Source organism: Stegostoma tigrinum, chromosome 10 (genome assembly GCF_030684315.1).
Source record: "Stegostoma tigrinum isolate sSteTig4 chromosome 10, sSteTig4.hap1, whole genome shotgun sequence".
Lineage (NCBI taxonomy): Eukaryota > Metazoa > Chordata > Chondrichthyes > Orectolobiformes > Stegostomatidae > Stegostoma > Stegostoma tigrinum.
In genome coordinates this window covers 30,495,710-30,639,888 of record NC_081363.1, presented here as the reverse complement: position 1 = coordinate 30,639,888, position 144,179 = coordinate 30,495,710, and the positions used below count along the sequence as shown (strand labels likewise).

Here is a 144,179-nt window from a genome sequence, read left to right as displayed (position 1 = left end):
AAGAAGACGGACATCCGGGATGTGCGGGAGTAGAACGCCTCATCTTGGGAGCAGATGCGGCGGAGGAGAGGGAATTGGGAATAGGGGATGGAATTTTTGCAGGAGAGTGAGTGGGAGGGGGTGTATTCTAGGTAGCTGTGGGAGTTGGTGGGCTTGAAATGGACATCAGTTTCTAGCTGGTTGCCTGAGATGGAGACTGAGAAGTCCAGGAAGGTGAGGGATGTGTTGGAGATGGCCCAGGTGAGCTTGAGGTTGGGGTAGAAGGTGTCGGTGAAGTGGATGAACTGTTCGAGCTCCTCTGGGGAGCAAGAGGCGGCGCCGATACAGTCATCAATGTAACGGAGGAAGAGGTGGGATTTGGGGCCAATGTAGGTGCAGAAGAGGGACTGTTCCACATAACCTACAAAGAGGCAGGCATAGCTGGGGCCCATGTGAGGACCCATGGTCACCCCCTTTGTCTGTAGGAAGTGGGAGGAATGGAAAGAAAGGTGGTTGAGTGTGACGACGAGTTCGGCTAGGCGGATGAGGGTGTCGGTGGAGGGGGACTGGTCGGGACTGTGGGACAGGAAGAAGCGAAGGGCCTTGAGGCCATCTGCATAAGGAATACAGGTGTATAGGGACTGGACGTCCATGGTGAAAATGAGGTGTTGGGGACTGGGGAATTGGAAGTTCTGGAGGAGGTGGAGGGCGTGGGTGGTGTCACGGACATAGGTGGGGATTTCCTGGACTAAGGGAGAGAAAATGGAGTCCAGATAGGTGGAGATGAGTTTGGTGGGGCAGCAGCAGGCGGACACAATAGGTTGACCAGGGCAGGCGGGTTTGTGGATTTTGGGAAGGAGCTCCAACAGTTCACCAACAACTTCCACTCCAATCTCAAGCTCACCTGTGCCATCTCCAACACATCCCTCACCTTCCTGGACCTCTCTGAGGGGGTTCTTACTCAAACATATAAAATTATGAAGGGAATGTATAGGATAGAAGCAAGGTAGTTGTTTCCACTATGGGTGAAACTAGAACTAGGAGTCATAGCCTCAAAATAAGAGGGACCAGATTTAGGACTGAGTTGAGGAGGAACCTCTTCAGCCAAAGGGTTGTGAATGTGTGGAATTTCCTGCCTAGTGAAGCAGTTGAAGCTACCTCATTGAATGTTTTTAAGACAAAGCTGGATAGATGTTGAACAGTAAAGGAAGTAAAGGTTATGGTGAGTAGGCAGGTAAGTGGAGCTGAGTCTACAAAAAAATCAGCTATGATCTTATTGAATGGCAGAGCATGGTCAATGGGCCAGATGGCCTGCTCCTGCTTCTATTTCTTATGTTCTTATAGTATGTTCAAAAGAGAAAAAAAAAGATAGAGTTGGTATTGAGGACATAAGTAGCCCTGAGCTGAGGGGATAATAATGTGTCATCTGAATTAAGTGTCCTACTATTGGAACTCTGATGAAATCGTTTAATTTTCACACCCAAGTGCTAGGTACACTGCTCTTCCCACTGACTTTCTCTATCCTCCCAAGGTATTGCCACCTGACCATTTTTCTGGAAACTTGTAGCCACTCTCCTATTGACACTGCACTTCCCATAAGCAACCACCTCGCCAACTCCTCTTCACAACACTCACGATTGGGATCATTTCATTTGGTCCTTGGAACTAGACTGCAGAAATTTCTGATCAAATATATCGACCTAAGCTCTTTCCTCCTTTCGAGGGTTAATTTTAGAACTTTAGGACTTCAACATTATAGAAAAGTTCAGTTTCATCAGTAACTACTTCCAATAGTGTATGACTACGTGACTTTCATCACTTCCTTGCCAAATTCATCCACCTCCCTGGTCTTCATCTGGTTGGAACAGAGTGACTGCAATCTCAACATTGGGTTATGATCAATTTAGGACCTTTATATCTTGTACAAAACAATGATTTCCTCTACAGCCCAACTATTAAAATCTGCCATTATTTCAGACTCAATTACTAAGTTCTCTCCTGCCCCTCACCCACCTTCTATGAACTCCAGGTTATGCAAAATTCTGCTGCTTATATTTAAATACAGCACATCATCAAGCTGAATTGTGTTTTGAGATTTCAGCCTTGAAATCATTTTTATGTACAAATTCAGGATGTAATATTCTATAGATTGCCATTCTCATTCAATATGCTATTCAGGTTTCAGAGCAGAATGCGTTTTCCTCAATTTAAACTAATTGTAAATTTGGCTTACAAAGCTTGTCCCAAGGTGCAGTTTGCTTTTTCTTGCCAATTGACTATATCTAAGCAACAAAAGCAATTCATTTTCATTTATTTCTGAGCAGCCCCTCTGTGAAAGGTTGGCTTAATAGCACAATGTGATCTCCATTGAACAAATAGCAAAATCCAATCACATATGTAAACCCATTAGTGCACTTCCCCAGCCAAATGATTCACTCATTCACAGTATAATGAAAATTTAATCTTGATTTTATAGATGGGTGAAGAGGATTAACCAGTCTTCAATACTATTAAAATCATTCTACAGATTGCTTTAGGCAGAAGTAAATCCAACAGAATTTGTTGTTTTACATATATTTTTAAAATTCGACTGCTGATGAATTCTTCTCAAAACTTTCTTTGTCATTTTATACATTTCATAGTTCATACTGAGAACTTGTGGTTTTAAATATCCAGAGTCTTAAATTACAAGATCTGTTGAAAATCCTTACCCTCTCCCAAAAGTACCTTTCAGTTTCATTAATTCATTAACTCAATTATAGTTATTATAATATATATACTATATATATATATATATATGTAATCATTTGTTGGTAGAACTTGAGTATTGTTGAAAAAAAGGCATATTTTCCTGAAACTTTTAATTTTACAATCTTCAGGACATTTCGTGAGAACTCAAATTCAAAAGTTTAAAAATAATATTATATGAGAGGAAAGTGCTGATTCTTTGGTAAGTTGAAGCTGATGGGTAGGATCTAATGGGTACCCATTAATGCAGATTGACAGTTAACAGCCAGTCATAGTTATAGAGGTCTACGGCACAAATAAAGGCCCTTTGGTCCATAACTTTGCACTGGCCAGAAACAAGCAGCTAATTATTCTCAACCCATTGTTCAGCATATATTGCATAGCCTTGAGACAAAAAACAAATTTACTGGAAAAGCTCAGCAGGTCTGGCAGCATCTGTGAAGAAAAAAATCATAGTTAACGTTTCGGGTCTAGTGACCCTTCCACAGAGCTGATGGTGACTGGTAAAATATCAGTTTATATGCAGAAAAGAGGGAGAGGGTTGGGTAGGAGTAAATGATAAGATAGAGCCTGAAAGAGAGAAGAACAGTTGGACAGATAAAGGAGTTGATAACGATCAGACTGGGTGGATGAATATCTGTTAATGGGGACTATTAGTGACTAACAGCGGGTGGTGTATAAAGGCAGGCTATGTGATAGCAAGGCTTGGTGTGTGGGGTAGGGGGCTGGGACAAGGGAGAGTTTAGGCCTTAAAATTATTGAACTCGATATTGAGTCTGGAGGGCAGCAGGGTCCTCAAGCAGAAAATGAGGTGTTGTTCTTCCAGCTAGCGTTGAATTCCGCTGGAACATTGCAGCAAGCCAGAGACAGATATGTTGACCAGGGAACCGGATGGTGCGTTAAAGTGGCAGGCAGCAGGTCGTTCAGGGTCTTTTTTTGTGAGCAGAACATAAGTATTCTGTGAAACGATCGCCCAGTCTACGTTTCTTTTCCCTAGTGTAGAGGAGATCACATTGTGAGCAGTGAATGCAGTAAACTAGATTCTGGGTAGTGCAGGTGAAGTGTTGCTTCACCTAGAAGGTATGTTTGGGCCCTTGGATACTGGGGAGGGAGGATGTAAATGGATAGCTGTTACACCTTCGCCAGTTACAGTGGAAGGTGCCATAGGGATGCTGGGGGGTTGTAGAGGGTGAAGGAATTGTGGACCAGGGTGTTCCAGAGGGAACGGTCCCTGCAGAAGGCAGATAATGGAGGGGAGGGGAAAATGTGTCATCTTGCTGGAGGTAGCAGAAATGGCGTCTTCTGAGGAAGGGTCACTGGAGCCAAAACATTAACTCTGATTTTTTCTTCACAAATGCTGCCAGACCTGCTGAACTTTTCCAGCAACTTTGTTTTTGTTCCTGATTTATAGCATCTGCAGTTATTTAGGTTTTTATTCTCATAGTTTGGTGAGCCTTAGCGTTGCAAATACACATCTAAATATTTCTAAAATGTAATGAGGATTTCTGCCTCTACCACCTTACAGGCAGTGAGTTCCAGATTCCCACTGGGTGAAAGGGTGAAAAGAATTTTCCTCACTTTTAAATCATCTGCCGCTTAGCCTAAGTCTATGCCCCCGGTCATTGATCCAACCACCAAGTGGAAACTGCATTCTGTCTATCTTACCTATGCCCAACATTATTTTATACATCTCAGTTATAGTCCCCCTTTAGACTCCTTTGCACCAAGGTAAACAATCACAGTCTATCTAATCCCTATTCATAACGAAAACTCTCCAGCCCAGGCAACATCTTGGTAAAACTTCTCCGCAACTTCTCCAGTGCAATAATATTCCTCCTTTAGTGTAGATTTCTCAATTGCACATAATACTATTGCTGTGGCCTAACTAACATATTATACAGTTCTAGCGTAACCTCCCAGTGTGTAAACTTTATGCCGCAGCTAATAAATGCAAGTAATCCATATGCCTTCTGTTACAGACCAGACCAAGCCCGCTCAAAATAGAAGATAGTCTAGACCCTAACATTTTCTTATTTTAAAGGTAAATGTAAAGTGTTGCATTCCAGATGCAATTTGATTGGGCAAACAACTAGATTAAAGTAAAAAACACCTTTTCATCCAATTTAGTTAAAATTCAACAAAATAAAGAAGAACTTGGAATAACAACTATATTGGAAAATGTAACAGCATAATAGATACAGTTACCAACTGATTAACTATATATGGAATAAAATATAGTAACATCCAATAAACACACCCTTGGCAAAAGGCAAATTCAGAAAACATATTTTGTCTCACATGCAAACCAGCAGCTCAGGAAGTAATTTCACACCCCCTCCCCATTTTGGTTGTAATTGAGAGAGGGAAGAATAGATTCCACATCTCCAAGACTCCAACAGCAACTGCTACTGAAAACTAAAAACTGACAATTCCTGGTTCTGTGGGTGGGAGCACTCATTCACGTTACTTCTATTGTTCCAGCTTTTAAATCAAACATTCAAGGCTTCACAAGCTGTTTATCTTCTTATAGCCTGCTTGCCACCTATCCTCCCAATCTCTCTCTCTCTTAAAGAATCCAGGGCAAAACACAACATCATCACACTTCTTAACCACTATCTATCTGTGTCATTGCCTTAAAGAGCTGGTGGGCATGACTGATGTTGGGTGCTTCCCAGCTCCCTTGTCCGGTTTGTTCTGCTCAAGTGTACATTTCACACTTAATCCGGATTAAATTTCATTTGCTACTGATCAGCCAGCCTGACCAGTTCATCCATATCCTCCTGTAATTTAGGGCTATCCTTTTACTATCCCACCAATTTTCATATTATCTGAGAACTTGTTGATCGACTCTACTACTCAAGTCTACATCATTTATAGATACCACAAACAACCCCACTGGGCACATGTTTTCAGTCACTAAAACACCCCTCAACCATTATCCTCTGCTTCTTCTCACACAGCCAATTTTGGATCCAATTAACCAAATATGCTTGGATCCAATGGGCTCTCACCTTTGTTATCAGTCTCCATGCAGGACCTTATCAAAAGCCTTGCCGAAGTCCATGCAGATTTCAGCAAATTCATTGCCTTCATCTACATAGCTATTCACACTGCTTTGAAAACTTCAATCAAGTTGATCAGACGTGATCTCCCCTTTAAAAAAAACATGCTGTCTGTTCTTGATTAATCCTTACTTCTTCAAGTTCAGATTAATTCTGTCCCTCAAATTTGTTTCCAATTGCTTTTCCACTATTAAGGTTAGAATGACACATCTGTAGTTATCTGATTTTTCCCTTCCTCCTTTCTCAACTATCATTATCACATTGGCTGCCCTCCTATCCACTGGCAGCTCTCCTGTGGCCAGAAAAGAATTGGTTTTTCACCAGTGCCACTATTATTTCCTCCCTTGCTTCACTCAACAGCTTGGGCTGCATTTCATCTAACCTTGGAAATTTATATACAATTAAGCCTCCCAGGCTATTTAGAACATTCTTTCTGCCTAAACTAATTTCTTTAGTTATATCAAGGTCCTTCTCTCTGATTTCTGCCCTTTTTGGGCTAAATGAAAATGTATGTGGGTTTGGAAGATGCTATCTGAAGATCTTTGGTGAATTTCTGCAGTGCATTTTGTAGATGGTACACACTGCTGCTACTCAGCATCAATTGCGGAGAAAATAGATATTGGGGATTGGTGCCAATCAAGTGGACTGCTTTGTCCTGGATGGTGTCAAGTGTTGTTGGAGCTGCAGTCATTGAGGCAAGTGGGGAGATTTTCATCACATTCTTGACTTATGCCTTGTAGTTGGTGGACAGGCTTTGGGGAATCAGGAGGTGAGTTACTTGCTGCAGTATTCCTGGAATGTAATCTGCTCTTGTAGCCATTGTATTGATATGGCTAGTCAAGTTCAATTTCTGAACGTTGATAGTGGGGCATTTAGTAATGGTACGTAGTGATTGTAATGAGGTCAACCAGGTAGACCTCATAGAATATGAGTTCCATCATTGGGGCTGTTAATCCAGTCCAATTAGGGAACCTTTGCTGACAGATAGAAAGATGAGTGTAAGACATCCTGTTCATTCTGAGAGTTGGCTCTGAGGAAGCTGGGTCCATGTGAATATCTCTTCATGTATAAATAAGGGGTGGCTTGGTGATGGGATGCTGGCCTCTGTGAAGTTATTTCATTGGTGATGAGAAAAACATGCTCCTGAAGAAATTGGCTCTCAATAGTCATTTTTGAGTTGGGTAGGTGCTTCTGGTATCATGCTGTTATTTGGAAAGCTTGACTCATTTGAGCCTGCTGTTAAAGACTAAGCCCAGTATGTGGAATGAATGTGTTATTTCTTCCAGGCAAATGACATTGGGGCAAATGAAAAGCAACAAGTAATCCACCTGACAGCTTGTGGACTCACAGGTTTTTCAGTTATTAGCAGCTTAACTTTCCTTGAGGCGCCAGATACGAAAACCTTTCAAGTGTTGACAGATTTAAATAAGGAATTCTGAAACTCCAAGCTTCCTCTAATTCTGAGATGCTGTTGGATTTACTCAGCAATTTGGGAGCCAGAGAAATCTGTATTGGGATTTTTGACTGGCCGAGGCATGTGGCTTTAGTTTACCCTTAAAGAGATGCTGAGAGACCATTTGGTATGTGGGATTAATGATATAGTCATGCAAAAGTGCCTATTGTTGAAGGCCTATTGGATTTCAAACGGTATTCCTGTAGGGTTTAATCATTCAAAAATGCGGCAAGTGGAGCATATGATTTACACGGTATTCCGATGGAAGTGGAAACTCTTGACAGTCTGACTGAGCTCGGGGAACACCACTTAAGTGAAGAAAATTATGTGGCCTCATATAGGACATATCCTAGACAGAAGAACTTTAGGTCAGTCCACAGTAAAACACCAGATTAAAGCCAAACTACAGCCAAGCAATGAACATTTTCTTCAGGACCTGGGCTAGGATCCATTGTTGTTCCTGTGAACTTGAGACAGCAAGAGCCCCACTTGACTTAAAGTGAGTAAATGAACTCACAGGCTGGCATCCAGGAGAGTGCACACCCTGGAAAGTCCACCTACATCTGCATTGGAATAGTTAAATTGCTTAGCAACATCTAAATCAGAAACAATCCAAATGAATGTCTGGTTAAATGGTCATCCGGTTGTAATGGAAGTCGATATCAGCAAGGCCATTTCAGTGATTTGCTCTGAGTTCCAACCCTTAAGTTTGCACAAAACTTCAGCTAGCCTGAGAACCTATACCAGGGAACCTCTATAGATTCAGTGCACAACTTTGGTTCCAGTCCATTATGAGAAGCAGCTGGTTCAGTTACCTTTGATTATAGTAAAAGGCTTGGACTCAAGCTTGATGGGGCGAAATTGGTTGAAAAAGATTCACCTATATTGGCTTACTATTTTTTTAATTAGAAAATGGCTGCCTGAGTAAAGTCTTAATTAACTGAAGATTTTTCAGGAAGGCCTAGGGATTATCAAAGGAGCCAAGACCACCTTGTAATTCCAGGAAGCAATTCCATGATTCTGCAAAGCTCATTCGGTAACATTTACCTTATGGGCAAAAGTAGATGCAAAAATCAGAAGGGAGGAAAGCAAAGGAATCTTCAAACCTGACCAGTTTTCAGAATGGGTAGCACTGGTCATATCGATTGTGAAACCCAGCAATTTGCTTTGTCTTTGTGGGATTTTAAAGAAATGGTAGATCTGTTTTCGCAGCTGGATAAATACCTAAACCCTCGCACAGCAGATATATATAAAACTCCTTCACAAAGCTGGGTATGAGCCATACATATTTGCAATTGAAGTTAGTTGAGAATTCCTGGAAGTATGCTACAATGAATATCATAAAGGTTTGTACCAAAAGAAGAGACTGCCATTTCAGGTATTGTCAGCCTGTGCAAGTTTTCAGTAGACAATGGAGAGCATTTAACAAGGTCTACCCCAGGTTGCCATTTCCCTAGATGATGTGCTAATAACAGGGCAGGCCATTAAGGATCACTGAGAGAACTTGGACCTTAGATGCTTTGCCCAGGCTGACATATGCCTTAGAAGGGAAAAAAATGTGTGTTTCAGGCACCCTAGGCTACAGAGTCAATGAGACCAGGCTACCCTTGTTGGATTATAAAGTGAGGGCAATCAAATGTACCCCAGCTCCGACATCTGTAACGGAACTTGAGTCTTTCCATGGGCTGGTGAACATAGATCATAGAACAGTACAGCACTGTACAGGGCCTTCGGCCCACAATGTTGTGCTGACCTATTATCCTACTCTAAGATCAAACTAACCTGCATACCCTTCTGCTTTGCAGAATCATGGAATTGCTTCCTGGAATTGCAAGGTGGTCTTGGCTCCTTTGATAATCCCTAGGCCTTCCTGAAAATCTTCAGTTAATTAAGACTTTACTCAGGCAGCTATTTTCTAATTTAAAAAATAGTAAGCCAATATAGGTGAATCTTTTTCAACCAATTTCACCCCATCATTTTACTATCATCCATGTGCCTACCCAAGAGACTCTTAAATATCACTAATGTGTCCAACTCTACTACTGCCGCTGGCAGTGCATTCCACACATCCCGCACTCTCGTGTAAAGAACTTAGCTCTGACATCTCTCCGATGCTTCCTCCGATTACCTTAAAATTATGCCCCCTTGTGACAGTCATTTCCACCCTGGGAAAAGCTCTCTGCCTATACACTGTACCTATGCCTCGCATCATCCTGTACACATCTAACAAGTCACCTCTCATCCTCCTTCACTCCAATGAGAAAAACCCTAGCTCTCTCAACCTTGCTTCATTAGACCTGCCCTCCAGGCCAGGCAGCATCCTGGTAAATCTCCTCTGCACCCTCACTGAATTCCACATCCTTCCTTTCATAAGGCAACCAGAACTGAACACAATATTCTGAGTGTGGTCTAACCAGGGTTTTATAGAACTGCAGCATAACCTCGCAGCTCTTAAACTCAATCCCTTGCTAATGAAAGCCAACACACCACATGCCTTCTTAACAACCCTATCAACTTGGTTGGCAACTTTGCAGGATTTATGGACGTGGATCCAAAGATCCCGCTGTTCCTCCGCACTGCCTGAATCCTGCCATTAACCCTGTATTCTGCATTCAATTCAACCTTCCAAAATGAATCATTTCACACTTTCCTCAATTGAATTCCATCTGCCACATCCATTGTTCTACCTTCATCAATCTGTTTTGTCACATCCTCAAAGAATTCAGTAAGGCTTGTGAGGCATGATCTGCCCCTCACAAAGCCATGCTGACTATCTCTAATCAAACTATGCTTTTCCAAATAATCATAAAATTGTCTCTCAGAATCCTCTCCAATAATTTGCCCACCACAGGAGTAAGACTGACTGGTCTGTAATTCCCAGGTTTATCCCTATTCCCTTTCTTGAGCAAGGGAATAATGTATGCCATCCTTTTATTATGTGGTACTACTCCAGTGGACAGTGAGGACGCAAAGATCATCACCAAAGGGGCAGCAATCTCTTCCCTTTCCAACTGTAGTATCCTTGGGTATATCCTGTCTGGGCCAGTTGACTTATCTATCCTCATGTGTTTCAAAATTTCTAGCACATCCTCCTTCCTAACATCAACCTGTTTGAGCATACCAGCTTGTTTCATGCTGTCCTCACAAACAACAAGATCCCTCTCACTAGTGAATGCTGAAGCAAAGTTTTCATTAAGGACCTCTCCTAACTCCCCTGACTCTAGGCACAAGTTCCCTCCAACATCCTGATCAGCCCTGCCCTCACTCTGGCCATCCTCTTGTTCTCCACATAAGTATAACATGCCTTGGGGTTTACCTTAATCCTACCCATCAAGGCTTTTCGACGCCCCCTTCTAGCTCTCCCAAGTCCATTCTTCAGTTCCTTCCTAGCAAACTTCTAACCCTATAGAGCCTGGTCCGATTCTTGCTTCCTCAACCTGAAGTAAGCTTCCTTTTTCCTCTTGACAAGATGTTCCACATGTTTTGTCATCCAAGGTCCTTCACTTTACCATTCCTTCCTTGCTGCAGTGGGACAAACCTATCCAGCACTTGTAGCAATCGCTCCCTAAACAACCTCCATATTTCTATTCCGCATGTCTCTGAGAACATCTGTTCCAAATCTATGCTCCCCAGTATCTTCCTAACAGCATTGTAATACCCTGTCCCCCAATTAAATACTTTCCCATACTGTCTGCTCCTATCCCTCTCCAAGACTATAGTAAAGGTCAGGGAGTTGTGTTCACTATCACTGAAATGCTTTCCCACCAAGAGAAATGATCTCCAGCCTGGTTTGTTATCAAGTGCAAATTCAATTTGGCCTCCCCTCTAGTCGCTCTATCTACATATTGAGTCAACAATCCTTCCTGGACACACTTGACAAAATCTGCTCCATCCAAACTATTTGCACTAAGGAGGTTCCAGTCAATATTAGGGAAGTTGAAGATATCCGTGACAACAACCCTATAGCTTCTGCACCTTACCAAAATCAGTCTCCCAATCTGTTCATCAATGTCTCTGTTGCTATTGGGGGGGTCTATAGAAAACTCCCAATAAGGTGACTGCTCCATTCCTGTTTCTGAGTTCCACCCATATTGACTGAATAGACAAACCCTCCTTGATGACCTCCCTTTCTGCAGCTGTGATACTATCCCTGATTAGCAATGGCACTCCCCCACCTCTTCATCTTCCCCCCCATTTCTTTTAAAACATCTAAGCCTCGGAACATTCAACAACCATTCTTGCCCCTATGATAGCCAAGTCTCTGTAATGGCCACAACATTGTAGTTCCAAGTTCTGATCCTTGCTCTGAGTTTATCATCCTCATTCCTGGTACTTCTTGCATTAAAATAGACACACTTCAGCCTGTCACACTGACTGTAACTTTGCCCTATCAACTGTCTATCCTTCCTCACGGTCTGTCTGTGCGCTGTATCTGCCTTTCCATCAGATACCCCATCCTCTGATCCATAGCTCCAGTTCCAATCCCCCTGCCAAACTAGTTCTAACCCCCAGGATATTGGTGCCCCTACAGTTCAGGTGCAAACTGATCTTATTGTACAGGTCCCACCTTCCACAGAAGGTTTCCCAATGATCCACATATCTGAAGCCCTCCCTCCTACACCAGTTCTGTAGCCATGTGTCCAGCTGCACTCGCTATCTCTTCCCATCCTCACTAGCCTGTGGCACAGTTAGTAATCCTGAGATTACTACTCTGCTCATCCTGCCTTTTAGCTTCCAACCTACTCCCTATATTCACTTTTCAGGTCCTTATCCCTTTTCCTAGTTATGTCATTGATACCGATGTGTACCACAACTTCTGGCTGCTCACCCTCCTCCTTAAGAATCCTACAGACGTGATCTGAGACATCCCTGGCCCTGGCACCCGGGAAGCAACATACCATCTGGGAGTCTCGTTTGCGACCACAGAATCTCCTGCCTGTTTCCCTAACCATTGAATTTCCTATCACTATCACTGTCCTATTCTCCCCCATTCCTTTCTGAGCCATAGAGCCAGGCTCAGTGCCACAGATCTGGCTGCTATGGCTTTCCCCTCGTAGGTTGCTGCACCACCGCCCTCCGACAGAATCCAAAACGGTATACTTAATATTGATGGGAGCGGCCACAGGGGATCCCTGCACTGATTGCCTATTCCCTTTCCTTCTCCTGACAGTCACCCAGCTACCTTTATCGTGTAACTTAGATGTGACTACCTCCATATAACTCCTCTCTATCACCCCCTCAGTCTCCCAAATGATCTGGAGTTCATCCAGCTTCATCCAAAAAAGACCTTTCCTTACCAATCCTCCATACAAGAGTCTTATTTTTTGGTTCACGGAGGAAGAAGATGGGTGGGAGATATTACATGTGTAGTGTTTCAGATTTAGCCACTGCAAGAATATATTAGTTCACTTACTAGCAGTCCCATGTCTGCGTTTGCTCTTGCTCAGCCTCGCTCTGACTATTCATGAGGCAAGTATTTTACACTCAAACTTACCTTCCCAGCTGCTTCCTGGCTTGCGGTCTCATGATTCTTGCCACTGAAATAGAGGCAGCTGACTCAAGAGGCAAGAATTTTATACTCAGACTTACCCTCCCAGCTGCCCCCTGGCTTATGCTGTCATGACTCCTGCCGCTGAAACTATTATGCAAAGTTCATAACCTGGCATTGTTGCATCAATTCTTAAAAAAGGGTCAGACTTCAAAATGGCAATGCAGCCAAGACAGAACCTACCTTGACTCCATTCTCTCCCCCTTGGTCCAGGCACTCCCCATCTACATCCGGGACACAAACCACGCCCTCCACTTCTTTGGAAACTTCCAGTCCCTTGCCCACAGTGCTTCATCTTTACTATGGACATGCGATCCCTATACATGTCTATATCCCATAACGATGGCTTACAGGCCCTCAGTTTTTCCCTCTCCAACAGACCCATCCAGTTCACAACCCCATCCACACAAATACCGTCCTCTGCCTCGCCGTGCTAGTCCTTACCCTCAATAAGTTTTACTTCAATTCTTCCCACTTTCTCTAAATCCAAAGGGTTGCCATGGTCACTCACATGGGCCCCAGCTATGCATGCCTCTTTGTCACTTATGTCAAAGAGTCCCTCTTATAATGTATTGACTTCACTAACAACTTCCAACCTGCCCTCAAATTCACTTCGTCTATCTCAGACACTTCCCTTCCTTGACCTTTCCTTTTCCATTTCTGGTGAAAGTTTATGGATCGACATTTACCATAAACCCACAGGCATCCATAGCTATAAAGACTACACCTCCTCTCACCCTGTATCCTGCAATAACTCCATCTCATTTTCCCAATTCCCCCTTTTCCATTACATCTGGTCTGATGAGGAGATGTTCCACTCTCAAGCATCCCGGATGTCCGCCTGTTTCAAATGCCTTTTTTACCCCCTCTATCATCCAGACAGCCCTCCACCTTTTCTCCTGCAATCCCCATTCCATAGCTCTAAATCACCCCTTCCTCCAAACATAATAAAGATAGTGTTCCCGTTGTCCTCACTTGCCACCTCACCAGCCCCGCATCCAACATTTCATCCTGAAGCACTTCCGCAAACTCCAGTCAGACTCCACCACCTGGAACATCTTCCATTCCCCACCCCTCTCTGCTTTCCACTAGGATCATTCCCTTTGCCACCTCTTAGTTCGGTCCACACTCCTCACCAACCAATTCAACCCCCTCGGTACCTTCCCCTGTAACCATAAAAGTTGCAACACCTGCCCACACACCATCTCCCTCACCTCCATCTAGGGCCCTAAACAGTTCTTCCAGGTGAGACAGAGCTTCACCTGCATCTCCTCCAACCTAGTCTACTGCATCTGGTGCTCCCAATGTGGTCTTCTTTGCGTTGGTGAGACCAAACGTAGACTAGGTGACCATTTTATTGAGCATCTTTGTCTAGCCCATGATGGCCAGCCTAACCTCCCAGTCACTGCCCATTTCACCTACCCCCAGTTTCCACTTCGACCTGTCCGTCCTTGGCTTCTCTATTGTCGCAGTGACTCAGAAGGCAAATTTGAGGAATAACACCTTATCTTCTGACTGGGCACCCTACAGGCTGGAGGACTGAACATTGAGTTCTCCAATTTCAAGTAACCTTCCCACCCATCCCCTGGCTCCCTTTCTAGCTCCACCTCCTCACTTCCTTTCCACCTACCAACTATTCCTTCCAGCTACCCACCGGATTCATCCCTCCCATTGACCAGTCAGATTGTACCTACTACCATTGTCCACCTGTCACCATCACTCCACCACACACCCCCATCCAGTTCTGAAGAAGGGTAATAAAATGACTTCTCCTTTCTTCTAGATGCTACCTGCCTTACTGTGTTCTTCCAGCTCCTGTTTATTTACTTTATATTCTAGCATTTGCAGTTTCTTTTTGTCTGGTATTGTGAGATCTGGTATTGACAGGCGATGCCTCCCTGTACGGCATCAGGCTAGTATTCACTCAAGATGGCCCAATGGAGAAGAATGTCCAATGGTGTATGCATCCAGGACTTTGGCTAATGCAGAGCAAAAATATACTCAGACAGAGAAGGAAGGTCCAGCAGTTATATTTGGAGTCAGGCATTTCCACCAATAACTTTATGAACAGAAATTTGGAATAGTAACTGACCACAAACCCCTGCTGGGTTTACTTAAATGAGACAAGGCAGTGCTGCCTGTAGCTTCAGTTCAAATTCAGTGGTGGGCTCTAATACTAAGTGCTTACAATTACATGTTGGAGCACCATCTGGGAGGCCAAGTAGCAAACACAAACGCATTGATATGTCTCTCGCTGGCAGATACACCACTGGTGGTACTGCCACTGGAAGAGTATTTAATGATTTAAAATTTTCTGGACACAGTTCCAGTCAAAGCTGACAATATCAGACTTTGGACACAGAAAGGCCAAACTAAAATAGCTGGTGAAGATGGTGGAAACTAAAGGGCTGTAACAACCAGAATTGAAATCTTTCATACCCAGAGAGACCAAATCACAGTAGAGGATGGCATAATATTATGGGGGCAAGAGTGATTGTCCTGAGTAAATGTTGCTGCCAGATACTGGCAGAAATCCAACTAGGGTCATCCAAGATTTTGCAAAATGAAGGTGTTGGTGAGAAGGTATTATCATGATCAGGATTAGATTCAGACATAGCTGCAATGGTGGGGCACTGCCCAGAGTGCCAACAAAGACAAAAATTACTGCAACAGCTCCCCTGTATTCATGGGAATGTCCGGGTAAACCCTGGACTCAACTACATGTTGACTATAGTATCAGAGATAATGGGAACTGCAGATGCTGGAGAATTCCAAGATAATAAAATGTGAGGCTGGATGAACACAGCAGGCCAAGCAGCATCTCAGGAGCACAAAAGCTGACGTTTCGGGCCTAGACCCTGCAGTGCCACAATGATGCCACCCGAAGGTTGCAGGAACAGCAACTCATATTCCGCCTGGGAACCCTGCAGCCATATGGTATCAATGTGGACTTCACCAGTTTCAAAATCTCCCCTTCCCCTACTGCATCCCTAAACCAGCCCAGTTCGTCCCCTCCCCCCACTGCACCACACAACCAGCCCAGCTCTTCCCCCCCCACCCACTACATCCCAAAACCAGTCCAACCTGTCTCTGCCTCCCTAACCGGTTCTTCCTCTCACCCATCCCTTCCTCCCACCCCAAGTCGCACCCCCAGCTACCTACTAACCTCATCCCACCTCCTTGACCTGTCCGTCTTCCCTGGACTGACCTATCCCCTCCCTACCTCCCCACCTACACTCTCTCCACCTATCTTCTTTACTCTCCATCTTCGGTCCGCCTCCCCCTCTCTCCCTATTTATTCCAGTTCCCTCTCCCCATCCCCCTCTCTGATGAAGGGTCTAGGCCCGAAACGTCAGCTTTTATGCTCCTGAGATGCTGCTTGGCCTGCTGTGTTCATCCAGCCTCACATTTTATTATCTTACATGTTGACTATGCAGGTTCTTTCATGGGCTCAATATTCTTAGTCATTATAGGACACCATTCAAAATGGCTAGACGTGCATACAGTTCATTTGACAATCACTGGGATGACCATAGAAAAATTGCGCGCACCTTTCATAGTACATGGATTCCTGGAAGTGTTGGTCACAGAAAGTAGGCCATTGCTTACCAGCAGGAACTTTGACTATTTCCTGAAGTCAAATGGTATTCATCATATAAGAGCAGCTCCATCCATCCGTCATTCAATGGTCTGGCAGAAAGAGCAGTCCAAACTTCTTTTTCCTTTATTCATTAACAGGATGACGATGTGGCTAGCTAGACAGCACTTATTGCCCAGAGGGCAGTTTTGAGTCAACCACATTACCGTGAATCTGGATCACATGTAGCCCAGCCCAGGTAAAGATGTCAGTTTTCTTCCCTAAAGGACATTAGTGAACCAGATGGGTTTTTCCTGACAATCGACAATGGATTCATGTTCATCATTAGATTCTTAATTCCAGATATTTTACTGAATTCAAATTCTACCATCTGCCATTGGGGGATTCGAACCAGTGGCCCCAGGGTGCTATCTGGGTAGCTGGATTAACAGTCCAGTGATAATACCACTAGGCCATCACCTCCCCATTTGAAGGCAGGCTTAAAGAACACCTACAACTTTGCTAGGAACCAAAGCCCTGGTTCCTATTTGATTATAAGACCACCCCTCAAGGAACTCAGGCATAGTTCAGCAGAGTTGCAAATGAGAGAAGACTCTGCACCACGTTAAATCTGATCTTCCTGTGAGGGCAAAATGGCATTAGGAATGCCATTGCCAGACACATGACTCCACTACGCGAGAGACACAGTTTATTTTAGGGCGTGAAGTTTGGTGTAGGAAACATGGATTGGCATGGATAAGATATGATGTCAGGTTCAGTGACAAATAAAGTTTGGGTAGGTGTGACGGTGCTGAACAAACGTGGATCATATGAAAGCTGCAAACTCGCAAATGGTGCAGGAGCAAAATATGCCCAACTCCCATTCCAACTGTTCCGGAACCCATAAATTCGCCATCTCCATCAAGTGTTGAAAATACTTTGGAATCTGAGATGGACATGGCTGATGTCTCTGCGTCAATGCTTTTGCTGCTCAAAGATGAGAATGAATTTCTTCTGAGACACTCTGGGCACAGGAAGCTAGCTACTGTGTGTTACATGTCACCCATATCAGAGGCAGAGTTGGAGGAAACTGACACAGTTCTGAAACATCTCAGGAGGAGCTACAAAAAAATACTGGCCTATGTCTTCAGACTCAGCGAGAGAGGGATGTAGTGCTTGTCATGAGATCAGCCAGGTTGAGCTTGTAGAATATGAGTTTCCTGATTGTTTGCGGGGGGGGAGGGGTTAATTTGGTCCAATCAGGAAGCCCTGGCTGACAAACAGGAGAGGTTCTGTTCACTCTGGGAGCTGGTACTGAGAAAGCTGGTTTGGTGTCAAGGACTCTCCATGTGTAAATAAAAGGTTACTTGGTGATGGGATATCTGAATTATTTTTATGGTAACACCATGCCAAGGGGCAATGGTTAGATTGTCTCTTATCAGAGATTGGTTTTGTTTAGCATTTGTGTGGTGTGAATTGCCACTTTTCTGCCTGAACCTCAATATTGTCCAGGTTTTGCTACTTTGAACATGGCTACTTCAAACCTAAGGAGTCACAAATAATGCTGAACATTGTGCATTCATTCATGAACATCACCACTTCTAACTCAAGGTTGAAAGGTCACTAACTGAGCAGCTGCAGATAGTTGAGCTTAAAAGTTACCCTGAGGAATACCTGTGAACATGTCCTGGAGTTGAGATGACTAATCTCCAAGAAGCACAATCATCTTCCTGTGTGCCAGGTATGACTCTAATCAGTGAATGACATTAGGTAGGGCTTCAGGCGAAGTATCAGTAAGGCTGCCTCTTGCATGTCATATACTGACGCCTTAGTAGGTATCAGAGATAATGGGAACTGCAGATGCTGGAGATTCCAAGATAATAAAATGTGAGGCTGGATGAACACAGCAGGCCAAGCAGCATCCAAGATAATAAAATGTGAGGCTGGATGAACTGTCCATATGCTTGGGTATGATCAGGAGACAGATATGTGGGATACAATGGCTCTCATTTCCCAGAAGCTGCAGGACAAATAGCTATGCTATGGTGACCCACTGCCCCAAGCATGCGACTGTGGCTGCCTCCATGGATAGGTTGGAAACTGTCATGAATAGCTAGGTTCAACAATGTCAGGTTCTGCTGGATGGAAGTACACACCTGCACTCGATCACTCAACTATGATAACAGCGGGTTGTGGAACCCTTCCTTGGAAAGTGAAGGGATGGGTATCCCTACTCAGACTGCCTACATCAGCGTTCACCTGCTCGTCCTTTCTCTCCACAGCTCCTGGCATATAAGGTGACCATGTGAAGTGTGACCATACACTGCTTAGTAGGTATGTCAGCTTTATAAAGTGTGGGAACACATGCTGTTGAGCACCTCACTGTGACTGCTCTGCAGCTGGCTGAGGAAGAAGTGCCCAGGTTACTGGCACTCAGGACTGAGAACCTGGCAGGAGAGGACTCAGTGGTGGCTGTAGTCAGGGGCTTTGTCCATATGCTTGGGTATGATCAGGAGACAGATATGTGGGACACAATGGCTCTCATTTCCCAGAAGCTGCAGGACAAATAGCTATGCTATGGTGACCCACTGCCCCAAGCATGCGACTGTGGCTGCCTCCATGGATAGGTTGGAAACTGTCATGAATAGCTAGGTTCAACAATGTCAGGTTCTGCTGGATGGAAGTACACACCTGCACTCGATCACTCAACTATGATAACAGCGGGTTGTGGAACCCTTCCTTGGCAAGTGAAGGGATGGGTATCCCTACTCAGACTGCCTACATCAGCGTTCACCTGCTCGTCCTTTCTCTCCACAGCTCCTGGCATATAAGGTGACCATGTGAAGTGTGACCATACACTGCTCCCACACCAATACTCACTCCGTGGACTGAAAAGTTTGGACACCTTACCATGGCCAGTCCCCTAGGCTGATATCAGAGGGTGCTCTTGACTTATTGTGCTGGACCCCATTACTGACCAGTGCCTTCATGGACTTCAGTGAGGACACTTCCCTAAAACTTATAGTTTTTTGTTTGGTGCACATTCACACAAGCTGCATGGCACAGTTGTGAGATTGATGTAGTACAATTGCAAAGGGGAAGAGACACATCCCTTTGACTAAGGATCTCTGACCAGAAGGCAAGCTGCCTGACTGTCTGAATGTGCTAACAGGCATTGCAAGACAAGGCAGGGATGTTGGCATACTGGTAGGTGCGAAGTGATTGAGCAAGCTGCCATGCGATGCTGTCTGGTCCAATCCATGAGCTGGGTGTTTTTCATTGTGGATAAGGCATCCTTGCAACAGCCTTTCAATGCCAGTTGCCAGTACACCTTGTAATTCTGTGCGTCCTAAGTGGCTTGCAAGCTTAATGGAGAGGTGGCACAACTGCCGTTAGGTATTGTCAAATGTCCAACTCCACGGACAAGGGTGCATTCTGCTGGTGGCCATAAATCATAATCTAAGACATCTGATGTGCACAGGACACATCTTCGGATCAAAAATGACCACCTTTGGTTCTTTCTTGAGTTTGTATAAGATATTTTGAGCAGCTATGCAATCAGTTTGGTTATTATCCTGCAGGATGGCTTTGATTCATCCTACTTCAACAGCAAGTTTGCCCAGAGATCAAATGGTTTGGATTCTAATTATGAGTTTTCCACTAGGACAAATCTTATAATGCATGGAATTTTAGGAATCCCAACATATGTACTGACCAGGAAAGGTAGGTTTGCTGTATGGAGCTGTACTGAATTGCCACAACGAGGAAAGGGAGCTCATTTGATTATTCTATTTCAAGCATTAAGTTGAACATCATGAAAACTTGAGAAAATTCTGACATGCAATTGCAGATTCAATTAAAGCTGATATATAGCATCAACATAGCAGAATTGAGGAAGCGATAAAAGGTTAAGTGTCATTCCATCAAAGGAACTCTTCTCATGGAACCCAAAACCATATCTGTGCTTAGTGTGGGCCTACTGGGGATCCTGTGGCAACACCATCTATTTTGGTTATTTATTGTGTTACTTGCTGAGTTCATAAGTTCAATGAATATTGATTCATGCAATAATGGCAAATCTAGAATGTCATGATACAGTGCTTGAGAGTGGTGTCTTTATTTCTTTGAGTGAATAGGTGAATGGTGAATAGCTAGCAATAGCATGCAGATGGACATTGCATTTGCAAAGTTTTTTTGCAGACATGAGGTAATTCTTCACCATGTAAGTGAAGAACTTGCTCAATTCAAGTTTTAACAGTCTATGTTGTAGCTGTAGAATAGAATAAATATAATTATCCTTTATTGTCACATATACTCAATGAGTACAGTGAAAAGTTAGCTATATATATTGTGCATCATGCTCTTCTGGGACAAAGCAAGTTTTGAACAGATACAATCATGCAATAAAAACTCCAAATATGTCTATCTAAAGTACTGTAACACATCACATGTTGAATGCAGACAAAATACTGAGGGAGAGTTGTTAACCAGGGAGTGATTTTGTGCCAGGTCAAAACAACTTAAATTGCTGTCATACCTGGAAGAAACTTACCAATTTAGAGTCAGAGTCAAACAGCGTGGAAAAACCATTCTGTCCAACAATTCCACACCAACCATGTTTCCAAACTAAACTGGTCCCATTTGCCTGTGCTTGGCTCATATCCCTCCAAACCCTTCCTATTCAAGAACATGTCCAAATGTCTTTAAAATGTAACTGTACCTGCATCCATCACGTTCTCTCAAATCATTCTCTGTGAAAAGGAAAGTTGCCCCATGTCCTTGTTAAACCTTTCTCCTCTCACCCTTAAAAATATACCCCCTAGTTTTGAATTCCCCAAAATAGAGACTGCTTGACTTTCTAGCATCGACACACTAAATGTCAATGAATAATGTCTTCAGCCAACTCCATTGTATTGGAATAGCTTGCCAAATAATTCCTGTCAGACAATGTTGTGCCCCTCACTGCTGCACTCCATCATGGTGAAGGTGATGTCCCTCATGATCAATGTCCTCATCGTCCTCGTCAAAAGAATGTTGCTGCTCTCAAAGCTCCTTGTTGTCCATCATTGCTACTTTTTGGTTTTTTTCCTGTGATGCACACCAAAGTATGTGAGAATTATGCAGCACACGCTATCTGGAACATTTAGCACGGAATCCCCAAACTTGTCCAAACAGAAGAATCTCACCTTGATACTATTCTGCTAAAGTCCAGACTTTGTTACACAGTCTCATCCCTTCAAATCCAGTGTGGTGGTGACCTTCAATGACAATCCTGCCACAGTACCACAGCAGATTGCCTCCAATCCCGACACCTGAGTTCCCCAACAATCCACAGCAATTGTCCCTGATACCTCCCTTGACTTTCAGGGACAGACCTCCATGACTTACTATGGCCCTATCCCTGGCTAACTTAGAGTGACAAACCCACTGTATGATAGGCCAAAAATGGGGCTGATTTTTGTGTAGCTCCCAGATGGACTCACTACAAATCCCCTGACTGGGTGAACTCAATCTGCAGGACTGACTATGGCCTCATTCCCAAACTGGAATGTTATGGAACTCCTGACCTTATGTTATGTTAGCTACTGACTCATGGTGTAGATGTGACTTTCACAAAGTATGGTCCCATATCGCAACATTACTACTCCTTATCTAATCATTAATGGCAAACATGACAAACTTATTAGCTTTCTGCTTGCACCAAAAAAATGGCAAAATATGACTACCAAGAGCTTGGCAACTCAAATGAAGTAATGAATATAAAAAAGCAAGGTAAGGCAGAGATTCAGTGAGCATCCAAGTATGTGAAAAATGAGGGAGCACTAAGAAAGCAAGCCATGAGCCCAAAGATACAACAGGTTTTCATACACAAGGTGAATACTTAGTCCTGTGAGCAAAGCAGCCTGTGAGCAAAGCAGTATTACAGCATCGGACAACTGTGTGTGTGGAATTTGCACGTTCTTCCCAAATCTGCGTAAGTTTCCACCAGGTACTTCAGTTTTCTCCCATCATCCCAAGATATGCAAACGAGGTGAATTGGCCATGATATATTGTCCATAGTGTCCAGGCATGTGTATATTAGGTGCTTTAGCTATGGGAAATGCAGGGATAGGGTTGGGGGAGGGTCTAGGAGGGAGACTCTTTGGAACGTCTGCATGGGCTTGTTGGGCCAAATGGCCTGTTTCCATATTGTAGGGATTCTATGATTCAAACTGCCAGTAAACTCCAATATGCAGTATTGAAGTGGCAATCTGTACTGTGAGTACAAGATGTGCCATGAATATGCAATAAGACTATGCTTAGCAGATACAAACCTCTGTGGATGAAGGGTGCAGGTGGTCACTGTTCATGTAGCACCCCATGAGATGATGGGGAATACTGGCTAAAATGAATGGCTGGAGATGGCATCAGTAGAAGAATTCACCAGGAAACTGCTAGGACTTGTGTCAGCAGCTGGTGCTACCTAGTTTCTTTATGCTGCCTGGGAAAATGGCAACCTGCATATCAATGATGCCAGATTAGGAAACAATGGGCTTCACCTACAAATAGGCCCCATGCAGCTCACTGGTGAGATTCTCATTTAGCCGTTGAAACTTTATGTAGAAAATTGAACATTTTTCTTCGAATTGAGAATCTAATTTCTCCATTCTTGCCATATTTTCCTAACTTTCAATCCATTTCCCATTTTGGACAGGGACTATGAAAATTATCGCAGAATTACATTTTATGTTTAATGTTTGTATGATGTTTAGTTATTCTGTTCAGTCTCTTTGCATGTCAATTATAATCCTTATAATGTTCAAAAATCTAGTGAATTGAATGAAGAAACCTAACTTTCCATAACAAGACTTTTGCAATCTGGTGCTAAATTAATATAATGTCTCAAATAAAGAAGTACTATACAGAATTCATTTTATATCATTATTAACACACTCAACATTTTAGAATAGCAAGTGACTGCATAATATAATTTAGTATATTTAAGTAATAACTGAAAAAATTGTCCTTACAGAGTTTTGACATTATCAGTCAGTTCTGTCCTTAAACTGAAGATTAGCAGAAATGTTCCTCTTTTCAGGTCAGCTGCGTTACCATTACACAGAATAGCATCAGACTGGGGAAAAAAAACCCAAGTATTTCTGCTCTGCAATAGCTGTTTTTATCTTTATGTAAAGTAACAGAGAAGTTTATGCCAGTTAGATATACAGTACATACAACTGGTGAAATAACAGTGCTTTAAACTTAGACAGCTCTAAAAGTTACCAGTTAATTTATGTCTGGGAGCTTCAGTATAGTAGCCAGACATTTCTCATCTAAGATTAACAGGCATTCCAGGTGATACATTGACTGCAAATGACCTTTGCATTCGCCACCCATTTTTTGAAGAAAAAACAATAATATATTATCATGTTATTATTATTTTATTCAGACTAACCAGAAGAATTACTATAATGCAGTCTCCAAATCAAGAAAATAAATATTTTTGATCTTCCATTTCTTATTATTAATTGGATTCAAAGGACGTAAAGGATATCTGCACTTAAAAGAATTTGAAAAGACCTGGTTGAGATGATTTCTGATCCTGTCCAAATGAGAAACCAAAATTGAATTCATCTTTGCAGTTTCCAAAATTATTTGAAAGTATATCAGATTGGAAAGAAAATGTGAATGGCTGATCATTTGATGGACTGTCCATTCCTGTAAAAATCAAAATAAAACTTTACAATGTCACTGTTATAGAGTTGTGCAGCGTAGAAACAAACCCTTTAGCCCAAATCATCCATGCCAACTGGGTTTCCAAAACTTAAAGCTCCATTTACTTGCATTTGGCCCATTTCCCTCCAAACCCTTCCTATCCTTGTACCTGTTCAAACATCTTTTAAATGTACTCGCCTCAACCACTTCCTCTGACAGCTCATTCCATACACACACCAGCCTCTGTATGAAAAAGTTGCCCCTCAGGTCCCTTTAACTTTCCCCTCTCACCTTAAACCTATGTCTCTCAGTTCTGGTCTCCCCTGCCCTTGGTCAAAGACCTTGGCTACTCACTTTATCTATGTTTCTCATGATTTTATTATCCTCTATAAGGTCACCCCTCAGCCTCCAATGTTCCAGGGAAAAATGTCCTAGCCTATCCAGCCTCTCCTCATGACTCAAACCTTCCAGTCTCAGCAACATGTTTGTAAATTTTTTTTGGACACTTTCCAGTTTAATAACATCTTTGGATAGCAAGGCAACCAGAATTGTACACAGTAGTCCAATGTGACCTTACCAGTGTCTTGTACAGCTGTAACGTGATTTCCCAACTCCTGTACTCTATGCTCTGACCGATGAAGGCAAGCATGCTAAACACCTTTTTCACCACACCGACTACCTGTGACTTCACTTTCAAGGAACTATGTGCCTGCACCCACATGTCTGAAAACATGCCCCAGGGCCTTACCATTAACTGTGTAAGTCCTGCACTGGTCTGTCTTACCAAAATGCACCACTTCACATTTATCTGAACTAAACTCTATCTGCCATTCCTCGGTCCACTGGCCCAATTGATCAGGATCCCATTGCACTCGTAGATAACCTTCTTCACTATCCACAATAGAATCAATTTTGGTGTCACCTAAAAACTTACTAACCATGCCTCCTGTAGTGTCATCCAAATTGTTTGTACAAAAACCAAATAACAGTGGATACAGCATAGATCTTTGTAGGACACTAATGGTCACAGGCCTCCAGTCTGAACAACAATCCTCATCTCCTACCATCAAGTCAATTTTGTATCTAATTTGAGCTGACTATCCCTAATCAGTTCTTGCCTTTCCAAATGCTGGTAAATCCTGTGTCTCAGAACACTTCTAACAACTTAACCACCATTGCTGTTAGGCTCATCAGTCTGTAGTTCCCAGGCTTTTTCTTGAAGCCTTTCTTAAATTATGGCATATTATTAGCCATTCTCCAGTCTTCTGCACCTGATCCAGGGCTTTCGGTGGCACAAATATCTCTGCTAATGACCTCGCAATTTCTTCCCTAGCTCCCCACAATGCCCTGGAACACACTTGATCATGTCCCAGGGAATTATCCACTTTGTGCTTTAAGACCTCCAGCATCTATTCTTTTTAAAGGTGGGCCCTTTTCAAGACATCACTATTAATTTGCTCTGAGTTCCCAAACTTCCATGTCTTTCTCCAAGGTAAATACTGACATGAAATACCACCTCCTGTGGTTCCACATGCTTTTTACTAAAGTATATCAATGTTTAGGCATACTGTTATGATTCCAAAAGATGTTAATACTAGCTAAGACAGACCCGAAAACAAAGCCTAACTTGACATGTTATACGGTTGTTATGATGGTTGGTAACTGAATTATATTCAAAAGAGACTGCAGATGTTCTTTAACAGAATATAAATTTAATTAACAACAGCAAAAAAGTATATTTAAAATAGAAAGGACTTAAAACAAACAACAAAACAAAGTTTCAACCTGTTTCCCAACAGATAGTGAACTCCAAAGAAATATCACCCTGATCTCCAACTCTAATTTTTACTTAACTGACATTTCTCAGTTTCTTTGGACTGCGGTGATAGTATTACAATTATATTTCAAGTCAGCTGGCATGAATCTTTCACAATTTTGTTGACCTAAACTTTGTCAATTTTAACAACTTGAAGAATTCTGTAAAAACTCTCATAAAAGAAAAACACTTTGGCTAAGGTGATTAGTTCCATGAGATTAAAACCTGATTCTCATATAAGGAGAAAACTGTTTTCCCTTCTGAACCAAAGTCAAAAGCTAACTCATGGCCTCTGGTCCATTTGTAAATGCAGGAATATACGTATTCCATCTATTAACACGACAATTGTCCTGCCAGGCACTTGACTGAAATTGCATGCCATCTTCAAAATGGTGTAATTAGATCACTGTTCCATATGACTTTGAGCTTTTAAAAATTAAGTTCACAGAAGGAATCAAAGTTCTTCTGCTCTATTTTAAAATCCAACTCATAGAGTTATAGCGATATACAGGACAGAAACAAAACCTTTGGTCCAACTCATCCATGCCGAACAGATATCCTAAATAAGTCTAGACCCGTTTGCCAGCATTTGGCCCATATCTCCCTAAACCTTTCCTATTTGTATACCCATCCAGGTGCCTTTTAAACCTTGTAATTGTACTAGCCTCCACCACTTCTTCTAGCAGCTCATTCCATACACATACCATCCTCTGCATGAAAGAAACTGCCCCAAAGTCCCTTTTGAATCTTTCCCCTCTCACCTTAAACCTCTACCTTCTAGTTTTGCACTCCTCCATCCTGGGAAAAATACCTTATCTATATACCCTATCATGATTTTATAAACCTCTGTAACGTCATTCCTCAGCCTCTGATGCTCCAGGGAAAATAGCCCCCTTCTAATCAGCTTCTCCCTATAGCTCAAACACTCCAACCCTGGCAACATTCTTGTATATCTTTTCGGAGCCCTTTCAAGTTTCACAACATCCTTCCTATAGCAGGGAAACCGGAATTCACGTAGTATTCCAATAGTAGCCTAACCAATGTCCTGTACAGCTGCAACATGACCTTCCATCTCCTACAGTCAATGCACTGACCAATAAAGGCAAGCATACTAAATGCCTTCTTCACAATCTTATCGACCTGTGACTCCGCTTTCAAAGACCAAAGGATAATTTCCTAATAGATGTTTTATTATAATGTGAGTTACAAGTTAAATTCAATCAAAAGACATGAATGTTGCCCACCTAAAATGGATGGGAAGAGGCAGATTGCCAGCAGACAGAACATAATTTTACACAGTAAAATACTGCTGGCCAGGTCAGAAACAATAAGAAGTGGAATTTGAGAACATCTTGCTTTCGAGAAAGGAACTACCTCAGATCAAGGTAGGTCCAGACTTTAATTGTGAAGTAATGGGCAGGCATGTGTTTTTTTTGTGTGCAAGAAGTAAACTATTCTTGTGGTACCATAATAGTCACTGTCTACCACTTGGAAATAGATCCATTTATTTGCTGTCACTGTTTCCGGTCTGGAAACCAACTTTCTATTCATGCCAATATATTATCCCTTACCCCAAGCGCTTTAACTTTGTCCACTAACCTCCGATGAGGGACCTTATAAAAGCTTCCTGAAGTCCACTGGCCCTGTCTTATTGATTCCACTAGTTACATTCTGACTAGGATTGTAAATTGGAACTTTCAGATCTCAGATTACTTACCAATATCTTTCTGTGATGATGGAAGATTGCTTGTTATGTTAGAGGAATAGCCCTTTTCAGACTAAAAATAAACAGAAAGGCGGAATTATATTTTCACACAGACTTAGTAATATTATTATTAAAATTACATAGTATTCACGCAAAACATGCTTTTTGACCATGTCCAACCATGTCAGTTTATATTTTTCAGGAAAACAGTCAGCCTAGATTTACTTCTATTTCTTCTTCTAAATTTTTTCAGTTGTTTTATTTTCTTTCAATCCTTTCTTAAGCATTGAAACTATCCTACTTCCCTAGCTCTGAGAATGCACTCTGTGGCATCATGGATCTTAGTTTTAAAAATTGCTTTCTGCTCTTAATTCTTTAAGTTCTATATTTACTCTTATCTTCCCTCAATCTAGAGTCCATGATTACTGGAACTAGTCTGTTTCTATTCACTGTTTTTGATCTAAACTATAAATCACCTATAAGAAAATTTTCCCTATTCTAATGAGAACATAATTAATCCAAGGGCTCTCTGATTGGACTGACAGCATCAAAAGTTTTCACACTGTTCTCGACAGGATAGTAGAGTTGGCCAATTAGGAGATTACCACCTTGAGGAATGTGACATCATGTTCCCTTTTGGCAACTGCTGGCTCGGAACTACCCTTTGATCCCAGCCTTGGGGATCCAACAACTATGGGAAAATGTAGCACTTGATGTCTAATTATATAGGCTGAACTTACAATATTTTGGCTAAGTAACAGATACTGGCTAAGTAACAGATTTTGTCCTTCCCTTCAAAACAATAGGCTTTGTAGCTCCTCCAGTGCAAGTAGATATAAACAGTTATGATGTAGTTATGTTTACAGAGAAATGGTTTCAGGATATCCAAGAATGGGTACTGAACATCCAGGAGTATTCATTTCTTAGAAAATTCAGACAAAAAGGAAAAGGAAGTGGAGTAGCATTGTTAGAAAAGGAGTAAATTCATGCAATAGAGGGGAAGGATATCAGTTTGAAAAATTGAGATGTGGAATCTGTATGGGTGGAGATAAAAAACACCAAAGAACAGAAAATGTTGTTGGGCATTATCTACAGATTCCCCCAAACAGTAGTGGGGATGTAAGGGAAGGCACTAAACAAAAAATCAGATACATGCAATAATGGCAGAGCTGTAATCATGGGTACATTTAACATACATACACACTGGACAAATTATACTTGTGGTACCACAATAGTCACTGTCTACCACTTGGAAATAGATCCATTTATTTGCTTTCACTGTTTCCTGTCTGGTAACCAACTCTCTATTCATGCCAATATATTATCCCCTACCCCAAGTGCTTTAACTTTGCCCACTGACCTCCGATGAGGGACCTTATAAAAGATTCCTGAAAACCACTGGCCCTGTCTTATCTATTCCACTAGATACATCCTGAAAAGAAACAGTAGATCTGTTAAACATGATCTGTTTTTTATAAACCCATGTTAGTTTTGTCCAATCCCATTAATACTTTCCAAAAGTTCTGTTATCATGTATTTTATAACTGACTAGCATTGTTCCCGCTACTGCTGTTAGACTAACTGGTCTCTGTATTTTCTCTCCTTCCCTTTTCAAATAGTAGGGTTACATTAGCTACCCACCAGTCTGTAAGAACTGCTCCAGAGTTGATGGAATTTTGCAGCATGATTAAAAATTCATCAAATATTATTACTGCCACTTCCTTTAGTACTTTCGAATGTAGATTATCAGGTCCTGTTGACTTGTCAGCCTTTAACCTTGCAATAATTTCCCAAGCACTTTTTTTAACTGGTACTGATTTCATTCATTTTCACCCTCTCATTGACCTTTGGATCCCTAACATTTCTGGGGGGTTATTTGTGCCCTCTCACGTGAAACTGGAAACAAACAATGCAGTCAATTCTTCTGCCATTTCTTTATTCCACATTATAATTTCCCTAGCTTCTGACTGTTGAGGAACCTACATTTATTTCTAAGCAATCTTTTTCCCTCTGTATCATGATTTTCTAGCTGGCACAAGGGTTCATGTGGTCTAGTTCTGTTTCTATATCTTATGTTTATTATCTTTACCGTAGATCTACTGCTTGAGGCCAAAATCAACTGATGGTAGTTTGCACCAGTTATAATTCCATTACTGTTTCTTCTATACGATTTTTATTTGAAAATGTCTCTTATAGAGATTAAGTAGCCTCGTTCTGCCATTTATGGGACCTGGATTTGAAACCACCTGTAACTAACAAAATAGTTATCTATCCATATTACCAAAGTTTTCTTAGAACCCCACACACGAGACGCAAAACTATTTTTACCCACTCCAAATCATTAACAGGAAACTTTAATGTCCATAAATGCTATAAACAAGTGCTGAACATCAGCCAACTCATTATTAAACTTTTCAACAGCAATGATTTTTACCGTTTTCTTGAAGAACAAACTTGAAAACTCAAACTGACCCGAAGACATTTGATTGTCAGTCATCTGAAATATTGACAAATAATTATTAAGCACATATAAGAATCTCAAACATACGAATAAATATAATAAGTCCAGCCATACAATCTGGAAAATTGGGAAAAAAATATCCTGGCCCATAATGCAACTTTCTGTCTGGAATCCATCTGACCTTCTTTTCTAAACTTTCCAAGAAAGAATTAAGAAAGTAGTTCTTTGACTGCTTAAACAAACATGTTGGATATTTTGCAAACATCATTATTTGCATAGTCTAATTCAAACAGTTAGATCAATCCAAATATCAAAGAAGCTGGCAATATAAATGGAAGTACAAGTTTTACATATTGTAAAGTTCAAAGAGTTCAAACCACTATCTAAATTCAAAGACAAGCCACAGTTGAAATTTATGAAGTCTTGACAATCACTGGGTTAAAGTGTTAACATGTCAGAAACTGACAGACAGGCATTAATCTAGTGGTAATGTCAATGAGCTAATAGTCTAGACACCAAGATTAATGGAGCTGCTGGAGATGGAGATGCTGCTGGGCCTGCTGCGTTCATCCAGCCTCACATTTTATTATTTAAGATTAACGGAGCTATGGGTTTGAAGCCCACTATGCAGCTAGTGAAAATTGAACTCAACAAAATTCTGGAATTAGCAGTAGTCTAATGCAACCCTTGTAGTAAATATGCATCTAGTTTACTATGGCCCTTTGGGGAAGGAAATATGCCATTCTTACTTAGTCTGCCCTACAAGTAACTCTGGACCCACAGTAATACAGTTGGCTTTTAACTGCCTCTGAGATGGGCCAGCAAGTCGTTCAGTTCAACAGTAATTAGGGATGAGCAATGCTGTCCCATCCAGAGATGCCAACATCCCATTGACGAATAAAATACAAAAATTCAGAAAGGCAGACAACACTGACCTTTGTCATGTAGGTTCAAATTCCATTTTGACACATAAATAATGCTGGTGTTCCAGCGAGACACTGAAGGAATGCTATATTGTCAAAGGTGCTGGAGGCATTTTAACAAGCAAGAGAAGGTCGGTTTTGGTAGATATAGGGAACTAAATTCCATGAATGTCACGCTGATTTGGGATTTCAACATAATAGAACATAGAACATTACAGTACAGGACAGGCCCTTCGGCCCTCGATGTTGTGCCGACCTGTCACACCGATCTGAAGCCCATCTAACCTAAACTATTCCATGTACGTCCATATGCTTATCCAATGACAACTTAAATGTACCTAAAGTTGGCGAATCTACCACCGTTGCAGGCAAAGCATTCCATTCCCTTACTACTCTCTGAGTAAAGAAACTACCTTTGACATCTGTCCTATATCTTTCACCCCTCAATTTAAAGTTATGCCCCCTTGTGCTCGCCGTCACCATCCTAGGAAAAAGGCTCTCCCTATCCACCCTATCTAACCCTCTGATTATTTGATACGTTTCAATTAAGTCACCTCTCAACCTTCTTCTCTCTAATGAAAACAGCCTCAAGTCCTTCAGCCTTTCCTCATAAGACCTTCCCTCCATACCAGGCAACATCCTAGTAAATCTCCTCTGCACCCTTTCCAAAGCTTCCACATCCTTCTTATAATGCGGTGACCAGAGCTGTACACAATACTCCAAGTGCGGCCGCACCAGAGTTTTGTACAGCTTCACCATAACCTCTTGGTTCCGGAACTCGATCCCTCTATTAATAAAAGCTAAAACACTGTATGCCTTCTTAACAGCCCTGTCAACCCGAGTGGCAACTTTCAAGGATCTGTGTACGTGGACACCGAGACCTCTCTGCTCATCTACACTGCTAAGAATCTTACCATTAGCCCTGTACTTTGCCTTCTGGTTACTCCTACCAAAGTGCATCACCTCACACTTGTCTGCATTAAACTCCATTTGCCACCTCTCAGCCCAGCTCTGCAGATTATCTATGTCTCTCTGCAACCTACAGCATCCTTCGTCACTATCCACAACTCCACCGACCTTAGTGTCGTCTGCAAATTTACTAAGCCATCCTTCTACGCCCTCATCCAGGTCATTTATAAAAATGACAAACAGCAGTGGACCCAACACCGACCCTTGCGGTACACCACTAGTAACTGGTCTCCAGGATGAACATTTCCCATCAACTACCACCCTCTGTCTTCTTTCAGCAAGCCAATTTCCGATCCAAACTGCTATATCCCCCTCAATCCCATTACTCCGCATTTTGTACAATAGCCTACTGTGGGGAACCTTAACAAACGCCTTGCTGAAATCCATATACACCACATCAAACGGTTTACTCTCATCTACCTGTTTGGTCACCTTCTCAAAGAACTCAATAAGATTTGTGAGGCACAACTTTCCCTTCACAAAACCGTGCTGACTATCCCTAATCAATTTATTCTTTTCTAGATGATTATAAATCCTATCCCTTACCTTTTCTAACACTTTACCAACAACTGAGGTAAGGCTCACTGGTCTATAATTACCAGGGTTGTCTCTACTCCCCTTCTTGAACAGGGGAACCACATTTGCTATCCTCCAGTCATCTGGCACTATTCCTGTAGACAATGACGAGTTAAAGATCAATGCCAAAGGCTCGGCAACCTCCTCCCTGGCTTCCCAGAGGATCCGAGGATAAATCCCATCCGGCCCAGGGAACTTATCTATCTTCACCTTCTGAAGGATTTCTAATACCTCTTCCGTGTGAACCTCAATCCCACCTAGTCCAGTAGCCTGTATCTCAGTAATCTTGCTCTCTTCCGGATTTCCAGAACAAGTATGAAAGTGAGCAGGGAACCTTTGTGCAGCAGTTAGCTACGATATTTAAATATTCTAATAGTTAAGTAAGTCATATTTTAACCAAGACTTCTGGATTTAATAGCCAATGGATCTATTTCCTAAGCTGTCAGCAAATAGCCAAGGTGAGTACATGATAGGCAATGTTTCTTCCATGAAGCCAACACGGTGAGATGTGTTTGATAGTTGCAATTGAATAGCTTGAGCAAGTGTCACGTGAGAGGTTCTGGCTCACATAATTCCTTCTCACAAATTGCTTGACTTGCCACAACTAATTCTACATTTCTGCTGATCACAATTCTTTACTGAATTGGCCAATGGTCAATTTTCTACTCTATGTTAGATTCAGAACGTAAAAATAGTCAACCAGATTACTTTAGTAAACATCAAGATGATTAATTTATTTCAAAAAGGCTCATTCAATAAAGATTTAAAGTTGATTATTGCATAGCTCAAAATATGAATGTATAAATAAACCCTTCTAAGTGATTTAATTCACACATTTTTAGAATGTTGGGCTAAGTAATTGTCAATTCTTGAAGAAAAAGGACAACATATGAAAGGTTCCAGATGGCTGTTCTGGTGTCCTGGTACATCTAGCTGGTTAGTAGACACATGCGGTGGTCGCTGTAATCTTTTCAGAAATAATTCATTTGTGATATGTCAGGAAAAAAAAATTCCATAAGCTTCTCGGGAGAATTGTCATTCCAGTTCTCAAGCTCTTACAATGGATTCTCAAGAGATTTTCAAGAAAAGGGGAGTTCTATTATTCTGTCTTAACAGACAAACCGTCTTTTCCAAACAATCTTCAAATAACCCCAAACTCGTTAGCTAAGCCCTGGCATGTGATATTTCTTTAAAAATCTACAGAAATCCCATAATCTGAAAGGATTTGGCTGTTTATTTAGCTTAATTGTGTCTGAGAGCAAATGTACTTTTTAAAAGTCCAAAGTGGCTTTCCAATAATCTTTTTAAAAAAACTCAAATACATGCATTTCAAATAAACCAACTTTCACAATAATGAATGTGTCCTGAAAAGAAAAAGAATAATGGAAGCACATTCATAACAAGCGCTTAACAGGTAACTATAACTTTCTGGAAATCATTTCAGTTATGTTGCACTTCCCTCATCTTCAACCTATTTCCCTCCTTACAACATTCAATATATCAGAGCATCTCATGTAGCTTTACCTTGGGCTTCTGATAAAAAGAAAAAACAGGAGCTGCAGCACAAACACCAGCATCTAAACTAAAACCAGTGGCCTTCTTCTCAGCCACATACTACTCCATTGGGCAGAAAGAAAGAATCAACACAGATCTATCTTGCTTAAAAGAGATGAGAACCCAACAGAGGATCTACAGGCAGAGAGAGGATCATCTCCCTTGACAGACTTCAAAACATGCCTCAAAAGACTTAGTGATAATGGGAACTGCAGATGCTGGAGAATCCAAGATAATGAAATGTGAGGCTGGATGAACACAGCAGGCCCAGCAGCATCTCAGGAGCACAAAAGCTGACGTTTCGGGCCTAGACCCTTCATCAGAGAGGGGGATGGGGTGAGGGTTCTGGAATAAATAGGGAGAGAGGGGGAGGCAGACCGAAGATGGAGAGAAAAGAAGATAGGTGGAGAGGAGAGTATAGGTGGGGAGGTAGGGAGGGGATAGGTCAGTCCAGGGAAGACGGACAGGTCAAGGAGGTGGGATGAGGTTAGTAGGTAGGAGATGGAGGTGTGGCTTGGGGTGGGAGGAAGGGATGGGTGAGAGGAAAAACAGGTTAGGGAGGCAGAGACAGGTTGGAATGGTTTTGGGATGCAGTGGGTGGAGGGGAAGAGCTGGGCTGGTTGTGTGGTGCAGTGGGGGGAGGGGACAAACTGGGCTGGTTTTGGGATGCGGTGGGGGAAGGGGAGAGTTTGAAGCTGGTGAAGTCCACATTGATACTATTGAGCTGCAGGGTTCCCAAGCGGAATATGAGTTGCTGTTCCTGCAACCTTCGGATGGCATCATTGTGGCACTGCAGGAGGCCCATGATGGACATGTCATCTAAAGAATGGGAGGGGGCGTGGAAATGGTTTGCGACTGGGAGGTGCAGTTGTTCCACACTGCCCTCCAACCCCACCACACCCGGCACCTTCCCCTGCAACCGCAGGAAATGCTACACTTGCCCCCACACCTCCTCCCTCACCCCTATCCCAGGCCCCAAGATGACTTTCGACATTAAGCAGAGGTTCACCTGCACATCTGCCAATGTGGTGTAATGCAACCACTGTACCCGGTGTGGCTTCCTCTACATTGGGGAAACCAAGCAGAGGCTTGGGGACCGCTTTGCAGAACACCTCCGCTCGGTTCGCAATAAACAACTGCACCTCCTAGTCGCAAACCATTTCCACTTCCCCTCCCATTCTTTAGATGACATGTCCATCATGGGCCTCCTGCAGTGTCACAATGATGCCACTCGAAGGTTGCAGGAACAGCAACTCATATTCCGCTTGGGAACCCTGCAGCCCAATGGTATCAATGTGGACTTCACCAGCTTCAAAATCTCCCCTTCCCCCATCGCATCCCAAAACCAGCCCAGTTCGTCCCCAATCCCCACTGCACCACACAACCAGCCCAGCTCTTCCCCTCCACCCAGTGCATCCCAAAACCAGTCCAACCTGTCTCTGCTCCCTAACCTGTTCTTCCTTTCACCCATCCCTTCCTCCCACCCCAAGCCGCACCTCCATCTCCTACCTACTAACCTCATCCCACCTCCTTGACCTGTCCGTCTTCCCTGGACTGACCTATCCCCTCCCTACCTCCCCACCTATACTCTCCTCTCCACCTATCTTCTTTTCTCTCCATCTTCGGTCCGCCTCCCCCTCTCTCCCTATTTATTCCAGAACCCTCACCCCATCCCCCTCTCTGATGAAGGGTCTAGGCCCGAAACGTCAGCTTTTGTGCTCCTGAGATGCTGCTGGGCCTGCTGTGTTCATCCAGCCTCACATTTCATTATCTCAAAAGACTTAAGTGTGCACAGTAGATTCTTGTTGCCACCAGTAGCTTCCTGAAACAAAATCTCCTTCTTGGTGATAACCAAGTGTGAAGCTGGATGAACACAGCAGGCCAAGCAGCATCTCAGGAGCACAAAAGCTGAAGTTTCGGGCCTTGACCCTTCATCAGAGAGGGGGATGGGGAGAGGGTTCTGAAATAAATAGGGAGGGGGAGACGGACCGAAGTTGGATAGAGGAGAAGATAGGTGGAGAGGAGAGTATAGGTGGGGAAGGGATAGGTCAGTCCAGGGAGGACGGACAGGTCAAGGAGGCGGGATGAGGTTAGTAGATGGTAAATGGAGGTGCAGCTTGAGGTGGGAGCAGGGGATAGGTGAGAGAAAGAACAGTTGTCCCACCTCAAGCCTACATTTCCCACCTACTAACCCCATCCCACCTCCTTGACCTGTCCATCCTCCCAGACTGACCTATTCCCTCCCCATCTCCCCACCTATCTTCTCCTCTATCCATCTTCGGTCTGCCTCCCCCCTCTCCCTATTTATTTCAGAACCCTCTCCCCCCATACCCCTCTCTGATGAAGGGTCTAGGCCCGATACGTCAGCTTTTGTGCTCCTGAGATGCTACATGTGTTCATCCAGCTTCACACTTTGTTATCTTGGATTCTCCAGCATCTGCAGTTCCCATTATCTCTCCTTCTTGGTGAGACAGGTTGGATATTCTCAGGGTAGCCATAAGTGTCTCTTACTGGAGCTTCACCCTGCTCTCTTTCGATCTTTGAATTTCCAGAGTTTGGATGATTTCTTAAGTTGGGAGAAAAAGCAGAGAATTATGAATGTTTGTAGTGATTACAGCAGGAGGAGGTAGAAAATAATTCTGACTACGAGGCATGGATGTGAGAGGCAATAGGATGAGGATGACACAAGTGTTTGGGAATTGGTATGCTATTCATCTTTGTTCTCCACCTAGGATCTTGGGCCAACTTGGGACCCTGTCTCACAGTTGGAGAAACCATACTTCCAATTCCCACCTCCTTGGTCGCTTCCATCCACATCTGTTTGGTTGAATGTCATCCATTTCCTATCCTTGGTATGATCACCATGCTATAGTGCCTTACATTCTGTAGCTGGACTTCCAGACAACAGTAAGAGATCAGGCAGCAGCTTTTCAGATCTCCTTTCTATTCATGTTTTTGCTGCAGGCTGCAAAATTATGTGCCTGTGAATGACTAGAACTCACGACATAACTCACTTCATTAGAAATCCTTTGATAGATCCAATGCATCATCAAAATCTCCCTCCCTATTTATTGAGGGATATGGAAGCAGACTGCATCAGTCAGTATTATTTTCTAGGTTTCCAACCTGCTTATAGCCCTGATGTTTATTCAAGGACTATTCTAGGTTTCCAACCTGCTTATAGCCCTGATGTTTATTCAAGGACTATTACTTTAAAGTTTTAAATGAAATGCTAAAATGAGAGTCCAACTTTCCTCTCAGAGTAACATCAAAATATCTCTCAGCAGTTTTCCAAGGATAGTAGTATTGGTTCTCAGGGTATCCTAGTCAGCATTTATATCCCAACCAACATCTAAACACCAGATGCTCTGCTGTTTATGGGGCATTGCTGTAATTTTCCTACTTTAATACACTTGAAAAGTACTTCATTATTTGCAAAGTACTCTGTGACAACTAAAGTCATGCGTGATACAATTAACAATCTCCTGGACAATTAAGGAAAGCCAGTATGACTTTATTAAAGGCAAATTGTATTTAATGAAGTTGCTCGAATTTTTTTGAAGAGGTTACAAAGAAGATAGTTAATGTTGTTGATATGGTACATATGGACTTTGAAATGGCACAGTTCACAAGCATGCATAATGGGGTTTGGCCAAGAGCCCAGATTTCCATAAAAAGCTTTGCTTTATTAAAGTAGGTGCACATTATTTTATTGATACTTTAACAAGCTTTTTTATTCTGTGAACAATTTTGGCACTGCCTCAATGTTTACTAACATAAGGTAAAGAGGTGTTATTTGTTTATAGTTTCTGTTATTAATACATAAAAATATCTAGCTCATTAACCCTTTTATAGGATTCTGGACCAGTAATTACTTTAAAGAAAATTATGAAAGACATTTTTAAGCATTTCCACATATGTCTTTGTTACTATTGAGTTAATTGGTTCAGAACAAGAGTATGCACTGGATAAATGGAGGTACTATGAGCTTGCATGGTGAATATGAGGAGCAACAGCGTTGAGTAAGGGACATGGATTTTCATAGAAGGTAAGAGAGACCATCTGAGTATCAGTGGAAGCATGAGTTGGCATGGAAAATATGAGAGGGCGTTGGGGAAAAATAAAGCAAAGAGCTGGTATGGGGGCATGAATTTAACATTTTTAAGTTACTGTACATTTGGTTTCCCAATCAAAACCGTCATGCATGACTCCTTTGAGTGGCTGTGAACCAGGTGTCTTCGAAAAGCTAGTCAGTGACAACAGCTGCTGTACTGAATGTTTTCCAGTTTCTTCTATATTGATTTCTACATAACTTGTATGTTTTTTCTATGTTTGTTCATGGGATCTGGGCATCGTGGTTGGGTCAGCATTTATTGCCCATTCTTGATTGTCACTTGAACTGACTGGCTTGCTAAGACCATTTCAGGATAGTTAAGAGTCACCCTATAGGTCTGGAGTCACATGTAAGGTAGACCAGGTAAGGATGGCAAGCAAAATATCGTTCCCTGAAGGACAAGTGAACCGCGTGGGTTTTTTTTTACAACAATCAACAATGGTTACATGGTTGCTATTAGGCTAGCTTTTTATTCCAGATTTCCATCAAGCAAGATGGGATTTGAACCCATTTTCCTAGAGCATTTGCCTGGGACTCTAGATTATTACAGAAATTGTTGGGTATACTCAGCAGATCTGGTAGCGTCTGTGAACCGTAAGCAGAATTAACATTTTGAGTCCAGTGACCCTTCTTCTGGTAGCTGGAAACCACATGCTCTTGCAAGCCCAACCTCGTGGAACCCCTAACCATCCCTGGAACAAGGAACACGGTAAGCCAACATTGAGAAGGCCAATCAAAAGATCCCCCAAAACATTCAAGGTTGCAACTGGTGCCCAGGAAGCCATCAGGAGCACACACTTTTCCTTCTAGCGAGTTTTGAGAAGATTTGTAGCTCAGGGTGAGTTTCTGGATGTGAGTTTGCTCGCTGAGCTGGAAGGTTAGTTTTCAGATGTTTCATCACCATTCTAGGTAACATCATCAGTGAGCCTCCGATGAAGTGCTGGTGCTATGTCCCGCTTTCTATTTATCTGTTTAGGTTTCCTTGGGTTGGTGATGTCATTTCCTGCATTGGTGATGTCATTTCCTGTTCTTTTTTCTCAGAGGATGGTAGATTGGCTCCAAATCAATGTGTTTGTTGATGGAGTTCCGGTTGGAATGCCATGCTTCTAGGAATTCTCATGCGTGTCTCTGTTTGGCTTGTCCTAGGAGCGAGCAAACTCACATCCACTTTTCCTTCTGGAGCAGCAGACTTCCCTTACTGACACCTGGAATTGACTACCCAGGAAATGTGGAAGCTGCACTAGACTTCAGGTAAGACTGAAACTGCAGGGTTTCAAATCTTCCCTCCCCAGCATATTCCTTGCAAATGTCCAAGCCATTGAAAACAAGATGGATGGCCTTAAAGTTAGACTTATCTTGCAAAAGGAATTGACAGGTTGCTGGGTGCTCCATTTTATACATACATGACTCACTCCTGCAACACCTGGCTGTGCCTTACAACCTGAGGGTTTCTCAGTTCACTGAACAGACTAATAGGCATCCTCGGGCAAGGCAAGGGCAGTGAGGTCTGCTTCCTAATCGACACCACCTGGTGCTCAGACATGGCGAATCTGGCAAGATACTGCTCCCCAAGCCTAAAATATCTTACAGTCAATTGTTATTGGATAAGCATATGGATGTACATGGAATATGGATAAGCATATGGACGTACATGGAATAGTGTAAGTTAGATGGGCTTCAGATTGGTATGACAGGTCGGCACAACATCGAGGGCCGTAGGGCCTGTACTGTGCTGTTATCTTCTATGTTATCTCTATTACCAACCACATGATTTCAAATCCACAGTTCTGTTAGCAGCCTACATCCCACTTTATCTGGAATTGAAAAGTGCATTTGACGAAATATACCATGTTATAAATAGGTTTTAGACAGATTACTTTAAGGCCTTGATCATCATAGCTAGTGACTTCAACCAGGTCAACCTCAGAAACGTGCAACTGAAATACCAACAACACTTCTCGTATCCAATCAGAGGTCCAAACATCCATGAATGTTGCTTTTTAACCATCAAAGATGCCTACTGCTCCAGCTCCTATCTTCATTTTGGAAAATCAGATCATAATGCTGTGTTTCTCCTCCCGGCTTACAAGGTGAAATTGAAGCGCAAGAACCCAGTAAAGAAATTAGTGCAGTATTGGTCTAGGCATCCAAAGGGCTTCTATGGGACTGCTTGGCATCAGTGGACTGGGCCATATTCAAGAATTCAACAACCTAAACAAGTACGCCATTATCGTCACAGACTTCATTAGTAAGTGTTTAGAAGACTGCATGCCAAAGAAGTTAATTTGAATATTCCCCAACCGGAAACAATGGATGAACCAGGAGATCCACCTCCCTACAGAAGTCCAGGTCTGAGGTGTACAAGTCGGGTAACTCTGATCTATATAGAAAATCTAGGTAAGACCATCAGAGATACCAAGAGGCAATACCAAACTAAATACCAACTTGAGACCTAGACCAGCCATATGGAAACGTCATTTGAGGCAAGGCCTACACAACGTACCGCTTACAAAATGAAGCTGAACAATATAATGGGCAACGGTATATTTCTCTCCAACGAGCTCAACTCATTCTACACCTGCTTTGAACAGGAGGTCAATGAAACAATGTTACCTATCCCATCAGCCTTGGATGCACCTGTACCCATGATCACCAAGACAGATAGTATATCAGCCTTCTTTACAGCAAACCCACGGAAAACGACTAGCCTGGATGTAGTCTGTAGCTGTGCACTCAGATCTTATGCGGCCAGCTAACGAGAGTATTTTCAGATATCTTTAACATTTCCTTACTATGATCTGAAGTCTCCACCTGCTTCAAGAAGACCACCATCGTCCCAGTGTCTAAGAAAACTCATACAGCATGCCTCAAATGAGTACTGTGTGGGTGGTTCTGACCTCCATAATTATTAACAACTTCAAGAGGTTAGTCATGACTCACATCAACTTCAGCCTACCAAACTGCCTTGATCTTTTGCAATTCATCTATTTGTGCAACAGGTCCACAGCAGATGTCATCTCTCTGGCCCTACATTCAGCCCTGGAACATCTGGATAACAAGACTACCTACTTCAAGCCCCTACTCATTGACTAAACTTCCACTTTCCATACCATAATTCCAAAGAAACTTATCTCTAAAACCTGAGACCTAGGTCTCAGCTCCACTCTCTGTAACTGGATCCTTGACTTCATGATGCAAAGACTGCAATCAGTAAGTACAGGTGACAACGCCTCCTCCACTATAATCCTCAACACTGGTATTCCGCTAGGTCATGTACTCAACCCTCTACTATACTCCTTATACAGTTACGACTGTATGGCCACATTCTGCCTCAATTCCATTTACAAGTTTGCTGATGATACCAACATTGTAGTGTGGATCTCAAACAATAATGAAACAGAATACAGGAAAGAGATTGTGTGCTTAGCGATATGGTGCAAAGACAACAATCTCTCCATCAACATTAGCAAAATGAAAGAACTTGTCATTGACTTCCGGAGGCAAAGTGGAGGGCACACCATGTTTGCAGCAATGTTGCTGAGGTGGAGATGGTCAAGAATGTCAAGTTCCTGAGAGTGATGATCACCAATCTGTCCTGGTCCATCCAAGTTGATGAAATGATCAAGAAAGTGTGACAACAGCTCTACTTCCTCAGAAGGCTAAGGAAATTTGGCATGTCTGCAAGGACTGTTACAAACTTTTACTGATGCATGATAGAAAGCGTTCTATCTGGATGTATTACAGCGAGGTTTGGCAACTGCTGTTCCCAAGACTGCAAGAAACTACAGAGAATCATGAACATAGCCCAGTTCATCACGCAAACCAGCCTTCAATCCATTGACTCCCTTGTTCGCTCCACACTGCCCTCCAACCCCACCACACCCGGCACCTTCCCCTGCAACCGCAGGAAATGCTACACTTGTCCCCACACCTCCTCCCTCACCCCCATCCCAGGCCCCAAGATGACATTCCACATTAAGCAGAGGTTCACCTGCACATCTGCCAATGTGGTATACTGCATCCACTGTACCCGGTGCGGCTTTCTCTACATTGGGGAAACCAAGCGGAGGCTTGGGGACCGCTTTGCAGAACACCTCCGCTCAGTTCGCAACAAACAACTGCACCTCCCAGTCGCAAACCATTTCCACTCCCCCTCCCATTCTCTTGATGACATGTCCATCATGGGCCTCCTGCACTGCCACAATGATGCCACCCGAAGGTTGCAGGAACAGCAACTCATATTCCGCCTGGGAACCCTGCAGCCATATGGTATCAATGTGGACTTCACCAGTTTCAAAATCTCCCCTTCCCCCACTGCATCCCTAAACCAGCCCAGTTCATCCCCTCCCCCCACTGCACCACACAACCAGCCCAGCTCTTCCCCCCCACCCACTGCATCCCAAAACCAGTCCAACCTGTCTCTGCCTCCCTAACCGGTTCTTCCTCTCACCCATCCCTTCCTCCCACCCCCAGCCGCACCCCCAGCTACCTACTAACCTCATCCCACCTCCTTGACCTGTCCGTCTTCCCTGGACTGACCTATCCCCTCCCTACCTCCCCACCTACACCCTCTCCACCTATCTTCTTTGCTCTCCATCTTCGGTCCGCCTCCCCCTCTCTCCCTATTTATTCCAGTTCCCTCCCCCCATCCCCCTCTCTGATGAAGGGTCTAGGCCCGAAACGTCAGCTTTTGTGCTCCTGAGATGCTGCTTGGCCTGCTGTGTTCATCCAGCCTCACATTTTATTATCTTTCAATCCATTGACTCCATCTATATTTCTCGTTGCTTCAGGAAAGCAACCAACATGATCAAAGAAAAACTGAAAGAACTGTGAATGTTGTAAACCAGAAACAAAAACAGAAGAGGATGGAAAATCTCAGCAGGTCCGTGAAGAAAAATCAAAGTTAACATTTCAGGTTTGCTGATCTTTCCTCAGAACTGATGGCAGCTAGGAAAATATCAGTTTATATGCAGAAAATCAGGTTCGGGGTTGGGGGAGTGGGGTAAGGAGTAAATGATAGGTAGGAATAGAGCCCAAAGAGTGAGAACAGTTGAACAAAGGAATTGATAAACGACCTGATGGGAGAGTGAATAGCTGTTAATGGAGACTGTTGGTGGCTGACAATAGAATCTTAGAACCCCTACAGTGTGGAAACAGGCCCTTCATTCCAACAAGTTAACACAGACCATCAAAGCATTCCACCTAAAACCATCCCCTATAACCCACCTAATCTACACTTCCCTAAACACTATGGGCAATTTAGCATGGCGAATCCACCTAGTCTGCACATCTTTGGACTGTGGGAAGAAATCAGAGCACCTGGATTAAACCCAAGCAAACACAGGGAGAACATGCAAACTCCACACAGACAGCCACCTAAGAGTAGAATTGAACCATGGCCCCTGGTGCTGTGAGCATGCAGTGCTAACCTCTGAGCCACCATGCCACCCCTGCACAGAAAAACCCCAAGTGATTTCTAATCAATTGCCTTAACCACTTAGTGTGTAATGGCAGACAACGTGATAACAAAGCCTTGTGTGTTTGGTGGGGGGCTAGGACATGGTGGAGTTCAGATCCTAAAATTATTGAACTTGATATTGAGTCTGGGGAGCTGCAGCGTCCACAAGCAGAAAATGAGGTGTTGTTCTTCCAGGCTGCACTGAGCTTCACTGGAGCACTGCAGGCACTGCAGCAAGATATAATCAAAGACCCTTCCAACTCTACCTATACTCTCTTTCAACCTCTTTCAATGAGCAGAAGATATAAAAATTAGTATGCATGTACAAATAGATTCAAGAACAGCTACGTCTCCTCTGTTAACAGGCTTCTGAATGGACCACCCAAATTTTAAACTTAATGTTGATTTCGCTCTGTGTGCCTTCTCTGCAACAGTAACATTGTATTCTTTGCTCTGTTCTGTTACTCTGATGCACTTTGGATGGTACTTCGGTTTGTACTACATGCAAAACAAAATTTTCCACTAACCTAGTTACATGTGACAATAATAAATCAAATCAAAATGTCCTGTTCCATCAATAGGATAGACCAAAGAAGCTTGCAGTTGGAAGGTGTTGCTCCGGGAGTCCACAACAGTGATTCTACATCAGTTGAAATATGGGCAAGGACACGTCCTCCTGATGATCACCTACTGTCCCACCTCAACTGATGAATTAGTCCTTCTCCATGTTGAACACCAATTGGAGGACATACTGAAGATCATAAGAGTACAAAATGGGATCTAGCTGGGGGAACAACAATGTCCCTCACCAAGGACAGCTAAGCAGTACTGCTACTAGCTGATCTGCCCAAATACTAAATGGACATAGCTGGTAAACTGGGCATGTGGCAGGCAACCATTAAAACTGAAAAACTTACTTGACCTCATTCTCATTAATCTACTTGTAGTGGATGCAACTGGCAATAGCAGTAGAAGTGAGCTTCACACAGAACTTAAGGGTCTAGGCCCGAAATGTCAGCTTTTGTGCTCCTGAGATGCTGCTGGGCCTGCTGTGTTCATCCAGCCTCACATTTTATTATTATGAAAACCATGTCTGGCCTTAACATTGACAATGCACTCCAGCATGTTGCGTGGCACTACAACCTACTAAATAGGATAGATTTCAAATAGGATTAGCTCAAAATTAGGCATCCACAAAGCACTGTGGCCATCAGCAGCAGCAAACTATACTGAATGTAAATTCCATTCCCTCTGACCAGGAAAGAGTTTGCCCTGGATTCCCATTGATTCGAGTTTTGTTAGGGCTCCTTGATACCACATTCAGTCAAATTCAGCTTTGATGTCAAGGGCTGTCACAGTGACCACACCTCTAGAATTCAGCTCCTTTGTCCATGTTTGAATCAAGGCAGTAATAAGGTCAGGAGCTGAGTGGCCCTGGCAGAACCCAGACTAGGTGTCACTGTGCAGGTTATTGCTGAGCAGGTGCTGCTTGATAACATTGTTGATGAAATCACTTTACAGATGATTGAGAGTATACTAACATGGTGGTAATTAGCTGGGTTGGATTTGAGATGAGATAATGGGAACTGCAGATGCTGGAGAATCCGAGATAACAAAGTGTGGAGGTGGATGAACACAGCAGGCCAAGCAGCATCTTAGGAGCACTGAAGGGTCTAGGCCTGAAACGTCAGCTTTTGTGCTTCTAAGATGCTGCTTGGCCTGCTGTGTTCATCCAGCTCCACACTTTGTTATCTCGGGGTGGATTTGTCCTGCTTTTTGTGCACTGACATACTTGGGCAATCTTCCACATTGCCGGGTAGATATCAGTGTTGTAACTGGAACAGGTTGGTTAGGGGAGCAGCACGTTTTGGAGCATAAGTCTTCAGTACCATCCCTGGAATGTTGTCAGGGCTGGTAGCCTTTGCAGTATCCAGTGTCTCCAACCATCTCTTGATATCATGTGGAAGGAATCAAATTGGCTGAAGACTGGTACTTGTAATGCTGGGGACCACTGAAGGAGGCAGAGATGGATCATCAACTCGGCACTTCTTGCTGAAGATTGCCGTGAATGCTTGAACCTTATCTTTTGCACGAATGTGCTGAGCTCTTCTACCATTGAGGATGGGGATATTTGTGCAGCCTCTTCCTCCAGCGAACTGTTTAATTGTCCACCACCATTCACGACTGGATGTGGCAGGTCTGCAGAACTTAGATCTGGTTATAGGATCGCTTAGCTTTGTCTATCACTTGCTGCTTTCACTGTTTGGCGTGCAAGTAGTCCTGTTTGGTGACTTCACCAGGTTGATACCTTATCTTCAGGTATGCCTGGTGTTGCTCCTGGCATGCCCTACTGCACTCCCCATTGAACCAGGGTTATAGAGGACTTAGAACATAGAACAGTACAGCACAGTACAGGCCCTTTGGCCCACGATGTTGTGCCGAACTTTTACCCGAAACCTAAAGTCTATCTAGCCTCCACCACTACCTTATACTATCAATCATATGCCTATCTAATAACTGCTTAAATGCCCCTATTGAGGCTGACTCCACTACCCTCTCCGACAATGCATTCCACGCCCCTACCACTCTGAGTAAAGAACCTACCTTGATGTCTCCCCGATATCTCCCTCCTTTCACTTTAAAACTATGCCTCCTTTGTAAGAGCAACCTCTACCCTAAGAAAAAAGTCTCTGGCTGTCTACTTTATCTATACCTCTGATCATTTTGTACAGCTCTATCAAGTGTCCTCTCATCCTTTGTCGTTTCAAAGAGAAAAGCCCTAGCTCTCTCAACCTATCCTCATAAGACTTTCCCTCCATTCCAGGCAACATCCTGGTAAATCTCTTCTGTAACTTTTCCAACTCTTCCACATCTTTCCTGTAATGAGGCAACTAGACACCAAAACTGGATACAATATTCCAGGGTTTTGTATAGCTCGCGCATAACTTCATGAGTCTTGAATTCAGTCCCTCTATTAATGAAAGCTAACACACCATATGCCTTCTTAACAACTCTATCCACCTCGTTGGTGGCTTTCAGGAAACAATGGATATGAACCCCAAGATCCCTCTGCTCCTCCACACTGCCAAGAATCTTTCTGTTAACCCTATATTCTGCTATCAAATTTGTACTTCCAAAATGAATCACCTCACATTTTTCAGGGTTAAACTCCATCTGCCACTTCTCAGCTCAGCTCTGCATCCTATCAATGTCCCTTTGTAACCTAAAACAGCCCTCCGCACTATCCACAACTTGACCAATCTTCATATTGTCCGCGAACTTGCTAACCCACCCTTCCACTCCTTCATCCAAATCACTTACAAGGTCTCCTTGCCCATGTTTAACCTGAAACGATGAGAGCTCATGTGGTCCAGAGTCAATGTTAAGGATTCCTAGAGCAACACCCTCCTGACTGTATTCCACTGTGCTGCCACCTCTGCTGGATCTGTCCTGCCAGTGGGACTGAACATAACCATTGTGATGGTGGTGTCTGGGACATTGTAAGGTATGATTCTGCGAATATGACAAGTCAGACTGTTGCTTAACTAGTTTGTGACAGCTCTCCCAATTTTGGCACTAACCCCCAGATGTTAGTGAGGAGGACTTTGCAGGGTCGACAACGCTGTTTGTGCCATTGTCTTTTCTGGTGCTAAGGTTGATGCCAGGTGATCCATCTGGTTTCGTTTCTTTGAGACTTTGTAGCAATTGGTGCAACTGATTGGCTTGCTAGACTATTTCAGAGGGCAATTGAGAGTCAACCACATTGCTGTGGTCTGGAGTCACATGTCGGCCAGACCGGGTGAAGGTGGCAGATTTCCTTCCCTGAAGGACATTAGTGAACGAGATGGGTTTTTCCGAGTATCGGCAATGATTTCATGGTGATTAGTAGATTCTAAGTTCCAGACTTTTATATTAATTATTGAATTCAATTTGTACCATCTGCCACGGTGGAATTTGAAGCCGGATCCGCAGAGCATTACCTGGGTTTATGGATTAATAGTCTAGCAGTGATATCACTAGGCCATCACCTACCCTGTAATCTAAGATCTAAGCACCACAGTCCTGTCTAATCCAGTTATAAATGCTAGTGGACAATTAAATAATTCACTGGAGAAATAGGGTCCACAAATATCTTCATACTTAATGAGGGGGGAGACCAGTACATCAGTGCTAAAGATAATGCTGAAGCACTGGCATCCTCAACTAGATGTACTGAATGGATGATCCTTCACGGTTTGTTCCTGAGGTCCCACCATCAAAAATCCTAGGGTTTGGCCAATTGGATTTATTCCAAATGATATCAAGAAATAGCTTGGGGCAGTGGATGCTACAAAGGCTACGGGCCCTGACAACACACTTGCACATGTGCTACGTTACAATCATCCATCCAACCACAGCTCCAGGATATTCAATGGAATTATTATCACTGTATCCCCACAATCAACATCCTGGAATCTACTCAGGTGATTTTACTTGACAAAGGACCAGCACTCTGAAAGCTTGTGTTGTCAATATCCTGTTGAACTATAACTTGGTGTCGTGTAGACTTCTGACTTTGTCACCTCTGTCAATACTGATATCTCTACACCATTGCATTTTGGAGGTTACCATTGGTTGGAAACTGGACTGGACCAATCATATAATTCCGTGACCAGAAAAGCAAGTCAGAAACTGGGAATTCTCCAGCAAATAACTAAGCTCTTTAAGTCTCAAAACCATTCCATCATCTATAAAGCACAGGTCAAGAATGTGTTAGTATATTGTCCACTTGCCTGAATGAATGCAGCTAAAAAACATTCAGGAAGCTTGACAGGATGGAGGACAAAACAGCCAAATTGATTAGCACCCAATTTATTACTTTAACATTCTTTCCTTCCACCACTGACACATAATGACAGCAGTGAGTACCATCTACAAGATGCACAGCACATCAAATCTATGACTTCTACAACTTAATAGGGCAAAGGCAGGATATACATTGGAACATGATGCAAGTTCCCCTCCCGGCCACACATCATTCTGTCTTGGAACTATATCACTGTTTTTTCACTGTCAATGAATCAACATTTTGGAAACCCTACCTAACAGCATTGTGGATGTACTTGTTGTTAGTATCTGATTTCGTTAAAGGGATGCTAAATACCTTGGAGTTAAATGTAATAAGGCAACAGATGTTGGGAACTAATTAGTTAACTGTTTTAAACGGCATAAAATTTGTCAGTCAGAAGATTGGAGGGCTTATTAGTATGTGAATAGTTGAAATAAAACTCAGTGTAAAAAGTGCATGCCTGAACTCTGTCAAAAGTATGTATCTCCTTGTGATCAACAGATCATCAGATCGGCTACAGTGGTTCAAGAAAGCAGATTACATCACCTCTTCAAGAGCAATTTAGAATGGGCAACAAATGCTAGCCTAGCCAGTGATGCCACAGCCGAAGTATGATAAAAAAAACTTACTTAAATTATACCAAAATCTCTTCTGCCAAATTGTTAAATATCTCAAAAGTGTCAAAAGTAAACTCTTACCTGCTCTGGGGTGTTGCTTAGGTCAAACGCTGTTCTTCCAAATAAATTAAATTCAGTGGATTTGGGTGTAGAAGTATTCAGGAAACAAAACCCAGGAGACTTTAATGGTGTTTTCCCAGTGGTTAAGTTAGAATTCCTGATGCAAATATGAAATTTAAATTGTAGCATTTCCTTCACAGAGATAACATAAGCATGTCAAGATGCTACAATCTGGGCCAAAACGAACAGTGAGAATAGAAGGTTGTCATTTATTCTGCCATGTACTGAGAATGTAATTCAGTTGTGAAATGATAAGACCACTAGTCAGATAGCAGGGGAAAGGGATATAATTTTAGCAAGATCCAACAGTTGTGCTGCATCACACCAAATTCGAATGAATAACAATTAAGGAATACTACAATGAATCATCCGAAAGGAGTCAGATTGAATAGAATTGAGAAAGAAATGAGTTTAGATCCGCTTCAAAATAGGACAATAGTCAACAGCTACATTCATATACTGACTTCATGCAAAAAAAAAGGAATCTTCATAGAAACATCATTGAGCAAAATTAAATACTGAGCTACATGCATTAAAATGATATTAGGCTAATATATGGAATGTTAACTTTTCTGGAATTATTGTTCCTTAAAGAAGTAGCATGTTCATTGGGAGACCTTTTCAGAATGAAAGTTTGTTCAGGCACTGCCTCTCTTCAGGGCAGGTTTATAACTAGTTTTCAAATATGTGGATTAATTGAATAAATAATACATGCCACTCCAAAAAAAGGTACACTTAAAAGTTTTAAATTTTCTGTTTTCGAAGATAAACATAATTTCTAATGCATAACAATTTGTCTCAATAATCAAGTATTTACATTCCAAATTCTTTTTGTCCTGGCTCAACCTGTTCAGGTGTTCGTGGAAGAATATGTGGTGTGTCATTAATAGTCTTTTCTGGGTCAACATTCATAGATTTTAGTCCAATCTGTGCCTTAAAAAAAGGGAAAATGTATTTTAAAATAATTATTGTTTTCAACAATCCAAAGATATTGGAACAGTAGCATGGTTAAATCTATCATAATGTAATAATTTGGAAGTCGCATTATGTGATAATCCAATAGCACCCTGAACAATTTTCAATACAAAAAAACACAAGGCATGAAAAGAAAATGTATGTTATACTAATGACAATCAAAATTCCAGAAGTGGAGAGTTAGCCACAAGTCCAAAACAAAAATCTTAAAACTGAACAAAGCAAAATAATTTGGTAAAAGGGAGGTAAACTCTGGGGCTGGCTGTAAAAATAGTCCAAAAGGTCTGACAGCAAAGAAAGGATGGAAAACAGTTATGGGAATGATTCAAGGGGCACAAAATTACCATTTTTTGGCTAAGTGCAAGTCACATTCAATTTGGTGAAATGATTCTTGTCATGTAGTTGAGTGAGTTTTTTTTTAACCGTATGTTACCAAACTCACCACTTTAATTGCTGTTTGACCCCTCATGGCGAGAATAATGCTCTATTTCCAACCCATTTTACTGTGCAAGGTTCACAGAGGAACTTACCTATCAGCAGAGCACCTACATAAGACAGCAACACTTCAGGCCGTGTCATCTTTCAAAGCACATTGCGCACCTGGAAGAGGCCTACCATCTGCAAGCTCTGGTCCTTGGCTGTCTTAGGTGTCAGGAGAGATGGCAAAGAAGGGAAAATTGGCTTTTTGGAGCTGGACTTGGATGTCCTTGTGTATAGGATGGCAGACAGCAGAGGAGTCCTCTTCCAGGAGGCCATGCCACCATACCATGCCAGTTTGATCGGAGATCTCAACCCAGATCAATGCCAGCACCAGCGTGAAGAGGGATGGACAACAGCGTAGGTATAAAGTTATTGATCTTCCCTACTCCAACAGGGTAAGTTGCAATATTCTGCTGATTCACAATTATTTGTGCCACTGCACCTACCAAACTGATGATCTGACACCACCTCTGTTGCTTGCAACACCTTCCTTCATTCAATTTCGTTACCCCCATCCTCCCACAATACTAACCCCGCATGACCTCCATACTGCCACCTCACTCCCTTGGCACACCTTTCCCCACATGCACCAGCTCCAAAAGTCATGCCATCAACTTACGTCTTACTCATTCACCCACTTCATGTCATTACAGGAGAACGCATCCCATGACATTCTGAGTGACACTACATAGGTAGGTTGGGTAGTGGACATTGTGACCTCATCCCTCTGTGGAAAGGATTCTTGTACTGGCACGAGAAAACAAGAACTGCTCCTGCGAGATGCGGAGACATTCATGTCCCAACACCAAAGGGAAGTAACGTCTGTTATCCCACATGGTCACAATACCATCAGGTGTGGAACACTACTACTAATCCACAGCTGTGAAGCCCTCAGCCTTATGTCTTGTATGAAGACCAATCTTCAAAAAGGACCAGACCATCTCCCACACAGGGGAGTTCCTTGACATTCCCGGATAATTATGTGGAAGTATTAGAGTTGCCGTAGTCTGCACTGCCTCCTGGATGCCCCGGAAGCATGAATAACAATGTATTACTGGCTCTCCAAGATCACCAAAGAGACTGCTAAATTTCACACACCTACATCTCCCACTTGGGTGAGAGAGACATGGATAACACCACTTGCATTGAGAGGACTCACGGAGACTAGGTGCCCACAGCCTCCAACCTCATTGTTCCCCAACTTTGCACTGCCCGCTTCTATCTCCTTATCAAAATCCACAAATCCGCCTGCCCCAGTCGACCCATTGTCTCCACCTGCTCTTGCCCCACTGAACTCATCCCAACCTATCTGGACTCCATTTTCTCCCCTTTGGTCCAGGAACTCCCTACCTACGTCCATGACACCACCCACACCCTCCACCTCCTCCAGAACTTCCAAGTCCCCAGTCCCCAACATCTCATTTTCACCATGCATGTCCAGTCCCTATACAACTGCATTCCCCATGCAGATGGCCTAAAGGCCCTCCGCTTCTTCCTGTCCTGCAGGCCCGACCAGTCCCCCTCCACCGACACCCTCATCCGCCTAACTGAACTTGTCCTCACCCTCAACAATTTCTCTTTTGATTCCTCCCACTTCCTACAGACAAAGGGGGTGGCCATGGGCCCAAGCGATGCCTGCCTCTTTGTAGGTTATGTGGAACAATCCCTCTTCCGTACCTGCACTGGCCCTAAACCCCACATCTTCCTCCGTTACATTGATGACTGTATCGGCCCCACCTTGTGCTCCCAAGAGGAGCTCAAACAGTTCATCCACTTCAACAACTTCCACCCCAACCTCAAGTTCACCTGGACCATCTCCAATACATCCCTCACCTTCCTGGACCTCTCTGTCTCCATTTCAGGAATCCAGTTAGAAACCGATATCCGTTTCAAGCTCACTGCCTCCTACAGCTACTAGAATACACCTCCTCCCACCCAATTCCTGCAAAAATTCCATCCCCTATTCCCAATTCCTTCGCCTCCGCCGCATCTGCTCCCAGGATGAGGCAATCCACTCGCGTAGTTCCCAGATGTCCTCGTTCTTCAAGGACTGCAACGTCCCCCCTGCAGTGGTCGAGAATGCCCTTGACCGTGTCTCCCGCATTTCCCGCAACTCATCCCTCATACCCCATCCCCGCAATAACCGCCAAAAGAGAATCCCCTCGTCTTCACATACCACCCCACCAACCTCTGGATCCAACGCATCATCCTCCGACACTTCTGCCATCTACAATCCGAACACCCACCACCGAAGACATTTTCCATCCCCACCCTTGTCTGCTTTCCAGAGGGACCACTTTCTACTCCACAGTCCCCTCCAACTCCACCACACCTGGCACTTTCCCCTGCAACCGCAGGAATTGCCACACTTGCCCCCACACCTCCTCCCTCACCCCCATCCCAGGCCCCAAGATGACTTTCCATATTAAGCAGATGTTCACCTGCACATCTGTCAATGTGGTATACTGCATGCACTGTACCCATTGTGGCCTCCTATACATTGGGGAAACCAAGTAGAGGCTTGGGGGCTGCTTTGCAGAACACCTACACTCGGTCCGCAATAAACAACTGCACCTCCCATTCGCGAACTATTTCAACTCCCTCTCCTATTTTTCAGATGACATGTCTATCCTGGGCCTTCCACAGTGCCACAACGATGCCACCCGAAGGTTGCAGGAACAGCAACTCATATTCCGCTTGGGAACTCTGTAGCCCAACAGTACCAATGTGGATTTCACAAGCTTCAAAATCTCCCCTCCCCCCACTGCATCCCAAAACCAGCCCAGCTCGTCCCCGCCTCACTAACCTGTTCTTCCTCTCACCTATCCCCTCCTCCCACTTCAAGCCGCACCTCCATTTGCTACCTTCTAACCTCATCCCGCCCCCTTGACCTGTCCGTCCTCCCCAGACTGACCTATCTCCTCCCTATCTCCCCACCCACACTCACCTCTATAGGCCCTATCCCCACCCCTTTAACTTGTCTGTCTCCTCTCCACCTATCTTCTCCTCTATCCATCTTCGATCCGCCTCCCCCCCTCCCTATTTATTTCAAAACCGTCTCCCCCTCCCCCTTTTCTGATGAAGGATCTAGGCCCAAAACATCAGCTTTTGTGCTCCTAAGATGTAGCTTGGCCTACTGTGTTCATCCAGCTCCACACTTTGTTATCTCACATTCTGTACTCTGATAAGTCTTGGCCCTGGGGTCTCAGCAGATGTACAGGGAGAAACAGCAGTAGTAGATTGGCATTCAGGACCCACTGGCTTTTCTTGTTGAGAAACTGGGGTGGTGCAGCCACTCCATTGATTCACAGGCTAGCATTACTTAGACACCGCATAGTGTAAGTAATTCACTGATTCACTGCCTGCTATTCCTCAGATAAAGGATTAGGGACAATCAGGGATTGTAAAGGGAATTTGTGCACAAAGCCTAAACAGATAGGAGAGGTCTTTAATGAATACTTTTCTTCTGTATTCACAACTGAGAGGTACCTAGTTGCAGGGAAGGACAGTGTTAAACAGGCTGGTAGGCTAGAGGTGATGGATGTTAGTAAGGAAGATGTACTAGAAATTTTGAGGAACTTGAAGATAGATAAATCCCCTGGGCCTGATGAGATTGATCCAAGGATTCTCTGGGAAGTGAGGGAAGAGATCTCAGAGCCTCTGGCAATGATCTTTTCATCCTCGCTGTCCACAGGTATAGTGCCTGGAGAATGACAAACGTAATTCCCTTGTTCAAAAAAGGGAATAGGAATAACCCCAGAAATTACAGGCCAATCAATCCTACTTCAGTGGTGGGCAAATTATTGGAAAAGGCTCTGAGAGATAGGACTTATGATCACTTTGATAGGCACAGTTTGATTCCTGATAGTCAGCATGGATTTGTGAGGGCTGGATCATGCCTTACAAACGTTATTGAATTTTTTGAAGAGATGACCAAACATGTGGATGAAGGAAGAACAGTGGATATGGTATACATGGATTTAAGTAAGGTGTTTGATAAGGTTCTCCATGGTAGGCTCATGCAGAAAGTATGTATGCATGGGATAGGGGGAAATGTGGCAGACTGGATTCAGAATTGACTGACCCTTAGAAGACAAAATGTGCTAGTGGATTGAAAATATTCAACATGGTGTTCAGTTATGAGTAGCGTACCACAAGGATCATTCCGGATCCTCTTCTATTTGTGATTTTTGTAGATGAATTCAACGTAGGGATGGAAGGGTGGATTAATTAGTTCACGGACAATATGAAGGTGGATCAAGTTGTGGATAGTGCAGAGGGCTGTTCTAGGTTACAAGGGGACAATGATAGGATGCAGAGATGAGCTGAGAAGTGGCAGATGGAGTTTAACCCTGAAAAACGTGAGGTGATTCATTTTGGAAGTACAAATTTGATAGCAAAATATAGGGTTAACAGAAAGATCCCTGGCAGTGTGGAGGAGCAGAGGGATCTTGGGGTTCATAGCCATTGTTTCCTGAAAGTTACCAACCAGGAGGATAGAGTTAAGAAGGCGTACGGTGTGTTAGCTTTCATTAATAGAGGGACTGAGTTCAAGACCCGTGAAGTTATGCTTGAGCTATACAAAACCCTGGAATATTGTGTCCAGTTTTGGTCGCCTCATTACAGGAAAGACGTGGAAGAGTTGGAAAAGTTACAAAAGAGATTTACCAGGATGTTGCCTGGAATGGAGGGAAGGTCTTACGAGGAAAGGTTGAGAGAGCTGGGGCTTTTCTCTTTGAAACGACGAAGGATGAGAGGTGACTTGATACAGGTGTACAAAATGATCAGAGGTATAGATAAAATGGATAGCCAGAGACTTTTTCCTAGGGTGGAGGTAGCTATCACGCAGGGGCATAGTTTTAAAGTGAGTGGAGGTAGATATATGGGAGACGTCAGAGGTAGTTTCTTTACTCAGGTAAATTTACTCAGGGCGTACGCATTGCCGGAGAGGGTAGTGAAGTCGGCTTCATTAGAGGCATTTAAGCGGCTGCTAGATAAGCATATGGATGATAGTATAAGGTAGGGGTGGAGGTTAGATAGGCTTTAGGTTTGGAGTAAAAGTTCGGCACAACATCGTGAGCCGAAGGATCTGTACTATGCTGTACTGTTCACTGCTCTATGTTCTATTGTCCAGACCCTGCAGTACTGCAACCAGTCTTGTAATTATGCAGGAATGAACATCTCAGCGAGTTTCCCATTAATGACAGTGACAGGGAGGTGCAACTGAGGCAGTCAATGCTACAAGATGGTCATAGGGTAGGCTACATGTGTTGGAGGACAATATTGCTCCCTGTGATATCCCAGTGAACAGTTGCAGATGCTGTCTGTTCCCTCAGAAATAGACTCACTTTCCTCAACAATTGTGAGCTTCTACGCAGTCATTCTCTTCAACACCATATCAGCTTCACAACTGGAACGACAGCGAGCGATCTTCTGAAAGTGGCTTTCTGCCACTGCGACCCCCAGTCTCAGGCCCTCCATTCTAGATTTACATTCTGTCAACCCCAATGGACGCACACTCCACCACCCCCACCCCTAACCATTAGCCAGGGTGTACTTTGGTTAAAACTGCCTAACTGCTCACCCTTTTCCCAGTCCCCATTGCCCCTTCACCCCCACCTCCCCTCAATCTCCTTAATTTCAAGTGACCTCACCTGCCCAGACCCCTGGCTGGTGGATATGTGTGTTCCTGACTGTAACAGTTCTCTCCAGTCAGGTCCCTGTGGAGACAAAGAACTAATTGTGACCCACTTCCTACCGTACGGAGGTATGGTCTCTGTGCAAAGCCACAATGACTGGATACTCAAATGGACATGGGAAGCAGCCCATGACTGACTATGCTGGGCTCCCCTGGATTTCAGGGGTCATTCAGTGCGAACATTGAAGTTACATTGTGCAGGGGTTGGAGTGACATGGCCCACAGACCTGCGAAAGCCTGTACATGCCCTTGATCTTTGATTGAGGACTGCCGCACAGAGTCGCCAATTGCCTGATTGCCTGGCTGTGACAGTGACCTGTGCGAGGCAAAACAGAGCAAATGATGAAAAAGCAATTTATGCATGCTGAAGACATGCTGGTTGGCACCAGATAAATGCATGCTGAGACAGCAACGATTTAGCCCTGAAAGACTGGTAAAAGCCATGTAATAGATATTTACCCCATGCATTATCTGTACCCAATACAGCCATATACTGCTAGTTGCCTGTGTGCTTTCACAGACCAATCTACCCTAGCAGGGCGTGTCAGTGGTCTACTGGATGCTATAATGGTGTCATGCCTCTTGAAAGTGGAGTGCCAATGTCTGTAGTGGGTAAGGTTTCATGTGGTTAATCTGGTGAATCCTGCCCTGCACTCTACTTTGTTCGTGGCCAACATCAATCTTCTAGAACAAGCAGCCTAAAAATCTACTCTGGTTTCCATGTCAAATTTTTCATACAGCTGGTTTGTATGTTGTGGTCAGTAAGATCACAACCTGTTGCATGTTGGGCTGTTATCCAACCATCTGACAAGCAATAAAGAGTGCAACCTCACAACTCACAGATCCCAGGCAAGAATCTTGCCATGTCACTTGAGGAAAGGGAGAAAGTTGCAGGAAGATAATCTCAATGAATTCGTCTTGGCATAGTTCAGTCTGGTCAGATACTGTTCAAAATGTTTAACGAAAACTTTACATCATGAGAAACGAAAAAGCACCATACAAGACCTATCCATGGTATACCTGGGGAATAAGGAAGATGTTAGACTAAGAGAGACTTTTGATGTGGTGAAGAAAAGTGGTAAATCAGAATACTGGATGTCTTTTAGGCGTTAGGGTCCACTGCTTGTCATTTTTATAAATGACCTGGATGAGGGCGTAGAAGGATGGCTTAGTAAATTTGCAGACGACACTAAGGTCGGTGGAGTTGTGGATAGTGACGAAGGATGCTGTAGGTTGCAGAGAGACATAGATAAGCTGCAGAGCTGGGCTGAGAGGTGGCAAATGGAGTTTAATGCAGACAAGTGTGAGGTGATGCACTTTGGTAGGAGTAACCGGAAGGCAAAGTACAGGGCTAATGGTAAGATTGTTGGTAGTGTAGATGAGCAGAGAGATCTCGGTGTCCATGTACACAGATCCTTGAAAGTTGCCACCCAGGTTGACAGGGCTGTTAAGAAGGCATACAGTGTTTTAGCTTTTATTGATAGAGGGATCGAGTTCCAGAACCAAGAGGTTATGGTGAAGCTGTACAAAACTCTGGTGCGGCCGCACTTGGAGTATTGTGTACAGTTCTGGTCACCACATTCTAAGAAGGATGTGGAAGCTTTGGAAAAGGTGCAGAGGAGATTTACTAGGATGTTGCCAGGTATGGAGGGAAGGTCTTACGAGGAAAGGCTGAGGGACTTGAGGCTGTTTTCATTAGAGAGAAGAATGTTGAGAGGTGACTTAATTGAAACATATAAAATAATCAGAGGGTTAGATAGGGTGGATAGGGAGAGCCTTTTTCCTAGGATGGTGACGGCGAGCACGAGGGGGCATAGCTTTAAATTGAGGGGTGAAAGATATAGGACAGATGTCAGAGGTAGTTTCTTTACTCAGAGAGTAGTAAGGGAATGGAACGCTTTGCCTGCAATGGTAGTAGATTCGCTGACTTTAGGTATATTTAAGTTGTCATTGGATAAGCATATGGACGTACATGGAATAGTGTAGGTTAGATGGGCTTGAGATCAGTATGACAGGTCGGCACAACATCGAGGGCTGAAGGGCCTGTACTGTGCTGTAATGTTCTAATGTTCTAAAAAAAATTATCATGTGGAATTAGGAAATGGCAGAGATGTTATACAAATACTTTTGCTGAGTTGTGGACTGTGACAATAATGTAGTATTAAGAGGTGTATTTTGTCCTGGCTTTTATTGAAGAGAGATTTTAAGGGAGGGGTCTTAAGCACAACAGTAAACCATGTGTGAGGTTTTAAGTTTTTAATTTAAAGTTAGAATAATAAAAGCAGCCTGAATGGGTGTGGTCAGGGTCTCACAGAACCAGGATTTTTGGTTTTTCAGTAGCAGCATTCATTGCTGCAGTCTCAGTAGGGTTGAAAGCTGAGGTAAATCTCTCTCCAGCTGCTACACTCTCTCAGAATTTTCTCTTGATGTTCTTTTCCTTCTAGGCTATTGGAGTTAGATGTAAGACAATAGGTTTTCTTAATTTGTCTGTTGCTGAGGGTGTGTTTATAGGTGGGTATCTATATCAGAACAGTTAATTAATAAGAACTACAATTCCACGCACCTCCTACCTGCCCCCCATTCCCTTTACCAGTAATTTTCGCTGGCATGGGGTAAATAGGTGTCCAGACAGTCTACACGGAGCATTCGTGCCATTCTAGCTTTATGCATGATTTGGGCAGTTTAAACCCCCTCCAAGGTTTTCAGTGGTTGGGCCTTTTTAGTAAGTTGATAGGTTTGACAATATCTTAGAGGAGGCGTGAGCCATTAGGGTCAACACATCATAGAAAAGATCAAGTGCTCCTGAAATTGATTCATCACATTAAAACAGTTCAGGGTAGGAAGTCAGAGTGTAGGGCCATGCAGCTGAAGGCAGAGCCATCAATGATGCAGTAATTAAAATTAGGGATGTTTATACCCCAAAATGTTCTGAGCCTGGAGAAAATTAGAGAGAGAGAGAAGGCAAGGCCACTAAAAACAAGAAAAGTAGTTTTAAAATTGAAGAGCAGCATGGCTGGGAGCCAATGTAGTACTCCAAGAAAATGGGTGATACGTGCGAGTAAGAACATGAAGAGTGGAGGTTTGGATGACCTCAGGTTTATGTGGTGTACAAGGTGGAAAGGCAGTCAGGAATAAATTGAAAGTGGAAACTCAAGAGGTAACAAAGGCATAACTGAGGATTCGACAGTAGCTGAGCTGAAGTGAATAAAGTCAGGTAATGTTATGATGGTAGAAATTAATGGAGATGTGTGATCAGAAGCTTATGGGGTTAATTATGATGTCAAGATTGGGAACTGTTTGGTTTAGAATCAGACAGTTGCTGGGAAAAGACAGTTTATAGCTCAGAAATGGAGTTTGGAGTGGGAATGGAAAATAATATGTGGAATTTAATATAGATAATGGGAGCTTCAATCATTGTTTGAAATTTGGCAAAAAGCCTGCATTGCCTCCTTTGAGACTGGCAACTGATTTGGTATGCATATCAAGGACTTCAAGGGCAGAAATCTCAAGCTATCAGAAAAGGAGAGGTCAGCATCCACCAGAGAACAAAGATCAGTAAGGGCTCAGGGTGCAGATGAGGGGTGGCAGGGTGCAGGTCATGAGGATGGGGCTGCTGACTGGAGGGACAAGGAGGCCATATTAAAAGAATAAGTAGTGGGTCTCAGTTCACTTGCTTCTTCACAGGTACTCTGTCCTTCAAACAAGTAGTGAGTGATGAGACTGCTCGTATATCCCATTAGCCTGTGAACAAACATGACAAGGTTCTGCTTTTCAAGATTTCCAGAATGGTGATTCCACTGACCACCTTTGGGTGACAATCAGCATCAGTTGGATGAGGCCTTTATGTGGGCATTAATTAGCCTCTTAAGACATAAATCGGCATCAGGATGGAAAAGCCATCTGTGACGCTTTGCAACCACCTTCCCAATCTGGATTTAATTGAGGCAGACAGGGGGCAAGTGATGAGGTCCACCATTTGCATCCTCTAGCCTGATCATGTGATGCTCCTACTTCCAAACTCACTTTGAGGAACAATCATTTAAAAGGAGAAGCAGGTTATCAAGAATTGTCACTAAAAACAGACCTTTGACCCATTGAGAAAAATAAGAAGCTTTAACCATACAACTGAAGTGAACCTTAGCATAATTATATCATGGGGAGGCCCTGAGAAAAACCTATTGCAAGTGACCAGAGATAAATCAATGTTGTTGGATAAACTCCAAGTGTATCCTCAGATGAAAGTCAATACACACAGCAAGGCACTGAAAAAATTTTAGAAGGCTTGAGGTGGAAGCCGTTGGCTGATGATACAAACAGGAAAGAAGTTAGAATGTCACAAGTTAAAAATAAAAGCTGAATTGCAGTGTTTGATTCTTTTTGTAACTTAGGTCTTTCTTTTTTTGGTCAAACTTTTCCTACACTCTCCAAAGTGACTTCAATCAGATCAGAGTAGCTGTGATCTTATCAAATACAAGAGAAGGGTCAAGGGGCCAAATGGCCCACTCCTATTTTTAATGTGTATGTTCATATAAAATGTTTGAATGCCTTTTCAACAGTTTTAGCCTTGACTAGAAAAAAATTGAGATAGACAATTTGTGAAGCTGCTTTCGTGCCAGATTTCAAAGTTCAAAGCAGCGTTTCCTCTAAAATGTAGTTAATGTGCTCAGTCCTTTCATTTCAGCGCGGGGTTGTTTCAAATGCCCATACACACATTCTATTTCTCAGAAAACAAGGCATGTGTGGCATCGTTTAAATCACTGCACAGCTGTGCACACATATAGTTCAACATGTACTTTGATTGGAAGTACTTGGTAGCAATCTGAGGAACACAGAAATATTTTGAAATTCCTGCATTATTTTGTGTGAAAATACAAATAATTTGATTTGCAGGCTGACAATGGGAAGAAGGTTTTATGGGATCCACTGTCAAGAGGGTCAGTAATTAAAAGCACCACTATCAAAGAACCATAGGGGAGATGATGGGAAATATTTCTACGTAAGTTATTACAACCTGGTATTTTTGAATGGGATTGTGGAGAAAGAGAGGGCCAGTGGATCTATTGAAAGAGCCAGGAGAGACATGGTGATATGAATGCCCTCCATCAGTGTAGGGTTGTACACATTTAAAATTAAATCTTAAATCAAATGAAACTTCAAAACACAATTTTTCATTTCACTCTGTTGGCTTGATGCCTCACAGCAATGTCTTATTTAGTTATCAACCTTATATTATCTCAGCAGATTCTTTGTTCTTTTCAACCCACTGACTGTAAAAATTAGCTGCATACTCTGAAGATTATTGAAATATTAGTATGGCCAAAAGTAAAATGTTAAACAGCATATATCAAGAAATTATAAAAGTTTATTGTCTTACTATGGAAGCGTGTACATCTTGAGTCGAATCAGCAATTTCTGACAGAGACCTCTCCTGGTTTGCACAGAATTCCATTGGAACATCATTTTCAGCTGCCTAAAAAAATTCAAAGTCCTAATTGTATGTGGAGAATATCACACAATCATACTTGACCATTCAAAATTTGCTATTAAAATGTCAATTTAATTCATTTTTGATCATTTGTACAATCAAGAATAAAGCATAATTTTTTCCCAAGGTAAAAGAATTTGCAGAAGGTAATTTGTCTTAGAAATCTATTGTTCTTCCCATCTTAATTAAGAGCCTTATTAGTATCCTGATCCATTTTATCATAATTTCTATAATGAATAGAGTTAATGAATATAAAAGGTGAAAAGACTTAGTAGATTTTTTCATTCTTTCACTTAATTTTACAGTCATAGCTGCCAGCTCAGACACTGGCACTGCATGTAATACATTGAATAGGTTAACAAGGGCATTTGCATATTTGATATGTGAAGTACAACTGTGCAGGTACCAGAGTTAGGAGAAAGGATTGTGTAAGTACCAATTTAGCAGATGGTGAGATTGGATATTCATTCTATTGCACAGCAATCAGATGAGAACTTTTAAAAGACAAGCTACAGAGGGCAGATGGATGTTCCACCATCCAATTGCTTGGTGTACTAGGAAATCTACGAGAAGACTTATACTCAACATCAAAAGGCACGGAAGAGTCCAACACAAATTTGGCACGGGTTTCAATCTACAGGTTGGAGTCCAATTTTTTTTCACCTTGGAATAAGTGAGCATCTCCATTATATATGTGCACTGCCAACATTAATTGTCCATCCCAGCACTTAATCCCTAGTTGTCCTTGAGACGGTGGTGATGAGGTGGTTCTTGATTCATTACAGTTCAATTAGCTGTCAAGAAGGGAGCTCCAGGATTTTGACACGGCAACACTAAAGGTAGAGTGATATACTCCCAAATCAGGATGGAGGTGATGCTATTGTCGTATTGTCAGTACACTAGGGATTCAGTGACCCAGGTAATGTTCTGGGTACATGGGTTTGACTCACGTCACAGCAAATGGTAAAACTTAAATGAAAGAAAGTATACTTCTTGCTCATTTTAGTTTCTTTTAGTTTAGTTTGTCTTTTTTTTAATCCTTTTAGTCTACCTTTGCTAGATTCTGAATTTATCCCAGTCTGTGGGGCTATCACTGACTTTGGCCTCATACGCTTTTTCTTTCAAATTAATACTCTCCTTAACTTCTTTGGTTAGCCATGGTTGGTTTATCTCTTTCTTAGCTTCTTTCCTCCTTACTGGGACTACATTAATATTTTCTCCAAAAGAACACTTGAAATGATGGAACACCCCATTGTGAATCAGGCAGTTTCGCAATGAGGTCAGACATTTCTGTCTTCTTGCAGTTTGACAGCCTTCACGCTTCCACCCTATCACTCAGCCAATATCCATAGCGTTGACAGTCAGCCAGGCAGTCTGAAGTTTTGAAACATTAAGGCAGAGATGGTTTAGGCTGCTGCCATGCTAGGTTCTGAGTTACAAATCAGAGACACCTTCTCCACTTAAGGTGAACAGTGTTCCAACAACCATGTCGAAGCCAGTGGGGAAGGACTTTCAGGAGAAATAAGACAGGCAAAGGAACTAAGGGAATTCACAAGGGTAAGCAGTTTATTATTGAGCCATGGTACAAATTCTAAATTTGGGCTGGAATGTATAAGCTTTGTGTTGCTTTTCACTTTTGGATGGTGGAAAAGGCAAGCATTTGATTGTCAGCAACAGGACATGTTTGGACTCTGGGACTGATGATGAATTGTGAGTGAAATTATGAGCATCATTTGTTCACAAAGGAACCGTTAAAGCTGTTATCTCCCTTTGATGCTTGAAATGCATGGCCAGAGTTGGAGAAGTCATCCCTGAAATTTGCCAAATCTCCAGGAAAATTCAATGACTGGGTGAGTAATGAGAGAAATTACACTCATCTAAACATAATAGAGAGCTTACCAGGGCCCAGAATCAGGGGCAGAAGCAAAAGCGGTAGAGCAGGTCTAGAACTGGGGTAGCCAAGAGGAAGGGATGGAAGGTCAAAGACCCAGGACCAGGACTACTTTGCTGAAACTGGGAGGGGGAAAATCCAAATATTTACCTGTAGTGTCTGAACAAAGACTAGAGGGACAGTGGGATGATAGGGCGGAGGGTGACAAGGAGGCCATAAGACATAATGGAGAAATGGAGGCCAAGAATGTCATGATATCTTGGTGTCATGGTGTCTCAGTGGTTAGCACTGCTACCTCACAGCACCAGGAACCTGTGCTCGATTCCAGCCTTGGATGACAGCGTGGAGTTTGCATGTTCTCCTGTGTCTGCGAGGGTTTGCTCCAACAGTCCAAAGATGTGCAGGTTAAGGGATTGCCATGGTAAGTTGTCAAGTAGTGTCCAGGGATGTGCAGTTTAGGTGGATCAGCAGTGGTAGTGTGCGGGTTTACAGGAATAGGATCGGGGTCTAGATCTGGGCAGGATGCTTTTTGGAGCATTGGTACGGACTCAAATGGACTGAATGAGATCTTTCCACACTGCAGGGATTCTACGACTACATTACTTTATTAAAGTCAGAATAAAAAATGTGTGCCTTGAAAATCAAAAATTAGCCTTTAAGATATCCTTAAGTGCTCCAAAAAGAAAAACTGATTTTGTGCCCTTCCTCCCATCCTTTTCTGCCTCCTTCCCATGCTTCTATAGCCTAACAGGTGATGGCAAGGGTTGTTCCCTCATGATGACAAAGTCATGCACCATACCACAACAAATCCTGAGATTTGTTCAGTTGAGTACTGCAGGGTTCCTTCAAAACAATCCAGGCAATGAAAATATTGCTTGAGGATACCATTGGTCTGCTCTGTAAAATTTCTTACAATTGTATCTGAGGGTTGTAGGTTGAAAGCAGCTCATTTTATTTGCAGCATTGATTATAAGACAAATTCAGGAGACATAAAACTCAAGATAAGTAGAACAGCTTAATTCATTCCATAATGAATAGAACTAGTGAGTCTGTAATGTTTTCTTAATCCACCATCAAAACCACTTGAACAATATAATACAATTTCATATATTTTTAATATTACCTCACATTCCCTTTGTACCAAGTTAACTTGTGTAACCAAAACATTATTTGCTTGCAGACTCTTGTGCTTTCCACTCCCTGAGATACAAATTGTAGTTTAAAAGTCAATTAGTTTTTTGAAATTATTTACCAAGGTAATGCAATGCTATTGTTCCCAGTAATCAACAGTCCACAGAAAACGTGAACATACAATAAGTTCATTATCTAATTATAACTTGGAAGTCTATTTCAAATCCAGAAATAATGGTATGTATCTCCACAAACAGTTGCTAAAGTGAAATCCCCTATCAGATGTAAGATAACAAAGTTTGTTATCTAGGATTCTCCAGCATCTGCAGTTCCCATTATCTCCCCCATCAGATGTCATTGGTTACAACAATAAAGAAGAGAGGAAAAGTTCTTTCTGGTAAGTTAATCTCTGACTGGACATTACCGTGCTTCTGCTTGTGTTTGCCACTCTCTTAGATTGAACGGAGTGAAGACAAAGTTTGAATGCTTACCTCATCTTCAGAAATGTTTGCATGTGAAAAGACAATTTGACATAAATATGATCTGCTGCTTGAATGATCTGATGTATAAATAGCACATATTGTGGCTTATACAGCAGCAATTCAAGTTTTTAACAACCAAAGAGATGCATACAAGCTCAACAGGTGATAAAACTCCTCCAAAAAGTTTTGATCGAAATACGAAGACTGGTAAAGTAGAAAAATGATCAGGAAGAGTTGCAGATTTTCAAATGCAATATTGGAGGCCTTGGGGTTTAAATAGGAGAAGATACGCTCTGTTTCCACAGCTGGCTAGAAGAGAAATTTCTGGAGTCTGGCTTCAAAGATCGATAAAGTTCGGTGACCTCCCGGATAGTCAAGATCAGGAAATGAGTCTATAAACATCACCTACCACATTATAAGTAAAGTAAAACTGCCATAGACCCAGAGGACCTCTTATCAGAAAGTGATGGCTGGTGGGGTTTTAACCTGAGTGTCACCTCGGAGGGGGCAAGGTTGAAAAGCTGGGACTTCCACGGTAGCCTCTATTGCTCCAGGAAATGAACCATTACCATTGGCATCATTCTTTATGGCAAACCAGCCATCCAGCCAACTGAGCTAAAAGACCTCCTATCACCTATCAACACCATCAACCTCTCATATTCCTCAATTCACCACAGTCCCCTCACTCACACATCAGCAATCAGGATTCAGATCTAACACTAAAGGCTCCACCTCAAATTGTGAATGCTGACAACCTCATCTCCAACTCTCACATTGTCTAATACCAACCATCTACTCAGCAATGGAGAGCACATGACTCAGACATATTGCTAAGTACACAGTGATATTCTTCTCTTACTCTTGCAGGCAAGGCGACCAGCAGTGAACAGGCTGGGCAAAACTTGTCTGTATTTATTGAACCATTTATAAAATGAGATACTCCATATTATGGATCCAGCAGTGGTTGGAAATATTGCATCGAATGTCAACAACAACGTTCAGAGAATGCAAACGTGTTCCTGCCTTGTGCAAGTTCTCAAATTCTACTTGATGTTCATCCTGCTTTCTGAGCCTCAGTTGAGGAAGTCAAGCCAAATTCCTCTTATCAATTATCCTCATTCTTTAAGAGAGCTATCGTAATATCTGCCTGTGGAACTTAGAATCATAGAACCTCTCAGTGTGGAAACAGGCCATTCAGTGCAACAAATCCACACAGCTCCTCCAAAGCGCATCCCACCCAGACACATTCTCCAATCCTGCGTTTCCCTTGTCTAACCCACCTAGCCTAAACATCCTTGGGCACAATTAGCAATTTAGCATGGCCAATCCACCTAATCCTGCACATCTTTGGACTGTGGGAGGGAACCGGAGCACCCGGAAGAAACCCACACAGACACAGGGAGAATGTTCAAACTCCACATAGACAGTTGCCCAAGGCTACAGTCAAACCTGGATCCCTGGCACTTTGAGGCAGCAGTGCTAACCACTGAGCCACTGTGCTTCATTGACCTCTGGTGGCGGACTTTGTTTAGCCATTGATCTGGTCACTACATATGCTGGAAAAGTACCTGGAACCTGTTCTTGAAACTATTTTATCTCTTCAGCCTCACTGAGATTTTCTATAATTCCACACAAAGTTGTAATTTCATTCCTGCTAAATCATCTCCTAGAAATAAATCAACTCTGTCCATGGAATTTCTTTACTAACCTGACTACCACTGGTCCAGGCAACAAGCTGCACTCAATTGGACTTTGTAAAATGGAACCAGATAATTTCCCAACTTCTGTTTAATAACATTGTGTCTTATGTTGAACTCTACGGAGGGAAAACTAAACCCCTTCTAGTGAAAGAATTTGAGTAGCCTCTAGGTCCCTTAAAATGGTCTTGGCTGCATCATTTGAAGAAAAAGACGTTATTTCCCTTTAGACAAAGTACTTAATATTTCTCAGCAATCCCATCGACTTCACCTGCACTCACAGTAGTGTTTACCTCAGTTTCTTAGTTGTAGATAAAGCTACAAGTTGATCCATGGTATTTTATTTTTGAGTTTTCTTTTCAGGCTAATTTTTACAAACACCAGGAAGTCCCCTGGGCTTCTAACGCAACTTACAGCATTCTGCATAAATGTATCTACTTTATTACAATGCCACTGAAGCCATCAATTTTCACCTCCACTATTAATATTTCTGATTCGACTTTTGGAGCAGATTTTAGGATTCAAAATTACCTACTGTTTACCTGTCTACGTGCCTTCCTTTCAGTCTCCCACTGTTTTTAAAGGGGCAATGGAAAAAAAGTACTGTTTTATGAATCAACTCATAATCATCAGCCATTGCTGCTACTTATCTAGCAGTTGTAAACCTTTAATCTTTAAAATGATCCTGTAAACAAAACCCACAAAGCAGCAACTCCTTCCACTTCCTTCCACAGATTTAAAGCAGTCATTTTTCCATTTTGGTCCAAAGTAAAAGAAAATAAAACGCATATAGTTGCCTTTACAATGCAAGCAATAAAGAAGCACCACCTCTTCATCCAAAGCCTGCAGTCACTGCTCATATACTGGCACTGAGTATCAGGGATAAATGGTAAAATAGATGTGAGATCAGTTATGCTGAATCACTAAGCATGAGTGAGTTGCAACCAGGCTATGGAGAAAGAATGAAATCCAGTGTAGATCCCTGATGGAAAGTTCCAATTTCTCCAATGTGTGCAAACCTGTTCTCCTCTCTCAGGGAGACAGCATTCATCTTCCAACTAGAAAACATGCTGCATCCTTCCAGCAAACTAGCCAAGTTGATGCCACCAGTGTCAAGATGGTGCCGTCTGCAGTGGAGCTCTCAAGTCCAGAATTGTTCAAGTTAATTCTGCAAAACCATTTGAAATCTCCCCCATAAAATGCAGTCATCTTCCATCAGCTATGCTAAACAGGTAGTACTGCATTAGAGCACAGGGCCAGGTAAAAATATCTGCAAGTAGGCACCAGATAAATACCTGTAAATGAATAGATCAATTTTATATCAATTATGGAAAATGTTATATTTGTTACTCTTTTCATTGATGTCTTTTAGTTCAGGATTTTGGCCAAGCAGAGGTGGAGATCGCAGGTAGCTGAAGGATTGAAAGGTGGTAAATCATGAAACAACAGATGGTGGATTCAATTCGAAAAGAACCAGAGTGTGAGTAGTCACTCACAATTAACTTTTCTGGATTGAAGGTTCTTGGCTAGTTCCCTTTGAAGTGCCTTCTGAAGGTCTGGTAACAAAGGGTGTCCCCTCATGGGGTTAACATGTTGCAGCATGCATCATCACAAATTTGGACACACATTCCAGCTAAGTCCTGGTGAGCTCCTCCAATCTCCCACCATCATCTTGATTTTGGCCCTGTTGTTTCTGTGCAGTAGTGGCTTGTTCCATGACATTCCTGCTGGCAGCATTGCTCTGATTATAGGCAATATCATTCATTCACGTCTGGGTGGTGGGTGAGTTAGAACATAGAACATAGAACAGTACAGCACAGAACAGGCCCTTCAGTCCACAATGTTGTGCCGACCATTGATCCTCATGTATGCACCCTCAAATTTCTGTGACCATATACATGTCCAGCAGTCTCTTAAATGACCCCAATGACCTTGCTTCCACAACTGCTGCTGGCAACGCATTCCATGCTCTCACAACTCTCTGTGTAAAGAACCTGCCTCTGACATCCCCTCTATACTTTCCACCAACCAGCTTAAAACTATGACCCCTCGTGCTAGCCATTTCTGCCCTGGGAAATAGTCTCTGGCTATCAACTCTATCTATGCCTCTCATTATCTTGTATACCTCAATTAGGTCCCCTCTCCTCCTCCTTTTCTCCAATGAAAAGAGACCGAGCTCAGTCAACCTCTCTTCATAAGATAAGCCCTCCAGTCCAGGCAGCATCCTGGTAAACCTCCTCTGAACCCTCTCCAAAGCATCCACATCTTTCCTATAATAGGGCGCCCAGAACTGGACGCAGTATTCCAAGTGCGGTCTAACCAAAGTTTTATAGAGCTGCAACAAGATCTCACGACTCTTAAACTCAATCCCCCTGTTAATGAAAGCCAAAACACCATATGCTTTCTTAACAACCCTGTCCACTTGGGTGGCCATTTTAAGGGATCTATGTATCTGCACACCAAGATCCCTCTGTTCCTCCACGCTGCCAAAAATCCTATCCTTAATCCTGTAGTTATGTAGTTATCCTGGAGTTATGAGCTATGTTTGTCATGAGTAATCTTGTCAGCAAGCAGCCACCCTTTGGTTCATTATAGTGGATAAATTACTGCTCAATAAATTGACTGACATAGGACAAAAGCATTATGGCTGCTGAATAGGCTGCTCTGTTCTGTGCGTATCTCAACTGCATGTTCATGGAATGGTAATGGTAGCTGTTGTGATTACAGTACATCTCTGCTTTAATCTGTGGGATCTCCAGAGCCATTTGTGTGCAGTTGATGGCACCACTAGCATGGCAAATTTCCATCACCCACCTGGTTAGATATTACATTTGTCCAGGTGCACAATGGGCTTTTAAAGATGGTTCAGGTGCGAAGGATACTTGTGAATTCTGGGACATCTGCTGAGTCGGCATTTGATGGGGTTGGATAAGATTGGACAAAAGAACTTACTAGGCATCATGGCAAACACCCTCCAATAAACTCAACGCATCAAAGACAGTAAAATTCAGCTCCAAACTGGGTACTAGGGATTACATTCATATCTACTATGATTGAAACAGGAGTGGTTACATTGGAAACACCGGTGACTGAGTTTCCTGGGAGTAAAAATGTATCCTGACTCTCACTGATCTCATCTAAAAGATAGTACTTTGACAATGGAATATACCCTCACTGTAACATTTAAACGTCAGCTGTGATTATGTTTTAAAGTCATAAGAGAAAATTAGACACACAATCTTCAGATAATAGGAAAGAATGCAACCATCTGGCCAAGGCTAATGCTTAAGCTGCAGCACAGGTCATGCAAAGGAGAAATGAAAGATAAGTGGAAACTTAAAGGCAAAAATAGTATATATTAGCTGTTTATACCATTGCTCTGAGGATTCCAGAAGTCTCCTGTGGAAATCTGTGCTTGACTGTACAATGGGCCTGAAATACAGGTCTGCATCATAGCTTAACTGATTTCCTAATGCCAGTTATTCACTCACTTCATCTATTTTTTGCAATGTCACACAACATTGCTGAGCACAAAGATAAAAAGAAACAATTACAGTTCAGGAAAATGTTTAATATTTTCTTAATTGTGGAAAAGCATCATCTTAACTATTATCTCAGCAATTACTCTCAACGAATGCATTGATCCATCTGCTACCCAAGTGGCTAATTTAGCATTCTAAAATAATCTTAAAAACAGCAAAAGATAAAATTTCAAAATTGATAAAAAAGAAAAACACAGAAGACACTTACTTAATGTAACCTTACATGAATGGTAAGTATACCTGCTTCTGTCTGTGACTGCTGTCTTACAAGTTTGAATGGTTTCAAAATTTGCGTTGATCTCTGACCAACTGTTCCGTGTCTCTGAGACTGTGCTTGATCAGCACTCAGTGCAGTATTCATAATAATCTGGTATTCATGCTGTTCATGATTGCTGCAAACAGATTTTATATGCAGTTACATTAGACTTAACTACTAGGTAAAGTCACCGTCATCTCATTAACGAGAGACAACTCATGGTGGTTTGACCTGAGGGTCAGTAAAATAACTCCACACAGGCTGGAATCTCATCACCAAGTCACAATTTATTTACATGTGGAAAGTCCTTGACACTGGTTCGACTCTCTCAGACCCCAGCTCTCAGGATGTCAGAATATCTGACACTCCACTTTATGTCTGTCAGCCAGGGCTCTCTGATTGGACCAGGTTAACTGCCCCAATCAAGGAACTCATATCCTACGAGTTCTACCTGACTGACCTTGTTAAATCACAACAATCACCATGCCACAGTCAAGGGGCGAGGTTGAGAAGGTGGGACGTTCATAGTAAGTGTTGAATATGGAACTTATTCGGGAAATTTATCATCAATGACAGAGCATTTAGACAGCCTTATTTTATTTCTGTTAACATGGATTTGAGAGGAAGGGTCGGACACATCTAATTTTGTTAAATCATTTCAGGGGGAGACAATGGCTTAGTGGTATTATTGCTATGATTATTATTATTGACCGAGATGATGTTCTGGGGCTCTGGATTCCTGTTGCGGCAGATGGTGGAATTTGAATTCAATAAGATATCTGGAATTAAGAATCTAATGATGACCATGAGACCATTGTTGATTGTGGAAAAAACCCATGTGGTTCACTAATGTTCTTTAGGAAAGGAAACTGCCATCTTTACCTGGTCTGGTTTACATGAGACTCTAGACCCACGGCAATGTGTTTGACTCTTAACTGCCCTCTGGGCAATTAGGGTTGTGCAACAAATGCTGCCTGGTCAGCAATGACCTCATCCCATGAATGAATAAAGAAAAAAGGCTAGAATGGTGAATGATGAAATGTCTATGGATTTTGTTTATAACTTCTTCAGAAAGCATTTGCTAAGGATTGGTACAATAGATTATTATGAAAAATAACAGATATTTGATTTAACACAAGGATTTAGAGAGTTGTAATAAAGTGGGTGAATTTGGACTATGCTAACACAATGTAAAATGTCATGGAAAATATTGCCAAGATGTTTAAAAATAAAAAAGTAAAGATGACAGTGAGAAGAAGCATTTGAACTCATTTCATGAGCATCGGTAGAAAGAAGATCAGATAAACTGAAAAATTCATCTAGCAAGTCACAGTTTGTACTGCTAACATATACAAATTTCATCAACCAAGATTCTTTTTAATATAACACAAACTGATCAGAGATTTATACTACTGCCCTAGGTTTTCACAATATGTATGAATGATTTGGATGAATGAATAGAGAGTAATATCCAGCTGCAGCTGACATCAAATCTGATAAATGTTCGTGGTATAGTGTTATTATTTGGAAATTTAGGTTCTAAAATGGATAGAATTATGGATAACTTCAACCTTGGTTTGTATTTCTATATTCTGTATGCTAAGAAGGGTATAAGTTTAGTTTTATTTTTGTGCTTTGAGCAATGGTAGTTTCCCCTGGAATTAATTTCATTTCACCTGAGGGACACTTGAGTGTTTAGGAACTGCATTCATCGAGGCAAACGGGGAATATTTCCTCACACTCCTAACTTGTGCCTTGCAGATGATGAACAGGCTTTCAGACATCAGGAAGTGAGTTACTCACCGCAGTATTCCTAGTCTCTGACCTGCTCTTGTAGCCACTGTGTTAATGTGGTGAGACCAATTGAGTTCCTGATCAATAATAACTCCCAGGATATTGATAGTGGGAGACTCAGTGATGTAACACTGTTGAATATCAAGGAGTAGTGGTTAGATTGTCTCCTATTGATTATGGTTATAGCCTAGCAATTGTCTGGCATATTGCTTGCTACTTTTCAGCACGGGTCTGCATATTGTCCAGATGCTGTTGAATTTGGACACGGACTGTGTCAGTATCTGAGGAGTCAAGAATGGTGCTGAACATTGTGTAATCATTGGCAAACTGCCCCATTTCTAACCTTATGATGGAGGAAAGGTGATTGATGAAGCAGCTGAAGATAGTTGGGCCTAGGATGCTACCCTGAGGAGCTCTTGCACAGATTCCTGGAGCTGAGGTGACTGACCTCCAACAACCATGACCATCTTACTATGTGTCAGGTATGACTCCAACCACCGGAGACTTTTCCCCCTAGTACCCATTGATTTTAATTTTGCTAGGGCTCCTTAATGCTACGGCTCTTCAGTCAAAAGCAGCCTTGATGTCAAGTGCTGCCCCTGTCAACTCACCTCTGGAATTCAGTTCTTTTGGCCATGTTTGAACCAAGGCTGTAATGAGGTCAGGAACTGAATGGCTCTGGTGGAATCCAAACTGAGCAGATTATTGCTAATGGGTGCTGCTTGATAGGACTGTTGATGACATCTTCCATCACTTTACTGATGATTGACAGTAGACTGATGGGGCAGTAATTGGCCAGGTTAGATTTGTCCTGCTTTTTATGCACAGGACATACTTGGGCAATTTTCCACATTGTTGGACGGATGCCAGCATTGTAACTGTGCTGGAATGGCTAGGCTAGGGGATTGGTGAGTTCTGGAGCACACGTCTTTTGTATTATTGCCGGAATGTTGTCAAGGCTCATAGTCTTCGCAGTATCCAATGCCTTCAACCTTTTCTTGAAATCATGTGGAGTGAGTCAAATTGGCTGAAGACTGATTGTTGCAAAATCTTCAGCCTTATCTTTTGCACTGATGTCCTAAGCTATTGTATAACGGAGGATGGGGATATTTGAATTGTTTAGTTGTCCACCACCATTCACAACTGGATGTGACAGAACTGTACAGCTTAGATCTGATCCGTTGATTGTGGAATTGCTTAGCTCTGTCAATCAATTGTTGCTTATGTTGTTTGGCATGCAAGTAATCCTGTTCAGACGCTTCACCAGGTTGATACCTCATTTTCATGTATGTCTGGTGCTGCTCCTGACGTGCCATTCTAAACTCTCCATTGAATCAAGATTAATCCCCTGGTTTGATGGCAATGGGTGAGTGGGGGATATGCTGGGCCATGAGGTTACAGCTTGTGTTGGAGTACAATTCTGCTGCTGTTGATAGCTGACAGCTCCTTATGGATGCCCAGTCTTGAATTGTGAGATCTGTTTGAAGTTTGTCCCATTTAACACAGTGATAGTGCCACACAACATGATGGAGGTTATTCTCAATGTGAAGGTGGGACCTCATCTTCACAAGAACTATGCGGTGGTCACTCTTACCAATACTGTCATGGACAGTAGCATCTGCTTCTGAAGTCAAGTATGTTTTTCCTCTTGGTTCCCTCACCACCTGCCGCAGACTCGGTCCAGCTGCTATGTCCTTTAGGACCCGACTAGCTCAATCAATAGTATTGCTGCCAAGCCACATTTTGTGGTGGACATTAAAATCCCCCACCCAGAGTACATTTTGTGCCCTTACCATCCTTAGTGCTTCATCTAAGTGTTGTTCAACATGGAGGTATACCGATTCATCAGCTAACAGAGGAAGGTACTTGGTAATCACAGGGTGTTTCCTTGCCCGTGTTTAACCTGAAGCCATGAGACTTCACAGGATCCAGAGTCAATGTTGAGGACTCCCAGGGCAGTTCCCTCTCAACTGTATACCACTGTGCTGCTACCGTTGCTGGGTCTGTCCTGCTGGTGAGACAGGACATATCCAGGGAAGGTGATGTGGTGTCTGGCACACTCTGTAAGAACTGATTCCATGAATTTGACTATGTCAGGCTGTTGCTTGACTAGTCTCTGAAAGTGCTCTCCCAATTTTGGCATTAGCCCCCAGATGTTAGTGAGGAGGACTTTGCAAGTCGACAGGGTTGTTCCATTGTTTTTTACTGGTGCCGAGGTCAATGCCAGGCGATCCATCTTTGAGACTTTGCAGCGACTGCTACAACTGAATGACTTGCTAACCCTATCACAGAGGGCAACTGAGAGTCAATCATATTACTGTGGGCCTGGGGTCAAATGTAGGACAGACCAGGTGAGGATGGCAAATTTCCTTCCTTGATAAAGGAAGAACCAGATGAACCTTGATGAAGGAAGCTGGGTTTTTTCGACAATCAACATCGATTTCATGGTTGTCAACAGATTCTTATTTCCAGATTCTTTGTTTTTTTTAATTCAACACCCCTATTTGCCATGGTGGGATTTGAACCTGGATCCCCAGAACATTTACAGCCTTTCAAATAATAGTCTGCCAGTTTTATTTTTCTTACCAAAATTAAGAACCACACATTTATCTACATTATACTGCATTCTGTATTTGCATTTGTTTGCAAACTTACTCAACCTGTCTAAATCACATTGCAATATCTCAGCATTCTCCTCATAGCTCACTTTTCCTCGCAGTTTTGTGCCATCTGCAAATTTTGAGATGTTTCATTTTGTTCCTTCATCTAAATCATTGACATATATTGTGAATACCTGGAGTCCCAGTACCGATCCCTACAGAGGATAGAGGATAGAGGAAGCTGCTGTGCTGAAAATTTTGTCAAACATTAAGATTGACAAGTCGCCAGGCCCAGACCAGATTTGTCCTCGGCTGCTTTGGGAAGCGAGAAAAGCAATTGCTTCGCCACTTGCGAAGATCTTTGCATCCTCGCTCTCCACTGGAGTCATACCTGAGGACTGGAGAGAGGCAAATGTAATTCCTCTCTTCAAGAAAGGAAATAGGGAAATCCCTGGCAATTACAGACCAGTAAGTCTCACGTCTGTCGTCTGCAAGGTGTTAGAAAGGATTCTGAGGGATAGGATTTATGACCATCTGGAAGAGCATGGCTTGATCAAATACAGTCAACACGGCTTTGTGAGGGGTAGGTCATGCCTCACAAACCTTATCGAGTTTTTTGAGGATGTGACTAGAAAAGTTGATGAGGGTCGAGCTGTGGATGTGGTGTATATGGACTTCAGTAAGGCATTTGATAAGGTTCCTCATGATAGGCTCATTCAGAAGGTCAGGAGGAATGGGATACAGGGGAACTTAGCTGCTTGGATACAGAATTGGCTGGCCAACAGAAGACAGCGAGTGGTAGTAGAAGGAAAATATTCTGCCTGGAAGTCAGTGGTGAGTGGGGTTCCACAGGGCTCTGTCCTTGGGCCTCTACTGTTTGTAATTTTTATTAATGACTCGGATGAGGGGATTGAAGGATGGGTCAGCAAGTTTGCAGACGACACAAAGATCGGAGGTGTCGTTGACAGTATAGAGGGCTGTTGTAGGCTGCAGCGGGACATTGACAGGATGCAGAGATGGGCTGAGAGGTGGCAGATGGAGTTCAACCTGGATAAATGCGAGGTGATGCATTTTGGAAGGTTGAATTTGAAAGCTGAGTACAGGATTAAGGATAGGATTCTTGGCAGTGTGGAGGAACAGAGGGATCTTGGTGTGCAGATACATAGATCCCTTAAAATGGCCACCCAAGTGGACAGGGTTGTTAAGAAAGCATATGGTGTTTTGGCTTTCATTAACAGGGGGACTGAGTTTAAGAGTCGTGAGATCTTGTTGCAGCTCTATAAAACTTTGGTTAGACCGCACTTGGAATACTGCGTCCAGTTCTGGGCGCCCTATTATAGGAAAGATGTGGATGCTTTGGAGAGGGTTCAGAGGAGGTTTACCAGGATGTTGCCTGGACTGGCGGGCTTATCTTATGAAGAGAGGTTGACTGAGCTCGGTCTCTTTTCATTGGAGAAAAGGAGGAGGAGAGGGGACCTAATTGAGGTATACAAGATAATGAGAGGCATAGATAGAATTGATAGCCAGAGACTATTTCCCAGGGCAGAAACGGCTAACACGAGGGGTCATAGTTTTAAGCTGGTTGGAGGAAAGTATAGAGGGGATGTCAGAGGCGGGTTCTTTACACAGAGAGTTGTGAGAGCATGGAATGCATTGCCAGCAGCAGTTGTGGAAGCAAGGTCATTGGGGTCATTTAAGAGACTGCTAGACATGCATATGGTCACAGAAATTTGAGGGTGCATACATGAGGATCAATGGTCGGCACAACATTGTGGACTGAAGGGCCTGTTCTGTGCTGTACTGTTCTATGTTCTATGTTCACCCATTTGTCACTGCCTGCCATTCAGATAAACATAAATGCAAATGCAGAACTGGTATGTGAGGAGAGATGGTGTTGGTCATTCTCTACAGTTTAGAACAATTAAGGGGAGTGGGGAATCTCATAAAAACCTGTAAAATTCTAACAAACATTTACTTATTTCTACTGTGCCTCCCATTTGCTAACCAATTTTCTGTCCACTTTCAATGTACTACCGCCAATCCCAGTTGCTTTAGTTTTACTCATTAACCTTTTATTTGGGACTTGTTGGAAGTCTTCTGAAACTCCAATTAAACCATATCCACTGGCTCCTCTGATCAACTCTACAAGTTACATGCTGGAACAATTCCAGATGATTTGTCAAGCATGATCTCCTTTTGTAAATCCATGCTAACTGTGTCTGATTCTATCACTATTTTGTAAGAGCTCCACTATAAATTCTTCAATAACAGACTCTAGCATCTTCCACCATGAACAATATCAGACTCACTGAGCTATTGTTCCCTGTTTTATATCTATCTCCCCTTTTAAATGGTAGGATTACATTAGCTACCTTCCAATCTGTAGGAACTGTTCCAGAGTCTAAAGAATCTTGGAAGATTTAATTGCTCCTCATACATAAGTCCTGCATTCCCAAGAATCAATTTGGTAAATCTTTGCTATACTCCATGTGTCACAAGAACATCTTTCTTCAGATAAGATTGACCACCAATGCATCCACTATTTCTAGGGCCATTTCCATAAGTACTCTGGCATGTAGATTTTCAGACCCTGGGGGTTTATCAGACATCGATCCCATCAATTTCTCCAACATCATTTCTTTACTAATACAGATGTGTTTCAGCTACCCCCCCCCCACTAAACTCTGTGTTCCTCATTACTTCTCATGTTATTTGTGTCCTGTTTTGTTCGTCAGCCATTTCTTTGGTCTCTCTTTTAAATTCCCCTGTTTTTGACTGTAAGGGACCTATATTAATTTGTACCAACCTTTTTCATTGAAATGTTTGCAGTCAGTTTTGATGTTCCCCCTGAGCTTATTCTCATAAACTATTTTCTTCTTCTTAATCAATCCCTAGGTCCTCCTTGCTGACCTCTAAACTGCTGCAGTTGACCTAGAAATGTAGCCCTTTGTGGAAGTAGTTGGAATTTGTATGCTCATAAACAATGTATAGGTTCTGCCATTTTTTAAAAAAAACAAAGGTGAACAGCAAGCTTGATTGACACATAATATTCCACATTTTGGGTCAAGCATGTTTCAGAGTTGCAACAACATATTCTGAAGGGGAAGAGTGAACAGATGGTAGTTATAATACATATCAGACCAATGACAGTTAAAAATAAACAAATGAGGTTCTGCAAGCAGAACATAGCGACTTAGGGCATCAATTAAAAAGTAGGACCTCAAATGGCGGTAAGGTCAGGATTACTACCAATCTCATGAGTTGGTGAGAGTAAAATGACAGGATACATTAGATAAATTCATGGCTGGAGAAATGGCGTAGGAAGGAGGGATTCAGATTCCTGAGACATTGGGGCTAGTTCTGCGGAAGATTGGACTGGTACAAGCAGGATAGCTGCATTTAAGGACAAGAACCAGTACAGTTGGATGTTGGTGACAGTTGATGGTGGTGATGGTTGTAGTGTTGGGGAGAGTTGGTGGTTAATGGGATGGGTTGGAATGTTTGCTGGTGCTGTCAGGGAAGGTTTAAAGTAAATTGGCAGGATGATGGGAACCTCAACAGGGAGACGGTGGAGGGAGAAACAAGAATAGAAACAAAAGGAAGAAGGATAAGAAACAAAAGTGAAGACAAAACAAGGACATGAAAGAAATGGGGCATGGGGAAAAATAAAGCTAAGATGACTTACAAGGTAAGAAAGTCAAATCTAAAGGCTTTGTGTCTTAATGCGTGGACCTTTCACAATACAGGTAGATATAAATGGTTGTGATATAGTTGCAATAGTTACAGAGATATGCTGCAGGCTTTACAAGGATGGAAACTGAACATCAATGAGTGTTCCAAGATAATAAAATGTGAGGCTGGATGAACAAAGCAGGACAAGCAGCATCTCAGGAGCACAAAAGCTGACGTTTCGGGCCTAGACCCTTCATCAGAGAGTGTTCATTATTTAGGAAGGCCCGGCAAAAATGAAAAGAGATGGGATATCATTGTTAGTAAAGGAGTAAATCAATGTAATAGTGAGGAACGATATTAGCTTGGAAAATCAAGATATGGAATTTATAGGAGTGGAAATAAAAAGTAGCAATGGTTAGCAAATATTGTTGAATTTATCTGCAGACCTCTAAACAGTCATGGAGATGGAATGGAAGCGGTTACACAAGAAATCAGTGATGCATGCAGTAAGGATTCAACAGGAGTCATGGATCTTTGCATTGACACTGTGAAGAACAGTCTCCTGCAGTATGTATGTGATTTTTATTAGACCAATATGTTGAGGAACTAACCAGAGAACAGGCTATTCTAGATTTATATTGTGCAATGAGAAAACATTAATTCATGCTGTTGTATGGAATCCTCTGGGGAAGGGTAACGATAATATAATAGAATTGTGTATTATGACAGTGAGTAAAGTAGGCAAATCAATACTAGGGTCCTGAATCTAAAATTGGGGAATTAGCAGGATGTGAGGAATGAGCTGTGGAACCTTACTAAAGAGGTTGACTGTGGATAGGCAGTGATTCACATTTAATGAACAAGTGCATTAATTTTAACAAGTGCTTATTCCTGTCTGGCACAAAAATAAGTAAAGGAAAATAGGCTTAACTATGGCTCACAAATGAAATTAAAGGTAGTATTGGATCCAAACAGGAAACATGTATAATTGCCAGGAAAAGTAGTGAGGATTGGAAGCATTTTAGAATTTAGCAAAAGAGAACAAAAAGTTTGATCGACAAGGGAAAAATTGAATACAAGAGCAAAGTTACAGGGAACGTGAAAACTGGCTATAAAAATATTAATAACTTTGTGAAGAGAAAAAAGTTAGTAAAAACTATTTTTAATTGAGGTGATAGTGACAACACATCATCAAAGCTGCTTTCAACCAGGTGTAGCATTGAGAAGCCCTAGCAAAACTGAAATCAATGCGTATCAGGGCAAACTCTCTGGCGGTTGGGCACATAGGAAGATGGTCATGGTTGCTGGAAGTCAATCACCTCAGCTCCAACACATCTCTGCCGGAGTTCCTCCAAGGCTCAACTATCTTCAGTTGCTTCATTGATGAAGCATAAGGTCAGAAATGGGAATGTTCACTGATGATTGCACAATGTTCAGCATCATTCATGACTCCTCAGAAACTGAAGCAGTCCATGTTCAAATGCAACAAGATCTGGCCAATATCCAGGCTTGGGCTGACAAGTGGCAAGTAACATTCGCACAACACAAGTACCAGGCTATAACCATCACGAATAAGAGGCAATCTAACCGACCCGTGGTGTTCAACATTACTGACTTCCCCAGTATCAACACCCTGGGCATTATCCTTGATCAGAAACTCAACTGGAATCACCACATAAATACAGTAGCTAATAGAGCAGGTCAGAAGCCAGGAATATTGCAGCGAGTAACTCACCTCCTGACTCCTCAAAGCCTGTCCACCAGGCAAAAGTCAAGAGTATGATGGAAAACTCCCCACTTGCCTGGATGAATGCAGCCCCAACAACACTAAAGAAGCTTGACACCATTTAGGACAAAGCAGCCCGCTTGCGTGGCACTACATCCATAAGCATCCAAATCCCTCCATCACTAACACTCAGTAGCAGCATTGTGCACTATCTACAAGATGCACTGCAGAAATTCACCAAAGATCCTCAGAAGGCACTTTCCAAACCCACAACCACTTCAATCTAGAAAGATAAGGGCAGCAGATATTTGGGAACACCGCTACCTTCAAGATCCTCTCCAAACCACTCACCATCCTGACTTGGAAATAACTCTCCGTTCCTTCACTTCTGCTGGGTCAAAATCCCAGAATTCCCTCCCTAATGGCATTGTGGGTCAACCCACAGCAAGTGGACTGCAGCAGTTCAAGAAGGCTGCTCACTTCCACCTTCTCAAGGGCAACTAGAGACGGGCAATAAATGCTGGCCCAGCTAGTGATACCCACATCACACAAAATGAATAAATTAGAGAGAGGAACACTTAATAAGACGTAGGAGTCCTCATGTACCAGTCACTGAAAGTAAACACACAGGAGCAGCAGATAGTAAAAAAGGCAAACTCTTTGCTGGTGTTCATAGCAAGAGATTCGAGTACAGGAACAAGGATATCTTGCTGCAGTTACACGCGGCATTGGTGAGGCCACACTTGCAATCGTGTGCAGTTTTGGTCTTCTTATCTGAGGAAGAATGTCCTTGCTTGGAGTGCAGAATTGACATGTGAGGAGTGATGGACTCGGTCATTCTCTAAAGTTTAGAAGAATGAAGTGGGGAGAGCGGAATCTCATGGAAACCTGTTAAATTCTGACAGGACTGGATGGGTTAGATGCAGGAATGACATTCCCAATAGTGGGGGAGGTCACAGATTAGGGCTGAAATGAAGAGAAATTTCTTCAGCCTGAGAGTGGTAAGCCTGTGAAATTTTCTATCACAGAAAGTGGTTGAAGCCAAACTGTTGTGTGTTTTGAAGGACAAGGTAGATAATGCTCTTGTGGCTAAAGGGATCAAGGGCCTAGGAATGGGCAATAAATGCTGACCGGCCAGCATTGCTCACTTCCCACTAGTTAATTAGGAAAATCTGTCTATGCTGACTTGTATCCTTTTATCTGCATTCTTAAACGTTCCACAGCAACAGACTGTGGAGAACTCAAGAGAAACCAAACAATATTTCATATACAGAACCACTCCCTTTTCGAAGCAAGTTCCCAATACAGGGTTAAATGGCGCTGCAAACCCAACCCTAACAATAACATGCAGCCAACCCACAACAATGAGACTAATTCCAGACAAGGGTACATGAAGTACAAAACAAAACAAGGAACTGTGAATGCTGGAAATCAGAAACAAAATTTAGAAATTGCAGAAAAAACTCTGCAGGTCTGGCAGCGTCTGTGGGAAAAAAAGTAAAGTTAACATTTCAGGTCCAATGATGCTTTTTCAGAATGTTTTGGATCTGAAGATGAAAACTCAGACCTGATGACTTTTTCCTGCAATTTTTGATTTTGTGCATGAACTGCAATACACAGTTTCAGATAAAAATCCAAAATCAAGTTGTAATGGGCTGGTGGTACTAGAATAAATAGAATATCCTTATTGTCACTTGTACTACAATACAGAGGTATCGAAGTATCGTGAAAAGTTTTTACAATGGCTGCCTTTTAATGGCACCATCTTAGGTACAAGTGCCTAGGTCCAAATCTTACAGTTAAAAAAGTAATGGTGTTACACCAAGAGGATTAAAGGAAAGCAGAAGCATTAATTAGAGGTAGTTACAACATAGTGAAAAGGTTTTAAATTACTGTCCAGTAAGTACAGCTCAGCATGTGGCACTACACCCAAATCCAGCAATTGTCTCGCATTGGTCCAGCCTACAGTCTGCTTCCCCACCAGCACTCAGCAGCAACCAGGTAATTCGCACTGTACCTGGATTCGTATCTCGGCTCTTCCAACACTGCGGGACTCAACCCAACCCTCCCCAACTGTTGCTCTAGGGATGCAGCCGCTCTGATGCTCCAGGGATGCGGCCCCTCCATAGCTGCCTTGAGCTGCCTACTCCCATACTCATTGTTGGCCACCTTGGGCTCCTGCTCTCGCTCGTGCCGCCAGCTCACACTCACTGTTTGCGCCATGCTCCGGGGCTGCTTCACTACATGCTGCTGCGGGGCTCTTCTCCATGCTGCTCTGGGATTCTCAACCCAGGCACTGCTGCAGGGCTCGCTGCTCACGGTGTTCCGGGGCATGAGGGCTTGCTGTTCTGGACTTGCTGTTGGTTCTGGTGCTGAGGGGAGAGATGAAAAAACCAGAAAAAAGAACAGGTGAAGCAGAGTAGCATGGACAGGAGTGACCTACTCTGCCGCCATCTTGCTAGGCCTGTTACTGCTGGACTGTTAATCAGAGGCCCAGGTAATGTTCTGGGGAGCCGTGTTCAAATCCTACCACGGTAGATGGTGGAATTTGAAATCAATAAAAATCTGGAATTAGGAGTCTAATGATGACGATGAGTCCAATGCCAATTGTCAGGAAAAACTCATCTGGTTCGATGAATGTCCTTTAGGGAAGGAAACTGCCATCCATATCTTGTCTGGCCTATATGAGACTCCAAACCCGCAGCAATGTGTTGACTGTTAACTGCCCTCTGGGCAATTAGGCATGGACAATAAGTGATGGCCTAACGAGTTTTGCCCACATCCAATGAAAACAAAGAAAAACTCAGTACTTTGATATGTCCTCAAATTTTTAAAAGATAGTTTTTAAGATTGGTTGAAATGCCACTCAAATCATTAGGGGTTGGGTCGTACAGCTGCCTGCGTAGCGTGTTTGTGATGCTAACAGCATGGGCTCAATTCCCACACTATCTGAGGTTACTATGAAGGTACCACCTTTTCAGCCTGGCCTGAGGCATGGCTACACTCAAGTTAGACCACCATCAGTTGTCACTCTGTAATGAGACAGTAGGATTATAGCTAGTTCACTCAAATCACAGTCACGTTTATGCTCAGATCGCTTTTAAAACCATAAAATCCTTAATAATGTTCCATGCAGCAGGTACAGCATGGGTTTTCCAAAAGAAATAGTCAAATGCTTGAAACAAATCTAAAATGTATGATCTATATGATGAGAGAAGAGGGGAAAATATGAGGAAAACAGACAAGAAAGCAATTGTAAGTTAAAAAGAGATACAAATCAAGATTAAGAAGGTACAAATAATAGACGGAGATTAAAAATGAGAGATAAAAAGGTTTTTCATTGGTAGCTTCTCATTAATTCCTATTTGCTCACAAAAGGTCTTGCTGGTTCTCATTAGCAGTTTTCTCCTTCCTGTTGATGTTTATGATTTGTAGCTTCTCCATCTTTACAGTTAATGTGCTATTTGATTTTTAGCCATTCTAGGGTGAGGTGGCTAAAGTCTAACAGCAGGAAGGCAATATAAGATGCATAATGGACACAATACTTTTAACTACTTAGATTAGTTCATTGAAAACTTTACCAAGCAATCTTATAATATTTTGGCATCAGAGTATTTATCTATATTTGCTAAAGTTAGTTATTAAAATTTGAATTCCGACCTCTGTTCTTGTTCCTTTGAAGTGACAATATTTGGCAAATTACTGAAATGCAACAGATCTGATTGCAGTTCATTTACTTCTTTGAAACTCTCAGAATCACCAAACTGCAGAAGAAAATTAAAATAACATTAGAAGTTTCAAATTGCAAAATTCCACATGTATTTTATATTTTTATTTAATGATTAATGGAGTATTCTTCCAAATTAATATGTTTTCATTTAGCTGATGTAAATAAATGTCGCAAATGTTGCAATCTTTTTGATGGCATCCTAAAATAAATTTTGGGTTCCATGAAGTCACATTATACAGTGTATCACAGGCTGCTTCGTCGTTTCTTTTAATTTTGAAGTTCAACAACCATTCATATTTTCTAGTTAGAATACATAACAGAAATTATCAACTGAAGTTTGAATGAAGCGCTTGTACAAAAGGCATTTAGAGAACTGAAATATAAAACTAGACACACAAAAGTTACCTGTGCACTATTCTCTTGTCTTCCATATTGACTCAATGTTTTCTCTTTTGCCAATATAGTAATTTGTTTCAAAGTGTTGTCTGTTTCTATTTTTAAAGTGGCACTATAATGTTAAGGGAATAACATAAAACATAGTCGAAAAACTTTGTTGAAAGTACTGTTACAATAGGAACTTGACTCCAGTCATCTATAATAACACTTCATTCACATTACCAGTTGTTGCACTTACACTAAACATATGGATTGGACATTGTGTTAATTTGAAGAAATTCTGAAATCATATTCAGTGATCCTAGAAAATGAACAGAGTTTTAGTCCCTTTTAGGCAGAATCTTACTGACACCTGAATGACATAGGCCTATTTTCTGTTTTCCTCCTGGAATGAGGGAGGCAGGTATTATAAGAGGCACTGCTGTTACTTTCAATGTGGGGGCAAAGTGTCCTGAGCTAGTTAGTAGGTAGCAGAAAGGGTATGCAGGATCAATAGTGTTGAAGTTTGTGGTGGGTAACAGTGAGAGAAAATATTGCAGATGGTATAGCATGAACCTTGGTGAGAGGTAAGCATAGTAACAGAGATAGAAAGAGTTACAATGGTGACAGTTAAGCAGGTGGAATGGAGAATGACATTAACCTTTCTCCTGCATTGCTGTGAATTCTGGGTGGCAACGTCACAGCATGCAGGCATAATTTGCTGCTGTTGTCTCTCCTGCAGGGCCTCAGAGAAGAGGATGTCCCATTTATTACCAACCATCCAGCAAGCCATCCAGATCGCTGGCTTCAAAGTGGGATGAAAACTTGCCTTCTCTGCCATGTCTGGAGCAAATATCATGAATCATGCAGGACAGCTCCAGGTTGCCAATGCTTGTCTGTGTGTAGACATACAAAATAAAGATAGCACCTGCCCCAGGGATGCTGGTTAATTCTGACATATTGCGGCACTGGCAAGTTGTTCCAGGAATGGTACATAGTAAGATGGGGAATGAATCACATGAGTAGGTTGGGGAGAACACCAGTGATCACCCCAGCCTCATCCCATGTCCAACCCTTCCTCTCATCCTTGCCTCTTTAACCTGACACTACCTGTCCATCATCTTTCCCACCCATCTGCTCCACCATTCCCATTGACCAATCTCCACTACCCGCTATCTGTATCAATCTACCTCCATCCCAATTACCTTCCCCCAGCCACACCCCTCCTGTCTCTATTTATTTCCCAGCTCCTTTTCCTCTCCCCAGTCCTGATGAAGGGTATAAACCCAAAATGTCGACTTTCCTGTTCCTGTGACGCTGCCTGATGTGCTTTGTTCCTCCAGTTCCACATTGTACTGGCAGATGAGTAGGTCACCAATAGAGGTGGGGTAAGTAGTTAATAAGGCTCATTTGTAAAGATGTAGCAAGAAAACTCACTTGGACTCGTGGCAAATATCCCTCTAAAATACTCAAAAGACTTGGCACTTAGCAAAAATAAAGTAAGGTTTAGCTCCATGGTTTCATTTTCAGGTCATGTTATGACTCCAAATCTATATTGCAAGTCTGGCATCAGAGTAAAACAAAAACACTTTGCACAAATGCTGCTATCATAGTATCTTAGAATTTTACAATAAGGAGACCATTTGATGCATCGTGTCTGTACCAGGTCCCGAAAGAGCTATCCAGGAAGTCCCATTTTGCAGCCCTATCTCAGTAACCTTCTAATTTTGTCACTTTTACATACATATCCAGCTCTCTTTTGCAACCTCCTATGGAATCTACCTCCACCAGTTTCTCAAGCAACGCATTACAAATTCTAACAACTGAGTAAAACAAAACTCCTGATCTCACTCCTAGCTCTCTCGCCGACAGTCTTGAAATTAGACCTTCTGGTTACTAACATACCAACCAGCAGAAACAGAATATCCATTTTTTACCTGGTCAAAATTGTTCTTCATTTGAACACTTCAGTAAGGTCACTCGTAATCTTCTCTGCTCCATGGAGAATAAGCCCAATCTCTAATCTTTCCTTTATTTAAAATTTTTCATTCCTGTTATCATTCCAGTGAATCTCCCTTAAACTCTCTCCTGGGCTCGAAGACTCTTCCTTAGATAAAGTTCCCAGAACTGAAGTCAATACTCCAAATGTGGTCTGATCAATGATTTGTAGAAGTGCAGTATCATTTCCTTTTGTTTTATACTCTGAATCTCTAGTTATAAGCTCAAAGATCCTATAAGCCTTCTTAACAATTGTTTTAACTTTTGTGGCCACCTTCAGAAAACCATGTAGGTGAAACATGGAGGTCTGTGTGTTCCTTTATTTGACTGAAAATTTTACCATTGAGTGTCCATTGCTTCTCTGTGTGTATTCTACCAAAATGCATTGCTTCACATTTCTCTGCATTGAAATTCATTTACCAGGTGTCTACCCGTTTGGCCAAACTGTAAATGTCCCTCTTATGTCACTCAGCAATATCTTCAGAATTTCCTATTTTTCCTGGGTTAGGATTATCAAACAATTTAGAGATTTTGACCCCAACTCCCAATCATTTATATAAATCAGTAAAAGGGTACCAATTCCAATCCCTGAGGAGAACCACTTTCAACTCATCTCCAATCTGAGAAATGCCCATCTATACCTACCTTCTTTTTCTTATCTTTTAGCCAAGTTCTAATCCATGCTGCCAAGGACTCATCAATCCCACACATTTCTAAATTGTTAACTAACCTGCCATATAACACAGTGTCAAATGCTTTTGAAAGTCTAAATATACACCAAAGGGCTATCTTCATCCACAGCCTTTGTCACCTCATCAAAGAACTCAACTGAATTTGTCAGACATGACCTGCCTTTGACAAAGCCACGATGACTGTTTAGTATTAACTTATTTTTCTGTCAATGTTTATTTACTTTATCCTGTACTATGGCCTCCCAACAGTTTTCCCACTACTGATGTCAAGCCAACAGGCCTGTATTTTTCTGGGTTATCTTTTGTCCCCTTTTTAAACAACATGTTACATTTGCAATGCTCCTGTGCCCAGGGACTAATCCCATGCTCAGCCAGGCCTGGAAAATTTCTGACAATTTCTCCAGAATTTACTCCCTTAGCTCTTTCAGCAATCTAGGATGTATCCAATTTGGGCCTGGCAACTTCTCTACCTGGAATGCCATCAGCGTTTAGCTTCTTTATTTATCACTATACTGTTCAGTTGCTTAACCCCCATGTTTTCCACAAGGCATTGTCACCATCTTATAATTTGGTAAAAGACAGAAACAAAATATTCATTTATGCCTTTGTGTATCCTTTGCTTCAGTAAGCAGCTTACCCTGCATGTTTATTATGTGCCACACTCTATCCTTTATAAATCTTTTCCTATTAACATGCTTGGAGAACATTTTGCTATTTGTTTCAGCACAATCTGCCATCCTTTCCGCATACTTCCTTTTCCTCTCCGCCGTTCTTATTCCAGACTTCTGCTTCTAGTTCCCCAATTCTGTTCGCTATACTACATGCATTTACTTACATACAAACAGTTTAACCTGCACTTATCTCTTTCTTGCCTATTGAAAGGTGGTCATTTCTTTGTCCACTGTCAACACTGAAGCCTTCCTTCACTTCCTTTTCCCCATTCACCATCATCTTTCTTGTCCTCTACGGCACTTCCAAAAGTAGGCCCATTTGTCAACACAGCCTCTGCCTTACAAGTTTAGATCCACCATCTCCCCCTCCCCCAACCAACACTACTTGCTCTTTCAGATAGAGATTAGTTATTTTTCTATTCAGGTGGAGCCAATCTCTTCTGAATAGCCTTTTTCCTTCCCAAAAATTATTCCAATTTTCCAACAATCTAAACCCCTCTCTTCTACATTACCACTTAAGTCATGCATTTAACTCCTGGATATGTCTTTGGCTAGTTGGCAAAACTAATGGCATAGATAGTATTTCCGAGGTTACTGCCCTGGAGGTCCTGCATTTCAGCCTACTCCCTAATTCGTGAAACTGATCCTGAGGACCTCCAAGCTGTCCCTCTTGAAGTTGCTGGGTCATACATGAACAATCACCACTGGTTGTTCACCTTCCCTTTCCAGACATTTATCCAGCTGTTTCGTGATGTTCAGAACCCTTACACCAGGAGGCAACAGACAATATGAGATTCACAACGTCAGCTGCAAACTAGACTATCTATCCCTTGAACTACTAAGACACCCACTGTTACACCCACTAATCTGCCTACCAACCTCTCTCTCTTTTCCCAGCCTCAGGCACCATGGTACTATGGTTTTATTTCAAGTCATCTAATACCCAACTCAATATAATGAAATGTGAGGCTGGATGAACACAGCAGGCCCAGCAGCATCTCAGGAGCACAAAAGCTGACGTTTCGGGCCTAGACCCTTCATCGGAGAGGGGGATGGGGAGAGGGTTCTGGAATAAATAGGGAGAGAGGGGGAGGCGGACCGAAGATGGAGAGAAAAGAAGATAGGTGGAGAGGAGAGTATAGGTGTGGAGGTAGGGAGGGGATAGGTCAGTCCAGGGAAGATGGACAGGTCAAGGAGGTGGGATGAGGTTAGTAGGTAGCTGGGGGTGCGGCTTGGGGTGGGAGGAAGGGATGGATGAGAGGAAGAACAGGTTAGGGAGGCAGAGACAGGTTGGACTGGTTTTGGGATGCAGTGGGTGGAGGGGAAGAGCTGGGCTGGTTGTGTGGTGCAGTGGGGGGAGGGGACGAACTGGGCTGGTTTTGGGATGCGCTGGGGGAAGGGGAGATTTTGAAGCTGGTGAAGTCCACATTGATACCATTGGGCTGTAGGGTGAAGTCCAATGGTATCAATGTGGACTTCACCAGCTTCAAAATCTCCCCTTCCCCCAGGGCATCCCAAAACCAGCCCAGTTCGTCCCCTCCCCCCACTGCACCACACAACCAGCCCAGCTCTTCCCCTCCACCCACTTCATCCCAAAACCAGTCCAACCTGTCTCTGCCTCCCTGACCTGTTCTTCCTCTCACCCATCCCTTCCTCCCACCCCAAGCCGCACCTCCATCTCCTACCTACTAACCTCATCCCACCTCCTTGACCTGTCCATCTTCCCTGGACTGACCTATTCCCTCCCTACCTCCCCACCTATACTCTCCTCTCCACCTATCTTCTTTTCTCTCCATCTTCAGTCCGCCTCCCCCTCTCTCCCTATTTATTCCAGAACCCTCAACCCATCCACCTCTCTGATGAAGGGTCTAGGCCCGAAACGTCAGCTTTTGTGCTCCTGAGAAGCTGCTGGGCCTGCTGTGTTCATCCAGCCTCACATTTTATCATCTTGGATTCTCCAGCATCTGCAGTTCCCATTATCACTAATACCCAACTCAGTCATGTTGCTCATGAAATAGGCATCTAAAATTTCATACTTGTTAGATAGTTCCAAGGAGTCCTGCTGCCTCATTTCCTTTTGACAAATGCTCACCCGCAGTTTTTTTTTTAATTTTGCATTAGTAAGTCTATGTCATAGAATTCCTACAGTGTGCAAAACAAGCCCTTTGCCCCAACAAGTCAACACCTACTCTCAGATCATCTCACCCAGACACATCCCTGAACACTACGGGCAATTTAGCAGGGCCAATCCACCTAGCCTGCACATCTTCGAACTGTGGTAAGAAACCAGAGCACCCGGAGGAAACCCGCACAGACATGGGGAAAATGTGCAAACTCCACACTGACAGTCATTCGAGGGTGGAATTGAACCTGGTCCCCTTGCGCTGTGAGGCAGTAATGCTAACCACTGAGTGACCATGCCATCCCTTGATACAGTAATAGCAAAAAAATCATGGCAGAAGCACTTTAAAATATTTAAGATATTATGATGATTAAGAACAATTGGAACTGCCTTCCCCAAACCAATGCATCGGCTCCTTTAAAGAACAAATCTTACTTAGGTTAAATACTATTCTGCTCGGACTACAAATCTATATTTATGAACTATAAGAAAAATTGCAAGATATTGTATAATGTAGACTATGAGTCATCTGCTAAACACAGAAAGCCAAATAACTTCAGAAAAGCAGCCAAAAAACTTTTAGAGACATAATAGATGGAGTTCAGTACCCCTAACAGCCAGAAAGGAAGGCGGGAGGGGCAGGGACGGGGATTGTGGGGAGTTAGTGATGGCCTAGTGGTATTATCACTGGACTGTTAATCCAGAGACCCAGATAATGTTCAGATGGCAGATGGTGAAATTTGAATTCAACAAAATATCTGAATTAAGAATCTAATGATGACTGTGAATCCATTGTTGATTGCTGAAAAAACCCACCTGGTTCACTAATGTCCTTTAGGGAAGGAAACTGCCATCCTTACTTGGTCTGGCCTACGTGTGACTCCAGATGCACAGCAATGTTTACATATAAAACATAGAACAATACAGCACAGTACAGGCCCTTCGGCCCTCGATGTTATGCCGATCTGTCATACTGATCTGAAGCCCATCTAACTTACACTATTCCATGTACGTCCATATGCTTATCCAATGGCAACTTAAATGTACCTAAAGTTGGCGAATCTACTACCGTTGCAGGCAAAGCGTTCCATTCCCTTACTACTCGCTGAGTAAAGAAACCACCTCTGACATCTGTCCTATATCTTTCACCCCTCAAATTAAAGCTATGCCCCCTCGTGCTCGCCATCACCGTCCCAGGAAAAAGGCTCTCCCTATCCACCCTATCTAACCCTCTGATTATTTTTTATGTTTCAATTAAGTCACCTCTCAACCTTCTTCTCTCTAATGAAAACAGCCTCAAGTCCCTCGGCCTTTCCTCATAAAACCTTCCCACCATACCAGGCAACATCCTCGTAAATCTCCTCTGCACCCTTTCCAAAGCTTCCACATCCTTCTTAGAATGCGGTGACCAGAACTGTACACAATACTCCAAGTGCGGCCGCACCAGAGTTTTGTACAGCTTCACCATAACCTCTTGGTTCCGGAACTCGATCCCTCTATCAATAAACGCTAAAACACTGTATGCCTTCTTAACAGCCCTGTCAACCTGGGTGGCAACTTTCAAGGATCTGTGTACATGCACACTGAGATCTCTCTGCTCATCTACACTACCAACAATCTTACCATTAGCCCTGTACATTGCCTTCCGGTTACTCCTACCAAAGTGCATCACCTCACACTTGTCTGCATTAAACTTCATTTGCCACCTCTCAGCCCAGCTCTGCAGATTATCTATGTCTCTCTGCAACCTACAGCATCCTTCGTCACTATCCACAACTCCACCGACCTTAGTGTCGTCTGCAAATTTACTAAGCCATCCTTCTACGCCCTCATCCAGGTCATTTATAAAAATGACAAACAGCAGTGGACCCAACACCGACCCTTGCGGTACACCACTAGTAACTGGTCTCCAGGATGAACATTTCCCATCAACTACCACCCTCTGTCTTCTTTCAGCAAGCCAATTTCCGATCCAAACTGCTATATCCCCCTCAATCCCATTACTCCGCATTTTGTACAATAGCCTACTGTGGGGAACCTTAACAAACGCCTTGCTGAAATCCACATCCACCACATCAACCGGTTTACTCTCATCTACCTGTTTGGTCACCTTCTCAAAGAACTCAATAAGGTTTGTGGGGCACGACCTTCCCTTCACAAAACCGTGCTGACTATCCCTAAGCAATTTATTCTTTTCTAGATTATTATAAATCCTATCCCTTATAACCTTTTCCAACAGTTTACCAACAACTGAGCTAAGGTTCACTGGTCTATAATTACCAGGGTTGTCTCTACTCCCCTTCTTGTACAGGGGAACCACATTTGCTATCCTCCAGACGTCTGGCACTATTCCTGTAGACAATGGTGAGTTAAAGATCAATGCCAAAGGCTCGGCAATCTCCTCCCTGGTTTCCCAGAGGATCCGAGGATAAATCCCATTCGGCCCAGGGGACTTATCTATCTTCACCCTCTGTAGGATTTCTAATACCTCTTCCGTGTGAACCTCAATCCCACCTAGTCTAGTAGCCTGTATCTCAGTATTCTCCTTGACAACACTGTCGTTTTCTAGAGTGAATACTGTTGTAAAATCTTCATTTAGTGCCTCCCCTATCTCCTCTGACTCCACACCTAACTTCCAACTACTATCCTTGATTAGCCCTAATCTTACTTGCGTCATTCTTTTATTCCTTAAGTACCTATAGAAAGCCTTAGGGTTTACCCTGATCCTATCCACCAACAACTTATCATGTCTCCTCCTGGCTCTTCTGAGCTCTCTCTTTAGGTCTTTCCTGGCTACCTCGTAGACCTCCAGCGCCCTAACTGAGCCTTCAGATCACAGAATCCCTATGGTGTGGAAACAGGCCCTTCGGCCCAACAAGTTCACACATCCCTGAACACTATGGGAAATTTAGCACGGCCAATCCACCTAGCCTGCACATCTTTGGATTTTGTGAGGAAACCAGAACACCCGGAGAAAACCCACACAAACACAGGGAGAATGTGCAAAGGTGGAACTGAACCCAGGTCCCTGGTGCTGTGAGGCAAAAGTGCTAACTACTAAGCCACTGTACCATCCTAGTGTTGACTCTTAACTGCTTTCTGGGCAATTAAGATTGGGCAATAAATGCTGCCTAGCCAGTGATGTCCTCATCCCATGAATGAATAAAGGGTCAAAAAAAGGGTCCCGTGCTGATGGTTGCTCAGCAACCCTTTTAGATTTTGCATGTGTTTCAAATAGTCAAATATAATAACTTAATAAGTTATTGTTCATTATATTCCCCCTTATTTGTTAAGTACAAACTGGATATTGATACTGCAAAAATATCCAAGATTGTCTGATAGCATATACCTGTGGTCATGGAGTTTGATTCCAATTAAGATATTTTGTAAGAATACTGTCTACAAAAACCCCTACAGTGCAGAAAGAGGCCATTCAGCCCATCACGTCTGCACTGATCCTCCAAAGAGCATCCCACCAGACCCACCATGACTAATTCACCACGGCTAATCCACATAGTGACACCCCAAAGTCACTACGGGGCAGTTTAACCTGCAAAAATTTGGATGTGGGTAGAAACCCACACAGAATATACAAACTCCACATAGATGTTCACCCAAGGCTAGAATTGAACGAAGTTTCTGGTGTTGTGATGCAGCAGTGCTAATCATTGAGCCACTGTGCAACCAAATGCAATCCAAGTTAAAGTTTTACAAATTCAGGGAAGAATACATATCTGTCTTCCTCGCCTATCCGAATTACTCTCAAGCTTTCACAAATGCTGCAAATTACTTACTTAAACTGCCTTGATGTACGGATTTGATTATTCTATTTAAAGGAATGATTTTTTGTAAATTTGGGGAACATGTGCAAGGTATGATTCTCTTGACATTCTCTGTGGCCAAGCAATTAGACCAATACCCCTCCTGTGGGACTATAAAAATTATACGCAATACCTACTCTGAGCTTTAGGTAGCTTTGACGTTTGATGTAACTACTAAATGAAAGGAATTAACCTTTGAAAAGGTTGGACTTTATAGACTTCCACTGGCCTAGCATGTCTTGGATCCTGCAGTTATGGCTTTGATCCTAAAATCAATTCCAAAAAAGTGCTGACAGAGCAGACCTATATCCAAATACCAAGATAACATTAGCCCACAAAGCTTGGATTGAACCCCAGAACAGCTTTTTAAGTTTCATTAGTCACATGTCTGTTTTAAAGCAAAAGCATGTTCACCAAAATGTATTTACCCTGAAAAAGATGTTAAATCAATACTGTATAAATTTCAGAAAGCTGCACCTTGCTTTGGTAGTAAACAAAAGATAAGAAAGATTTAAAATAAAACTAACTCAAGTGCATCTGTATAGTGTAACAGAATCAATTAATCCCTTCTTTGAATCTGCAGTGCTATGTGGTACACTGTAAGTGGTCTCAAACGCTGAGGAAGCCAATAGAATTGTAGAATAATATAGAATGAAAGCAGTCAATCAGCAATCATGCTTGTGCTGGATGTATACTGATGAGCACAACCAACCCCCATTTCTCTGTTAATGTAGGTATAGCTTTTTACACAAAAATGTTGCAGCAATAAAAGCCACCAATACATCAGCAGGAGGAACTAGTAGTTTCACAGATATGATTAACGGATTTCTTGAAACTGGCAGCTATAAAGATCTCTCATTCTGGGTAGTCCCCATCATTCAAGTCAACTTCTTGTCTTAAGATAATGGGAACTGCAGATGCTGGAGAATCCGAGATAACAAAGCGTGAAGCTGGATGAACACAGCCGGCCAAGTAGCATCTTAGGAGCACAAAAGCTGACGTTTCGGGCCTAGACCCTTCATTAGAAAAGATTTTTGTCTTGTTTGGGAGGAGTCCATACATTGTCTTTTCACTGATACTCACAGTCCGTTAAAGAAAGAAAAAGATATATCTCAGCAATAACAGTCCATCTCGGTAGAGTGACATTGTTGATGACAGCATGATATATATTGATCTTTTCAAACAATGCTTGGTTCCAAGCTTCTATTACTTCAACATCAGTTATAACTCAGCAAAGGTGCTATGTCAAAAAACGTAATATTTCTTTGAACAGGTGTAATAATTGAGGATGATACATTTAGAAAAGATAGAAAATATCTACTCATCAATGGGCGAAGCAATCAAAGGCCTAGGAGAAATTATTCTTCTATGTTTTTCCCCATGATTGATATAATCTTAACATGCAAATATGAACCGTATACTAAATACAGAAAAGGTAAGTAAAGCAAACCAAATCTAACAGTGACAAAGAATTCCAATAGATACATTTCTAAAGCCCATTCATTCAGTGATCCAAAAGATGATGAATCTGTTAAAGAGAAAGAAAAATACTTTTCTTAGAATTACGAATAGTTTCTGCTGTAAAAAAATCCTTTAGTGGCAATTTTTTAATACCTAGAAGATCCGCCAGAAATTGTGTCTTCTGTTGCATTTGCTCAGTGTAGTTCAGTACTCGAGATCGAATTTCTTCAAATGTTGCTTTTCTTTTTAAATACTCCTTGGCATGAGAAAATGCAGAATACTGTGACTGGTGCTGCTGCAGGATCTTTCTATATTGCTTTAAATAGTCTTGATACATTTGCCTGGGAAAATTCAAGATTTCCCTTCAAACTCATTGTTTAATATTAATTGAGTCAGATAAAATAAATCACAATTAGATAATAAAACTCAGCATGTACAGACAGAAGATTTCTATAAACAAATCAATAAAGATAAATACACCAAATGTAACATTCTCCTCGAACATCAAATTGTCAGACATCAGATACATCAGTAATTTTTCCCCAGACATCAGTCAAAACAAGAATGCATGCTTTGTTGAAATATGCTAGAAAGATTAGCTGAGAGCAGGTTTTGACTGGCCAGAGGGTCGAGCATCAAACTACCACTCCATCATAAGCTGAGTTTTTAATTCCCAGGCTTGCAATGAGCAAAGGCAGCAGCTTCAAACAAGTCAAGATTACAAGGCTGTGAGGCAGCCACTACCATCAAGGAAAACTAACTTGGATGGGGCTCAAAAACATGTTCAAAAGTAAACAGTATCTGCTGATGAGTATATTTGATTTCCAACTCCAAGACCACAATCCTATAGGTTGTGGCATATCAAGTGCATGTCCAAGTAATTTTTAAATGTAGCAAGGATTTCTGCCTCTACCATCCTTTCAGGTAGTGAATTCTAGGCCCATACCATATTGGTAAAAATATTATACTCAACTGCCTGCTAATCCGATTACAATGTTCCCTGCTTATTTATGTCTCTGCTAAGCAAAATAGGTCTTTCCTATCCCTTCTACCTTGGTCAATGATTTCATAAACACTATTGAAAACATTCTTCAGTGCTCTGCTTCATCGAAAAGCTACTTAGCCTATTCAATCTTTCCTCAGAGCTAAATTCTCTATTCCCGGTAGCAGCCTCCTAAATCTCCTCTGTACTCTAGTGTGATCACATCCTTTCTATAATATGTGACCCAAACTAGATGCAATACTGCAGCTTAACTTAATTGGTATTTTTAACAATTCTATCATTGTCACCTTGCTCGCATATGCAGTGTCTCAACAAATACCGGAAATGATCACATCCGTCTCTATCTTCACTCATGTCCTTGTCCTACTATCTTTAGGGACATGTACTCCAAGATCCATGCTTCATGTTTTTTCCATATCCTACCATTTATTGTGTATTTACTTTTGCCCTCCCAAAATGCAGTTCTTCATATTTCTCAAGATTGAATGCCATTTGCCACATTTCTGTCCAGTAAATCGGCCATCTGATTTCTTCCTGTCCACAGCTTTTTTCGTCATTCTCAAACACACTATCAAATTAGTTTACATTTGCAAACTTGCTAATCATGCTCCTTACATGCTTCACAGCACCAGGGACCCAGGTTTGATTCCAACCTCAGGTGACTGTCTGTGTGGAGTCTGCACATTCTCGCTGTGTCTGCGTGGGTTTACTCCGGGTGCTCTGGTTTCCTCCCACAGTCCAAAGATATGCTGGCTAGGTGGACTGGCCATGCTAAATTGCCCATAGTGTTCAGGGATGTGTGGGTTATAGGGGGATGGGTCTGGGTGGGATGCTTCAAGGGGTGGTGTGGACTTGTTGGGGCAAAGGGCCTGTTTCCACACTGTAGGTAATCTAATCTATCCAGTATCTCCTTACAACTTAAATCTTACTATCTCAGTAACATCCTTAAAAATCATTTTAGCATCCTTTCCTTTCCTAAAGCAGGACAACCAGAATTGTTCATAGTACTCCAAATGTGGCCTTACCAAAGTCTTGTCCTAACTCCTGTACTCACTGCTCTGATGGACAAAGGCCAAAGGTGACAAATGCCTCCTTCACCTGCTTGTCTACCTGTTGCAATACTTTCAAGGAACCAAGTACCTGCACCCCTATGCCTCTCTGCTCAACAACACTGCCTAGGGCCCTACCATTAATTATGTAAGTCCTGCTGTGGTTTGTCTGCATGAAAATGTAGCCCCTTAGTTCCCTTTTATATCTTTCCCCTCTCACCTTAAACCTATGCCCTCTAGTTTTGGGCTCTGTCACCCTGGGGAAAAGATCTTGTCCACTTACCCTATACATTCCCCTTCATGATTTTATAAACCTCCTCAGCCTTTAATACTCCAGGGAAAATAACCCTAGCCTCTCGCTTTAGAGCAAACCCTCCAACTCTGGTAACATCCTTGTATATCTTTAACAAACCCTTTCAAGTTTCGCAACATCTTTCTTAATACAGGGAAGCCAGAATTCAAGCCAGAATTCCAAAAGTGGCCTAATCAATGTCCTGTACAGCTGCAACATGACCTCCCAACTCCTATACCCAATGCACTGATCAATAAAGGCAAGCATTCTAAGTGCCTTCTTCATTATCCTATCTACCTGCAACTCCACATTCAAGGAACTATGAATCTGCACTCCAAGGTTTCTTTGTTCAGCCACACTCCCCTGCACCTTACCATTATGTGTATATGTCTTGTCCAGATTTGCCTTTCCAAAATGCAGCACCTCACATTTATCTAAATTAAACTCCATCCACCACTCCTCAGCACATTGGCCCATCAGGTCAAGATCTCATCGTACTTAAATTTTCCCAATGTAGAACTTTAACTTGTGGAAAAGACTTATCCGAACTCGTCCTCACCCTCAACAACTTCTCTTTCGACTCCTCCCACTTCCTACAGACTAAGGGGGTGGCCATGGGCACCGGCATGGGCCCCAGCTATGCCTGCCTCTTTGTAGGTGACGTGGAACAATCCCTCTTCCGCACCTCTTGGCTCCGTTACATTGATGACTGTATCGGCGCCGCCTCTTGCTCCCCAGAGGAGCTCGAACAGTTCATCCACTTCACCAACACCTTCCACCCCAAATCTTCAGTTCACCTGGGCCATCTCCAGCACATTCCTCACCTTCCTGGATCTCTCAGTCTCCATCTCAGGCAACCAGCTTGTAACTGATGTCCATTTCAAGCCCACCGACTCCCACAGCTACCTAGAATACACCTCCTCCAACCCACCCTCCTGCAAAAATTCCATCCCCTATTCCCAATTCCTCCACCTCCGCCACATCTGCTCCCACGATGAGGCATTCCACTCCAGCACATCCCAGATGTCCAAGTTCTTCAAGGACCGCAACTTTCCCCCACAGTGGTTGAGAACGCCCTTGACCGCGTCTCCCGCAACACATCCCTCACACCCTGCCCCCGCCACAACCGCCCAAAGAGGATCCCGCTCATTCTCACACACCACCCCACCAACCTCCGGATACAACACATCATCCTCCGACACTTCCGCCATCTACAATCCGACCCCACCACCCAAGACGTTTTTCCATCCCCACCCCTGTCTGCTTTCCGGAGAGACCACTCTCTCCGTGACTCCCTTGTTCGCTCCACACTGCCCTCCAACCCCACCACACCCAGCACCTTCCCCTGCAACCGCAGGAAATGCTACACTTGCCCCCACACCTCCTCCCTCACCCCTATCCCAGGCCCCAAGATGAGTTTCCACATTAAGCAGAGGTTCACCTGCACATCTGCCAATGTGGTATACTGCATCCACTGTACCCGGTGTGGCTTCCTCTACGTTGGGGAAACCAAGCGGAGGCTTGGGGACCGCTTTGCAGAACACCTCCGCTCGGTTCGCAATAAACAACCGCACCTCCCAGTCGCAAACCATTTCCACTTCCCCTCCCATTCTTTAGATGACATGTCCATCATGGGCCTCCTGCACTGCCACAATGATGCCACCCGAAGGTTGCAGGAACAGCAACTCATATTCCGCTTGGGAACCCTGCAGCCCAATAGTATCAATGTGGACTTCACCAGCTTCAAAATCTCCCCTTCCCCCACCGAATTCCAAAACCAGCCCAGTTCGTCCCCTCCCCCCACTGCACCACACAACCAGCCCAGCTCATCCCCTCCACCCACTGCATCCCAAAACCAGTCCAACCTGTCTCCGCCTCCCTAACCTGTTCTTCCTCTCACCCATCCCTTCCTCCCACCCCAAGCCGCACCTCCATCTCCTACCTACTAACCTCATCCCACCTCCTTGACCTGTCCGTCTTCCCTGGACTGACCTATCCCCTCCCTACCTCCACACCTATACTCTCCTCTCCACCTATCTTCTTTTCTCTCCATCTTCGGTCCGCCTCCCCCTCTCTCCCTATTTATTCCAGAACCCTCACCCCATCCCCCTCTCTGATGAAGGGTCTAGGCCCGAAACATAAACATAAAACATTACAACACAGTACAGGCCCTTCGGCCCTCGATGTTGTGCTGACCTGTCATACCGATCTCAAGCCCATCTAACCTACACTATTCCATGTACGTCCATATGCTTGTCCAATGACGACTTAAATGTACCTAATGTTGGCGAGTCTACTACCGTTGCAGGCAAAGCGTTCCATTCCCTTACTACGTCAGCTTTTGTGCTACTGAGATGCTGCTGGGCCTGCTGCGTTCATCCAGCCTCACATTTTATTATCTTATCCTTTTCCATGACTATTTTAAAATTAATAGAATTATGGTCACTGTTCCCAAAGAGCTCCCTCATTAACAGCTCAGTCACTTGCCCTATCCTTTTTCCCAAGAGGAAGTCAAGTTTTGCCCCTTCTTTCGTAGGACCATCTACATACTGATTCAGAAGATTACCCTGAACACATTTAACAAATTCCTCCCCATCCAAGCCCTTAACACTATGTTGTCCCAGTCCATGTTTGGAAAGTTAAAATCTCCTACTATTACAACCAGTATTCTAACAGGTATCTGCAATCTCCCTTCGTATTTTCTCCTGAATTTTCTGCTCACTATAGGGGAACCTATTGTACAATCTCATCAAAGTGATCATCCATTTCTTATTTCTCAGGTCCACCCAGGAACATCCTCTCTAAGTACTGTCGCGATAATCAAAAATGCCAGTCCTCCTCCTCTCTTGCCTCCCCTTCTGTCCTTTCTACAAATCCCTGCCCCAGAACAGTGAGCTACCAGTCTTGTTCCTCCCTCAACCACGTTTCTGTCATAGCTATGATATCCCAGTCCCATGTTCCCATTCATGCCCTGAGTTTATCCGTCAGGCCTCTAGCATTGAAATAAATATTGTTTAATTCATCAGTCTTCCCTTGTTCCCTGCCATGCTCTTGCCTGCCTGGTCTATTTAACTCACTCTCTTTAACTTCTGCACTAGCCTCAATCTTTTCTTTTATCTTACTACTGTTTCAGGTCCCACTCCTCTCCCAGACTAGTTTAACTCTTCCTAAACAGTTCTAACAAATCTCCCTGCCAGAATATTGCAGTATCCAGTTCAAGTGCAGCTTGTCCCTCTTGTACAGTCACCTCTGGCCCAGAATAGATCCCAATGATCCAAAATGTCAATACATCCTCTGCACCAGCTCCTCAGCTACCCATTCATCTGCCCTATCATCCTATTCCCACTCTCACCAGCACATGGCAACGGGAGAAATCCAGGCATTGCTACCCTTGAGGTCCCGTTTTTTAACCTCCTGTCTAACTCCTTATAGTCACTCTGCAGGAGCTCATCCTGTTTTCTTCCTATGTCGTTGATATCAACATATACAATGACTTCCAGCTGCTCAAGCTCCCCTCTGAGAATATGCCCTTTGAGAAACCACTCCAACATATCCTTGACCATCAGTGAGGCAACACACCATCCTGCAGTCTCACTTGTGGCCGCAGAAACATCCGCCTGTGCCCCTGAATACAGAGTCCCCTATCATAATTGTTTGTTTGGATTTTGCCATACCCTGCTGTACAGCAGAACCAGTCGTGTGCCAAAGAACTGGCTGCTGCTACTATCTTTCCCTGAGAGGCTATCTCCCCTAACAGTATCCAAAACAATATAATTATGGATAGCCACAGGAGACTTCTGCACTACCTGCGTACCTCTCCTGGAAATCATCCATTTACCTGACTGAACCTGCAGCGTGATCCCCTCCTGAAGCTACTATTTATCACATTCTCTGTCTCCAGTATGCTCTTCAGCTGTCTACTCCAACAAATCCATGCGGTGTGAGAGGAGCTACAGCTGGACTTATTTTCTGCAGACATTGTTGCCAGGGACACTCAACTGCTCCCTGATTTCCCACATCTTACAGAAGGAGCATACCACTCCACTGACTGACATCTCTGCCATTTTAACAGCTCAAAAAATAACTGAAGGAAGTTTAAGATAATAAAATGAGAGGCTGGATGAACACAGCAGGCCAAGCAGCATCTCAGGAGCACAAAAGCTGACGTTTCGGGCCTAGACCCTTCATCAGAGAGGGGGATGGGGAGAGGGAACTGGAATAAATAGGGAAGAGGGGGAGGCGGACCGAAGATGGAGAGTAAAGAAGATAGGTGGGGAGGGTGTAGGTGGGGAGGTAGGGAGGGGATAGGTCAGTCCAGGGAAGATGGACAGGTCAAGGAGGTGGGATGAGGTTAGTAGGTAGCTGGGGGTGCGGCTTGGGGTGGGAGGAAGGGATGGGTGAGGGGAAGAACCGGTTAGGGAGGCAGAGACAGGTTGGACTGGTTTTGGGATGCAGTGGGTGGGGGGGGAAGAGCTGGGCTGGTTGTGTGGTGCAGTGGGGGGAGGGGACGAACTGGGCTGGTTTAGGGATGCAGTAGGGGAAGGGGAGATTTTGAAACTGGTGAAGTCCACATTGATACCATATGGCTGCAGGGTTCCCAGGCGGAATATGAGTTGCTGTTCCTGCAACCTTCGGGTGGCATCATTGTGGCAGTGCAGGAGGCCCATGATGGACATGTCATCTAGAGAATGGGAGGGGGAGTGGAAATGGTTTGCGACTGGGAGGTGCAGTTGTTTGTTGCGAACTGAGCGGAGGTGTTCTGCAAAGCGGTCCCCAAGCCTCCGCTTGGTTTCCCCAATGTAGAGGAAGCCGCACCGGGTACAGTGGATGCAGTATACCACATTGGCAGATGTGCAGGTGAACCTCTGCTTAATGTGGAATGTCATCTTGGGGCCTGGGATGGGGGTGAGGGAGGAGGTGTGGGGTCAAGTGTAGCATTTCCTGCGGTTGCAGGGGAAGGTGCCGGGTGTGGTGGGGTTGGAGGGCAGTGTGGAGCGAACAAGGGAGTCACGGAGAGAGTGGTCTCTCCGGAAAGCAGACAGGGGAGGGGATGGAGAAATGTCTTGGGTGGTGGGGTCGGATTGTAAATGGCGGAAGTGTCGGAGGATAATGCGTTGTATCCGGAGGTTGGTAGGGTGGTGTGTGAGAACGAGGGGGATCCTCTTGGGGCGGTTGTGGCGGGGTCGGGGTGTGAGGGATGTGTTGCGGGAAATTTAACTTTGGAACTAAGGATGTTAACTAAGGAAGTTTAACTTTGTTATGTAAAGGCTAACACTTTTAAATGTCAAACAAAGATGGAAAGAATACACAACCTCTGACAAGCCCTATAAATCTCTGCTTGTAACCATAAAATCATCACCCATTTCTAACCTTTGTTCCCTCCTGTGATCTTTGAACAATGCCTCAGCTCCATGTCCATCCATCTCAAACTACTTTCAATCCTTTCAGTTAGCGCTAATTTTTACATGATCAAGGCACCTCCTTAAGTGATAGTGGTACATTATTTCTGAACACGCTCCTTGATCTCTGTGCATCAAAGCTGAACTTCAGACATCACATCATGCTAATCCTTACCCTCAGTTCTGCTGTATTGCTATCCATGACCATCACACAGTCCTAGTAGAGACAAAATCCCATTTTCACACAGAGGATACCCCCTAACGTGCTGCATAGCAGTACAACCATGCTAAATGGAAAAGACTTAGAACAGATCTAGCAGTCAAAACTATGAGCCATCATGAGTAGCAAAACTGTATTCAACCACAATCAATACGGTCATGGGCTGGCATTTTGCTATTTGAAACCATCAGTGACATTAACTGTAACCACCTACCACTTTCAATTTAAAATCCTCAAATTCCATCATTGTCATACCAACTCTCTCAGGTTACATTTCCTGCATACCAACCGGCCTTTTATCTATCCCTGCATCCTTTGTCTTATCATAGGTGATAAATGGCAGAATTATATAGATGCTAGAATGAAAGGGGAAATGACAAGAAGTCCAATAAATTCTACCTCAATATTGTAAGCAACTTGCCACATGTTTTATCTAAGTTCTGGGCATCAATGCAATTTTCTTTTGCTAAGTAGCAGTGGATTACCTATTAAGGGGGATTACTGTTTGTCAATGACCACATTAACTCCACATTTCACTTCATTAGTATGCAGTTCCCAATCCTACCGCCCATTGCAAGCAAACTAGATGTTAGCTTTAAGAATATGGAAGTCTGAAGAGATACATAGTAACTTTAGGTCACCATTTATTCCAAAGGACTTTCATGTTGGACACTAGGCACCAACATCTCAGGGCACATAAGAACATAAGAACTAGGAGCTGGAATATGCCGTTCGGCCCTTCCAGCCTGCTCCACCATTAAAAAAGATCATGGCTGATCTTTTTGGGGGCTCAGATCCACTTACCCGCGTTCTCACCATACCCCTTAATTCCTTCATTGTTCAAAAAAAATCTACCTTAGCTTTAAAAATGTTTACTGAGGTAGCGTCAACTACTTCACTAGGCAAGGAATTCCACAGATTAACAACCCTCTGAGTGAAGAAGTTCCTTCTCAATTCAGTTCAGGCACTCTCCATCAACATCGGATCCATGCATCCTGTATCCACAGACATGAGCATTCAACATTTTCCTGCTTCTAAGAGCTCTTGTATTACATCTCCAATCACTTACACCTTGGGATGAAACTGTAACTATCATTGTAGTTGTATCATTGTGCTGCAAAGCATCTTACTCTCAGGGCTACACACCTAGTTCATGGACTTGTAGCAGACTCTATGTCTGGCGCATTTGCTTGCTCTCTTAGCATTCTCTTACTCTGAGCATATCTGGATGCTCACAGCATCCCTTCCTTGCCTTTCTGTACTTTGCCACTCAGCCAGAGATACCAGGTGCAGGTGCATTTAGCTCAGACAGGGATATAGTAATAGTTCTTGAAAGTTCTCAGTCAATTTAAGGGAGATAACCTTCGAATAGTGTGTGCTAGCATGGAAAGGAGGCCTGTATTCCAAACTGCCCAACAGAACAGCCAGGACCCAGCCAACAAAGCAGCGTGCTAATTTTCCCTTGTTTGTCTGGGGAAAATATCAAGAACCATGCAGGGCAAATCTGGGTTAACAGTGCTTGTTCAGATACACATGGCCTTTTAAAGAAATCACCAGTGCTAGGGATGCCCGGATATTCCATCATATCCCAACAGTGGCAAGGGCACAATAAGGATGAGGCACGTAGTGTATGAGGCAAGTTTAGTAATTAATGGCCAAAGATCTCACTGGGTCTTGTGTAAAAACACCCTGTTTGAAACTCAACAGAACTAACCTTAGCCAAAAAACCATAGGATTCAGCCCAGTGTTCGGTTGCCTTGGTGGTAGCTCATGAAGCTTTGTTCCTGAAATCTCTGACTTATCAGTTCTCTTTCTCCCCTTAAAAATGTATTCAAATCAGTCTTTTTAACAGTGCTTTCATCAATTTTCCTAATTTTTACTTCCACAACTTAAGGGTCTATATCATTATCCATTGTCTTTGGGAGGTAACTTGGGATAATTTTCAATGTTACAGGAACTTTATGACTTGGTACTGTTGTTACCATGGCTTGTGAAAAATATATCAGGCATGTCATACAAGTCAACAGATAATTGTTATATATCTACTAACAAGGACTTTATCACAACTGAAAATTGAAAACCAAGTGCTTGTACGAAAATTTAAACAAAATTGCATTACATAAGAAGGAACTGTTTATATGGAGTTTAATATAAATTGTTTTATGTTGTTTGAAATTCTTTACAAAGAAAATATTTGAATACACAATTCCTGCACAATGATAGGTCCTTGAATATTGTTTTATTCTTCCTTACTTATCTCTGATGGTATTAGCATGTTCTTCTAAGAGTTGCTTTTCAAAATGCTCTTCATGCTGTGTTAGAAGCAAACATGTTGGTTTCCAGCTAAAAGCACAAGAACAAATTTTAGAAAAGCAATTTGAATTATTACAGCAGATTAACTTATTTTTCTTTAACGTAATTTATACTTCATCTCGAAAATTAATAGGCAGCTTCCTGAATGTTCAGTTGTCTGTAGATTTTTATCAGAGACAACTGAGCAAAGTTCTGTACTTTGGTCAAGACATATTACCAATTAAATGAAATAAACAAAGGATGACGTAGAAAGTTAGCTTTAAAGGTAGAGGAGACACATCAATTTCTTTCTTAGACATTGCACTTCACAATAAAGAAGTTCAAGAGTCTCAGATATTTTTATCTACCAAATTTTAGAAAAATGGTTTCATTATTCTTTCAGTCACGAAATTTTCCTCTCTTCATATTCTTGACCTTTGCCTCTGTCAAAAGGATGCTCAGCATGTTTGGTCGACTCAGAGGTCTGAGGTAACGGTTGAGCTCCTACATGACTGCTTGAAGTCGATGGACTGGTTCATATTCAAGAACTCAGTGGTCAACCTAAATGAGTACGTCACAACCATTGCAGACTTTGTCATTAAATGTACAGAGGACTGCAGGTCAAAGAAGTTAATTCAAGATAGACAAACAGTCCTGAAGAAGGGTAATACTGAAACATTGATTTGTCCTTTCCTTCAGGTACTGTCTGGCTTGCTGTGTTCTTTCAGCCTCCTGTTTGCAAACCTTGGATTCTAGCATACAGTTTTTTTTAATCTCTAACCAAGTTAATCCAAGAATTCCCTAGCCCGAACCCATGGATGAACTGGGAGATCCATTCCCTACTAAAGTGGAGGTCTGAACTGTTCAAATCGGATGACCCTGACCTTTACAGGAAATCCAGGTATGATTTTTGCAAAGCCATTAGGGACACCAAGAGGCAATACCAGACTAAAATAGAGTCCCAAACAAACCACATGACTACAGTTGACTGTGGCAAGGTTTACATGACATAACAGGCAAAAAAATGAAGTCAAGTAGAATTGCTGATAAAAGTACATCCCTCCCTGATGAGCTCAATGCATTCTATGCTGGCTTTGAACAGAAGATCAGTGAAATGATGTAATCTGCCACAACAGCCTCGGGTGCACATACAGCCACAGTCACCACCGTAGACATCAGATCGGCCTTCTTGACAGTGAACTCAAAGAAAGAGACTGGCCTAAATGGAGTCCCCAGCCACGCACACAGATCCTGCAGACCAACTGACAGGAGCATTTACAGACATGTTTAACTTCTCTTTTCTCTGAATGAGCTTTCCATTTGTTTCAAGGAGGCCACCACCAACCTAGTGCCAAAAAAAACAAGCAACATGCCTTAATGACTACTGCCTGGTGGCTCTGACATTTATCATTATGAAGTGCTTTGAGAGGTTAGTAATGGCACACATCAACTCCAACCTCCCAGGTTGCCTTGATCAGCTATGATTCACCATAGTTGCAACAGGTCCTTAGCAGATGCCATCTCTCTAACCCTACACTCATCCCTGGAACATCTGGAATAACAAAGACATCTATGTGAGGCTCCAATTTATTGACTTTAGCTCTGTCTTCAACACCATACTTCCCACCAAATTTATCTCCAACCTCTAAGACCTAGGACTCTACTCTCCCCTTTGCAACTGGATCCTTAACTCCGTAATCAGTTAGGATAGACACCCGCACACTAATCCTCAATGATGGTGCCCTGCTAGGATGAAGATGAAACCCCTTACTATATTTCTTATACACACATGACTGTGTGGCCAAATTCAGCTCCAATTCCATTTATAAATTTACTGATGACACCACCTTAGTGAGTTGGATTCAAATGGTGACGAGTGAGAGTACAGGATAGTGGCATGGTGTAAAGACAACAACCGCTCCCTCAATGTCAGTAAAATGAAGAAGCTGGCCATCGGCTTCAGGAAGCAAAGAGGAGGACATGTCCCTGTATATATCAATGATATTGAGGTGGAGGTAATTGAAAGCTTCAAGCATCTTGGATTAAGTATCACCAACAATCTGTCCTGGTCCTCCAGTCAAGAAAGCACACCACTGCCTCTACTTCCTCAAAAGGCTAAGGAAATTTGGCATGTCCACAATGACTCTAACCAATTTTTATAGATGCACCACAGAAAGCATCCTACCCAGATGCATCATAACTTTGTACTACATGCTCTGTCCACATCCACAGGAAATTAAGAGTTGTAAATGCAGCCCAGTCCATCATGATAACCAGCCTTCCGACCACTGTCTCTGTTCACACCTCCTGCTGCCTCAGGAAAGCAACCAACACAATCATACACCGCCTCCAACACTGTAATACCCTCTTCCACCCTCTTCCGACAAGCAGAAGATACAAAAGTTTGAAAACACATACCAAGAGATTCAAAACCAGCTTCTTCCCCACTGTTATCAGACTTCTGAATGGGCCTCTTATATATTAATCTTTCTCTGCATTTTCTCGAGAGATATAACACCATATTCTGCATTTTGTACTGTTACCCTTATGCAAGGTATGACTTGTTTGGATAGCACAAAAATCTATACTTTGCATGTATCCCAATACATGTAAGAGTAATATGTCAAATCAAATCCAAAAGACCCAGAGCTGCCTGACCAAATCCATAGGGCCAATGGACTCCAGTTCAGCCCATCTACTCCATCTTTGGAACAGGAGAGATCAGTGGAGCACAGTGGGAAGCACAGAAGGAGCAAAATGTCATGCAAGGGCAACAGTTGGAAAACGTGTACATAATTTTTGATCATTATAGCTTATGTAAGAAATTTGTTTACATTACTATGTTACATTCAATTTATTCAGGAACACTTTTATATCCAAAATTTATTGCACAGGCATATATCAATTGTTTCAACATTTCATAAACACTTGCATTTCACCATACTAACATCTGGGGTCTAGTGCAAAATTTGGAAGATCTGTCTCACTGATTTACAGCAACAGCCTGATATAGTCATACTGACAGAACCATACCTTACAGAGAATGTCCCAGGCACCACCATCAACATCCCTGAATATGTTCTGTCCAGCTGAGGTGGCAACACATTGGTATACAGCCAGGAGGGAGCTGTCCTGGGACATTTACTCCATCCTCCCTCAGCTGAAGAATCAATACTCTTCCGTGCTGAACAACACTTGGAGGAAACACAGAGGATGGCAAGTGCACAAAATATACTCTGGGTGGGCGATTTCAATATCACCACCAAGAATGGCTCGGCAGCAGTACTACTGATCGAGCTGATCTGGCCCTAAAAGACTGGGTCTGCAACAAGTGGTAAGGGAAGCAACAAGAGGGAAAAATGTACTTGACCTCATCCTTACCAAACATCCAAGTGCAGATGCATCTGTTCATGACAGTATCGGTAAGAGTAACCACTGAATAGTCTTTGTGGAGAAGACGTCCCGCCTTCACATTGAGAATAACCTCTAACGTGTTGTGTGGCATTATCACCATGCTGAATGGGGCAAACTTTGCACAGATGATGCAATTCAAGACATCCTAGTGCATCCTTGAGGCACTATGAACCATCAACAGCAGCAGAAATATATTCCAGCACAATCTGTGACCTTACCGCCTGTTATGTCCTCAACTCAACAATTACCAAAGGGGACCAAAGGGGATCAACTCTGGTTCAGTGGAGAGTTCAGGAGGGCATGCCCAGAACAGTGTCAGACATACCTGATAATGAAAAGTCAACCTGGCAAAGCTACCAAACAGGGCTACTTGCATGCCACAACCAACATATCAGATCTAAGCTCTGCAGTCCTGTCACAAACAGTCATGAGTGGTGGTGGACAATTAGGCAGCTCACTGGAGAAGAAGGGTCTACAAATATCCCCATCTTCAATGATGGAAGAGCCCAGCACATGTCAGTAAAAGGTAAGGCTGAAGCATTTGTAATAATCTTCAGTCAGAAGAGCCAAATGGATGATCTATCAAGGCCTCTTCCAGTGATCCCCAACATTACAGATACCAGTCTTCGATTCAGTACAGATGATATCAAGAAACAGTTGGAGACACTGGATACTGCAAACATAACAGGCTCTGTGAAAATTCCTGCAGCAGGGCTGAAGATTGGTGCTTCAGAACTTGCTGCTCCTCTACCCAAATTGTTCCAGTAGTTACAACACTGGCATCTACCCATCAACATGGAAAATTGCTCTTATATGTCCAATGCAGCCAACTACTTCCCCATCAGTCTACCCTCAATCTTCAGTAAAGTGATGATAGGCATCGTTGATTGTGCTATCGAGCAGCACCTGCTCAGCATTGCCCAGCTTGGGTTCTGCCAGGGCCACTCAGCTTCTGACCTCATTACAGCTTTGATTCAAACATGGACAAAAGAGCTGAATTCCAGAGATGAGGTGAGAGTGATAGCTCTTGACATCAAGGCTGCATTCGACTGAGTGTGGCCCTAGATAAATCACAATCATTGGTTATCACGGGGAAAACTCTACCCTGTTTGGAGACAGGATAGCTGCCTCATAGGCAAATGGTTGTGATTGTTGGGGGTCAGTCATCCCAGCTCCAGCACATCTCTGCAGAAGTTCCTCAGGGTCATATCCTAGACCCAACAATCTTCAGCTGCTTCAGCAATGACTTCTCCTCCATCATAACACAGAAGTGGGAATATTCAGCAATGATTGCACATTGCTCAGTATCATTCAGACTCCTCAGATACTGAACTAGTCCACTTTCAAATGTAACTGCGTCTAGACAATATCTAGACCTGGGCTGAAAATATGGAATACTTCCCATTTGCCTGGATGGGTGCAGCTCCAACAACACTCAACAAACTTAACACCATCCAAGACAAAGCAGCCTGCTTGATTGGCACTACTTCCACAAGCATCCACCATCTCCACCACCGATGCTCACAGGCAGCAAAGAGTACTCTCTGTAAAATAGCACTGCAATAATTCACAACAGCATCTATCAAATCCATGGCCACTAGATGGACAAGAGCAGCAGCTACACAAGAACACCATCACTTTCACATTCCCCCCCCCGAGCCACTGACCATCCAGACTTGAAAATATATCGCCGTTCCTTCACTGCTGCTGGGTCAAAATCCTGGAATTCCCTCCTTAATGGCATCCTGGTTCAAAAAGGCAGTTCACCACTATCTTCTGAAGGGCAACTAGGGATGGGCATTAAATGCTGGCCAGCCAGTGATACTCAAACCCTACAAATGGCAAGACCACACCCTGTTTAATGATTGTTAATTGGGAACATACTAGGTAGTTTCATCATACCACTGCAGAAAAATGTAACAAGGTGTGGCCAGATTATGTCAATTTAAAGATTAACTTGTCAAACATCTTTCCTGACTTTATCATTCATCTCACCATAGCCCACACCATTTAGAGCCTGGTAAAATTCTACTCAAGCTGTCTAATTTGCTACCACATTTTTAAAAATTAATTCACTCATGGGATGCAAGCATTACCGGCTAGGCCACTGACTGTTCTCCATATTTGCCCTCGAGAAGGTCTTGGTGAACTTTCCTGAACCACTGTGGATGTGGGTAGCTGTGGGTAGCCCACAATGCCAATAGTGAGGGCAATTTATGAATTTGACCCAGCAACACTGAAAATTGCAAGACTTACTTCCAGATCATGATGGTGAATGGCTTAGAAGGAAATTTGAAGTGAAGCTGTTCCCATGTGTCTGCTGCCTTTGTCACTGTGAGTGGAAATGGTTGTTGTTTTGGAAGGCGCAGTCTAAGCAATTTTGGTGAATTTCTGGAATGCACCTCACAGATGGTACACACTGACACAACTAAGCATCAGTGGGGCAAGGAGTTGATGTTTTAAGATGTGGTACTAATCAAGTGGGCTGTTTTGTCCTGGATGGTGTCAAGCTTCTTGAGTGTTGTTGGAGTTTGTACTCATCCATGCAACTGGGCAGTCTTCTATCACATTCTTTATTCATATCTTGTAGATGGTGGACAGGACTGGAGAGTCAGGAGGTGAATTACTTACTGCAGCATTCCTAACCTCTGACCTGCTCTAGTAACCACAGCATTTTAAGAATCATTAATATTTTATATTTGGACTTATCAAAGTTAGAGTTTTAGTACCCTGTTCAACTAAAACAAAACAAAATAATATGGAAACACCAACATTACAAAGAAATCCGTGTAAGCACGGACAGAAAGGGCTGTTCATTCTGAGTAGTTCAATGTTTTCAACTAGAAATGAGATATCAATCCAATGTTGCTTTGATTATTAAACTCAAAGTTAAATTTGTGTTAAGTTTGCACAATCCATTGGTTATTTATCAAGGACAGTTTTGAAATTGTGCACTACTAGTGGGTTGTCACCCACTAAATTATCAGGAAATTATGATCACATTTTAAGAGTAGAAAATTAGTACAAGCATGCAATTGGGCAGATAGATGTTCCTCCTGTTGGGTGCAATTGCTTGATGGGAGGATGCATCTGTAAAACGGATACTGTAGTTACTGTACTTAATGTTACTTACATCCCATACTGTATGATGAATGAACCCCAAATTACTAGTAAATTAATCTAAAATATTTGTGATATGTATTAGTCACATTATTTATCAGTCCTGCAAAATGAATGCCCTCAGCAATTTGACATCATCAATGAGCAACCACTGGGAGAATTAAACTGAGTAAAACCACTACTAAATTAATAACTTGTGGCATATAAAATAGATGATGTATGCAGGACTTTTTCAGATTGGTGATGTAGTTTTCAACTTAGTCTGGTTAACCTGTTGTCTAATGTAAAATAGGATTTCATTTTCAGACTGTTTCTATATAACTTCTTCTATCCACATATGCTCCACAAACAATTAGGCACTCATTGCTCCATGTGTAATTCACTACTGGAGAGGTTTGGATGCTAAACCTGAACCAGCAGTAATTGTTTAATTTTAATTAAACAAAATCCTTACACTTTAAAGTTATCCATGGTATGTGCACTTATCTTCTGCATTCGATTAATTTCATCATCAAAATGGCTAAGTTTTACATGTAGTTCATCAATCTGTTGTCTCTTTTTTGCAATAGTTGCTGAAAATACTGGAAAACACATAAAATGCACGTAAGTATCAAATTCTGATAAAGGAAAGTTCTAAATTTAGTCAGAAATAGAACAAAGTCTGTTTTTATTTATAATGTGGATACCAAAACATGCTATTTAGTTCAGGCACAATTTTAAGGCATGAATTGTTCACACAACAATCTCAATTGGTGGTGGGATGTGAAAGCTTTCACAAGCCTTCTCACCATATGTTTAACTGGGCAATGACAGGAAGGCAAAGATGTCACCACCCAACACTCTCGCCCAATTAAATGCTTTCTTGCCCTTAAATCAGCCATGAGAAGACCATTAAATTTCATTCAAAATTGTTCTGCTTTGGTACTTTCTTCTGAATTACTGTCGACAGTAGAAAATGACATTAAAAGGTATTCATAATTACATTCTTCAAACAAAACAATCCCAGACTGAGAACAAATATAACTGAAGTCATTCTGTTATCACCTATCAAGTTCATTCCCAACTTCCTCACAACTCCTTCCAATTAAGTTTTTCCAACACTACCACAGGGCTCTTATTAAATTCACAAACAATATTCTTTGTCAGTATAATGGCGGTAAACTTTTTTTTATCTTTCTCAAATTATTGGCAGAAATGACTATTATTCCTCTATTTTTGCATTCAATTCCCCCTTGTATTACACAATAATTTTCGATTAGCTTCCCTAATTATTTGTTTTATCTTTTGGCATTCTAGCATTTACACCCAGATCCTTCTGCATCTCAGAGGTATGCAATCTCACACCATTTTGACATGATTTCCTTTTTCATTCTTCCTACTGGAACAGCCAATTTTACACTTTCCACATTACACTCGATTTTCCAGTTCTTTCCTCACTCACTACATCTATCTATGTCCATTTGTATGTCTTCTTTGCAGCTTACTTTCCTAAGTATCTTTTTGCCAAAAGAAAACTTAGCAACGATATCTTCTGTCCACTCACCCAAGTCATGTATATAAATTGTAAAATGTTGAGGCCCCAGCATTGATCCATATAGTAAACTACTCGTCACATCTTGCCTACCAGAAAATGATCCACGTATGAGTACTCTCTGTTTCAGTTAGACAATCTTTTATCCATGCCAATATTTTAACACCTTAAGCTTATGTCTTCCACTATAACCTTGTATGTGGTACCTGTTCAAATGTATTCAGGAAATCCAAAGGCAGTCCATTCACTAGCTCTCCTTCATTTATAGAACATAGAACATTACAGCACAGTACAGGCCCTTCGGCCCTCGATGTTGTGCTGACCCATCATACCGATCTCAAGCCCATCTAACCTACACTATTCCATTACGTCCATATGCTTAAAGAACATGTTACGTCCTCAAAGAATAGTGTCAGATTGAAAAAAAAAGCAAAAATTGGTGGTAAACCAGAGGGTAGAAAGAGGTTTAAAAGCCAACAAAATATGATGAATTAAAAAAGAGGGAAGAAATAAACTATTAGGGTGAGCCAGCAAGTAAGGTACATATGGACAGCAAGAGCTTCTTTAACTATAATAAAAGAAAAGAGGGGCTAAAGTGAACAGAGGATCCTTGGACAATGAGACTGGGTAAATAAGGAAGAGCAGGTAAATGGCAAAGAATTGAATAAATGCTTTACATTAATCTTCACAGTAGACAATACATATAGCATTCAAATATACCAAATAATCAAAGGAAAAATGGTGGGGAGGATTAAATACAGTAACTATTACCAGAGAAAAAATACTAGGGAAGTCTTTAGGGCTAAAGGCCAAAAGGACCCCTGGACCTGATGGGTATGAACTAGGATATTAAAGGAAGTAGTTCCTCGAGTAGTAATCTTCCAAGAATCCTTAGATGCTGGAAAAGTCTCAGTGGTAAGAAAACTACCAATGTTGCATCCTTGTTCAAAAAATGGAGAAAGCTAAAAACCACATAACTATAAGCTTAAAATCTGTCATTGGGAACAATGTTATGATTTATTTTATGTAATAGCAGAACACAGAAATAACATAATCAAACAGAGTCAGCATTGCTTCACAAGGGGGAAATAATGTCTGACAAATTATTAAAATTCTTTGGAGTGGTAACAAACAGGATAGATGAAAGGGAACCAGTAGATATATCTAGATTTTTTAAAAAACTGTTTGATATTATGCTGCACATAAGGATACTTACTAAGATACCTAATAGTACAATTCCATGGCGTTGGGGAAGTTTGTTCTTATATTAGCATGGACAGAGGATTAACTATCTAACAGAAGACACAGAGTTGGGATATGTGTTTTTTTTTTCCAGGATGGCAACCTGCAACTAGTGGAGTGCCACTGGATCAGTGCTGAGGCCATAATTATTGGTAGGGTATATTAATGTCTTGGATGATGAAAGTGAATGTCCAGTTGCTAAGTTTATAGATGACATATTGTGAGGGTGACACAAAGAATCTATGGAGGGAGATTGATATCCCACCTTGGGTGGCATTGTGGCTCAGTGATTAGCACTGCTACCTCACAGCACCAGGGACCAGGTTTCGATTCCAGCCTCAGGTACCTGAATGGCGTTTCCGCCGGTTGTTCTGGTTTCATCCACGGTCAAAGATGTGCAGACTAAATGGATTGCCCATGCTAAATGGGCGGCACGGTGGCTCACTGATTAGCACTGCAGCCTCACAGTGCCAGAAACCCGGGTTCGATTCCAGCCTCAGGTAATTGTCTGTGTGGAGTTTGCACATTCTCTCCGTGTCTGCGTGGGTTTCCTCCCACAGTCCAAAGATGTGCAGGCTACGTGGATTGGCCATGCTAAATTGCCCGTAGTGTTCAGGGGTGTGTGGGTTATAGGGGGATGGGTCTGGGTGGGTTGCTTCAAGAGGCGGTGTGGACTTGCTGGGCCAAAGGGCCTGTTTCCACACTGTAAGGAATCTAATCTAAATTGACCAGTGTTCAGGAATGTGTAGGCTATGTGTGTTAGCCATGGGAAATGTAGGGATAGGGTACGGGTGTGTCTGGGTAGGATGCTCTTCAGTCTGTGTGGACTTATTGGGCTGAATAGCCACTTTCCACACTGTGGGAATTCTATGATAAGAGTGTGGACAAAACTTAAAAGATGGAATATATTGCGAGGTTATGTACTTTAGCAGGATGAACAGACGAGGTGAATATTATTTAAATAGAGAGAGACTACAGAAAGTTGCAGCACGGAGGGATTTGACAGTCCTTCTGTGTGATTCACAAAAAGCTAACTTTCAAGTTCAGTGGGTAACTGGGGAATTCAAATGGGTTGTTTGCCTTTATTTTAAAGTGAATGTAGTGTAAAAATAGGGAAGTCTTGCTAAAACTATACAAGCCACTAGTTCTCCACACACAGAACACTTTCATTATCAAAGGAAATAAATACTGGCATTAAAAGCAAACCAGTTAAATTTCACTAATTAATTCCGGGTAAGGAGCCATTATTTTACGAGGAGGGGTTCAGTAGGTTGGGTTTGCACCAAATGAAGTTTAGCAGAATGAAATGAGACTTTATTGATGCACATAACGCTCTCTGGGGACTTAACAAGGTAGATGCAGACAGGTGCCTCCTCTTCTGTGAGAGTCGAGGACCAGTGTGCATAATCTCAGGTCAATGCTTGTCCATTTAAGACAGAGATGAGAAGGTTCCTTTCTCAGAGGCTACTGAATCTGTGGAATTCTTTATAACAAAAAGCTGTTAAGGCTGGATCATTAAGAGTATCCAAAGCAGAAATAAACAGATTTTTAATCAGTAAAAGAATCAAGGGTTATTGGAAAAGGCTGGAAAGTATTGTTAAGGATTATTATATCAGCCACGATCTAATTGAACAACATGGAAATCCTGCTAGGTCAAATTGCTTACTTCTACTCCTACATCCTATGGTAGCTCCAATAAATTGATTAAACATGACTTTTCTTTCACAAAACCATGGTGACTGCCTAAGTAACTTGAACTCTAAGTGCCCTGCTATAATGTCTTCAATAATAGCTTCTAACATTTTGCTATGACAATTGTTAAGCTAACTAGCCTGTTGTTTCCCCGTTTTTGTCTCTCTTCATTTTTGAATAAAGGAGTTATATTCACTGTTTCACATTCTAATGGAACGTTCTCAAATCAAGGGGATGTTGGAAAATTAAAACCAATGTTTCAACTATCTCATTAATCACTTATTTTCAGACCCTGCAATGCATTCAATCAGGACCCAAGGAGTTGTCAGCCTGAGTTCCAACAATTTGCTCAGTACCACTTGCTTGGTGATTATAATTTTCTTGAGGTTCTCTCTTCCTTCCATTTACTGATTTATGGCTATTTCTGGGACATTACAGTGATGATCAAACAGTAGTCAGCATAGTTCCAGAGGACCAGAGGGATACTCTCTTATTAAAGAGAGACAAATTGGTGGTGGCTTGACCTGAGGGTCACCATGCCTCAGATGAGGGGAAAGGTTGATAGGAGAGGCCTTCATGATAATACATGTTGAACTGATCTGCCATTACCTTATTTTTCATTATTAATCCCCACAACACACTTTCTACAGGCCAACGTTCACTTTGTTTTAACTTGTTTCTTTTTAAATATCTTTAGAAACACTTACTACATGTTTGCATATTTTGAGATAGCCTTCTCTCAAACTTTAATTTAGTCAATCTGTTGTTTTTTTTCCATTTTCTGACCAATCTTCTGACCTGCTACCCATCTTTGCAAAATTACATTTTTTTCAAACTATCTTTAAATTTTTTAGTTAACCACAGACTTCGGAACTTTCTTTCTCATCAGAATACTTCTGTGTATTTTGAAAAATCCCCTTAAGCATCTGCCACTGGATTTCTGGATGTGAGTTCGCTCGCTGAGCTGGAAGGTTCATTTTCAGACGTTTCATCACTTTTTTTTATTTGAAATAATATACTTTATTCATAAGATGTACAAAAAAAAACATATTTATACACCTACCCAGTTATGCAAGCCGCTCCAGGTTACCCAGGGGGTACATACATCAACTAAAGGAAAAAAACAAAGAAGAAAAAAAAACAAAGAAAATACCCCGGCAGTTGTCACCCCGCACAGTCCCAGTTGGCCCCCTGACCAGTTGGGGAAGGCGCCAGCTGGGCCCAGGTACCAGATAGGGCCCTTTTTACTATTGTGGACGAGGGGTTTCATACCGTGGTCTTTCCCCACCGCGCCTTGGCGGCGGCTGCCCCAAGCTTTAGCGCGTCCCTCAGCACATAATCCTGGACCTTGGAGTGCGCCAGTCTGCAACATTCGGTCGGGGTCAGTTCTTTCCGCTGGCAGACCAGCAAGTTGCGGGCAGACCAAAGAGTGTCTTTCACCGCATCGATGGTCCTCCAGGCGCAGTTGATGTTGGTCTCGGTGTGCGTCCCGGGAAACAGCCCGTAGAGCACGGAGTCCCGCGTCACGGAGCTGCTCAGGACCAACCTCGACAAATACCACTGCATCCCCCTCCAGACCTCCTGCGCATAGGCACACTCCAGAAGGATGTGATCGACAGTCTCATCCCCCCGCAGCCACATTGAGGGCAGTGTGCGGTGGCGCAGAGATTCCGGGCATGCATTAAGGATTTCACTGGCAGAGCCCCTCTCACCGCCAGCCAAGCAATGTCCTTGTGCTTGTTGGAAAGTTCTGGCGATGAGGCATTCTGCCAAACGACTTTGGCAGTCTGCGTGGGGAACCACACGACGGGATCCACCCTCTCCTTTTCGCGAAGGGTCTCGAGGATACTACGTGCTGACCACTGCCTGACGGCCTTGTGCAAAGGTGTTTCCTTTCAAAAATTTCTCCACGAAGGACAGGTGGTACGGAACGGTCCAACTACTTGGAGCATTCCGCGGCAACGAGGCCAGGCCCATCCTTTGCAACACCGGGGACAGGTAGAACCTCAGTAAGTAGTGACACTTGGTGTTTGCGTACTGAGGATCTACGCACAGCTTGATGCAGCCGCACGCAAAGGTAGCCGTCAGGGCGAGGGTGGCATTCGGTACGCCCTTTCCCCCATTTTCCAGGTCTTTGTGCATGGTGTCCCTGCGGACCTGGTCCATCCTCAACCCCTAAATAGAACATAGAACATAGAACAGTACAGCACAGAACAGGCCCTTCAGCCCACAATGTTGTGCCGACCATTGATCCTCATGTATGCACCCTCAAATTTCTGTGACCATATACATGTCCAGCAGTCTCTTAAATGACCCCAACGACCTTGCTTCCACAACTGCTGCAAATGAAGTGGAAGATGGCCCGGGTGACTGCAGCGGTGCAGGTCCAGGGAATAGGTCAGGCCTGCGCCACATACAACAGTACCAAAAGCACCTCGCACCTGACAACCAGGTTCTTACCCACGATGGAGAGGGACCGGAGCGTCCACCTGCCCAGCTTCTGCTTCAATTTGGTGATACGCTCCTCCCAAGTCTTAGTGCACGCCCCAGCTCCACCAAACCAAACACCCAGCACCTTCAGGTAGTCTGTCCTGACGGTGAAGGGGATGAAGGAGCGGTTGTCCCAGTTCCCGAAGAACATGACCTCGCTCTTACCCCTATTGACTTTGGCACCCGAGGCCAGTTCAAACTGGCCGCAGATGTCCAATAGTCTACTCACCGACCGACGATCGGTGCAGAAGACGGCGACATCGTCCATGTACAGGGAGGTCTTGACCTGAAGGCCTCCGCTGCCTGGGATTGTCACGCCCTTCAGGCTCACGTCCTTCCTGATGGATGCGGCGAAGGGCTCCACACAGCACATGAACAAGGCAGGAGAGAGCGGGCAGCCCTGCCTGACTCCAGATCTAACAGGAAAACTGTCCGATTCCCACCCGTTGATCGAGACTGCACTAACGATGTTGGCGTAGAGCAGCCGGATCCAATTGCAGATGCCATTCCCGAACCCCAATTTGGAGAGGACATCCCCCATGTAAGCATGAGAGACCCTGTCGAAGGCCTTCTCCTGGTCCAGGCTGACGAGGCGGTCCAGGGTCCGCTCCGTGGAGCAGGACGAGACGTGCTCGAGTTTCTTCTTTCAGAAGGTGCACAAAGAGACACCGACATTTTGAGGATGTCCACCCGCCTGTCCTGCACGTAGGCAATCGTATCCCTGATGAGCGCGAGGCTCTCAGCAATCTTCCTGCCCGGCACAGCACAGATTTGGTCAGGGTGAATCACTGACTCCAGGACAGACCTGACCCGGTTGGCTATGACCTTGGCCAGGATTTTGTAGTCCACGTTCAATAGTGAAATGGGACGTCAATTCTTAATTTCTTCCCTCTCCCCGTTCCTCTTGTAAATGAGGGTGATGATGCCCTTCGTCATGGACTTGCACATTTCCCCTGCCCGAAGCGCACTATCGTACACCTCCAGCAGGTCCTGGCTGACCAGGTCCCACAGAGCGGAATACAGCTCAACCGGTAAGCCGTCGCTCCTGGGAGTCCTATTCCTCTCCAAGGACTTGAGGGCTCTGGTCAGCTCGTCCAGGGATATCGGCCGGTCCAGCCACTCCCTCGTGCCGTCGTCTAAGACCTCCGTGATAGACGACAGGAACAACTCCGAGGCCATGCTGTCCGTTGGCTTCGTGTCGTACAGTCTGGCATAGAAGGATCTGCTGATCCTCAAAATGTCGGGCCGAGACGACATCACCGAGCCGTCGTCCTCCTTCAGCCGGCTAAGCACAGAGCTCTCTTTGTGCACCTTCTGAAAGAAGAAACTCGAGCACGTCTCGTCCTGCTCCACGGAGCGGACCCTGGACCGGAAGATTATCCTGGAGGCCTCCGCGGCGAAGAGCGAGGCTTGCTGGCCCCTCACCTCGCGGAGGTCTTCCGTGACATTGACCCCCATCAACTGCAGAAGGAGCAGGTTCTGCACCCTTTTCTGGAGTCGCGACAGCTTTCCCCGCCTCTCTCTCGCCTTCCGAACACCCTTGAGGACAAAGAACCTCTTGATGTTCTCCTTCACCGTCTCCCACCAGTCGCCCAGAGACTCAAAGAGGGGTTTCACGGTTCTCCAACCGGCGTACTCCCTCTTAAGCTCCTCGACGTTCTCTGGGGTCAACAGAGTCGTGTTGAGCTTCCACGTCCCCTTGCCAGCCGGCTGGTCGTCCTGTAAGTGACAGACGGCAAGCAGGAGGCAGTGGTCAGAGAAGAACACCGGCTCGACGCCGGTGGACCAGACCAAGAACGCCCGTGACACAAACAGGAAGTCTTTCCTTGAGCGAATAGACCCGTCTGGCCGCAACCAGGTGTACCTCCGCTGCGCTCTGTTTGCAGGGGTGCTGAAGACGTCGAGCAGCTTGGCATCCTTCACCGTGCCCATCAGGAATCTGGACGTGACGTCCAGTTGACTTCCCCCACCCGCTGTCCCCACGCCGGATCTGCCATCTGCATCGATGATGCAGTTGAAGACTCCGCCTAGGATGACCGGCCTGGACGTAGCCAGCAGGTGTGGAAGCCGCTGCAGGACGGCCAACCGCTCATTCCGTACCGCTGGGGCATACACATTGATCAGCCTCAGGGGAGCGTTCCTGTAGGTGACGTCAGCCACTAGGAGGCGCCCCCCCACCTCCTGAACTTGAGAGATGGTGAAGTCGCGCCCCCACAGCAGAATAGCCAGGCCCGAGGAGCGACAGTCGTTACCCCCTGACCAGATCGAAGGCCCACAGGTCCAGGCGCCGGACCATTTCCTGTACCTGCCGAGGTGCGGTATCCCGCACTCCTGCAGAAACAGGAGGTCCGCCTTGATGGTGGTCAGATAGGCCAACGTGGATACACATCTTGCGGTGGACTTGACACTGTGCACATTAATGCTCGCAACTCACACCCCCATTGTGGGCAGTGACCACAGTACCCTCCCCAAGTCCAAGGTCTAGCCCCTCCATTTGTCCCTTCATGCCCATTGCCTGGGCTAACTGCTGGACGCTCTCCGGGCTCAGGAAACCATCCGTGCTGCCTTCCAGGTGGCATCCCCCCGTCGGGGGTGCGGAGGCAGGAGGTTCCGGCTCTGGGTCAGGCTGGGGACGCGCTGTTTCCTCCTTCCCGCCTGGAAGTTCCGGGGGGCCCTCCAGTGCCCCAGCGGCACTTGACTGGGTGTCAGATGGAGCCTCAGGACGCCTCCCGTCACCTGGAAGCGTGGTGCTGCTTTCCTTCTCCCTCGAGACCTTTAACTTCTGCTTCGGGCGGGCCCTCTCCGAATCCCCCTCGTCAGAGGAGCTCTTATAGCCCCCCTGTAACTGCCTCTTCCCGCCTGATGGTTGCGGTTCGTGGGCCCGTCGATACACCTTCCTCCTCAGTTTCTGGACCGTCGTCCACTCCCCTGGGTCGCCTGTCGCTGCCTCCATCGACTCCGGGTTGTCGGGGGGGAGCGGAGCCTGCAGGGGCGCTTTCCTGGCCTCGGGCCCATCCTGCGGGGCTGGGCCCTCCTGCACAACCTGGCCCTCCTGCACATCAGTGGGGTCCTTGCAGGGCCCTGGTGCCTTCCTCTCCTCCGGGGGGGCTGACCCCACAATCCCCTGCCAGCGACCTTGGCGTAGGTGGTCCCCCGCTGCGGGCATGCCCTATAGAGGTGGCCTGCTTCCCCGCAAAGATTGCAGCTTTTCTCTTGTAGGCAATCCTTTGCAAGGTGTTCCTCCTCCCTGGAGTTCCTGCAGATGGTGGCTTTGCAGTTGGCCGCCACGTGACCTGACCTACCACAGGCATGGCAGACTTTAGGTTGCCCTGCATAGGTCAGGTAGCCCTTGCTCCCGCCGATCGCAAAGCTGGATGGTGGGTGTACGACGTTCCCGTCCGCGCCCATCCTCAGCGTCACCTTGATCTGCCTCTTACTGGTCCAGATGCCAAAGGGGTCCATGATGTTAGTTAGGTCCCCTTCCACCTTCACGTGCCTTCCAAGGAAAGTCAGGACATCAACTGCTGGCACATGCGGGTTGTACATGTGTACAGTCACCATACGGCTCCTCTGCGCTGGCATCACAAACAGCGGGACAGCGGTCAATACAGAGGGGGCGGCCCTCACCTCCTTTCTCCTTGAAAACCTCCAGGAAGCCCTCGCAAAGCTTGGCACTCCTGAAGGTCACATCGTAAAAACCTCCTCCGGGGAAATCCTGCAGGCAGTAAATGTCCGCAGCAGCGAACCCACAACAGTCCAACAGGACCCTCTTCACGAAAAAGGTGCGGTCCACAGGTGCACCTTCATCCACCTTCTTTACAGAAACACGGATGGTGTTCCGGACCCCCGACCTGGGGCACGAGCACTTGCCGCAGCCATCGTTGCAGGTTGGCTGCTCCCCTGAACCAGCGTTAGGCCGAAGCCAGCATTAAGATCCACTGGTCGCAAGGGTGCACAGCCAACCCGACGTCTTCCTTTCACCTCCAACACAGCACTCTCCTCCTCTAGGTCCACAAGAAAGTGGGTCTTTATTTTGTTCCAGATGTAAGCTGGTTCACTGAGCTTGAAGGTTTCTTCCCAGATGTTTCGTCACCATTCTAGGTAACATCAACAGTGAGCCTCCGACAAAGCACTGGTGTTATGTCCCACTTTCTATTTATCTGTTTAGGTTTCCTTGGGTTGGTGATGTCATTTCCTGTGTTGGTGATATTATTTCCTGTTCTTTTTCTCAGAGGATCGGGTAGATAGGCTCCAAATCAATGTGTTTGTTGATGGAGTTCCATCAACAAATGAAATCTCATGAATGACATCACCAACACAGGAAATGACATCACCAACCCAAGGAAACCTAAACAGATACATAGAAAGCGGGACGTAACACCAGCGCTTCACCGGAGGCTCACTGATGATGTTACCTAGAATGGTGATGAAACGTCTGAAAACGGACCTTCCAGCTCAGTGAGCGAACTCACATCCAGAACCTCAACCTGAGCTACAAATCTTCTCAAAACTGGATTTCCATTAATCTTTTGCTTAATTTAATTTGTCAGTTCACTTTAACCAGCTCAGCTTCAATGTCCTCACAACTGCTCTCATTTAAGTTTATTTTATTTCAGTTTGAGTTTACTTCAGTGAAGTGGACTTATTCATCCCTCCCTCAATCTGGGTAAGGATTGGGATGGCCATGATTTTACATGATCCCTTGTCTTCATACCAACTAGTAAGTGAATGTAAAATCCCCCTTCTTATTCCAACTGAGCAAGGCTCCACAGCATGAACTTCAATACAAAAAAGTTACCATTACAATACACTTCATTTTTATTGATTGAGTGCATAAGACAGGAAAGAATACATACTGTGAATCTGCTGCTTAACTTCTTTTTGCAATTGTGTACTCTGGTCCACCTGAAATACTAGCATATTTACAGAAATAAGAATGTTTCAAATTATATTTCAAAATACTAACTTTGAATAACATTATAGATCTTCAGCATAATAGCATTTTGTTTTGTCAGTTAAGTATTCTTACCTAATTTTAGTAAGATTTTATCCAGATTTGATAATTTATTGGTATTTTCCATCTTGCCTGAACAAGACAAAACAAAATCAACTTGACATCTCTCAGATAGTAAAAATCTCAAATATAATATCAGCACATAAACAGAAAATGCTGTAAACGTACAACAGTGCAAGTAGCATCTGTGTAGAGAGAAATAAAGTTTACATTTCAGATCAATAAAGATGCATTGGGGCTGGACGAATTGTTTCATAGAGTTGACTCACTATGAGTATCACAAAACATACATTTCATACAAGTCTATCATGAGCTAAACATGCATCACCCCTTATCAATTACATTATTTGCAAATATGTGCTGTTGGAAAATTGATTATTATTGGTTGCCTTGATGTTGAGGTGCCAGTGTTGGACTGGGGTGGACAAGGTCAGAAGTCAGACAACACCAGGTTATAGTTTAACAGGTTTATTTGAATTCACAAGCTTTTATAGCACTTAGCCATGTCAGGTGACTTGATGAAGGGGAAACACACAAAAAGCTTGTGATTTCCTGTTGGACTATAAACTGGTGTTGTCTCACTTCCGAGCTGGATGCCCTGAGGTGGGTTTCTGGCACAGGAAGTAGACTCCCTGGCTATGGCTTCAAATTCGACTCTAAGACTTGAAAACCAAGCAATGTGTTCCAGAGGCTGATGATCAACCTACTTCTCACATCAAACTGCTGAATTAGTTAATCAAAATGGATTGCTCAGGCACTTCACAGGGAAGTTAAGCATCAACAATGTGAGCATGGACTGAAATCACGGTAAGGTTTCAGGTCTGGGGGATCACTCTATCCATGCAAACTATTGCTCCATCTCTATTGTTGCTTTCCTCTCCAAAATGTTTAAACATGTTGACACTTTCCAAATTCATGCTAATCTTCCCCACAACTCCGTGTTTGAATCTCTTCAATTGTTTTCATCCCTGAACTTGACCGTTAGAAGTGAAAATGGCATCCTTTATAAAATCATTTTAAATTACCTCTTCTCATCCTTCACAACATACCAACACAGTTGACAACACAATTTTCTACCAAGCCTCTCCTCCATCATTAGCCCTTCCTTGATTCTGTATCTACTTATAAGGGCAAAATTATCTACGTAGACTCCTACTTCATTTTTGCACTACCAGCCACCAAGGATCTACCCTCTCCTAGTACTTATTCATATGCTGCCATTCAGTAACATCATCCAAAAGAATATCATGTTCTACATGTACACTTATACTACTTTAATGCTAACTCTCGAATTCTACTCTGTCCGTATTGTCACATTACTTGTTCGATGCCAATAATCAGTTCCTGCAGCAAGTACAAAGTACTAGGTGATCAGAAATTTCTCAAACCAAATAATGGGATGACTTAAGTACTCAGCTCTATTTGTAGCCACTAGCTCCTCTCTCTTCCTTGCCACCATCTAGTGTAAACCAGAAGCATCACAAATTTGGCATTTCATTAGAGCCTGAGATGAGGTTGGTCCATCTCTAAAACTGCCTCTGCAAAACTGCATTGATCTCCATCCCTGACTAAACTGAAGTGTTGCTGAAACCCTCATCCATGCGTCCCTATTGTCTCGAGCTGATTTGCATCCTATTTTATACTTTCTAAAAAGTTGAAGACATTTAGAATGCCACTCCAAGCCCAATTCACTCATCGCCCCTGTTGACTTGCATTGGTTTCCAGTTTCACAAAACCTGTTTTAAAATTCTTATTGTTGCTTTCAATTACTTCCAAGCCTTGCCTTTCCCAACATTTTATTTCTTCAAGCCCTACAAGTCAACGCATAGCTAGAATCAAACCCAGGATCCTGGCACTAACAGTGCTAAACACTGAGCCAGCCTTATAAATATAAAACCAGTACATGCCTAAAACATTAACAAAGAGGGAAAAATTAGTGTATAACAAAAGCTAGGCAAAAATATAAAGGACAGAGTTAACAAAGTGTGCATTGGTACGAGAGAAGGTACAATGGAGAACTAATTAGGAAAAATGAGGAAATGGCAGATCAATTTAAAAAGATTTTATAGAGTCACAGGATCTCTACAGTCTGGAAGCAGGCCATCAGTCTTACAATAGAAGAGACAAGTATCATCCCAGAAGTAATGATAAATCAGGAAATGGAAGAGAAAGAGGAAGTCAGGAAAATCACAATCATCAGTGAAGTGCTACACAACAGATTTTTGGATTTGTGGGCTGACAAGTGCCTGGGATCTGACAGACATTATGCTAGGATCTTATAAATGAATTGACGAGTGAGATAGCTGATGAGTTGGTTTTAATTTTCCAAAATTCCCTAAATTCTGGGGTGATTCATAAGATTGGAAAGTAGCTAATGTAACTTCTTTATTCAAAAAAGGAGGGAGGCTTAAAAAAGGAAACAACCAGCCTGTTAGTTTAATATCTGTCACAGGAAATACATTAGAAGGCATTTGATAAAATGCCACATCAAAGGTTATTGTGGAGAATAAAAGCTCATGGGGTAATATATTGGCATTGACAAAAAATGAGCTAGCTAACACAGTAGACATAAATAGATAACTTTGCAATTGACAAGATGCAACAAATGATGAGCCACAGGAATCAGTACTGGCACAATTTGTATAAATGACTTTGAAAAAGGAATGAAAAGTGTAGTTGCCAACTTTGCTGAGGACACAAAAGATAGGTGGGAAAGTAAGTTGTGAACAGGACTCAAGGAGGTTACAAAAATATATTGACAGGTTAAGTAAATGGGCAAAGGTGTTGCAAAAGGAATATAATGTGGGAAATTATGAAATTGTCTCCTCTCACCATTTCCATAAAATTCTCATTGAAGCCACTTATTTGGCCAAATAGTTGCTAATTCATCCTTACATCTTTTTTCTTTTGACAAAGAGAAGCAGAGAAAAATAGGGAAAAGATATGACTGTGGAGGAATGGTGAAAGGGGAGCTGGTGAGAAGTGGAAGAAAGGGTTGTGAAATGAATGGGAGGAACAGGATTGGTGGAACATTGAGAGTAAGAAGTTAGACAGTGAGCAGACAAAGGTGAGGATGAATGGAGGAGATGGAAACAGAGGATGGTGAGATCAGAGAGATAACGAGGGAGAGAATAAGTGAGGAAGGGGAAAACAATAATTGAATGATTTATCTTGGAGTTCTATACACCATTACATTCCAGATATTCATCCGTAAAAACTGCCAGCAATCCAGGAAGAGAACCATTTGGCATCAGTAATAACATAGAACATTACAGCACAGTAGAGGCCCTTCGGCTCTCGATGTTGTGCTGACCTGTCATACCAATCTGAAGCCCATCTAACCTACGCTATTCCATGTACGTCCATATGCTTATCCAATGACGACTTAAATGTACCTAAAGTTGACAAATCTACTACCATACAGAAGTGATGAATGGAGCAAAGTGATGGCAATAGAGCATTCTCATTGTTAATAATGGAGTAGATATGGTCATTTAATTATTAAGTAATCACAGGAAATAATTTAGTATCATGTGATGCAGCAGCCGTGTTAGACAGTCTGTAATAGTTACCATGTAGCAGCAGTAAGAAAAAGCAGTCCCCAAAGATCTGTGTTGAATCTACCTTCAGATTTGACTATGCTTGTCCAGAAAGAGATAATATAAGATTCACCACTACGTTATAAATACATTGAAAGGACATTGGTGGGACATTTTGTTGGGTGAGAGAGGTAGTGGAAGAGAAAGGCATCCAATTTGAACAAAAATCAGCATCTATTGCAGGAATAGCAAAGGGTGAGCCATAATCCTATGGAATGATAGTGCATGCTCAAAGCTCGAACAGCCTAGTGCTATTCCTATTTTTTACCGTCATATGGTCAAAGGAGAAAAATATTATCGAGTTCCAAATTGCACATGTTACCATAAATGAAAAATCTCTGCTAAAAGCATTTTGGGAAATGTAAGACTTGGGGAGGGGTTTGGTTTGTAGAGGATGTGGTGTAAAAAATAAACTTTCCACAACAAAACCACAAGTCATTATCCACTGAATATCCACTGACCCACATCAGTATCGTATATGGAAGCTGTTAGTGTATTGGTGATGTCACCGAACCAGTGATCCATAACTCCAGATTAATGATAATAAAGTGTGAAGCCGGATGAACACAGTAGGCCAAGCAGCATCTCAGCAGCACAAAAGCTGACTTTTCGGGCCTAGACCCTTCATCAGACAGGGTGATGGGGAGAGGGTTCTGAAATAAATAGGGAGGGAGAGGGAGGCAGACCGAAGATGGAAAGAAAAGAAGATAGGTGGAGACAAGAGTATAGGTGGGGAGGTTGGGAGGGGATAAGTCAGTCCAGGGAAGACGGACACGTCAAGGAGGTGGGATGAGGTTAGTAGGTAGGAAATGGAGGTGCGGCTGGAGGTGGGTGGAAGGATGGGTAAGAGGAAGAACAGGTTAGGGCGGCAGAGACAGGCTGGGCTGGTTTTGGGATGCAGTGGGGGAAGGGGACGAACTGGGCTGGTTTTGGGATGCAGTGGGGGGAGGGGAGATTTTGAAGCTTGTGAAGTTCACATTGATGCCATTGGGGTGCAGGGTTCCCAAGCGGAATATGAGTTGCTGTTCCTGCAACCTTCGGGTGGCATCATTGTGGCACTGCAGGAGGCCCATGATGGACATGTTGTCTAAAGAATGGGAGGGGGAGTTGAAATGGTTCGCGACTGGGAGGTGCAGTTGTTTATTGCGAACCGAGCAGAGGTGTTCTGCAAAGTGGTCCCCAAGCCTCTGCTTGGTTTCCCCGATGGAGAGGATGCCACACCGGGTACAATGGATACAGTATTACACATTGGCAGATGTGCAGGTGAACCTCTGCTTAATGCGGAAAGTCATCTTGGGGCCTGGGATGGGGGTGAGGGAGGAGGTGTGCGGGCAAGTGTAGCATTTCCTGCGGTTGCAGGGGAAGGTGCCGGGTGTGGTGAGGTTGGAGGGGAGTGTGGAGCGAACAAAGGAGTCACGGAGAGACTGGTCTCTCCAGAAGGCAGACAAGGGTGGGGTTGGAAAAATGGCTTGGGTTGTGGGGTCAGATTGTAGATGGCGGAAGTGTCGGAGGATGATGCGTTGTATCCGGAGGTTGATGGGGTGGTGTGTGAGAATGAGTGGGATCCTCTTGGGGCGGTTGTGGCGGGGGCACAGTGTGAGGGATGTGTTGCGGGACATGCGGTCAAGGGCATTCTCGACCACTGCGGGGGGAAAGTTGCGGTGCTTGAAGAACTTGGACATCTGGGCTGTGTGGGAGTGAAATGCCTCATCCTGGGTGCAGATGCAGCGGAGGCGGAGGAATTGGGAACAGGGGATGGAATTTTTGCAGGAGGGTGGGTGGGAGGAGGTGTATTCTAGGTAGCTGTGGGAGTTGGTGGGCTTGCAATGGACATCAGTTTCTAGCTGGTTACCTGAGATGGAGACTGAGAGGTCCAGGAAGGTGAGAGATGTGTTGGAGATGGCCCAGGTGAACTTGAGGTTGGGGTGGAAAGTGTTGGTGAAGTGGATGAACTGTTCGAGCTCCTCTTGGGAGCAAGAGGCGGCGCCAATACAGTCATACAGTAGGTTACATGGAACAGTCCCTCTTCCGCACCTACACAGGCCCCAAACCCCACCTCTTCCTCTGTTACATTGAATATCTTCTTTTCTCTCCATCTCTGGTCCACCTCACCCTCTCTCCCTATTTATTCCAGAACCCTCTCCCCATCCCCCTCTCTGATAAAGGGTTGAGGCCCGAAATGTCAGCTTTTGTGCTCCTGAGATGCTGCTTGGCCTGCTGTGTTCATCCAGCTTCACACTTTATTATCTTGGATTCTCCAGCATCTGCAGTTCCCATTATCTCTACTCCAGATTAATGTCCTGGGGACACGGGGTTGAATCACATCACAGCAGATGGTGACATTTAAAGTCAACTTTTTACAAAGTTGGTCTAATGGCAACCATGTAGTCACTGTTGATTGTCATTAAAAAACCCATCTAATTCACTAATGTCCTACATGTGGGTCCATTGTAGTTTACTCCGAATTGCTCGCTGGGTGATTAGGCAGAGACAACAAATGCTGGCCCAGCCACTAATGCCCCATCCCATGAAAAATGTGTAAGAAAATGGGGGGAAAGGCATGGAATTTCTATTCATGTTTAATAGGTGAATGTAATTGGGCAGCATGGTGGTTCAGTGGTTAGCACTGCAGCCTCACAGCGCCAGGGACCCAGGTTTGATTCCCACATCGGGCGACTGTCTGTGTGGAGTTTGCACATTCTCCCCGTGTGTGCGTGGGTTTCCTCCGGGTGCTCTGGTTTCCTCCCACAGTCCAAAGATTTGCAGGTTAGGTGGATTGGTCATGCTAAATTGCCCGTAGTGTTCAGGGGTGTGTGGGTTATAGGGGGATGGGTCTGGGTGGGATGCTCCAATGGTCGGTGTGGACTTGTTGGGCCAAAGGGCCTGTTTCCACACTGTAGGGAATCTAATCTAATCTAATTGTAAAAGTTTAAGCAGAATTAAAAGTTCAGTTCAATAACTATATCATATCTAATTAGATCAAGAAAAACTACAAGTATGTTTAGTCTCTGGGCAGGACACAATGAGAGAAACATAGACACAAAAGCAGAAATAAGCCATTCGGCTCTTTGAAACTACCTCACCATTCAATATGGTCAAGGCTAATCTATCTCGATGCCATTCTCCAATTTTCTCCCATTCCCCTTGAAGCGTTTAAAATTAAGAAAATATTACGATAACTTGACCTTCCCAGGCTTGGCAGTTAACTGATAAGAGAGAGGTTAGTCAATAAAACTGATCAGAGAATCATTTACGGACTGAACAAAATGTTGTTTTGTTCAAAGTTGACAAGTAATAAACACAGGTCCACAATTCACTGTGCGCTTTCTGGAATGTTCTTAGTGTGTTATCCAAGCAGTACTTTATAAATGGTTATCGTCGATAGTTCCTCCGGGCAGAACGGTTTTGCATTTTACACCTTGATAGCACCCTTTTCTTACCACTTTTAATCCTCATCTTTTAAAATCTGCTTTTCCTTCTTGGGGGTTTTCTTCTCCGAATAAGATTTCCGCTAATCATACACATTAGAATGCACTCTCAAGGGGCTAAATAACCCTACCTGCACCTCTGGGGATTTCATGAATAATTCCTTTGAACTGAGCAGTTGCTTCCTACGAATCTGGTTAAAAAGCACAAACATATTTCTTACATCGTGGCGCTACAAAATACACACATTTTCTCTCTCCCTACAGAGATGCAAAGATAATTTATTACCATTGCTATCAACCAACTCACTTTCAACCTTCCTTGTGAAAGATGGAAGCTTCTCGAGGGTTGCGCAGGGGCGGGCAAATAGAATACGTTATCTCGCGCTATTCGAAGCCGTTAAACCTCGGCACGTGCATAGCCTCGCGGGCTGAATTCAAATCGCCGCGTGCCCAGCATGTGGCTTTGCCTGTCTTCACCTCTTGGACAGGTCACACTTCTTCAAGGTAAGGTAACACCGGAAGTGGGAATTTGTGAGAATATTCAATATGATGACAACGTTTAAAACATGGCAGTCTGCAAATTTCTCTTTTTGAGCCGAACTAGAGTACAAAATATTCACTAATTTATACAAAAATGCCTTAATTTCTTGCTTTATTAGAGACATAGCATCCTTTTAAAAAAATTACTACTTCCCATTAAAATGCATGATCAAGGAATTGCATGACATTGTGGATATTGCTAATACTAAACACAATAATTTGATTCAAGGCTGTGTCAACATTTGTCCACAAGGTGATGATAAAATACATCTGTGGCATACCTGTCAAAGTGTTTGGGATTGTCAGCAGGGACATCTTCAATATTAGAAAAGAGAATAGACAAAACCATTAAAATTACTGTTTAAAAGGAGGGAATCGCAATTTTAAGGAAGAGATGACAAGAATATTTTTTCTCTCCCTAACAGACAGATGAAGGCTTTGAAAATGTTGAAGGAATAGGTAGATAGATTCTTGATAAGCAGATGAAAGATCATTTCAGGTAGTTAGAAATATGGAGCAATCAGATCAGCTATGGTCTATTGTATGACTTGAGGAGCCAAAGAAATTTCTTATGTTCCCTTTGTTAAATTTGTGTGTGATACTGCAAGAGTTAAAACAATATAAATGGACAGAAATAATGGGAACTGCAGATGCTGGAGAATCCAAGATAACAAAGTGTGAAGCTGGATGAACACAGCAGGCCAAGCAGCATCTCAGGAGCACAAAAGCTGACATTTCGGGCCTCTCTGAAGAAAGCTCTAGGCCCAAAACGTCAGCTTTTGTGCTCCTGAGATGCTGCTTCGCCTGCTGTGTTCATCCAGCTTCCCACCTTGTTATAAATGGACAGAAAGATGAGGAAGAAAACAAAAAAAATTAAGTCAGAGTGTAATGGAATAATCCCCACCTGCCTTGATGAGTGCAGCTTCAGCAACACTCAAAAAGCTTGACACGATCAAGGATAAAATGGCCTGCTTCATTAGCACCACATCCACAAACAACCATTCCCTTCACTACTGACACTCAAGTGCAGCGTTGTGTACTATCTACTATATGCACTGCAGAAATTCACAAAGATCCTTAGACAGCTCATTCCAAATCCATGACCGTTTACATTTAGAAGGACAAGGGCAACAGATACATGGGAACACTAACACCTGCAAGTTCCCTTCCAAGCCACTCAACATCCTGACTTGGAAATATATCCAAGTTCTTTCACTGCCATTGGGTCAAATTTCTCGAATTCCCACCTTGAGGGTAATGTGTGTCTAACTACAGCACATGGATTCTAGTGGTATAAGAAGGTAGTTCACCACCACTTCTCAAGGCCAACTAGGAATCAGCAATAAATGTTGGCCAGCCAGCCAGTGATGCCGTCACCCCACAAATGAATTAAAAGAAATTCTATAGCGCAAAAAATGAAAATAAAATCTTAAATCATGCAGCTTCCTTCAGTCTTGGGTGATGCCAGGAGCCTTTTGAACATGGAAACATAAACATGAAAACATAGAAACATTGAACGGACATTAACAATAATCCAAGTTAATTGATAGAAAGGATGACCTAACGTGATTTGGCGCATTCATCACAAAACCTACATGTTGGACTAAAAATTGAATCATATGGTGCCTTATTTTGGCAGCTGGTGGGAAAATTGTGAAGGGGTAAATTACACATGAAGGTTTCAATATGATATATTTGGTTTGTAATCTAGTCTTCTCCAGAGGACCCACGATAAATATGATTATCACAGTGTTTTGAAATCTTCACGACCACCATATTGCCTCTTGGGCAGAATTGGGAAACATCCACCGAATCATGTGCTGATTGCATCCTGATGATGCTCGAGGACCAATTTCATGTGTTACTTTTGTGTGTAAGCTTGGATGTTGATTCTGCTGGTTTAAGGCTTAAAGCCATTGGCACCTCTTCAAGTCAACAATTTTTTTTCTCTTCATTTGCCATGCAAGCTCTATGTATCCAATGATGCATACTTCAAAAGATTCCTTCAGGTAGATAGATGTCACTAGTCATACTTGAGATGAAAGAGTGAATGACAGAGTATGCTCTGAGGTACTAATAGGACTGTTATGCAGAAAGGTCAGCATTTATATTTCCTCCACTTTTTCCAGTACATCTAGATGAGGAAAAAGAGAATGTTAAAATTAACGTCTATTTGCTGGGCAAGCATGTTACTTTCAAAATTGCTGCCATCTTTATCTTTTAAACCGTTGCAAGTCTCTAAATTATGCACAAATGTAAATGTGAGCCACATAAAGGAAAATCTTGCTTCACCATTTTTCCACTTGAAATTTTTCCCAACCAGAGACTCTCAAAAAAAGTGGTCTAATAGTAATTTCAGAAGAGCACTCACTACAGCAATAATGTAATTTTGTTCAATGCCCTTTAGAAGTAATCGTTAGGGTCTTTCTGGGTGAATGGTGAATTTGTGCTGGCCAAGATATGGGAGCTTTGTTCTGTCATTTTCCAACTTATGTAGACAAAACTAAATTAATTTCAAGTTTCTTAAACAGACAGGGAAGTGATCATCTTGACTACTTTGGGTAATAATTTAGAGAAACAGTTGTGCGTTTGTTATAGAATCCACCCAAACTTTCATCCCATTGATTTAAATGGAATGATAATCAGGCAGGGTTTGCAATGAGTACACAACACATCCGTGTAATCAGTGAATAGTCTAGATTGAAAAAATGCCCTAAGCACCTTAGGTAAAATTTGGACTGTCACATCCAACTGTGGTCGCCCAAATTTGGCAATGAGTACTTATATCCTACAGCAGCGAGAGAGAAATGTAACTAAAAAGAATCCCTGTCTTTGGACCAATGCTATCAGATAGAATCTGGGAACTGGGGGTTATTTTCATTTTAAAAGGTTGGTTTAACATAGATTTGATTCATGTTTTGAAAATAATGAAAGGAATAGAGTAATATAGTCATACAGCAATGGAAACAGACCCTTTGGTCCAACTCATCCATGCCAACCAAGTATCCTAAATTGAACTAGTCCCATTTGCCTGCATTTGGCCCTTTTCCCTCTGAACTTTTCTATTCATGTACCTGTCCAAATGTCTTTGGTTAGATTGTTTGGAATGGAGAAGTAAAAAGATCTGAGGGCATGGAAGCAGAAAGTTTGGTTACACACAAACGTACAAGGAGCAGAAGGAGGCCTTTTGTCTCCTCAGGCTGCTCTGCCATTTACTAAGATTGTTGCTTTAATGATCATAATGTCAAACCCAGATTCCTAACCACCTGAATACCTTTCAACCCTAGATTACTGAGAATCTATTCATCTTTGCCTTAAAAATATGCAAAGACTACCTTTTCAGCAAGACAGTTCCAAGGACTTATATAAACCTGTGAGAATTTTGTTTACATCATCTCTGTTTTAAATAGTAACCCCTAGTTCTACATTCTCCCAAAAGGGAAATCATCCTGTGTGTACCTACCCTGTCAGGACTCTTCAAGAACTTAACGTATTTCAATCAAGTTGCCTCTTATACTTCTAAATTCCAAAAGATTCAAGACCAGCCTGTGCAGCCTTTCTTCATAAGACAGCCTGCCCAGTTTCAGGCATTTGTCTAGTAAACCTATGAACTGCTTTCAACACATTTACATTCTTCCTTAAATAAAATGACTAAGACTGTACATAGAACGCCACTAGAATGTATAACAGAATCATAAACTCCCTAACTTTGTTTTCAATTTCCCTCACAATAAATAGTTAAATTCTATTAGTATCCTTTATTAGTTGTTGTGCTTGCACACAAGACTTTTACAATTCACAACGAGCACAGATTGATCCCTCTGCATCTCAGAACTCTCCATTTAGATAATATATTTTTATTCTGACTGCAACAATGGTCTTTACTTTTTCTACATTATGCTAATTTGCCAGATCTTGCTCACTTAATTTTTCAATATCATATTTACCTTTCATAACGTACTTTCGTACTATCTGTATAAGCAACAACTTTAGCAAGAATGCTTTCTATTCCTTTACCTATGTCACTTATTATAAATTGTAAGGAGTTGGGGTCCCAACACTGATTCCTGTGGTGTAACATTCATAATAACATTACATCCTGCTAACCTGAAAATTATCAATTGATGATTCGCACTCCACTTCATGTTAATGTGCTTTATGCAGTATCCTCTACAAAGGTGTAAGGGTTGCAATCCATCTGTATATAAATGGCATTTATCTTAGGGTTTGGGTTTTGAACTTATGGCATGTGGATTTTGGTCTGTGTGTATGAAGGGGTTTAATTGCTAATTGTTAGCCTTTTTGGAGCCATAAATTGAAAGTATTTTGTCTCAAAGTGGATCTTGCCTAATGGCAAACCCGGAATGATAATGTGAGCTTGCTTACAAAGTGAAATTTTTATAGTCAGAGAAAGCAAACATTGACAGACATTAAGAAGATTACACAGTGTGGAGCTGGAGGAACACAACAGGCCAGGCAGCATCGGAGGAGCATTCTTCAGAAGAAGGGTCCTGACCCAAAACGTCAGCTTTCCTGCTCCTCTAATGCTGCTTGGCCTTCTGTGTTCCTCAAGCTCCACACTATGTTATCTGTGACTCCAGTATCAGTAGTTCTTACTATCTCTTTGATAGGCATTAGTTCACTGTTGGTTTTGGCGACTTATAAATTGATTTTTGCCATGGAAAATCCCATAAATTGGATAAAAGCTTTCGATTCACTATGCAGAAGACGTGGTTCTGATATAAGAATGGTTTCTCCATGAGAAAGGAGTTAGTTCAGAACAGTTTGTAAATAGGTTACTTCAGTGTAAGGTTTTAAGACCACAAGACATAGGAGTGGAAGTAAGGCTATTCGGCCCATCGAGTCCACTCCACCGTTTAATCATGGCTGATGGGCATTTCAACTCCACTGTTTTAGTTTGAAAATTCCAGAACTGAAGTATTTAGTTAGAACCCTAAAGCTAATAAAGTTTAAAGTGACATGTATGAATAATAAGGAAAAGGCTATCAAGCTCAAAAGACTGAGAATTTAAAAAAGCAAGCAAACCAAGTCTATAACTGTGATAGAGAAGGGAACTCTCTCTGGTGTTGGAGTACTGCTAAATGATGGTACAAAAACAAAATCACGAGAAAAGCTCAGCAGGTCTGGCAGAATCTGTGAAGGAAAAAGCAGAGTTAACGTTTCGGGTCTGATGACCCTTCCTCAGAGCTGTGTTGAGATAGATGGGATTTTACTTTGCCTTGAGTTTTGAAATCTTACAGATTGTTTTATATGTGAAAAAAAACTTAGTTGTTCTACTCTGTCATCTTTTTCAGCGAAGTTCTGTTTTATTGTTGAAACATCAACAGTGTTGCTGGCTTATATTTCAGCAAAAGATACCATGCTAATTTTCTTTTTAAAATTTATCCAGTGAAGGAATGATAGTAAATTTCCAAGTTTGAATGGTTTGAAAATAAATTTGCAAGTGATGGCATTTATATACATATGCTGCCCAGGTCCTTGAACTGGTAGTGAGATTGAGTTTGGAAAGTGCTATCTAAGCAGCTTTGGTGGATTTCTGCATTGCATTTTAGAATCATATAGTCATAAACATCTACAGCATGAAAACAGGCTGTTTGGCCCAACTTGCCTCTGCTGTCCAGTTTTCACTATTTAAGCTAGTCCCATTTGCCTACATTTGGTCCATATCTCTCCAATGCGATCCCAACCATGTACCTGTCTAAATGTTTCCTAAATAACGAAATTGTGCTTGCTTCTATCCGTACTTCTGGCAACCGAATCCAGATATTCACCACCCTCCGTGTGAAAAAAATTTCCCCTCTGAACTCTTTCGTTTCTCTCCCCTCTCACTTTAAACCTATGATCTCTAGTTTTAGGCTCCCCTAACATGCTTCTCATGATTTTATATACCTCCATAAGGTCATCCTCTCAATCTCCTATGCTCCAGGGAAAAGAGTCCCAAACTATCCAACCACTGCTTATAACTCAAGCCTTCTAGCCCAGGTAGCATCCTAGTAAATCTCTTTCTAGATTAATAATATCCTTTCTATAGTAGAGCGACCAGAACTGCACGCAGTATTCTAAATGTGGCCGGACCAATGTCACGTACAGCTGCAACAAGACATCTCATCTCCTATATTCAGTGCTCTAGCCAATGAAAGCTGGTATGCCAAAAGCCTTCTTCACTGCCCTGTCTACCTGTGAGTCCATTTTCAAGGAGCTATGAACCTGCACTTCTAGATCACTTTCTTCTATAACACCCCCTAGGGCCCTACCATTGATTTTGTAAGTCCTACCCTGGTGTGCCCCACCAAAGTGCAACACCTTGCGTTTATCTAAATTAAAGTTCATATGCTGTTTCTCAGCAACTGACCCATTTGATCAAGATCTTGCTGCATTCCCAGATAATCTTCTTCACTGTACACTATACCATCAATCTCAGTATCATCCACAAACTTACTAAGCATACCTCCTCAATTCTCTTCCAGACCATTTATATAAATGTTGAATAACAATGGACCCAGCAGCGAACCCTCTGCCACACCACTGGTCACAGGCCTTCCAATCTGAAAAACAGCCCTCTACCATCTGTCTTCTACCATCAAGGCAATTTTGTACCAGTTGACTAGCTCTGTGTGGATCCTGCGAGATTTAACCTTACTCAACCATCTACCATGCAATACCTTGTCAAAGGCCTTGCTATAGTCCACATAAACAACAGCTACCACAATGCCCTCATCTACTTTCCTGTAGACTTCAAAAAACTCAATCAAATTCATGGGACAATATTTCCCCAAACACAAAGCCATGCTCACAATCCCATTTGAGTCCTGGTCTCTCCAAATGCCTGTATATCCTGTCTCTCAAAACTCCCTGAAAACTTACTCACCACAGACATTAGACTTACCAGTCTATAATTCCCAGGCATTTTCCTCAGCCTGTCTTAAATAATGGCACAACATTAGTGACCTTCCAATCTTTGGACACTTTGCCTGTGGCTATCGATGATACAAATATCTCTGCTCGGGGCCCTGCAATTTTCTTCCTGGCCTCTCACAAAGTCCTAGGATATACTGAAATGTTGGACATTCTTCAAGACATCATTATTTATTTCCCTAAGTTCCCTAGCATCCATTCCTTTCTTGATAGTAACTACTGATGAGAAATATTCATTTAGGATCTCACCCACCTCTTGTGGCTGCACATGTAAATGACCTTACTGATCTTTAAGAGGCCCTATTGTCTGCCTAATGACTCTTTTATCCTTCATATAATGGTGATATCTCTTTGGATTTCCCTTTACCTTATCTGCCACTGACATCTCATGTCCCCTTTTAGCCTTACTGATTTCTCTCTTGAATGTACGCTGACACTCTTTATACTCCTCAAGGAATTCCCTTGATTCCAGCTGCCTTTACATGTCATATGCCTCTTCCATTTTCAAAATGAGGGCCTCAATAACTCTGGTCATCCAGGGTCTCCTACTCTTGCTAGCGTTACCCTTCAATCTAACAGGAACATGCTTGCCATGAACCCTCATTAATTCACTTTTGAAAGCCTCCCACTTACCAATGTCCCATTCCTGCAAACAGCCTCCCCCAGTCAACTTTTGGAAGTTCCTGTCTAAGACTTTCAAAATTGGCCTTGCCCCAATTTAGAACTTTAACTTGTGGACCAGGTCTATCCTTTTCCACAATAATTTTAAAACCACTGATAGTTCTCCTATAACACAATAGCTGTGTTCTTGTGTAACCTCATGCTATAGAAAATCGCGCTATACAAAATCACCATAGAAAATCATGTTATAGGGAAATTGCAATAGAAAATCACTATATCTATACAGCAGAAAGTTTGCATTGTCCAAACAGTGTCCACTATTCATCAATCGCATTACGGACAATTTTCATTAATGAAACACGTGTTAAAGCAGAACTGCCTGTAATAGAATCATGGTCACTAGTCCCAAAGTACTCTCCTACTGACACTTTCATCATTTTTCCTGCCTTATTTCCCAAGATGGATCAAATTTTGCCCCTCCTGTAGAAGGGCAATCTGCATACTTCATTAGAAATTCCTCCCAAGCACACTTAATAGATTTCTTTTCATCCAAGCCGTGAACACTATGGCAGTTCCAATCGATGTTAGGAAAGTTAAAATTCCCTACTATTACAACCCTATTATTCTTGCAGCTGTCTGCGATGTCCTTACATTTTTGCTTCTCAAACTCCCACTGACTAATGGGGGAGCCTATTGTATAATGCTATCAAAGTAATCTCCGCCTTTTTATTTCGCAATTCTACCCATACAGACTTAGTGGACAAACCCTCAAGAATGTCTTAACTCAGTGAACAAACCCTCAATATTGTCTTCTGTCAATACTGGCGTGATGTTCTCCCTAAGCAAAAATGCAACTCCCCTTCCTCTTTTGCCTCCACTTCCATCCTTGCTAAAGCATCCATACCCCGGAACATTGAGCTGCCAGTCCTGGCCCTCCTTTGGCCATGTTTCTGTAATAGTTATCATTTCCCTGTAACAAGTACCCATCCATGCCTCGAGTTCATTTACCTTACCTGTCAGACCTCTTATATTGAAATAAATGCAGTTTAACTCAGACCTCCCTTGCTTTCTGCCATGCTGTTTCTTGCCCTGTCTAGTACTGGGATTACCAACAATGCCTTTACTATTTACTTTGTTCTCATTAACTTTAATACAGTCCTCACCTTTCTGTTTTGTCTCCCTACTGCGTTGGATCCCAGCCCCCACCAGACTAGTTTAAACTTTCCGAAGTGGCTCTACCAATTTTCTCTGCCAGGATGTTGGTCCCCCGCCAGTTCAGGTGCAACCTGTACCTCTTGTATAGGTCACCAGAAGAGATTCCAAAGACCCAAGAATCTGAATCCCTGCCCCTTGCACCAGCTTTAAGCCATGCATTCATCTGCCAAATTCTCCTATTCCTAATCCCACTAACATGTGGCACCAGATGTAGTCCAGAAATTATTACCCTTGAGGACCTGCATTTTAACCTTCTGCCTAACTCTCTATAATCACTTTTCCAACTTACGTTGTTGGTACCAGTTATGTACAACAATCACTGGCTGCTCATCCTCCCTTTAAGAATTTCATGCAACCGCTCAAAGATGACCTTGGCACCAGGAAGGCAACACACCATCCTGAAGTCTCAAGTGCAGCCACAGAAATGCCTGCCTGTGCCCCTGACTAGTGAGTCCCCTACTACTGAGGCAGCATGGTGGTTTAGTGGTTATCATTGCTGCCCTGCAGCGCCAAGGACCTGGGTTCACTTCCACCTTTGGGTGATTGTCTGTGTAGAGTTTGTGCATTCTCCCTGTGTCTGCATGGGTTTCCTCTGGGTGCTCCAAATTCCTCTCACAGTCCAAAAGTGTACTTTTGCCATGATAAATTACCCATGATGCCCATAGGGAATGCAGGGGGATGGGCCTGGGTGGGATGTTTTTTGAAGGGGCAGTGTGAGCTTGTTGGGTCAATTGGCTTGTTTCTGCACTGTAGGGATTCTATGATTCTAATACTTGCTTGGACTTTGTCTAACGCTGCCCTACAGCAGAGCCAGTCATGGTACTGCAGGCCTAGTTGCTTCTGCTGTGCTCTTCAGAGAGGCTGTCATCCCCAACAGTATTCAAAATGGTATACCTGTTAGGGAATAGCCACAAGAGACTCCTGCACTACCTGCCTACTTCTCCTGATGATCATCCATCTACAGAATGAATCTGCAGTGTGACCACATCACTGTAATTAGTGCCAATTACATTTGCCCAATGTATGCTTCTCAGTGTGCCCCACTGCCTCTCCAACCAAAAAACGCAGTCTGTGAGGAGCTGCAGCTGGTCACACTTCCTACAGACATTTTCGGCAGAGACACTAGACTGCTCCATGATCTCCAAAATCTGGCAAGAGGAGCACACCACTCCCCTAACTGCCATCTCTACCTCTTTACATTCAGACAAAAAACAGAATCCTACCTTGCCGTTACTCCCTTGCTGATCACCCTCCTCACCAAAGCCCAATATTCACCAAACCTCACACTTAAACATCTAGCAGCACTTCAATTAAAAAGCTGACCTTCTCAAAATGGAGTTTTAATGCCAAACAAACTGGCTACTTAGTCTTGGATGGTTCTGGGTTTTGTGCGTACTGCTGGAGCCGCACGCATTCAAGAGAGAATTCCAACACACTCCTGACTTGTGCCTTCTAGATAATTGACAGACTTTGGACAGTCAGGAAGTGAGTTAGTCACTGTCATATCCCTAGCCTCTGACCTGCTTTTGTTGCCATAGTATTGATATGGATATTCCAGTTCATTTTCTGGTCAATTCAATGGTACTGACCAGGATTTGATAGTTTATTATAACCTACAAGGGAATTATTTATTTTCACATAACAGTCTTTCCCGCTTTTTTGGCCGCTATTGTGTAAACCTTCTTAAGAAATTGTGTAGAGTAATTGTGAATTGGAAGGTAGGAAGTCAGAATTTGTGAAAAAAAGGGAGAAGAGTGTGTTGTTTCTTTAAGATATAAAGTGTTTTTCTAACCTTTATACAGAAAAAAATGTTCGTATGTAGCTGAAGGTGTACAACCAGTACTGAAATTGAAATGTATCAATTGGCTATGTGCTTCTGCTTGTTTTGCTGTTTGGCAACTAACTGGAATCAGCCAATTAATTTAAACCAAGCACTTAGCAATTGAAAGCCAATTGAATTTAAATCTGATGATTTTGACAACCTTGGACCAATGCTTTTGTAAGAAAATTTATATGTCTTTCAAGGTATATATGGAGAGGCTTTTTGAAAATCGGTGTAAGAACTAAGTGCCATCGGAGAAATAAGCATTTATCTCTCACAAGAAATCACTATGTTCTCCAAGAAAGCACCATCTATCCATAAGAAGTACCACAGCACTTCTAACTAAGAGTCCTCAGAGAAGACCTCACAGAGAAAACGTCCCTGACAGGTTGGTCAGTGGCAGAAAGGCATTTGTAACTTGAGAACAATAGAAGAACGGTGCATAGACATTGAGAGACTAAATTTTAATTTATTTTCTTACTACTTGGGTTTCTGTGAGTGGGACTTGTGTGTATTGGAACAGCATACCAGTAGAATGTAATTCAGTTAGGGAATATTTAGTAGCTAAGAGAGAATTTTTCATAATGTTAGTAATTATGTTCACTTGTTCACTGTTAAGTACATTGTTACTTTTAAAGGGAATATCAGGGATTTCCTTTCATTTAACCACTTTTTAACAGATTGCAAAGGTGAGGTGAGCTTCTCTGGGTGTTTTGGGTTTAATTATTAGAAGGTAGCCATGCTATGGCTTGTGTTTCAATTTAATTATCAGAGGGGTTCAAACTCCTCTTTGTAGCAGATTGCCAGCTCATCTAGGATTTGAACCCAGGACTGCTCGCAATGTTAAGAGCCATTTCCCCCACTTTTAATTTAACCAATCACAAATAACCAAAATTAAACAGATTTTCCATTCTTTGCCCAAGTTTTATTTAAAGATCTAAGACACTAATCATTTCTGAAGTAGGGCCTAGGCCCAGAACGTCAGCCTTCCTGCTCCTCTGATGCTGCTTGGACTGCTGTGTTCATCAAGCTCGACACCTTGTTATCACTAATCACCAAGTCTGTTTAAATCCACTGGTACCTTTGATACCTTGAATCTGTTCAAATCTGTCCAAATCTGTTCAGATCCCTTACCTGAATCAGTTAGATCCTGCACTTGACCCTTGCAGTGGAGAAGCCAAATTAAAACCAGGGAATGGAGGAGTTAAAAACAAAATACCCTGGAATTTTTCTGGACTGTGTAGTGACAAGTTCCCAGAGTCATATGTTAAAGCAAGAAGGAAAATCCAAAGAGAGAAACAAAGGAGTTGAGGTCCAGTTAGCTGACACCTTGTTTGATGAAATGGTAAGGAAAAAATCTGAACAGGTAGAGAATCAGGCAGAGGCATTTAGTTCTGAAAGATTACTGGAGTTACAAAAAAAGATGACACAGTAAAAGACTTACATCATAAACCTACTCAGAAGAGGAATTTGAATGTATTCCTGAATGTTATTATGTCAAGGATCAAATCCTAAGGTGAAAATGGAGTCCTTGACAGGTTAGTGCAAAGAAGAAATGGGCAGAAGTGCACCAGATTGTGTTGCTAGTAGTATGCAGACAGGAGGGATGCAAGTAGAACATGAATTACCTGTAGGAGGTCATCTAGGAGTGAGGAAGACTCAGGCTAAGATACAAAAGCATTTCTATTGTCCTGGATTACATAAGGATGTGGTTGAATTTTGCCATACCTGTCATACATGTCAAATGGTAGGAAAGCC

At 42.9% G+C, this 144,179-nt stretch overlaps 1 protein-coding gene across 1 annotated transcript; it reads right to left on the bottom strand.

Annotated features, from left to right (window-relative positions):
* Nucleotides 1-23,907: 23,907 nt before the first annotated feature.
* On the bottom strand, nucleotides 23,908-138,636 carry LOC125455538 (uncharacterized). The gene is made up of 8 exons (XM_048537648.1): nucleotides 138,511-138,636; nucleotides 131,419-131,478; nucleotides 61,731-61,826; nucleotides 50,021-50,136; nucleotides 49,165-49,300; nucleotides 30,018-30,080; nucleotides 27,596-27,656; nucleotides 23,908-24,065 (listed from the first exon to the last, which is right to left on the bottom strand). The coding sequence occupies exons 1-8, from the start codon at nucleotides 138,634-138,636 to the stop codon at nucleotides 23,908-23,910; spliced, it is 816 nt and encodes a 271-aa protein (XP_048393605.1).
* Nucleotides 138,637-144,179: the final 5,543 nt, after the last annotated feature.

What these genes read in the sequence shown, in the direction of transcription:
- LOC125455538 (XM_048537648.1), bottom strand. Translation starts at nt 138,636, where the DNA reads ATGGCTTTGTGTTTGGGGAAATATTGTCCCATGAATTTGATTGAGTTT. An exon ending in ATAGCAAGGCCTTTGACAAG is followed by an intron (nt 131,479 to 138,510) that starts GTATTGCATGGT and finishes CTTTTTAACCAG; the next exon opens with ATTCGTAGGAAGCAACTGCT. An exon ending in TGAAATCCCCAGAGGTGCAG is followed by an intron (nt 61,827 to 131,418) that starts GTAGGGTTATTT and finishes GAATTTTTTTAG; the next exon opens with GCAGCTGAAAATGATGTTCC.